The 144179-nt window shown below is 45.7% G+C and overlaps 2 protein-coding genes across 3 annotated transcripts; both read right to left on the minus strand.

Moving 5' to 3' along the window:
- Positions 1 to 2271: 2271 nt before the first annotated feature.
- Positions 2272 to 41217, minus strand: Cd101 (CD101 molecule). Its single transcript, XM_051199111.1, has 9 exons — positions 41098 to 41217; positions 31915 to 32295; positions 30101 to 30514; positions 27189 to 27575; positions 23212 to 23589; positions 22100 to 22504; positions 18436 to 18846; positions 13558 to 13953; positions 2272 to 3122 (listed from the first exon to the last, which is right to left on the minus strand). Exons 1-9 carry the CDS (start codon positions 41138 to 41140, stop codon positions 2890 to 2892), a joined length of 3048 nt encoding a protein of 1015 aa, XP_051055068.1. The 5' UTR covers positions 41141 to 41217; the 3' UTR covers positions 2272 to 2889.
- A 9906-nt stretch (positions 41218 to 51123) lies between these two features.
- On the minus strand, positions 51124 to 117607 carry Ptgfrn (prostaglandin F2 receptor inhibitor). 2 transcript variants are annotated; one of them, XM_051199275.1, is made up of 9 exons: positions 117445 to 117607; positions 89916 to 90284; positions 86867 to 87280; positions 82732 to 83112; positions 70253 to 70678; positions 65607 to 66026; positions 60680 to 60787; positions 56009 to 56314; positions 51124 to 54234 (listed from the first exon to the last, which is right to left on the minus strand). In XM_051199275.1, exons 1-9 carry the CDS (start codon positions 117590 to 117592, stop codon positions 54068 to 54070), a joined length of 2739 nt encoding a protein of 912 aa, XP_051055232.1. In that variant the 5' UTR covers positions 117593 to 117607; the 3' UTR covers positions 51124 to 54067. The 2 variants fall into 2 exon arrangements, with proteins under 2 accessions (XP_051055232.1, XP_051055233.1); XM_051199276.1 differs by lacking the exon at positions 117445 to 117607 and adding an exon at positions 116914 to 117122.
- Positions 117608 to 144179: the final 26572 nt, after the last annotated feature.

Raw genomic sequence — 144179 nt, forward strand, 5'->3', positions numbered from 1 at the left:
AAACAAAAGCACAACTGGAGAGAGGGGTCCTGAAAGATGGGTATGATGCTGGATCAAAGCTAATTTTATTTAAGAAGCTGCAGGGTTGGGTTGGGGAGATGGCTCGTTTGGTGAGGCATCAGCTGCACAGACCTGAGGACCTTCATTCAGATCCTCAGCCCCCATAAAAAAGCAGAGTATAGTAGCGCATGTCTGTGAACTCAGCCCTTGGTTGGCATGAGTGGAGGGGAGGCAAAAAACCAGACCATCCTGGTGCTTCACTGGAGACCAGAACAGGTGAGCTCCAGGTTATGTGAGAGACCATTTCTCAAAAAAAAAAAAAAAAAAAAAAAAAAAAAAAAAAAGAAAGAAAGAAAGAAAGAAATGGAAAAGACAGAGTAGAGACTGAGGAAGAAGCCTCTCTGACCCTCTGACCTCTACACATACACTCATGGGTGCATATATTTGCACATGTGCACACACACACAGAGGTTTTGGGTTTTAGTTGCCTGAAAACTATTGGATCAATAGAGTGATGTAGCTCAAAGGTTGTTCATCCCACTTACAAGAGAGAGCTTGCAGAATGGGCCAGGCAATGCTGTTATGGGGCTGGTCATATTTGAGTCACCACCCTTTAGCCTACCACAGAGACTAATCAGCAGGGAGTGTTTCAGCACATACTTTCCCTGGCTGCACTCTGGCTAGAAATGTTTGGTGGCCCTGTCTCCTCTAAGAAGGTCTGTCCTGGGTTAATGGAAAAGAAGTAATGCCTGAGCTGGAGTTGAAAGGTAAAAGGAGAGGGAGGCTGTTGGGAGAGTACTCCATGCAGACCAGATGCAAATTACCACAGTGTATTCCATGATTCTCTGGCCAGGGTTCAATTCAAATACGTTTCTTTCAGGAATGATGGTGCATGCCTTTACAGAGACAGGCCGATCTCTGTAAGTATTGGGCTAACCTGGCCCACAATGCAAATTCCAGGTCAGCCTAGGCTATATAGTAAAAAAAAAAAAAAAAAAAAAAAAGCCTTGGAGGTTGGATGGCTCAGCAGTTAATAGCACTAGCTGCTCTTCCTGGGGATCCAGGTTCGATTCTCAGCACCCACATGATGTCTTCTGACTTTGGTGAGCTGTGAATGTTCATGGTACACAGATATACATGCAAATAAATTACCCATACACAAATAAAATAGTTTTCCTAAAAGGCCTCTAAAATCGGGGGTAGAAGGGAGCCATCATATTTCTGAAGAACTCTTTAATTTCAGTTTTCTTTTCATCATTACCTAGGAGGGAAGAAGTTAATGTGCTGATTGTTTAAGAAAACATTTGGAATGTTTCAAATGAGGCTTTAGAGGGAGCTGGATTAAAGAACCAGCAGGTCTATGGTGGGAGTTCTCACAGCCACCGATAATCTGCTTGCAAAGGAGCAAAGGAACTAATTATCTTTGGAGAGGACTGTGTGCCTGATAAAATAATTAAAAATAAATGGCTCTCCTTAGAAATGCAAATTACCAAGTACTGAAGAAACCCTGGTGGTCACATAGACAATAAATAGATGTGTTATCTGAGGTCCTTTACTTGATTGATTTTCAATTCTGGTACAACCAGGCTGGATGATGGAAACAGCTCTTGAAAGTGTTGAACCGTGACACCTCACCCTTGGGACTTTCTAGGGTGAGATTAGGGACCCACCTCATCCTCTGATCCCTAACTCCACTAACGTGCGATAGGGGCATCGCTGCAGACCCATCTCCAAAGTACTACTGAGGCCCTTTCCTCCTACCCAGTGTCGTCACAGAAAATAAGGCCTTAGGCAAACACCATGGTGGTGGTCTGGGCAAGTCGACGGGGAGGTAGGAGGCCTTGGGAGCCAAGTAGAACACTGTTGCATGGTGGAGGGGTGCTCTTCAATGATGACTCTGAAACCAAGCATGCCAACATGTGACCCCCCACCCTCCCATCTGGAGATGGGGTTTCTCTGTGTACTTCTGGCTATTCTGGAACTCACTATGTAGACCAGGCTGGCCTGGAACTCAGAGATTCACCCACCTCTGCCTCCAGAGTGCTGGGATTAAAAGCATGTGCCGTCACCACCTGGTGTCAATTCATGTTTCTATCCCAGTTTTCAGAGGCTGGCCTTAGTAGGAAGAAGACTACTGCAAGTGGGAAGGCAGCCTAGACCATACAGTGCAGGGCTATATATGGTGAGTTCAAGTTCAAGGCTAGCCTGGGATGTATCACAAGACCCTTTCTCATCAAAATAAGAACAGAAACAAAAGCCACCTCAAAATCATAAAGTACAAAGCCAAATAAAAATGTCAAAAGGGCTACAACATGTTATCCTTTTGTCAAAGAACCAATATTGATTAGATAACTACTGTTACACTTTCTGGCAGGCATTTGTAAAGGGATTGGGGTAGGGGATGGGTTTCTGCTGGGAAAGAAACTGATTGGGGTGTCAGATTCTGGGCACCTGAGTCCATGCTCTCAATTCCTCTTGCTTTGCTGACATCAGATTTCTCCTGCATCTCTTATCTAGAAGGAAATGATATCCCTTGTGACTGGGCCAAGCTGATGTTTTCAAGGGAATAGGTGATGTTGGAGAGGAAAGAGAGAGGAAGGAAGGCTCATTGGCTGGTATTCCTTGCTTTCCAGATGAGGGCTGAACCTCCAGGAAGTGAGGTCTATGTAAGCTGGGGCATTGACGCTATCTATATCTGCAGGACTCAAAGAGTAAGATGGGTACCACACAAAGAAACACAACAGGATCTGGCTAACAACATATGTCCATGTCAGGTCTCTTCTGGTCCCTAGGTAACTTGGCCAAGGTCTGAAGCAGAATCCATTCACCTTAGTCAGTCCAATCCAATCCTATCACACTCCTTCTATCAGCATAGACATTCCTTGGGATTCAGTAGCCTTCATCTTCCTTTCTAACTGAGGTCCAGTCTCCAGTGGCCACCTTCATGTCCACACAGAGAGCCTTTTCCTTCTGGGCACTGAGACTCAGCTGTGACAACTTCCTGGACTTCCAGTACAAGCAGAGGAGGGAAGTGAGCAGCAGCAGCAGCATGATGAAGGGGCAGACGATGAGGAAGTGGAGTAAGGGTTCGGAGGAGCAGATCCGGGAAGAGAACGTGGATTCTGCAACAAAAGAGAAACAGAAGGTAAGCAATGTCCATATTATCTGGGCCTACTAGTCACGTACATGATAGTAGGCAAGTCCATGTAGATAACATGGCAGGGTGGTACAGACCCTTTATCCTGTGAGAGTGCCAGATAGGCAGGGGGAAAACAGGCCTAGGACATTCCCAACACACACATCTCCCCCTGCCCGGCCATTGTAGCTATAGAGCTGCCAATGACCTACTTACAACCAGCAGCCAAAAAGAAAAGGAAAACAAAAAAGAAAACCTTTCCTTTAATCTTCTTCCCTCAGAAAAGATATGTATAATTCAGTCCTCGTTCTCAGCTGTGTAGCTGGCCCTGAATTTTTAACTGAGCTATTCCCACTGCTGCTTCGGAAACTTGACATGCAATGGTGCTACCCTCAGCAACAGCTGGACTTGTGGAGGAGCATGCTTCTCCCCCTGGCCATGTCACACAGGTCACCCAGCCCCTGGCTCATCTGTCATTTCCTATGCCTCTGGGCACAGCCAGGTGTGGATAGATCTCCTAGACTTTTCACATGGCCTTTTGTCAAGCAGCCCTTTGTTTAGGCCCCTTCCTTACCTTGACTGAGAAATTCTAACAGCATCCTGGGATCCATGCATCACCCATCATGCTTAGACATGTGAACTAAGCCAAAATGACTGCTGTCACAGGGTCAAAGACACTGTATGGAGGCATGCCAAAGCATGTGATCCTCAGTCAACTACAGTCTGCTGTGAGGTACCATCACCAGACAAATGTGGGGCAATGAGGCTGGCTCCTGGCCACTTCCCAGGGATGCAGAGTGGACTCAAATGCCACAGGTCCTGGGGAATGGCACCCTGAGCTAATGACGACCAAAGGCCCAGGTTAGAAAGTCATGTGTGTGAAGTACTACCAATCACTCGTTGTGGGTTTCCAACTATGTTTATGATATATTTGAAATTGAGGCTGTTCTGAATGATCCGATGCTCACAGCAGCTGTGCTTTGCTTGGGAAACCATAATGACATGAGCCCTCTTGTCTTCAAAGGTTAAGCTATAGAATTTATGAGAGTATAGATTCTCGGTGATAAAAACAGGTTTAATAGGTCATTCTGATCAACCTCCTACTGCAAGAAGTCCCTTTGGGGCCTCACTAATGCACGTCACATACCAAAGACTGCCTCTGCCAGAAGTCAAGAGAGAACCAAGACATTTGCTCCAGGCTGAGCTCCTTGAGGGTTGGGCCTGCATCTTACATGTCTTTGTTATCTTGTGAAGTGTTTGCCCTGGAAGACCTCAAAGGATCCTGATGAAGGAATCAACTGCAGACTGTATTCCCCATGCAAGAACCAGGGTGGCCACCATCATGCCATGCAGAGTGATAGTCCTTGGCAAACATTAGGCTGTCAGTTCTGAATAGGGCTGGCACAAAGCTGCAGACGTTGGTGGCCTAGATTTTTTTTTTTTTTTTTTTCTGTTCTCATTTGTAGTCATCAGGCATCTGATTTTTCTTCTTGAAAACATGATCAATGGAAGAGAGATTTTGATTCTTTTCTTTCATTTTGCTTGTCTGTTTGTTGTTTGTTTGTTATGAGGCAGTCTCACTATATAGCCCAAAATAACCCCAAAGTCATGATCCTCCTGCTTCAGCTTCCCAAAGGCCGGGGTTATAGGTATGTGTCACCATGCCTGTCTTGACTTTTGACTCTTTTCTGTCCTCTATGTGCATTATTCTCCCAAATGATCCGTTGGACTATAATTAGTCTCCCAGGGCTCTTCCGGTAACACTTGCAAGCATGGTCAAAGGAGGCAGAGACTACAATGTTGTGATAGAATAGACCAGATTGCTGAGCCATACCTACCTACAGAAACTTCGTTTTTAGAACAACACTAAGAAAATGGCAAGCCCCCTACAGAGAGCCCATCTAGGAGACTGTAAACAGTCTCCTCAGGTGTCCAGACCCCTGGAGAATGACAGACAACCACGGATTTCATTTCCCTAAGGAAGCTTATAAACCTCAGGGTTGGACTCCCTGGGATATCAAAATGGCACCAGTGTTGACACATCCCTCCACTCGTGTAATGGCTACACACTTCAGCTAGGCGGGTCCTTCCTTCTCACTTTCTCCACATCCTCAGAGCTGCACATCCCTTCTCTGGAATTCCCTTTCCCCCCTCACCCCACCCATTCTGCAGCAGGTGAATCAGAGATAGCCAGGCTACAAGCTCATGATGGGAAACCTTCCCTTTTCTGACACCTGGAAGAAAAGACCTCCTACACTGCCTGAGAGCTTGAACTCTCATTAGGGCCCCTACCATGCTGCTCTCTGTCCATGGCATTAATAACTCTTATAATAAACTCCTTACCCAAAAGGACAGCCTGCCCTAGTGTCTTTCTTGGCCCCAGACCCAAGAATGGTCACTGACAGAGAAGAGAGCCATGGAGTCCTAGTTAAAACAGTGGCTATGAGCATTCCTGCAGTGGAGTGAATGAATACCAATTGGATTTCAAATAGAACTTAATTTAAATCTTCACTCTTCAACTCACTCTTGTGAAGATTGAATAAGTTATTCATCTCCTCGAATTCTTTGTTTCCTTATCAACTAAACAGGGATAATAATAATAACACTCTATCGAGTTTCAATGAGATTATATACAATATAACATTTAGCACAATACCTAGACCATTTCTTGAGTGGGCAAACAATAGACATTAGCTAGAATGTTCTCAAGGAAGCTGAGAAATGCCTAGGCAACTTTTTCCCAAGCACGCTGATTCCTCACAAAGACCTCAGCTCTGTGGTTTGGATCTGGAATATCCTCTAAAGGGCTGAGTAGTCAGGGTTTGGCCTCAGCTCGGAGCTACTGAAAACTGATAGGCACAGGTTACTAGGAGCATGGCCTTAAAGGGAACAGTAGGATTCTGATTTCTTCTTCTACTATCTTTTCCCTCTTTCTAGGATGCCAAGAGGTGAGAAGCTTCTTGAAGTGTCACACCCTCTCACCTGCCTTGCTTCTGGCCCAGTGCCATGGACCAACCAATGGGTGGCCTGAAATCTCCAAAACTGTAAGGCAAAAAGTAGGACTTCCCTCTCTAGACATTATCCCAGGCCTTCTGTCCCAGAGATGGGAAGCTGAACCCAATACAACAGATTCCTCGCCTTCTTTCATGGACCGGACTTTAAATGATTCCTTTGGGGATGCCATCTGTGGTGATATGAGTGAGCTTGCCCATCCATCTCAGGCATCTGAACACTTGCTTCCCAGTTACTAGCCCTGTTTGGGGGAAGACGAGGAAATACAGCCTTGCTAGAGGAAGTATGCTACTGTGGCAGGTTTGAGAGTCTGGAGATCCATGCTACTCCTAGTTGGCTCTCTCTGCTTTGTGCAAAATGAAAGCCCTTGTGTCTGCTCTAGTGGCCATGCTTGCTATCTGCTGCCTCTGCTCCGCCATCATGGCTGCTACCCCTCCAGAATCATAAGCCCAAACAAACTCTTTTTCCTTAAGTTACCTGGGTCATCGTGTTTCATTACAGTGATAGAAAAATAACTAATATGCTGGCTTCCTTTCTAGTCAGGGGTGGTAGAGAATCAGGAGGTGAGTCCATGGCAAGCCTTAAACTTGCTGGAATGGCAGTATGGTGATGGTGAGGTGGGGTGAGAAATGGGAAGGAATCTGGTATAGGGGTATTTTGCCCCTTGATGGGAGATGTTATTCTGTATATGTTTCTCTTATTGGTTGATGAATAAAACACTGTGTGGCTAGTGGCCAGGCAGGAAGGTTACCAGATGAAGAGACTTCTGGGAGGTGTAGGCAGAGAGGAGTCATCATGTGAGTCCGGGAAGAGGGGACACAAGTCAGGCATTCTCTGGTAAGATAAGACCATGTAGTAATACATAGATTAGTAGTTATGGGCTAATAATTAAGACAGAGCTAGCCAATCAGAAGCCCAAACCATTGGATCACAGTTTCATAATTAATATAGGGTCCATGTGGTTTTTTGTTTTGTTTTGTTTTTTAGGCTGACATGGCTGCCTGACCAGGCTGGTGGGAAGAACCATCTGTAACAGTCCCTGACACTCTAGCCTTTAGTATGGCAGAACAGTCTTCACGGAAAGGAGGCTTCTCCATTTAGAGCAATCTGCCACCAAAGGGCATCACTGTGCCCTCTGCACAGCACTGAGTTGGCCAACAGCAAGCAACTGTTAGCTCTAGTGTGTCTAAATTACCTCTCGGGGGAGGGCACTGTTTGCTTTGGACCCTGCCGTCACCATTTCCCACCATCTGCCTCTCACCCATATTTGGATAAGAGCTGGTGACTCTCAAAACCATTTACAGTTTGGCATTTTGAATCAATCCAAGTAAGAGTGCACCACACTCAGAGCACACAGCCTGCAGAGGGGAGCCAAAGACATAAGGAGCACACTCCATCTTGAGCAGCCGTTTATAACTTGCTTCCTTCTGCCCACAGCCAGGCACCCTGTGCATAGCTCTTCATTTGGACACTACTGCGGTTACGCTGACTTAGGAGAGGGAGAGGATAAAGGTGCTTCGGAACTCCTGACTCTATCCAGAACTTGGGCCATGTGAGGTCATTTAAGAGAGCTGGCCCCCAAGTGGGGTCTAGATCTCTACAGCAAGTACATCCCACAACAAGTGCCTCCCCACAGCTTCCTGTTTTAACCTATTTGGAGGTATGCTTGCGCATTCTTTCATCAGTTGTTAGGCGAGACCTTATTGAGTGTACTGGGGAAGGTAAACAAATGATCTCTAGAAACTTCAGTGTGGTAGGAGTGCATGTCTCCTTTAAGAATCTATTTTCTAAAAATACCCCTCATCTAAAAATAACCGTCATAAAAGCTAGGAGATAGTAATGAGTATTATGCTGCCAGCTGCCACAAATAATCCATCCGCCTCCTGCCCCAAAGCCTAATAGAGCGGCCTATCACTGCATCACTGACAATTTTTCAGAATATGACATTTAGGGGCTGGGTATGTAGTTCTACTGGCAGCGAGCTTACCTGGCATGGACAAAGTCCTGGTCCATTCCTTAGTGCCATATAAATCTGGTATAATGGAGCAGATATGTAACCGTAGCATTGAGGAGGCAGAGGCAGAAGGACCAGAACTCTAAGGTTATCCTTGGCTATACAGAATGTGTAAGGACAGCCTGGGCTCTATGAAACCTTATCGCAACAAATAAACAAACAAACAAATGGATAATGCATTTTGTATTAAAGAGCTAAAGGTGAGGTAAACAGACTTAGCCCTATAGCCCCTACCCTGCTAAGTCTTTGTAAAGAACAAGGGGTGGTGGCAAGGTCTAAGATATGCCTCCACTCAAGCCATGTGATCCATAGGTGTTTTATGTAGTCCTAAAACTAACCCAAACTGGTGTGGTCAAATAGAGGTGGAGAAATGAGGAGCAGAAGTGAATTGTATTTGATTTGGATTCTACCAACATGCAGTGTTGGCAGTCATCAGGAGTACACTTGTGGGCTGGTAAATGTTGAGCCTCTCGTGAGTCAGTCTAGATCTGAGAGAGCACACACAATGTCCATGTATCCTCGAAGTTCATGTCCACTAGCGGTGATGTGTGTGGTACAGGTAGCTTCAGGGTGATGACTGAGAGAAGGTAAGTCCGAGAAACATGAAGGCTCGGCCGTGGACCAGGGAAGGGTGGCATGGACGTGCACTGTCTTGAGGGTTACCTCCACAACTCGATGCTAGCCTGCACTGTGGATTTCACCTTTCTCCCACTGCCCCTTCCCCTCTGTGCTGTGAGCGTGCTCTGGAGCCCACCAACTTTAACTCCAACAGAGCAAATACCGAAAACTCATTGTTCAACACTTCCTGCCTTTCCTCATGGCCTTCCCTCTTGCCCTTTACAGCTCTTGAGAAAGAAACCATCACCTGACAGGTCTGTTTCCTCACTCTTCAGCCACCTCAGCCTGCTGTTCTTACTGCTTTTCTGTCCCTGCCATGTTAGGTCCAATGGAGATGTTCCCCCTGTGGCGTGTGTGGTGTGTGTGGTGTGTTTGGTGTGTGTGTGTGTGTGTGGTATGTGTGGTATGTGTGTGTGTATGTGTGTGGTGTGTGCATGTGTGTGTGTACGTGTGTGGTGTGTGGTGTGTGTGGTATGTTTGGTGTGTGTGTGTGTGTGTGGCGTGTGTGGTTTGTGTGGTGTGTGTGTGTGGTGTGTGTGTATGTGTGGCGTGTGTGTGTGTGGCGTGTGTGGTGTTTGTGGTGTGTGTGTGTGGTGTGTGTGTGTGTGTGTGTGTGTGGTGTATGTGGTGTGTGGTGTGTGTGTGTGTGGTGTGTGTATGTGTGGTGTGTGTGTGGCGTGTGTGGTGTTTGAGGTGTGTGTTTGTGGTGTGTGTGTGTGTGGTGTGTGTGTGTGTGTATGTGTATGGTGCAAGCATGCGAGCGTGCAAGTGTCCTCCTCTCTCATTCTCTGCCTTGTCTGTTGGAGGCAGGGTCTCTCCTGTACCCGTAGCTCACATTTCTTTCTTGCCTAGACTGGCAGCCAACAAACCTCAGAGAGCCTCCAGACTGCCTCCAACAGTTCCAGGTCATGAGTGCATATGAGATCACACGAGGCTTGTGCGTGGGTACTAGCACATGGTTGCACAGCAGTGTTCTTAAGCACCGAGGCATCTCTTCGGCCCTCCCACCCTTATCTTAAACAGCCTTTTTGTATTGTTCAGTCTCTTGGGTTCCCCTTGCCTCCTGATATGCTATTCTGATCTTCCACCACTGACGCCTGGACACCTCAGGTGCCCTTCCTTGAGCGTCATTACAGGCCACACATTGATAACACTGTGTGCAAGTCTGGTACAGTTCACAGTTGGAATTCCCACTATCTCCCAGATAAGCACCTCTTGAAAAGTCTTCGGGTTGACTTCCAGCTCAGCTTGCACAAACTGGATCCCCATCTCCCCTCTCAGGCTTGGGTTGGTTGCTTGGTAAACAGCCTTGTGACCCACTTAAGCCCCAGTGCAAATTCGCCTCTTCGGCTCACTCACCGCCCACAGATGCTATCTAATCGGGCTCCCAGCTCCTAGTGCCGGTTCTTCCCCCTTCTCCCTAGCACTGCCTGAGCTCAGGCCTTCATGTCGCCTCATCTTGGCTACAGGTTCATGCAGTTCACCCTGCTCTATCTTCCTCCCTCCGCCTCAGCTTCACTGCTGTACCCAATGGGAACTTTCTAAAGGTGACTCTGAGGATGTCACTGCCACACTCGAACTTACTCAGGAGTACCCCACCCCATGACTGTCAGGATAAAGTGCCCGGCCCTCACTTCACACACTAAGCACAGCTGAGCTCTGTGGTCCCCCCACCTCAGTGACTTCATCTCTTGGACTGTATGCTCTGAGTTTCAGCCCTTCTTAACCACCGAGGTTCCCTGGCTCTAACATGAAGTTTTATATCCTTTTGCTTTATTGTGTACCTTTTCATTTCCCTAAAATAGTTTTCTCTCTTCTCATGCGTCCATGTTCTAGGGAACCTTCCCATCCCTACTTGACCCTTTACTCTGGTTCAGTTGAGCTCTCAGCGTCAGAGGACTACAGTCCTCTGATGATGCTCTATCAGAGTGGATTCGGCTTTCCCTATTCTGTGGGAATGCTCCCTGCCATTTATGGTTTTGTGGGCTCAGATATCATATGCTTTTTCTTTTTCTTTTTTTGAGACAGGGTTTCTCTGTGTAGCTTTGGAGCCTGTCCTAGAACTTGCTCTGTAGATCAGGCTGCCCTCAAACTCACAGAGATCCACCTGCCTCTGCCTCCCGAGTGCTGGGATTAAAGGTGTGTGCTACCACCACCCAGTTGAACTGTATCTTTGAACTAGGAGCCAGAATTAACCTTTTCTCCCCTTAAATTGCTTTTGTCAAAAGTGTTTTATGACAGCAATTAGAAAATAAATTTGACAATGTATATATGTGTACATAACATATTGGGTTGGAAGCATAAAGGAAAAGGGGTTAACATTAATCTAGAACTTAAAACATGCCAGTGTCTAGGGTATTTTTTGTTTTTTGTTTTTTTTTTTTTGTTTTTTGTTTTTGTTTTTGTTTTTTTTTTGTTTGTTTGTTTGAGGGGGAGGTTTCAAGGCAGAGATTCTCTGTGTAACAGTCCTGACTGTCCTGGAACTCTCTCTGTAGACCAGGCTGGCCTTGAACTCACTGAGTTCACTTGCCTCTGCCTCCCAAGTGCTGGGATTAAAGGCATGTACCACCACAGCCCAACTCAGTGTCTAGGCTTTTTTAAAAACATATTTGTATTATGATCTTCATTTTATGAGAAAACCAAACATCATACATGTCAATAGTCTGACAACATGGCTAATAGGTGGTTAGGGCTGCAATCTGAGTTTAGGCTTATCTGACTCCAAGCCCTAAGGACTTTTTATCACCCCAGATTGTCTCCCTGACCACTCACCAGGAGCAGTAAGGCAGAGTAGGGCCAGTTGCTCAGTCACAGGATTCCCTTGAGAACACAATGTTGGCTGCAGTGAAAACCTTGTTGGTCATGGCACAGATCTGTGAGCTTTTTCCCAGAAATGACTCTGTTTCAGTGTCTTCTTCCAGAGTTCATCTTTTACACATCTCTACGAGATGTTCTACATGATCTCACATAGATATGCTGTGCAGCCTCTCCTTGTCTCAGAGGAGCTTTGCTTGCTAGTCACAGAATCTGTCCTTTTTATGGTTGTTATCTATTCATTCTATTGTAAAAACTGCTGATTCTATGGGACTTGTGAATTCCAGGGGAAAACATGTGTGGGGTTTGCCCAGATATATGGGGTATCCTGTAATTGTTGGAATGAAAAGCTGATAAAAATTTTTTTTCTGCCTGGTCATTTGGAAGAAAAATATTACTGAAGAATGGATATGGGGAGAGAGGATGGAAGAGCCCTGAAAAATAGACAGGAGAGGATGATGGAACTCCAAAGAATGGTCAGGGGGAGAGGATGGTGTCACCCTGAAGAATAGACAAGAGTGAAGGATGATAGATCTCTGAAGAATGAACAGGGGGAGAGGATGATGGAATCCTAGGGAACAAGTCAGATGGAGCCCCAGTGGGATGCAGCAAGGCTCTCTTTGCCATGAGAAATTGGCATATGCACCCCTTCCCTTCCAGGAATTGTTGCTAAGGCTAGCTGGTCTGCTAGGAATGTGTAAGACTCTGCCTGGATTTCTCTAGTGATCCTTTTCCAATGTAAGTTCAGCCTGTAGTTCACCTTTCAGCTCTTTGAGTCTCTCTGGAAAGAAGTAGCTAAGATACTGAGCTGGCGGATACTGTTGCCAGCCACAAGGTATTGGTTCAGCTGAAAGAAAGCACTCTTACTATTAACGCATATCTGATAGACACCTATCACTGTCTGATACTATACTAGGCTGAGACATTGGTTGAGGATGACCTTCCTATACAGAGAGCTGTCAGTCTTTGGTCAAAGGCCTTTGGGCAGCTCTTCTCTTTGTTGGAGACTATAAGGCAGTTCTATATGGCATCCTTCTGTCTTCGATGTCTTCCAAGGCATAATAATACAATGGAAAGAGAACACCAAACAAGCATTGCTAATGTTTGGATCTTAAATGATCATCCCATCCCCTAAAAGATCTATGTGGGAAAGGCTTCCTCCTTAGTTCTATTCTATTAGGAGGTGGTGGTACCTTTAGGAGAAAGTTCTGGTGGGAGATCTTCATGTCATTAAAAGCATGCCATTGAAGGGATAGTGACACACCAGCCCTTCTTCTTTCTCTCTCTCACTTCCTAGCCAGAGGTTAGTGGTTTTGCTCAGCCATACACTCTGTGAGCACAGTAATCATTCTCTGCAGGTTGAGTATGTCTGCCTAGTAACATTATCAAAGACCTGACAGTTTGGTGAGGAGAGAGGCAGACAGACAGACAGACAGACAGACAGAGACAGAGAGACAGACAGACTGACAGAGATCCCAGCCCTGGTTCTCCAAGGAAGAGTGTTTTTGGTTCTGTTAATTTTTCTTCACATGATCAAAGGAGCTTAGGTGAAACAGACTCTGATTCATTCAGATCAAAATGCAGAGCTGCCATCACAACTATCATCTTATTTCTCTTCCACTCCAAAACAGCATCCCGAGATCAGAGGGCCAGCCAAGAGGTAAGGATGCTGACTGCTCATGTTCTTTGGGTATCCAAGGCACACATGGCACTGATGGCTCTTGCTTGGGATTGGAAAGTCAGAACAGTTCAGATGTGCCCATTAGTCAAGTGTCTGTGCCTAAACCTCATGAAACCTTGCAAGTTGAATTGGGTTACTATGGAGAAGGGCAGTAAAGTCATCTTCTTTGAAAAATTGCCTCTAGCCTTGGAAAAGGGGGGAACAAATCTAGGAGGAAGCACAAAGGGGAGCCAGATATGCCAGTGACCCCATGAGCCAGTGGCTGGTAGACTCCCAAGTTACCTGAGGGCAGCACTGTAAGCATCATCCGCTGGGACTCATCTGAGGCTTGGTTGATCCAGTTGCCTGGGTGCCCATGTTGCTGCCACTCTGCCACTCTGCACCAATACATCCCAGCATCCTCCAGCTGCACCCGATTCAGCTTCAGGATGAAGTCTGCAGGAGAAGATCGGAAGCAGTGCAGGAGCCTCCTGTGCCCCTCTTGGCCGTACTCCAGCAAGCCATCATACTGCAGGTGCACCAGCATCTGACTCACGGCATTTTCTCTGCTCCAGTACCATGTCACTGAGTACAGGGAGGCTGGGCTGCTGGAGCCATTCAGGCTGCAGCTGAAGTCCACCTCTCCGTGCTCAGTAGCGTTTCCCAACCAGCTCACTTTGGAGACATGGACGTGACTTCCTAGAAGGTAAAGTGATGGACACTTAGACAAGAGCAGACTTTCGGCATGGTCATGTCTGAGCCACACCAGTTCCACTGAGAGATCTTGTCTGGTGTTCTCCAGACATTGGAACCTTCATTGTTGCTATTCGCCTTTGATCCTTCCCCTAATTTTTACACTTGCCAGAAAATTCTCTGCCACAAACCAAGCTAACCACGTCCCTCCTTTAGCCTGACCTCTTGCCTGATAGACTCTAGTACTAAAACAGACATGGCTTCAGCGGGACTCGCAGACTTTGTCAGTCTTTGAACTTCCTCTTTGGTTTCCCACAACTTTCAGAACTCTCACAAGTTACATATTACACCACTGTCACTCCTTTTGATGAAATCACCTTCCCCCACCACACCCAGATTCCATCTTTTGTTCAGGCACACTGAGAGACAGAACACTGATACAAGGGACAGGATCCCACCCAGGGGAACCACCTCCATTATTAGGTTACTATGCCTGTTGCAGCTTTGGGACTGACTTCCTTTTTTCTACCCCACCCCTAGGCAGCAGGTGAGGACTTGGGATGGCACACCCAGGAGTTATAATAGAGAGCAACAGAAAGTCAAGGTGGGGAATTGCAGCGTGCATGGCATCTTCAACTCTGATACAAATTCATCTATTAATCTGTTTTGTTGATTTTTAAACTTTTTTTTTTTTTGTTCCTGATCTTGGCCTATGTTTAGTCTAATTAGTATTTACTTATCCTTCATGGAGAATCATGTAAAGTATTAATTCATATAAAATTCCCTGCATCCTTGCCTCAAGTTACTCTCTATTTGATTGCAAACTGGTTTCTAATTCATCACAGTACTTGACCACTGACCAGTTCTAAGCTCAAGGAACCCCTTCAGTCCTGGCTTTGTTTTCCGTTTGGCTTATGTCCCTAAGGTTCATTTTCTTCTTTTGACCTGAGAGAAAATCCCCTATGTAGTGAGATATTCACTTTGTCTGCACCTGAGGCACAGACCACGCCCGTTGGGGGTGGAGACAGGGGCGGATGTTACCTGGGGGAACTAAGTCTGAGTAGGAGGCTCTGAGAGCTCTCTTGCTTGCAGCATGGGGGCAGCAGTACATCTGAAGGCATCCTTGGGACCAGGAACCTGCTGGTGTTCATCTGTCTATGTTGTGAGTTATTTCTCCCTGAATAAACATCTATTTGGCCTATTTGTTTCTCCTGATCCTTATTAAACATCAATACCCCAGCTACAGTGATGACCAACCTGTGTTCATATCTCCATGCAGCTTATTCCTTAATTCATTCCCCAGCCCAAGTGTACAGGCTCAGCCCACAGTCACTTGGAGCTCAAAGAGAGGACTTGCTTGGTCCACTCGTATTTTAAGAGGGTTTGGTTAACTACAAGTTGAGAATGTCATTGTGTTTTCTCAGTCAGTGTTTCATCACTGTGACAAAAAAAAAAAAAAAAAAAAAAAAAAAAAAAAAAAACCTGAACAAAACAACTTAAGGAAGCCAAAATATATCATATGGCTTGTGGTTTCCAGCTTCATGATCCAATAATTCCTATATTTTGCATGTCTATAAAACTAGCACCATATGGATTTCTGTTAAGGTTTATAACCAGCTTTGCCTATGACTAGGAATCAAGCTTGGACCATGGCTTCATTCATCTCTTAGTGTCTATGCCATGGATCCTACAAAACTAACTACTTGTGAAGCTCCATGTGAGCAGGCAACTCCAGCCATGTTGCTCTCATCTCAAGGGAAAGTCATTAAAAACAAACACAACAACAAAACCCACAGTAGCTCAGGGTAGTCTGGAACTCACTGTGTAAGATAGGGTGTCTTTGAAGTTGTCATGCTCCTGCCTCAGTTTTTCTAGCTGAATGCTGCCACACCCAACTTTCAAAGGAAAATTACTCAATGAATTTACTCTCCCATCCTTGAGTCTTTGATTAGTGGGTCTGGCCAATTTTTGAGATGCTTCCAAAGTACCTTTCCTTTTGTGCTAGTGTAAAGTGTGTGGCACTGATTTCTAATAGCCACACTTTCCTTGAACCCCAACTTGAGTCTCTTTATTGGGCAGATGACAAGGTTTTTCACATTTCTTCTGCTCTGTTTTTTGCTCCTGATTATCACTGTAAACTTGGCTAAAAGCAGCTAGCAGTAACCATGTCATAGTCTGAGTTGCCTTGGAATTTGTCCCATTCCTTTGAGTCAAACCTCACTAAAGTCTTGGGGAATGAACAATTTGCCAGAATTCAACATGAATGACCTTTAGTCCACTTCCCAATAGAATCTTCATTTCTTTGTAAAGTTTCATGAGTACAGTCTCTCCACATTCCTACCAGCATTTTCTTACACAAGAATTGTCCACTAAGCTCTTCGCAAAGTGTTCTAGAAATATTCTAGCCTACTTCTTCAACATCTTTCAAATTCCTCCCACAAACCAGTTTCAGATCTTAAGAACCACTTCATCAGGTTGGGTCACAGAATTGACCCTCCCTCTCAATTTTCTGTATTGGTTTTGTTGTTGTTGCTGCTGTTGCTGATGTTGTAACAAATATCTGAAAGAAACAGTTTAGAGGAAGAAAAGTTTGTTCTGTTGATGGCCTCAGAGATTCCAATCCAAAGTCAGGCGGCTCATTTGCTTTGGTTTGGGTCTGAGGTAAGTCAGAATAATAGAGTGCTGGAACATGTGATACAAGCTCCTCTCAGACGGAAAGATAGAGAGAGAGCATGCCTGCACACTTGGACCTCCTTCTTCCCTTTTATTCTGTCTGGGACCGCCAGCCTATTTGATGAGACCACACACATTCAGACAGGTCTCCCCTTAGTTAATCCTCTCTGGAAATGGTCTCCTAAACATACCCAAAACACACCTTCCTAATCTCCTGGGTGCCTCCTAATCCAGTGAAAACTGAGGATTTCTTGATAGACTAAAAGATCTAATACTGAGGCTGTATTTCTACTTGAGGAACATGGGCTTGAGCCAAGAGATGCTGCAGGCATGTGTAGTCAAGTGTTTGGCTAGGACAAGTGGAAGGCAGGGACATCAGTCACACAGACACATAAGTGCAGGGGTGGTAGAGTCTCTGGAGCATCCAAGTAGAAGTGAACAGTAGGATCTACAAGCCAAAGGCTCGGGATATCTAAACCCAAAGATGTAAAGTAATTATCTTGTAGGTGACAGTTAAAGCCAGGGCAGTGATGTAGAAGCTCCGAGACTAAGAAGCAGAAGAGTGCAGGATCAACCCCTGAGGAACACATAAACTTAACGGAGAAAAGAGAGGGGCCTGGATAGGAAGCAAGCCAGGCAGAGGGGGAGATCTCTTCCTAAGATGTGCTTTACATCTGCTTCTCTCACAGACTGTGAGCTTCCCAAGGGCAAGAGCTGTGTCTTAATTCATCTTTGCAGCCCTGTTTCCTAGCATATGGAAATGTTCACTTATAATCTTAGCTTGTTTTTTCATGTCATCTTAGAAATAGTACTTTAAGCACCACATTAGATCAAGTTATTTACATCATACTCTTGGCCCTTGTCCAGTTCCTTAGCTGTGATACCCATTTGACTTTAATCTGCAGTTAGAGGTGACCCAGCCAGTACTGAGAGACCTAGTCAAGCCTGCCCGCATTCAGGCAGCAGCACTCGCAGACTAGCCCAAATGGATGGAATTTCCATTACATTTTTAAAGATCTCCAGAGGTGGAGAAGACTTCCCCCGTAAGCCATTCCAACAGTTAACTACTCGTATTTGCCTTATGTTTAGGCAGCCAAATGTTGAAAAGCAATTTCTCCACACATCCCCATAGAGTTGTACAGTTTCTGTTCACAGTGGGAGAAATATGCTTCGTATTACTCTTTCTCTGCCAAATTACAGTAGAGCCCCACTGGAGTGACACAGCTTGTTATTATAGAGATCTGGAGATACGATTCCCTAGGCAGCTGTGCAGACCAGGTTGCCAAGCTGCCAAGCAAACCAGGCAAAGGGATCTTGTCCCCATTTGAGCTAAAAACCTCATATTGGTTCACCTTAGGCAACCTTCCCTCCTCTGGTGAGTTACCAGGTCCTGTGTGTATTTGTAGGTGGCTATTATTCCTATGGTCCAGATTTTTGTTGTTTGAGACAGGGTTTCTCTGTAAAAGCCCTGGCTATCCTGGAACTCACTTTGTAGACCAAGCTGGCTTCAAACTCCCAGAGATCTACCTGCCTCGGCCACCCCATGCCACTACTGCCTGGCCAGATAATTTATCTTTAAGATTTATTTATTTACTATGTGTTCAAGAGAGCACCAGATCTCATTATAGATGGTTGGGAGCCACCATGCAGTTGCTGGGAATTGAACTCAGGACAGTTGAAAGAGCAGTCAGTGCTCTTAACCTCTGAGCCATTTCTCTAGCCCCAGATAATATTTTTAATCTCTTCATAGTCACACCCTACAGACAGTTGGGCATCCTATGGAAAGGTGTATGACAACACTCATCTAAGATTTACCTGTGGGCCTGAGTTTCAATTCTGTGAGTCCTGAAGTTTTTCTTTCAAGCTTTTGCCAAGTGCCATTCCTAAGCAAGAGCCATTCCTCCACGGCACAGTGGTAGTGGCCCTGGTCACTGTCTTCCACACTCAAAACGTTCAGCAGAAACAACTCTTGGGAGACTTTCTCAGAATGAAATTTTTGCTTGCTCCGAGGGGTTTGAAACTCATCCCCATATTTTACAACATTGGTTTGGTCCATTTCTAGGATCTTCCGATGGGGTGCATTTGTAGGAGTTGGAGAAAAGTACCAAGTGATGGATAACGGAAGGTTTCCAGCAGATCGGGACAAGATGGTGCATTCTATATGCGTGTTGGAGCTGATGGAGAGCTCTTGGACTTGACTGCTTGAGTTCACTCTCAGTTTGCTCTCTGAATAAAAAGAATGAAAATAGTTACTTTGCCAGGGCAAACAAACAAAAACAGAATTTTAAGCTAGCACGTCAACTAGAGCAAACAGCTGCCCTAACTGTTCATTCAGCTTCAGTACAATTCATGATCTGATGACTTTGAGCTCTGTCTCACAGGCTGCATGTGGCTAAGAATAGCTATGACTGGCCCAACACAAAAGTGTAAACTTGCTTCAAATACCATGAAATTTTGTTTCAGTCTTTGGTTGTGCATGAACTTTGTGGATGACAGTGTTGTGTTACAATGTCAAAAGACCGGACATGACGGTGAGAAGTCTGTGTGATTGCAAGTTGGTGTTTCTCTCTTCATAGCATCCATCTGCTCATCTCTGTTCTGTTCTTACTGTGTGGGTAGAGGGAGAGTGATGGGGAAAAAAGCCTGGTCTTCCCAACACAATATTACTGTTGTACTGAAGCAGAGGCACCCTTCTATAGCATGTCTGCATCACTGTGAGAAACAATGACACTGTGAGCGCTCTGTCTCTGTGTGTTTACTATATGAACTGTCTCTGGATTCCCAATTTGTCGAAGTCTAGTTAGAGTTGCCTTCAAACATGAGTAAACAAGAGGAAGTTGTGTGTGGGCTATTAAATTTGTGTCTCTTTGCAGGCATTCCACTGTGAGAATTTCATATGGAAATGGAGTCTGCCATCTTTTAACTCCAGCGGCTTTTCCTTTGTCACAAGATGCACAATAAATCTTACAAATCTCACTCTTATTTCTCGTTGATCACTCCACTGTTGTTGATGTTGCCAGCAGGTCCCTTTATTCCCTTCAACAAACATTTGTCCATCACAGATTATAGCACATACCAGGCCATGTTAGGTATTTTGTGAACACCTCATCTCAGTGAATCACAGTTTAGAGCAGCAGTTCTCAGCCTGTGGGACGTGCACCCTTTGGGAATTGACTGATCCTCTTACAGGAGTGGCATATCAGACATCTTAAATATTAAGTATTTACAGTATGATTCATAAAGTGGCGAAATTATAGTTATTAAGTAGCAACAAAAATAAATTTATGGTTGAGGGTCACCACAACATGAGGAACTGTATTAAAGGGTTGAACGAAGCATTAAGAAGGTTGAGGGTCACTGGGTCACAGGAAGATATAAGACAGGGACACAGACTTCCAGATATAGACTAGGTCACCCATGTAGATCAGAGATACGCAGAAAGGTAACAAATATGAGGATCACCCTGCAGGTTTACCTAACCCAAAGACAGGAGTTGGGAGAGACTTCCTGGAGGAGGTAACTCTGGGGTAATTCTTGAAGATTAAGAGTAATCACTCGGTTAAATAGAGAGCAAAGAAATATGTTCCACATAAAAGGAACAATTTGAATAACAGCCTTGGACATGAGAGTAAATGTGGGTTATTGAATTGCTGGCAGTTCGGTGTGGTTGGGTCAGTCTGAGATGGGAAGCGGAAGGCACTGGAAGAACATGTGCATAGGGTTACTGAAGATCTTTAACATCTTGCTATGGGAGTTTGGACATGAAGAGGACACAGTTTCTAATCTGTGGCACTGGGATGCGGTGAGGACATCATGAACAATATGGAAGGGATATCTCTGGACAATGGTGAAGACTTATACTCTGACATGAGTACAGGCACGTCTTGGAAGCAGTTAGCTATGAATCCCTGGACTAGAAGAGAAACCATTCTGAATAATGAACACGGGAGTTGTTAACAGGTGGACCATACCCATGGGCAGAATTTATTTTACCTAGAAAATCACAGAGAATCAGAGGACATACCAAGTTTGAATCCAAAAGAATGGTTGTTACTAGAGAAAAACTGGTTCAGTAGGACAAATGCTTGCCTATTGCAGGAGAGAATCAGAAGTTCAAGGTCATTCTTGCCTATATGATAAGTCTGATGCTAACCTGAATTTAGAAAGAAAAAAAATAGAGAGAGATGGGGGGGGGGAGAAGCCAAGCAGAGTAGCACACACCCATAATCCTAGCACTTAGTAGGTTGAGGCAGGAGGATTGAGAATCTTGAATCAGCCTAAACTATAGAATGAGATAATGTCAAGAAACAAAAACTAAAATAAAATAGTCACTCAGTGGAGGAGGAGAATACAAGAGAATGAGAAGGAATTGTAAATATTAGGAAGAAAGCCTCATGCCATGGGGCCAAGGACAATAAACAAAAGAAAGATTTGTGGAGGCAATCTCAAACATCAAGGGAAGGACAAGTAAATTAAGGCATGAATTCATGAGCAAAGTCATTACTATTAACACAAATATTTCTCAGCAGCACAGAGTAGGTGGTTGGCTGCCACACTTGAGCATCTGCTTTGCACACCAGGCATTGCACTAGGTGCACTATAGACACACTCCAGTTTAAGGGCACATCAGCAATTTACAGAAGCAGTGACTGAGGTAGGGGTAGATCAAGTAATTTGTCCAAACCCAGTGCTGATCATCATCCTGGGAAAATGAAAGTCAGAAGAGAGAAAGCACATGGAATGGCAGAGCTAGTCTGAGTTTTACTTTTAGCCTCTGTGATCTATTATTGAGTTAAGATAGAATTGGACTGAAACCACAAATTCTCTCTTGCATGTTAACACATTAAAAGGGGTAGCTAAGTGCATTCTAATGGAATTGCCATGATTGCCACCCCTTCCAAACATAAAAAAGATGCTGAGGCACCAGCAGTAACTGCCCTAAAAGATTGTCTCCTCTGGAGGAAGGCCTTTGAGGTCCTGTTATTCCAGACAGCGTCCTTTCACTCTTGGCAATAGGAACTCATGGCAGAGGCAGGAAGGGCACAGAGCAGTGGTTATTAGCAGATGTGGAAGCATTTCATTGTTTTAACAACCAGTGTGGCTGGCCCATGTGTACTAACTTCATGTTACATGCTTCCTTTACCACCACAAAAAGCAGTAAGTAGGTGTTTTTGTGTTTATTTCTATAGTTTACATAAAGTGGGAGGAGTTTTGTTGTTGTTACTCTTTGAAACAGAGGCTTGAATTGTAGCCTAGGCTGACCTCAAATTCTCAATCCTCCTGTCTCAGCATCCTGAGGACTAGGATTATAAATGTGCACCATCATACCTGACCCCCCCCCCCAAAAAAAAAGAAAGATTCATTCCTTTCCTTCTTGGTCCCTTCCTTCTTCCCTCCCTCCCTCCCTCCTTTCCTCCCTTACTTTCTTGTTCCTTCCTTTTTCTTTTTTAAAGCAGAGATCATTTCAAGCATTCCTTACCTGGGAAGGTAACAGCAATCTTCAATAGGTTAGAGGTGGCAGATAACCTGGCTGGACCATTTGTGTACAGGGAATTTCTGTCATAACCTTCCACTTTGCACTGATACACCCCTGTGTCCTCCATAGCAGCATCATGGATTTGGAGTTGTGAACGAAATGAAGTCTGTGAAACCTTCGTCTTCCCATGGAACTGGGAGAGGGTGTCCCCCCATTCAACTGTGCCATTGTGGGTGATTCGAATTAGCGGATGAAAGGCTCCTGAGCCAGCTGGCTGGAATTGCCATGTCACTGAGAATGGCAGCTTGAGAGCTGAGGAGTTGGCCCTCACTATGCAGGACAGGTCGAAGGTGTGGGTTAATGTCACTTGTGGCTGACGGCTCATCAGATTAACTTGTAAACTTGATTCTGTTGGGGGGAAAGTGAGACATGCTTCCTGTTTACCAAGTCCAAGCACAGGACTTCCAAATTTTCTCAATGCCATCCTTCACACAGGGCCACCCATTTGTGCTCCTGGAGTGTCATGAATTTGGGGGTAGAGGTTGGTCCACAGTACAATCTGTCCCAAATTCCAACCTCGGCCCTCCAAGTTTCCCCCATTGCCTGTAACTGTTCTCAGCAGCCACAACAAACAGGCAGTGTTTCCACAGTGTGCCACTTAGACAGCTGCACTGAGCAAGTCGAACACTCGGAGCCAGGGTCTGGCCTCCTTCCTCTCCCCACTCAGCAAGTAGAACACTCACAGCCAGTGTTTGGCCTCCTCCCCATCCCCCAGGCTTCAGCATCGCTCTCTTGCCTCTATGCCTAGGAAAGACCTCATGACGCCCAGGCTGCTGCTGGAAAGGAACAGGCTTGACTCCACTCATCTCTAAGTCAACTCCTATTCATAGGGATTTGTTTACAACTTTGAACAATTTACAAGTTGCACTCTAGAATGATCTTGATAAAGATGAGTAAACTCGAGAGGTTAGCGGGCAGGCCTGACAGGCAGACCCTGTTCTGGTTGTCTCTGGGTACATGTACCATTGGCAAGGGTTCTGGGTGACACTCCTCCAACTGCAGTAAAGGAAGAAGTGACGGACACACAATCAGGAATGGGTTTCCCAGATACTCACTCAGAGATTTTACAGTGACTGAAATCTTCTGGGTCCACTGCAAATCTTTGGTTTGATACCGGGGCCTCTCGGAAACTCTGCATTCATAGGTACCGCTGTCTGTGACCACAGCAGAGCCGATCTCCAACCGAAAGGTGGCCCAGTCCACTTTCTCCAACCTTCTGTTACTATGGTACCTGGGGCCCGGAGATGAGATTCCCAGCTGCACAGTACCATCTTGCCCCATGCCAGCCACAAACACGGGTGTGGTCCGGTCCTGTGGGATGAGCCACCAGCTCACAGACAGAGGACCTGCATCCCCACCTGCCTTGCAGAGAAGGGTAAGTGCCTCTCCTTCCCACACGACCCACCGCTCGGCAGACACGGCCACACTTCTTGCTGTAGATTACAGATTATGGAAGAAAAGTGCTTCAATTAAAAGTATTTCTAAAATACAGTGACACTGAATTATAAGGACTGGACTTGTTTGTGACAAATCAGAGCTGGTTGATTCCTCCTGTACTATGCCCAGAACAAAGACCTGCCAAACATTTAAATTGTAAATGAATGGATGGATAAATAGACAAATATATGTATGTATGTATGTATGTATGTATGTATGTATGTATGTATGTATGCATGAATGGATAAATGTAAGTGTGTCTATGTGAATGGGTCTGTATGTATACATGCTGGATGAGTGGATGGATTGTTGATAAATAGATAAATAGGTGGATGGATAAGTGCATGGGTGTGTGTGTGTAAAATAAAATTTCCCTAAGGTAATTATCACAAAGTGGAAACAAGACAGGTGACCTAGGACAGAGAGCCTAGGACACTTTCATGATTCATAATATACACTTATTTTCTTATTGTTTTTTATGTTTCTTATTGTACAGTCAGCCCATACTGAAGAATATCCAGTTGTGCAAAATTCTGGTAGTCTTTTGCTTGAATCTTTAGGGTGAGTAAATTAACCTCCTGATGATTTAAATGTTCATGGTGTTTGCATTTTTTTTTTTTTAAATAAAGGCTGTCAATGTTTTCAACATGCTCTCTGTCTCCTATTTACCTTGTCCCAGCCAGTCTAATCCTCTTAGTGTGTGTTTTGAACAAGGAAAGAAAACTATTAATTAGATCTCTGTTTGCAAAACCACGATAAAAATACTAATATGGAGACATATATTTATATACACATACATCATATATACAGATGCAAAATAGTCTTTTTTTAAGTTTTATTGGGGGAAGGGAGAGAGGAGAGAGAGGAAGAAAGAGAGAGGTGAGGGAGAGGGACAGATGGGGAGGAAGAGGAAGAAGAGGAGGAAAGATAGTCTTCTTATGTTTAAATTACTTAGCATAGCTATAAATGTAAGGCTGGCTCCCAGATGGGGAATTCAAGATGTGGGAAAATGCAAGCATCCATTCAACAAATGCTATGTGCAAGGTGCTGTCATGGCTGCTCTGTGGGCCACACAGACTCATCAGGAGTGCCTGGGTCCTGGGCAGTCCAGAACTAAAGGCCAACAGCCACCACCACTCAGAGGCAGAATTACTCTGGGCAACACACTTGACCTCTCTGAGCCTTCATGTTTCTTTCCAGGAAAAATGAGGGTAATAATGGCAGCCACATTCTGCTTTGTTGAAAAGACTGAATGAAGGCCACACAAAGGGCTTAGGCCTCCGGCTACAGCAAGTACTGAAAAGGGGTTAGCTATTACCATTAGTGTTTAATAAGAGGCATTGGCAACAGCAGAGGTGGTTCAAAGCAAAAGAGAAAAATAAAACAGAACCAGCATTAGAAGTCTAAAGGGGATCTAAATGAATCTGCAAATTGCTCTTCCCCACAGAGGAGATCCCTTCCACTGCTTCAGATGCGCATGTACCCGCTACAACGGCAGGATGAAAACTAATCTTCACAGACAGGGTGAGCAAATTATCAAACCTGCCTCTGCATTTTGGGCATCAGCGGCATGCTCATGCTACTATCTGCCTTTTGTTTTTAGTATAAAAATGACTCATAACTGAAGTTTGGAAATTAGAAGGGAAATGACTAGTCATTATCTCATGACTGTAACATAACCATCATGAATAGCTTCAACTAACATCACTTCAAACATCCATTGTGGCCATTAGCCTTATAGTAAGAAGAAAGGCACAGCAAAGCACAGGGACAGTGGGTGTTCCCTTCTGTTTAAAACATTCATGGAACAATAAAATCTGCTCGTATTTCAAATAGCAGTTTGACTTTCAAAACAGAATGTTAGACAAGGTCCTCAATAAATATGCTAATAAGTTTTCCAATTGCTACATGTCAGGCCCAGTTTGAACTCCAGGCTAGGGGGAAAAAAAATCCTTTGTCATTGAAACATAACCCTCTCCCCAGGACCAGGAACTGAATGCTATCAATCACTTTTTGGAGCTCCTGGGATCAAGTTCTTACCCGGGTTTAAAGAAATTTGTAGAAATTTTCCCCAGGGATTTCAGAGATTTAGTGAGCTCTGTGTAAATATGCAAGCCACCCACATTGTTTTTCCTGAATCCTAGAAACTTAGACCAAATGTTTAGTGTGGAAACTAACACCAAGATGCTTCCGCCCCACTCTCCTCCAGACATCCGCTCTCTTTCTCCCTAGCCACTGGGGAGAAGGGAGCAGAATGCAGAAGGGGCATTCATCTATCTTTGGAGATACCCCTAATGAGCTATGCAGCAAGATTAGCTTTCATTTTAGCTCAGTTTATTTTTAATTAAAATTTCTCTCCCCCTATTTTTTTTTTAACTTGCTTTTGGGCAAATTTTCTTTCTAGACTTTGACTTTAACACTCAGCCCAGAAGATTCTAATATTGGTTCTGGGTGCGTCTGGTTTTACCCTATGCAAAGCACTGATTGTTGAAACATAAAGTCACTCAATCTTCACAAAGTAAGGATGTCAAGTGGCTGTCCTGAGTCTGTTTTGTGCCGCAATAACAAATATCTGAGGCTAGGTAATGTATAAAGAGGTTCAAGGTGCTCATGACTCTGGTGGCTTAAGAATCCAAATATTGTGGTGCTGGCATGGTGGGTAACCTCTAGTGACAGCAAAATGGCACGGAAGAGAAAGGGAAGCAGAGGGAAGCGGGAGGGACAAGCACACACGGTGGTCTCATTTATACAGTCCTGCCTCCCAAGGTGGCATTAATACATTTTTGAGGGCGGGGCTTCCACTATCTAATTTTGTCCCCATCACCACACTGACGACCAAGCTTTGAGCCTCTGAAGGACAATTAGACACAAGGCACAACAGTGGTTAGCACTGTTTCATTCATAGGGATGTTCAGGACCAGTTGAGCAGACGTCTCACTGCATCACAACAAGCACAGAGAATAGAGTCTGTCTGCTTTCATTTGTCTCCTCATTTCTCACTAGGAGTCAGAATTATGACCCACTGCAAGTTAACACAACGAGATTAGCAGGAAGCAACTGAAAAATGGCTGCCCAGCCTCGACTCAAGGTCGGCTTACTCTGCAGTGTGTTGCCCCAGGAAAAGGGACTCGGCGCCCCCCACCCACACTCCCGTATACACTGGTAAACACATATGCAGCATATTCGATGCACTTATACAGCATGTGCTCATGTACATACACATGTGCAAACGCATAGAATCAGAGGACTTCATTAACACAGAAAAAGCAGCATATAAAAATTATAACCAAAGAAGCCAAATAGACTCAAACAGCATAAGATGCCAAGAAGGGGCACCTACTTGTGTCATTTTATTGACAAGAGAATTGAAACAGAGAGAAGTGCCCGTGGCCTACAGCTCCAAATGTCTTAGCTAGTCTTGATGCTCCCCCCCCCCTTCGCTTCATCTCCATAGTGTCTGACAGACTCCAGATGCTGAAGGAAGATCCCCACTCTGTTCTTATGCTGCTGCGGGGGGAGGGGGGAGGGTAGAGGGAGGGGTCTGAAGACAGCACCACCTGTGTGTGGTTGTCTCCACCACGTCACTGTCACGTACCTGTCAGCTCTCTCAGCTGCACCTGGCTGACAGGTGACTGCTTTCTCTGGAGTTCTTGCCAGGAGCCTGCCTGAGTCCTCACAACCTCTGCCACCTCACAACTGTAGGTACCCACGTCCTCCGGACCCACGGAGAAGATCTTGAGAGAGAAAGCCTGGGAGCTTGACTTTGAAATCTGCAGCTGTCCTTGGCTTGCTCTGTCCCTGTAGTCTCTCTCCAGGTCCAGGACCCCACCAGCATCAATCCGGGCAATTTCCTTCCCGTTGAGGAACCAAATACCCCGGAGCTGCAGGTCGCCACCTCCGCCAACAACCCGGCAAATCAGTTCCAAAGGTTTTCCTTCAGCAGGTAAGCTCCTAGCTGTGATGTTCACTTCAAAATCTCTAGCTGGGCAACAAAAGCAAGGCAGATGTTCAGAGAGCCCACTGTACAAGCCCCTTTCAACCCAAGAGGGATGAGATCCATGATAGCTATACCAGGGCTGCGTTTTATGTAGCCTTTCAGTTATGTGGTGACAGAGAGTCCCCTACTCCAAAACAGCCCCACAGCAAAAGAATTTACAAAGTCCCTGACTATTCCAAATCACCCAGGAAGGACAGTATCCATGATTTTCTGAAAACAGTCTCAGCAAGTAGAAAGCATGCAGAGATGTGTCAAGTATCTACTTAGGCATGCCTCCTTAATTAAAAAGTGAAATATTTCACGCTGTGATGAATTGCCGTAACTTATGGCTTCTGCTTTTCTCTTTTATTTTTGTGCTGGGGATTGAACCCAGGTCTCACTATGTTCTGGGCATTCATTTGTTGTTCTGAACCATAACTCCCAGCCTTTATTCATTTGTCTAAGAAACAGCCAGTAGAATTTTTCTAACTTCCGAGCACATGTGGTAAGACCTTGTTGGACCCAGTGAATGCATGTCAAATACTTGAGGGCCATAGGATGATTTGTAGTGGAGCAGAATAACGTATAAAGTCGGTGATCCACTACTGGAGTATTGCTTCCCACAGTGAGATGTAGAGCAGAATATTTGTTTAACTATGTAAAGTTTTGTTGCATTTGTTTGTGTTGCAGTATAATTGTTTAACTATGTAAAGAAGTGTTCCTTTTGTTTATGCTGAATTTGTTTCTCCTTGCCCGCCCAAGGTACCTGATTGGTCTAATAAAATCTGAGCAGTCAATAAGTAGGCAGTAGTGGAATAGGCAGAGCTGGGGGACAGAGAAAATAAGTAGGAGGAGGAATCTAGACTCAAGAGAGAATGAAGAAGAGAGAAAGATGCTCAGAGCCAGCCAGGCAGCTGCCAGCCAGCCAAACACGGAAGAAGCAGGAAAAGTAGGGCATACAGAATGAAATAAAGGTAACATCCCTGAAGCTAAATGTAGAAGAGAAACAGGATAATGTAAGTTATAAGCGCTAGTGGGACAAGTCTAAACTAGGACCGAGTTTTCATAGCTATTAATAAATCTCCATGTCATGATTTGGGGGCTGGTGGTCCAAGACAGCCTTCCACATTTGGTGCCCCATGTTGGGCAACAACATGCTATTTCACCTTCTTCACAGTGGCTGCACTTTCCTGGCTGCTCAGGCCATAGCTTGGGGGAAATTTTGTTTCCCCAGACAATGAATTGGTTGCTACCACTAAACTTAACTAAATCTCTATCGTTGTAATAAAACTCGAGATGCAAAGGCTAGGATGAAAACCTTTGAGCTTATAGAGTTAGAGTAGCAACCAGCTAGCTTTCTCTCCTTGCTGGTGTCCTGGAAGCCCCTCTCCTTCCACCCCACCCCAACTAAAAAACCCACTCTATGCTCCTCCCTGTTACTTCCTTCAACTAGTTGCTAACCCCACCTCTCTGAGCCCAGGTTAATCTTATCTATCATAAATTGCAACATATCTTTAGATAGTTAAACAAATGTAGTGTAAACAAATGTACCACATCTTTGTCTAGTTAAATAGTTAAACAAATATTCTACAAAAACAGTGGATACTCGCAGTTTTAGCTGGCCCTTCTATTGGACCAATGCACACAAAGAGACCAAGACCAAAAATAACCAGGCTTTTCTGTCTACTTTTGATGAAAATGTCAATGGATCATGTAAGGTGACAATTTCAAGCCTGGTGGAAAGACATCCTGTCAAATACAGGGACAAAGCTTCTTACTGGAAACGAGGCCCAGCTGCCTGTGGTAGGTGAGCTTTGGAGAGAAGCAAGTTTGACTTTGGAAGTAGATTCCTCCTTTCCCCAGTAGGGGTTCAAATGTACTCAGGGTGTCTATAACTGGGTCCCTTGTTTTTAAAACGGGGAGCTCACTACCTTATAGGGTAATTATTTGGACTACAATTAAATAATATAGATAATGGGCTTACAGTGCTCATTAATTATTTCCATGACTGACTTACAGCATCAGTCAAGCTCTTTCATATTTCCTCTTTTTTTTTTTTTTGTTTTTTGAAGACCATGTGTTCTTTTTTTACTTTATTTCTTTAAGATTTACTTATTTATTATGTATATAGTATTCTGTCTGCATGAATACCTGCAGGCCAGAAGAGGGCACCAGATCTTGTTAAGGATGGTTGTGAGCCATCATGTGGTTGCTGAGAATTGAACTCAGGACCTCTGGAAGAGCAAGCAGTGCTCTTAACCACTGAGCCATCTCTCCAGCCCTCTATCATATTTCTTGTTCCAAATAAACTCTTCTATGAGTAGAGCCAAAATGGAACATTCCGGAACATCTTTTTACTTATGCTTCCCAGGTGACAAAAACAAAATTAACTTAAACTTTTTATCTACTTTTTAGGAAACGTCAACAAAAGGTTGAAAAAAAGAAAAAAAAGGGAAGAGAAAAAAGAAAAAAAAGCTATCCTTGTGCACTCACTAAGAGGAGATTCACAGGCTTCCTGTGAAGACAATTACCTGCTGGCTGGATCCTCAGGGCCCTTTGATCTGTCTGCTTTCTTGTGATCAAAGTCCACACTTCACCTGGATCCTGAATCCACTCTGTGGCTTCACAGAACAGCTGGCCTTGATCTGAGGGCTGGAGCCTGCCTATGGACAGCTTGAAGGAAGTGGCTCCAAGTTTGTCCAGTCGCACATCACCAGCCAAGAACCTATCTGCATAGGAGGGCCCAGGGGCCAAGAGAAAATCCCTGGAGAGAGAAATGATCTCCATGGCTCGACTCCCTCCTTCCTGCATCAGGTACCAGGTGAGGGAGAGGTGGGTGTGTTGAGCTGTTGCTTTGGTTGCCTCGCAGGTGAGTTCTAATGGCTCGCCTTCCTTCTTACTGAGCATCCGGGAGGGCAGGGTGGCAGACAGGGTGTCAGGAATCACTGGGAACAAAGAAACAGTGACAGTCTGACTGTTTCATGTTTGTTTAACTAGATCTTCTGGAGGGACGATGGTGCCTAAACCTCATCTGCAAAGCATATGCTTTGAGTTTGCTTTCCCAGTTATATGCTTTCCTAATGTGGGCCTTCCCTATTGCTGAGGGAGCACGGGAACTTTGCAAAGCAAGTGGTTCAGTGATGTATGATCTTGGCTTTGCTTCATCAGCCTAGTCTGGAGCCAGCTTAGCTACTTAGCCACCAGTGGGAAGAGCACTGGAGCTTCTAGCCCTAGATTGTGGCCTTCAGCTACCCAGTGTCTCACTAGGTGCCCACGGATGGACCCCTTCATTTCTCTTCCCAGACCCTAATTTGCTTTTTCTAGTACAGAGATCTGAAATAATGTAATGTTATTCAGAATCCAAATGCAATCTTTCCCAAAGTTCTCACCTGTGTCTTAGGACCCTACCATTCTCTTCTTCCTCACATGTAAGTCATATAGCCCCAGCTCAAAGGAAAGCAGCACCACCACTAAGTTACCAAATACTCTAGGCACTGCACTAAGAGCTGAGTGTTCCCAGGAGCCCAGAAGGTGGTGGGGGATTTGCATATAAACAGCCAGTTGTGACATAACTGGGTGAGTGCTAGTAATCACAGTGTGAACAGGGCATTCAAAAGAACCAAGTTGGGGATATGCCCTGGGGTGATCTAAAGAGTTCTGCAAAGGAGTTAATGTTTAATCTGCATCCTGAAGTTTGTGTAGGAGTTTGCTAAACTGCAAAAGAAAGCTAGATATTTTAGGCAAGTGACAGTTGCAAGAATATGAACTGTCCCTATAGGGAAATGTGCTAGAAAATGGTGGTTGGAAAATATCATTCTGCAGTTAGTGACGCCACCTATGATATTAGTGCCATCTCTAATTAGTTGCAAGATGATATGGAGTGAGGGGCTATGCAAATGTTTATCTAATGCTTTGCTACTACCAACTTATGAGTGGAGACCCCGGGAAGGCACCACACTGGCTCAACTTGTGTGGGATGTGTTACTGGGAAACCATGAGACACATACTTGTAATATATCTCCAAAATACTTGCCGGGAAGTGGTGGCACACACCTTTAGTCCCAGCACTTGGGAGGCAGAGGCAAGAGGATCTCTGTGAGTTCGAGGCCAGCCTGGTCTACAGAGCGATTTCCAAAGCAATACAGAGAAATTCTGTCTCAAAAAAAAAAAAAAAAAAAAAAAAAAAAAAGAAACAAAAACAAAGCAAAAAAAGAAAGAAAAGAAAAAAAAATACTCAGGATGGTAGATGGGCTCTAGAGCAAGCATACTAGTAGAACGCTGTTCCCTGTCAGGGCATTGTAATGGTAGAGATAGGTTTGCCAGGGGCTGGCTAGCAAGAACTCACCAGTTAGGTTTGTCTTCGCACTGTAACTTCCCAAGTACTTCCCATCCGTGTTGGGTGTATGACACTCATATTCACCAGCATCCCTCATCTGGAGCTTTGAGATGTGTAACAGGACTGAATTGCCCTGTAGCCTCTCCACATAGATTTCTTTGCTTCGAACTCTCTGGGCATACACTGCGTAAGAGAAGCTGGGATCCTTGGTACTGATAATCTGGACTTCCCTGGTCGGGGTTGTTGGCAGGTAAATAGACCACTCGAAATCCTGTGTAGAAGGTCCCTGATGGCCACTTACATCGCAGCTGATGCTGACAGGGTAACCTTCGGTTCTGTACAAAGGTCCTTCTTGAATTTTTACTTCCCTCTGGCTGATGCTGAGCTCAGCTGCAAGGAGGAGGAAGAAAAGGGGAATAGAAATAGATGAGTGCTCTAATTCCTGGGTACCACATCATGTAGTTTTCTATATTACCATCCTGGTTAAATGAGATCACAGGTTAGGAGTTCTAATCAGCTCAAATCTTCACTGCCTTCCTCAGGCTGGATGGCAGTGGAATGGCTCAGTGAGGTCACTGTTCCTCCGTTACTTAAGCTTGCATAGCCCTGGTTTCCTTTTGAAAATGTTTAGCCTCAATCATGTACCAAGGCTACATTCACAAAGCAGCTGTTTGTCTAAAAAGACTTACTTGAAAGGTAATGTCTGATAATTTACCTTTTATAGTATTTTATGGTAAAACAACTTTCTCAAACCTCAAATTCCAAGTCACAGTTTCTCTCACAGAAGGGCTTTCGAGAGGCAAAGACCTCTGCTCCGTGCTTGAAGCCTTTGTCTTTCTTGTTAGTTGGTTGGAGATTTCTGTGGCTCTCAGCCACGTCCTGATGCAAGCCTAGATAGAATGAGCTGGAAGCAGCAGCAACACTTCCTGTCTACTGTAGAGGTTTGTCTTTTCTATTTGCTTTTGCTCTGTTTTGCTGGTTTTGCTTTCTGACTTCTTGGAAGGGCCCTTTCACTTTACTGGGGAATCTAAAAGGGCTGCTTTACGGATCCCTGCAGGTTCTTTACTCAGAGCTGAAGTCTTTTCTTACACATGGTTTACAGCTAGGATGTTTTCTAATGGAAACCTCAGAATATTAGGTCTAAAGGAGAAAGTGTGACCAAAAGATCATGCTTCTACAGAGAAAAGTTTTGAAGTCAGCCTTCTCTCCGCCCCTGAAACTACTACATGTTTGTTTATTAATATTGAAAGGCATCTTATTTTGTGTTTCTGAAGAGCAGAGGCTGGTGACAGTGGTGCCACAGGGATGGGTAAGATCTTCTATGAGGGTCCAGGAACGATTAAGGGCAAGACAGGGTTCTAGCGCAGAGGGGCTGGCAGAATAGGAACCTTCAGAACCTTCAGAGAAGCAGAACAAGGACGAGGAGTTAAGGCGACTCCTGTGGGGAGACAGAGAAGGTATGGGCAGAGCTCGTGAAAAGAAACAGAAACTATAACAAGGCACAGAAGGAGGCTTCCCTCCCTCACACGGGGGTGAGTGATTACTTGATATAATCGACTAACAACTTAAAAACTGCATCTGAATACACTCAACTAAAACTGCCCAAGAAACTAATCAATACTCAACCATCACATTTCCAGTAATAATTTAAAAATACATTCAAGTAGTCATAAATCTCTATGTTATATATTTATATCACCCTTCTCATGCTGAATATCTATAAATAGGAATTAGGCTACATTAGAAAAAATTAAATTATCACTTACCAGAAAATGACTACAGAGGAAGTTTAAAATGTTTTCAGCAAGGCAGCCTCAGTGAAATGTGGGCGCTGTGTACTAGGCTACATATGAAGGAATATTTTCAGCTGCATTATTCATTGTCACCCCAAACAAGGGATAACCTACATGTCCATCAACAGTAGAACAGATACACTGTGGTAATGTTCCAAAAGATGAAATATTACAAAGAAATTTTAAAAAAATTTATAACTATTTGCAATAACATGTAGGATTATATCTGATCAGACACAGAATACCTTTGAATCTCTTTGACTATGTGCAGAATTATTTTATCCTTTATAAAGTTAAAAATAGGGGCTGGAGACATGGCTCAGTGGTTAACAGCACTGATTGTTCTTCCAGAGGACCCAAGTTCGATTCTTAACACCCACATGGTGACTCAACTGTCTGTAACTCCAGTTCCAGGGGACCCAACACCCTCACACAGGCATACATGCAAGTAAAACACCAATGCACATAACATTAAGTTTTTAAAAGTAGACAAAACCACATTGTATTGTTTAATTGATGCATAAGGCAGGAAGTGGTTATTGTGAGAGTCAGGAGTGATTTGAGGGAAGGATTATATCTGGGTGATGTACAGGTAGGATGGGCGGGCACTTCTAGGGACCTAAAGATGTTGTTTCCTGAGCCTTGTAGTGATCACACAGGTTTTATTTTCTGCTTATTTGTTAAACTTCACATTTATGCTTTTCTAAAACACTTCACCATGAAAATAGGAAGTGCCTGTTTTGCATGTATACAGACCTGCATTTGAACTCCAGTATCCAGGTAAAAGCTGGACCAGTGGTGTACATGTTATCCAACTGCTGGGGAGGCAGAGACTGGAGGATTCCTGGGACTTGTAGGCAAGCTCATCTATCTGAATCAGTGAGTTTCAGGCACGGTGACATATCCTGTTTCTAAATATAGGGTAGGCAGCCAGCTGTGACCAATTTGGCAATATATCCTAAGAGTGCAAAGCTGGCACTCGTATCTTGGTAGTTACCAATGGCTCTCTAATTGGCCCATTGAACAGGAGAGTAATCTTTCTTAGTATTTGGAAACCTAGGCAACTTCCCAGGGCTAGTAAGGTCATGGGTCCTAGAGAAGAATCTACTACTTCCACTTAACTAAGCCAGAATAATTACAACTACATTCTAAATATTTATCTCTATACCCACAGATATGTGTAACTATCATTACTCATCAAATAAACATTTCTTTGCAACAAAAGGAGAACATTACAGAAAACCATAACTAGTCAAAATGAAAAGAACAAGTGATCACGGGGTGTCCATCTCCATCTACAACACAGCTCTTGAGTCTAAGGCTCAGGTAGCATCATAGATGAAGGGAAGAGAAGGCAATGCAAGAGGACCAGGGAATCTGCTGTGAGAATGTGTCTTCTGGAAATCACAGAGAACCTTCACCCATACCTCAACAACATGAGTGTCTAAATAAGACATACAATGCCAATAGACATAGTCACATGGAAGAAAGAAATCTCACTGGGTCTCACCCATAGACAAATGATGGACTGTGGATTACAAGTTGAATTCAGCTCTCTCCTCTCCTCCTCAAGTTGACTTTGGTCATGGTGATTGCCACAGAAACAGAAGAAAACTAGAACAGCATCCTTTCTACAAGCCTCACCTGTGCCCCGCCACACACACACACACACACACACACACACACACACACACACACACACACACACACCCCTCCTCCCTATCAGTCATGAAATCTCTGCTCTCTTTAATTCCTCCAGGAGCTTTCATTGGTATCTTTCTCATGGAGGTGTTTGTCATTCTGACTGACTAGCTTATTAAGACTCAAGGTCAGAGATAACTCCAAACTCATCTTTGTATGTTAATCTCTCAAGCATCAGGAAGCCTCTAAGTGGCTGAATAAATATTTATTGAATTGGCAAGTAAAGCAGCGGAAAATAAAGTGCTAGTTTTCACAAAAAAATTTTTTTAATGTGCACTTACTTCACCAATAAGTGATGGAAAACGTTGAAGGAACATTGCCCAGCTGGCCACAACAAAAATAATAACATAACATGCCCTGACAGAAAAAAATTAATCATACCTCAAACTATACTTTAAAAAAATGTCTATTTAGCTGGATGGCAATGGGGCATGCCTTTAATCCAAGCACTGCGAGGGAGAGGCAGGTAGATCTCTGAGTTGGAGGTTTAGCCTGGTCTACACAGAGTCCTGAGTTCCAGGACAGCCTGGGCTACACAGAGAAACCCTGTTTTGAAAAACAAAACAAACAATGTTTATTTGTATATTTGAATCAAATGACTAGACTGCTATGCAGAAAGCAGAAGCAGCAGTGATTTTTGAGACTAAGAAGTGACTGAAGGACATACAAATTACTTCATGACATTGTAGGGGACAGGATTGAGAAAAGCCAGGGTGGGAGCTGGAGGTAGGAACTGAAGCAGAGACTGTGGAGAAAGTCCATTTACTGGCTCTGTCCCAAACTCGTGTTCAGTTACTTCTTACACAGCCCAGGTCCACCTGCCTAGGGATGGTACTGCCCACAGTGGACTGGGCCTCTTACATCAATTAGCAACCAAGAAAATGTCTCCACGGATATGCCTACAGGGCAATCTGATGGGGGCATTTTCCCGGTTGTGGTTCCCTCCTCCCAGGTATATCCAGGTCTGTGTCAAGGTGACAAAAACTAACTAGCACAAATGGCATCAAGCCTGGACTTTGGAGGATTTGGAAGATGGCAGGGCAAGTGGAGACAGAGCCTTTTAGTTGAATGTGACTTTATGACAAGACGACATGAGTAAAATGGAAAATATTTGTTCAGAAACAGGAAGTGGTCAGCTTTGGGGAAAGAGGTGCAAAAAGGCGGTGGGTGGGCACGAGACTGGCCAGGGTGCACGAAGAACTTGATAATCATGGTTAACAGTTTGAAGTTAATTTGGCAACAGGGAATCTACTGAGAGTGACAGTTGTGAAGAGAATGGTGGAAGTTGGAAACAGACATCAGGTAACTTCTAGCTCGGGACAGATGTGATGAAAGTACAGGGGTGGATGAAAGGGACTGTGATACCAGAGCTATTGTGGAGATGGTGTCTGTAAAGGTCAGGGCTCTGATGCTTCAGTGATGGAGGGATGAACACGGGGACAGGAGGATGGGGGAAATCAGATACCCATGTTTGATGAAATCAGCTGGGAGAATGATTCTTAACAGGAAAAAAAAAAGGTAATGAGTGACAACTACTACTGTGTATTCTAGGATGGGCGTGGAGATGATGCATTTAATTTTAGAGGCAGGGAATTGGAACACTCTGGGATAAACAGGAAGGATACCCAAAATACATTTGGAAAATATTTAAATATGTGTATTTTACTTTTAAAGACTTGTAGATTTCAAAAACTTCTGTAATTTAACCCTTTCAAGATTCTATTATTCCTGTTTTTAGTAATGTCAAACTTCACAGTCAAAATTCAGCCAGACTTGAACCTGCAAGTGCCCAACTGATCTACAGCTGTGCCCACTATTTCTCACTGCCCTGGCAAGTCCCTGAACCGGAGCTGTAGATGTAGCCTAGGTCCCCTACATGTAAGTTTTCAGAAATTGTAGGGAATCTGAAGAAGATGGTCAGTGAGAATCTCTGTTTAGAAAATGGTTGGGTACGAAACATACAGAAGGGAAATGGGAAGTCAGGAAGGTAGGAAGGCAGCCATCGCACAGTGGTTTGGAAAGCAAAAGATGTAGAATGTTCCAAGAGGAAAGGGCTTGGTCAGCATTGCTGAGGGCTGCTGGAGGGCAGGGGCTAGGAGAGTCCTTTATGTCAAATGACTAGATTGCTGGGCAGATGCTTGTAAGCAACTCCAGGAAAGCAGAAGCAGCAGTGGTTTTGAGGCTAAGCAGTGACAGCAGAACATATAAACCACTTCATGACATTGTAGGGGACAGGATGAGGACGACAGCTAGAAAGGGTAACTGGGTGACAAGTAGTGAGCGGCAGGATGGATAAAGGCACCTTTGCAGAAGCATCAGTGAAGGGGATGAGACAGATGGAGCCAGAGAGGGCAGGAGGAAGAAGAGGCTGGGCCACAAGAATGAAGATCACTGTGCAAAAAGTTTAGTCATCCATCTACTAAAAGAGAAAGCAATGGCCAGTCCCTGCAGTATCATCATCTCTAAGAGGAAGAGAGAGGCCCTGATACAGCACACAGAGACATGGCTGATAGGCACTTCAGTGTGCAATCCCTTTGATAGGCCTCTGGGAATCATCTATTTCCATCTCAAATATATTGGCTGGGGTTATGGTTCAATGGTAGAGTCCTTGCTTAGTATGCACTGGACCCTGGTTTTAACCCCAGAACTGCAAAAATAAATGGATGAATAAATAACCCATGGAAACTCAATAGCTTTTCTTTTCCTTCTGAAAAGATCTGTGTCTTAGTCTGTTCATAGCAATAACAAAAATCTAGCTAGAGACTTAGAAACAGGTCCCAGAGACTAGGCATTCCAAGATTACAGCACTAGTACTGATGTCCGTGGAATCTTGATTCTTGTGGGTGTACCTTCTTACTGTGTCCTCACACATGGAAAGGACTAGCAGGCTCTCTCCAATCTCTTGTAAGGCCACTAACTCATTCAGCCAATCACCTTTCAAAGACCCTATCTCCTAATACCACCACCCTGGGGTTAAAGTTCCAACAGGTGAATCCTGAGACCACACAAACATTCAGGTCACAATATAGGCATGTCCAGGGCTGTATAGTGAGACCCCCATCTCAAAAACAGACAAAGGGATTTGAAGTAGTTCCACCAGATGCAAAACCAACCTAAGGGCCAGCCAACACACCAAACAACTGTTCTTTCCTTACACATTAAATGCTGTGGTGTGTGCAGGGGTGGGGTGGGGAGGCTAGGGCACCAATGCTGTGGTGTGTGCAGGGGTGGGGTGGGGAGGCTAGGGCACCAATGCTGTGGTGTGTGTAGGGGTGGGGTGGGGAGGCTAGGGCACCAATGCTGTGGTGTGTGCAGGGGTGGGGTGGGGAGGCTAGGGCACCAATGCTGTGGTGTGTGCAGGGGTGGGGTGGGGATCATCCATCCAGAATGAAATGGAAAACCTTTCTGTTTTTCAGTGAATGCAATTTCAGTAACACAAAAGTAGTCCCTCTCCATAGGCCTCTTGGGTTAATGCCCCCCTTAATTGTTTGGCAGCTGGCCAGGGTCAAAGGTGATAGATGGAGCAGGCAAGTCTGACTGCTGAGTCCATGGGCGCATTTACCCACTGCATTAGCTTCCAAGAGTCACATTCTAACGTATGACTTGATCTTTCCACTGAATAGAAAATAAGTAAGAAGGCAGAGGAAGGTACTTATGAGGCAAAGCTAGTTGATGACCTGTGTTCAATTGCCAGAACCCACGGAAAGGAAGAAGAAAACTGAGTCCACAGAGCTGTCCCCTGACCCCACGTGTGCCCCCACACACAAATAACAATTAGTTTTTAAAAAATAATAAATTGAGGTGTTGAATGGGGCTCAGTGGTAGAGTGCATGGAAAGTGGGTGCTGGGTACTGGAGACTTAGTTCCCACACTGTAAAAAACAACCCAACAAAGTTGGGACAAAGGCTAGATTTGCCAAACAATGTGATTGATGACTTTATCATCATTAATTTTCTGCACTTCCTCTCCATAATTATAATGAGACATAGCAGGCTTTCTAGTTACTTCCTGATTTCACACGTCTCTTGTAAAGATTGAGAATCCATGCAAAATTGGAACTTAATATGAGTCAAAGTCTACAAGTGACAAATGCAGAACCCGGGTCGGGCAACCGTGGCGGTGGGATGGGAAAAGCACCCAGCTTCTCCTTTTTAACTTTGCTGTTATGGCCCTCCCTCCAGACCTTTCAGCCGGCTTATGAAAGACAAACGGACAACTAAAAGCAAATAATAGAGACCAGAGCAAGGATGTACAACTTTTCTGCATCACTGTCCAATGTAAACACATTTGACCCTCTCACAAGGCAAATGCACAGCCACACAAACACAAAGCAGGCACAGTCCATCAGACGACAGAACATGGTCAGAGACACAGCAGTCCATGTGTGACCCCACCAAGGCACCTGTCTGCCAATGCCTGCCCTGCCGGGGTGCTGGCAGGTGTCAGTCACCAGGCAGATGGTTCTAGAACACCCCTCTGCAGGCTTTCTCTCTCCTCGTCAGGCCCCAGGTGTGATCTTCACCATTTGCTCTTTGAGATGTGTGTGAGCCTGGTTCAACCCCACCAGCACTTCCTAGTCAATCCATAAAGCCAAATGCTGTGCTCCCTTCGTTTTATTATTTTTTTTTTTTAAAGCTGTAGCCTTGGCCACTGACTACACCCTAGCCCAATTCCTCCCTAATTCCAGAGGCCCAGGTCTCTGCACAAACTTCACTCAGACTCTGGGAAGCAAAAGCTTGAACTTGAACACACAGATAGGATTGAAGAGTTCTTAAACCAGGGTGAAAAAAAAAAAAAAACCCTGACATCTTTATTTTCCAACGAAAATGTACTACGTCCTTCAGTGAAGGATATAGACAAGAAATCACAGATATTTGCACATTATATGACATTTTTGTGGTCATATTAAAATACTCTCTTCACACCCACCACTTTTCTGAAGTTGATGGTTAATAAATATTCCTCCAGATCTTGTATACCACATACATAAGAAAGGAAATAAATACTTTGATTTATTTTTTAAAATGATATTTAGGTAGGGCTCACTATGTAACTCAGGCTAGCCTCCTAGGCTCACAAGCGCTGTTTCTACAGATAACACCAGTCATATATATATATGTGTGTGTGTGTGTGTGTGTGTGTGTGTTATTCTGTGATGGTCTTTGTACAGGGCACATAGTATTCCGGGTATGTGCCCTACCTGGTAAGGGAATATTTTATTACCAGCTCAGTTCATCTTTGTCTTCCCTTTACCTCCAAATTTTTTCTTCCTCTACCCTGTTCAAACATGTATAAAGGCCCCATACAGCCTTTAGCAGAGCCAGTTAATCTTCTTGCTCCTTCTCTGTCTCTCTTTGGCTCTCAGATGAAGCCCAGAATCTTCTTTTACTTTGGCCTAAACTTGAGCATGCTCTCCTCACCTTTTCTCTTACCCAGTCACACACACAAGGCACACTTATCTAGTTATACCCTAATGTCAGGCAAACCTTGAGGCCTCTTTATTTGGCGGCAAAACCTCTTCCTCTCCCATAGGACGGTCATCCCAGGAAGGTAATTTAAAGCCAGGGACATGCAAAGCTCAAAGTCAGTCTATAACTTAGTTGTTCCTGTGAAGACCAAATTGTCCTGCTGCCTCGCCCAGTGGCCTCTGGTTGGCAAGCTCCTGTGATGGTAGAAACATCAAAGTTCTAAAACTTACCCAGAGAGAGAAAGAGAATTGCCACACACAGGATGCACGCCATCTGGACCGCCACAGTCTTTCAGGGCAGTGTCACTGAAGTTGCTCAGAAGCTGAGTGACAAAATTCTGTGCTGTCACGGCAAAGGTAAAGAGGAAGCTATGGTGTGGTTTTCAGCCCACTGAAAGATGGAGACGGCTTGCAAAAAGCAAACATGATTACATTCGAGTCACTCAGATTTGGGTGTGAAGTAACTAATGAGCTTCATGGTGAAGTAAACACACACAGACAAAAAGAAGCTGGTGCTCTTCCTCGCTAAATATGAAGGAATTCCAGAAAACAGAATGAATAAAAAGCACAGAGAAGTGTTCTACTTCCCTCTTGAGGGAAGAAACTTGAGAGAGGCCCCTGGAAAACAGGAACATGGGGTCACATGAGGTGTGAAGATGGAAGCTCCAGAGGTAGGGCTACCTGGGGTTTGGAGCACAATCCAGCCTTAGCAGCTGTATGATCTTTGAAAAGTTAATCTTTTCTAACTCTCATCTCTAAAATGGGCTGCTGCGTATAACTCACACCCCACAAGAGAGTCCAAAAGTTCATTGGTTTAAAGCACTTAGGACAGATTTGGTCCACAGTAAGTGTTCAATAGATATTAGCTCCCATCATCACCATCAGAAGACCTCTAAGTGAATTTTACCTCCCCAGGGTGGGTCTGTAGACCAAAGATAGCAGAAGTTATCAGCCTCGGTCTCCAGGACCTGGTAAAATACAGATTGAGGTAGATAGTAGCAAATTATTTTGTTTCGGGGTGCAGTAACATGTAGAATCTTCTTTGTTCTATTCACTTACTACCACTCACCTGTCTACCTACCCAAACATCTATTCATCTACCACCTATCCAGATAGCCACCATCCATCCATCTATGCACCCACCCATCTGTCAATCATCTATCCATCTATCTGCCATCCACCCACCATCTATCTGCTCACTCATCATACATTCACCCATCTACTATCCATCCATCCAGTCTTTTCCCCCCAAGTTCTGGTGTTGTGGTAAACATACAAAGATATGATATTTGTAACCTTCCCTTTATCCTCAAGAAACGGTGTGTGTGTGTGTGTGTCTGGTTTCTCTGTGTAACAAGTCCTGGCTGTCCTCACAGAGATCCACCTGCCTCTGCCTCCTAAATGCTAGGACAAAAGGCATGTGCCTCCACACCTAGCCATGAAATGCTTTCTTAATCAGATGACCACCAGTACAATGTGGCCACAATCAATGGGACATGTAAAGGCAAAGAAGGAAATTGGTGGGCAGAAGGAAAGGTCAGGATAGATGGGACTGGGATAGATGGGACTGGGATAAAGAGACAAGAGGAAAAATTGCTGGGGCACAGTTGGGAAATACTCTAGCATAGCAGGGAGGTGTTGACTGTCCCTTCCTGTTGATGACATTTGGGGCTAGTGTGGAGAAAGTGAACTTATAGCCTGGCTGGGACAGCTCTTGGTTGTGAGCCACTAATCTTGAAGAACAGGGGAACTCTTGGGAGGATTTTTGGCATGACTACAGCATAGTTTTTCTTTGAAAACAAAATTTCATATTATTAACTGGTTGAAAGAGAGATAGAGGGCTATCAACAAAAGGTCAGCATAGGTATTTTTTTTTTTTTTTTTTTGTAGTTGATGAGTTCCTACATTGGGGATTTTAAAATAAAGATGGGATGTAAAGATAAAATATCAGATACTTATAGAGTCCCTCTACATGGCAAGATAACAAATGATGGAGAGCCTCGCATTAAAGTACAGCCTCTCTTCTCTACTTGAGACAGCGAGGCCTGATGGAGGTGAGCAGGAGAGAACATGACAGATTATCATACTGGGGAAAGGAGGGAGGTCCCTCAGGAGATGGCTACAGTTGCAGGAGGTAGGACACGTCATGTTCAGGAAGAGTGAGTGGTTGAAAGAGGCTTCAGGACAAAGGCATTTTAAGGTAAAGTTCATTTTCTTAGTGGGATGCTCACAGATCAGGGGAACATCTACAAATGTGGGGATGGAGATACTTAATGCATCCATCCACTCTTCATCTATCTATACACCTACTCACAGAATCATCCTGCCCTCTGGTTAAATTCATTAGCTGTGGTCTCTTAAAAATAAAAGTAGCTCTCTGAAGCAGTCTTCCAGCAAGGGCTTTTGTGAAAGATTCTGGACATCTGTCTTCAAAGCTCTGTGTAAGACCTGGAGGGTAAAGGAAGGGCAAGAAAACTCCACCCCTCAGAACCAGGAATCCAGTTCAGTAAACATCTGAAGAGAAACAATAGAGGCCACAGGAGGAAGCCGGCTTGAGGTGTCCAGTGCATGGCCAGGCAAGAAAAATCCTAGCAGTGAACAGATAGAGAGGTCGGGTGGTCACCACGATCACTTAGAAGACACATGCTTTGAAGCAGGCCCTTGCAGGCCCAGTGTGATTCCAGGAGGTAAGAGGGGTTAGGAAGGGAGATCCCGGAGACAGAGAGGCAGGGGCATTCTGGCGGTGTGTAGGAGAGTCAGGATGCCTAGGGTTGAGATTTCAATCTCACCCTTCAAGCTGGCAATTATAGTATCAGCCCAACTTGAAATGTAGAAGTTTGTCACATTTTGGCTAAAGATGTCATAGGCCACCTTCTGGCATTAATATTTTAGGCAAATATGCATATCAGCAGTTACTCCTGTTGTAACAAACAGCTATAAGACTTGGTGGCTTCAGTGAGAAATATTTTTACTGTTGAGTCTATGGGTTAGCTGAGTGACTTCACTAAATGGCTTCAGGTGATGGGCTCAGTAATGTCCTAGAATGACCTTGGGTTGGACAACTCAGTGCTTTGCCATGGGGCATACATATTTTCACATAAAGGGTCTCATAGGCCTAGTAGAAACATTCCGTCCTAGAGGAAGGCTCCTTAAGACTCAGGAGGTATACAACTCACAAGTCTCAGGAAGTCCCTAAAATTCACCACATTGACAAGCCCTTCCCCATGCCCAGTATAAGCCACCAGGACACTAAGGAGAGGAAACTGAGCTTCCTGTTAAGTGTACGAAGAACTCCAGGCTTCTAGCTTTCATGCGCTGCTACCATGTAGGTGTTCCATATTCAGCTGCCTTATCTCTGTACCTGTAAGCAACCCCTTACCTTTGAAGTAAGTAACCTCAGTAAACTCACTGGTTCACTAGTTAGACTTTGGTGGTATTACTTTGGTCTGCCATTGGTTCCCCATCTGGGGTGTGTGGATCAATGATACAATAATTGTGTCACAGACACAATCCAAATGCAAGCAATAGATTAACAGGCTCTGCTGTTAATGATCCAGTAAAGGGGTAGAGTAAGAAACTCGAGCATCAGTGCATCTGTCATGTGCGGTGAAGAGGGAATTAGCTTAGAAATAAGCATGAACCATGCTGCCAATAACATGGAGTTTCTACAGCCTCAAAATGTATCTGACCCAGTAAATGCATGCGCTGAAACTTCAGATTCCTGGCTCTTGCCAAAATGTTTTTTTCTCTTTCTATTTTAGTTGTCTCCATTTCTGCCACAATTGAGCATTGACAGGGTGATGTTGCTTCTTTTCTAGAAGTGGGGAGGGATGGGGGAGGGAGGGACAGAGGGAGGAAGAGAAGGAGGGAGAGAGGGAGGGAGGGAGAGAGGGGGTCTTCTGTTGTCAAGGAAAAGAAAAAAGAAGCAAAAAAAAAAAAAGAGAGAGAGAGAGAGCTATTCTTCTGCAGTGGGAATCATTGTGTGGCAGCCGTTGAAAGGATGTAAGATGTAGTTTCTCCCCAGCAAGGAAGGGAGAGGACAGTGCAGAACAGGGGAGCATGGAATGCACTGGAAGAAAAGCTGTCCCAGTTCCTACAAGATAGATAAAAAGTTCTATTTTTCCCTCAGGCTGACACACCTCATATATCATAAGCATCTAGGGCCCTAAAATGGAGACTTTTTGCCAGGTGCAAGGCAGCTTCGTAGATTACCTAATGTGGCAGTGAGGTGAGTGTTGCTGGTTCCACTTTACAGCCAAACGAATGGAGACTCCAAGGCCTGGGCTGATCTATGGAAACCCACAAGGTTAGAAAGCAGCTGGATTCCAAGGCTGCTATGCTGGCTAGTTTTATGTCAACTTGACACAAGCTAGAGTCATTTTGGAAGAGGGAAGCTGGACTGAAAAAAAAAAGCGCTTCTAGATAGACCTGTGGTGCATTTTCTTAATTGGTGATTGATGTGGGAGGGCCTAGCCCCTTGTGGATGGGGGCCACTCCTGCACTGGTAGTCCTGATGTAGGAAAGCGATCTGAACAAGCAAGCCACGAGGAAGGAACAAGCCGGTAAGCAGCGTTCCTTCAGGGCCTCAGCATCAGTTCCTGCCTCCAAGTTCCTGCCCTGACTTTTCTTAGTAATAGAGTGTGAGCTGAAAGTTGATACAAGCTCTTTCCTCCCCAAATTGCTTCTGCTCATGGTGTGCTCTTTTGGGGGGGGGGTGTCCGTCCATCTGTCCTTCTTCCTCTTTCCCTTCTTCCTTCCCTCCCTCCCTCCCTCCCTCCCTCCCTCCCTCCCTCCCTCCCTCCCTCCCTCCTTCCTTCCTTCCTTCCTTCCTTCCTTAACAGGGTTTATCTGTGTAGTCTTGGCTGTCCTGGAACTCTGTAGACCAGGCTGGTCTCAAACTTAAGAGACCCTCCTGCCTCTGCCTTCTGAGTGCTGGGATTAAGGGTGTGTGTGTGTGTGTATTGCTAATGGAAAAAAACAAAAAGTCTAAGGGCCCAGCGTAAACTGACTGCCATGCATCCCCTGTAGTCTTCCCCTAACCTCAGACTTGCTGTCAGCCCGTTGCTAAGCCCCACGGCTACCACCTGTTCAGAATACCAGCCACTCCACAAGAAGGGACCACTGTGACTCCAGTCGACCCTCTCCTGACTCCAGGAAGAACCCAAGGCTCTGAGTAACACTGCTGCAAACTGGGCCTGTGGCAGAGGATGGGGTCAGGTCTCACTCCCAGGCCCTTTGTTCTGACTGCTCAATGCTCTGGCCCCATCAATACATTTACTATAAGGCTGAAGAAGTTTTCAAAGTGTAGACTGAATTCCTGTGGGCAAAGGCAAAGGCTAGGACTTGGCACAGAAGCAGGGTGAGCACTGTGGGTGGAGAGCTGGAGATATACTTAGCTTCCCAAAGAAGAAAGGAAGGAGTCACACCAGGGATTCCTAGGTCATTTCTTCTTGCTAAGTGAACGAACATTCCCCAGGGAAGGGCGACTCCACAGACTTCCTGATTGACAATCGGCTTTGATGAACAGTTTAGAGAAGACACTCAGAATAGGTCCTAAATAGGAGGAAGGAGTTGGGACAGGAAGCTCCCGTACCCACCCTTTAGGGACAAATACCCATCTGTTGCAGCTTACTAAGTTTGCAAAGTTCAAGTGACCATTGTACTACACAGCCAACTTAAAAACTTTTTAAAGATGCATTTGTATGTGTGTTGGTGGGGTGCACACGTGTCATAGCACTCACGTGGTTGCTGCTTGCACAGTGGGTTCTGTGGACTGAATTCAGGTACTCAGGCCTGGCAGCAGGTATCTGAGCCTGCCAAGCCACCTTGCCAGGCCTGTTCTTCCACCTTTTTGCCCCAGTGTCAAGCCACTCTAGGGATACATAGCCCCGACCACCCTCAAACTCTCTATGTGGAACATGTTGACCTTAAACTAACTCTTGGCAATGCCTGTGCCTCGGCCTTCCAAGTTCCATGATCACGAGGGTTGGACACCGCATCCCACTACTGCCTTGCAGGACGCAAACCACTAATGTGGAAGAAGTTTTAAAAAAAATATTTGTGGTGCCATGGGAGCAGTGAGCCCTTCCGTGTTTTTATACAACCCCGCCCCCCAATTCTTCTGCAGCCCTTTTGTTGCCCTGATTTCTGACTGCTTTAGATGCTCTGTGTGAGGAATCCAACACAATAGTTCTTGTATCTGTCTTATTTCACCTGGTGTAATGTCATTAAGGTTCAATCATGTTGTAGCATATTCAAGGATGTCTGTCTGTCTGTCTACCTTTGTATTTCGGTGTTGCGGGAAGGCAGTCCCATGCACCTGTGTGAGAAGAAACATGCACATGGAAGCAATTCGGATCTTCCTTGATCACTCTCCCACTTATTCTTTGAGGTACTTACAGTGGAGCTGGCTGCTTCATCTGGGTCCGTAGCCAGAAAGTCCCTTCCCAGTGTTGGGATTACAGGCACATGCTGCCATGCCCAGCTTCTACATGGTGCCCAGGATCCGAACCTCATGCTTGCACGGTACTTTACCAACTAAGCCATATATGTATACCCAGCCCTCCGGTTTCCTTTTTAAAGGCTAAACAATATTCCATTTTGTTTACTCATTCATCTGCTGATGGAAATTCAAGTTGCTTCTACCTCTTGGCTATTGTGACTATAATGAACATATGTGTCTCTTGGAGACACTGCTTTAAGAACATATTTTTTAGGACATATTCCCAGAAGTGGGAATGCTAAATCATCTGGCAGGTCTATTTTTAATCTCTTGAAGAACCTCCATACTATTTTGCATAATGGCTGTACTTTACATCTACACCAACACAGCTTATTCCAACTTTTCTGCTTCTTTTTAAGATTTTTCACTTACATGGTGTGTGTGTGTGTGTGTGTGTGTGTGTGTGTGTGTGTGTGTGTGTGTGTGTACACATGCACATGGATGTACACAGTCAAAAGAGGGCATTGGATCCTCTGGAGTTACAGGCATTTGTGAGTCACCCAATGTGGATGTTAGAAGCTGAGTCCTCTGTAAGAACACCAAGTGCCCTTAAATACTGAGCCATCTCTTTTACCACCCCTGGCCCTTGCATTCTTGCACAAGAATAACACCAGGCACTTTCTTTTTAAGAGTGGCCATCCTAATACATGTCAGCTGACATCTCCTGCTGTGTTATGGGCAGTGATGTGGGCATTATCTTCTCATTTGTATGTATTCCTTTTTTTTTTTTTTTTTGGTTTTTCAAAACAGGGTTTCTCTGTATTGCTTTGGAGCCTGTCCTGGAACTAGTTCTGTAGATCGGGCTGGCCTTGAACTCACTGAGATTGGCCTGCCTCTGCCTCCTGAGTGCTGGGATTAAAGGCGTGTGCCACTACTACCCAGCCAATAATCAAATTTTTTACACAGTCTGAATATCAACCCTGTATCACATATATGATGTGTAAATATTTTCTCCTTTGACGCAAGCACATTTTAACATTTGATATGGTTCCATTTGTTCATTTTTGATGTTGCTACTTACATTTTTGTTGTCATACCCAAGAAATAATTATCAAATCCCAAGTTCTGAACATTTCCCCACATTTTCTCCTGGGATTTTTTTTTTTTTTTAAAGCTTTTATCATTATATCCAGTCTTACCAGCATGCTTTGATAACACTCTGACCTGACATTCCATTGCTTCCCCAACCATCAAAGGACTCTAGATAAACATAGTAACCAGTCCTACTGGCCCCAGGTATTTGCAAAGGCATAGAATTGGGAGGACTTGGGTGAGCAATAGAGCAGGACCTCAGTGGAACCCGCACTTCATATGGAGAGCTCGTTTTCCTTTCAGACTTTCAATGTGTTGTGTGTGTCATTTTTTTGCTTGTTTGTTCTTGTTTTCTTTTTTTGAGACAGGGTTTCACTGTGAAGCTTTGGCTGTCCTGGAACTCCAGGACTGGCCTCAAACTCACAGGGATCCACCTGCCTCTGCCCCAAACAGGCTGGCAGGATTGTGCCTAACCTCTCTGAAGCCTACCCCTTCTGTGATTGTGCCCATTTTACAAACTTTCACCTCACTGATGTGTTATCCCACAGGACCTCCAAGTATGGTGCAAGCATGGCCCTCCAATACCATCTGTGGGTACAAGCATCTTAATGGCAGCCACTGCTGGTGTGGTGGTCCCGTCATACCCAAATCATCACACAGCTATCACTCCAGCATCCCATAAGCACTGTACTTACAGGAAGCAGAGTGGCTGCCATTCAAGAACCTGTGCTGGAGCTCCTCAGGGTGACCAGAAGATGAGACCACATTGATGTGGGAACTGTCCCAATGCAGGGCATATCAAAAGAGTGCTGGCCAGAGCTACAGTTGCCCAGTCCTCAAGTTTCTTTCAGACTATCAGAACATCTGCCAGGCAGCCTCTTAGACCTAGTTGGTAAGGCTGCATCCCTGGAGTCTGGAGAAGTACAAGTTGGATTTCTGCAGAAGCCAGTATGAGAAAAGGCCCAGGAGCAGGCCCGTGGCAGGTGGCCAGCCTCATCCATGCTTGAGCATATGGCAGGTGTATGAGAAAAAGTTTGTTTTTTGCTTTTGACATTGAGAAGGAACCGTTTAAGTAACAGTAAAGGGTTGTCCGAGCCAGGCCCCGCCTGCATCAGTGTATGGACTAGAGGGGATGGAAGGACAGGCCATTTGACAGCAGATCATTTTTAACTGCAGGGTGTGAGTGACTGCTGTACACCCCCTTCTGAGCAAGTCACATGAGGTGGTTACTAAATGGGACACAGAAATGCAGGTTACAAAGCGCCAGTCCGGGAGGTGGGCTGTGGGTGTCCGCTGAGCTGGAACAGTGCAGGAGGAGCTACTGGCATCTGCTCCTGCCCCTATCTGCAGGGGGAACCTTGTGGTTTTAATGTCGCAGAGGCTGGTGCCTAGTCAGAAAAACAACCTGTTCCAGTCTCAACCTGGTCACAGAGTATATGTGTTTCCTCATCTGCAGAGAGGAATGGTTTCTAACTTCTCTTTCCTGAAAGGGACTTCTAAAGGTCATGGGAATTCAGCAGAGGCAAAAGAGGGCCCGGAGCAACAAGGTCCCATGCCCTACACCTTTCTGCTCGCTGGGGACCTCATCATGGATGTGACAGCTAATCTTGGTTGCCAGCTTGACTACATCTACAACTAAAACCCAAGCTTTTGGGCACACCTGTGAGGGATTGTTTTCATAATCAAACCATTTGAAATGGGAAGGCCTATTTCTACTCCAGATCTTTTGAGGTGGAAAGATCCACTTTTAATCTGGGCCATGCCTTCTGGGAGCAGCCTGTATAAGGACATGAAGGAAGGAAGCTTGCTCTTGCTGCCAAGTCCATTCCTTCACTGGCATTAGAGCCTATTTCTTCCTTCACAAACCAAAGACCAGCTGAGACATCCTACTTCAAGATGAACAACTTCAGGATCCCTGGACCTTCTGTTTGTAGACAGCCATTTGTTGGACTAGCTGGAGCACAACCTAAGCCAGTCTAATAAATCTGCCCTATATATGTATGTGTGTATTGATTTTATGTAATGTCCCTATAGAGAACCCTAATGGATTCTATGAAACGCAGATGTTTCATTGAGGTCAAAATCTACAGCACTGTCTCTCTTCATGTGTACGTCTTATAACCCCTACTGCTGTCCAAAAAAAAAAAATTTTTTTTTTTTTTTTTTTTTTTTTTTTTTTTGAGGCAGGGTCTCTCACTGGATAGGAAACCATCTGTCCCCACCAGTTTCTTAGTACTAGAAGTGTGTGCTACCATGCCCCGCTTCATATAAATATATTAAATTTATTCTATGTTTGAGTGTTTTGCCTGCACCACATGGTACGTGCACCACATGTGTACACAATGCCCACCAGAGTCCAAAGAGGGCATTAGATCCCCTAGAACTGAGTTGCAAATTGACATAAGCCACCATGTGGGTACTAGGAATTGAACTGGGGTCCTTTGCAAGAGCGACTAGTCCTCTTAACCACTGAGCCATTTCTTCAGCAACCACCCGGCCAAAAAAAACAAACCTCCTATGGATTCAGAGGATTGTGTTGGGGTCCCTAAGCTCGAAAGGCAAGGACTTTACTGACCGAGCCACCTCGCTAGCCTGACAATGCTTTTACAGGATTGAAAGAAATCAAAGGGTACTGACACTGCACCTGGAATTAGCCACAGTTCCTCCTGCTGGTGAGAGGAGAGTCCACAGAAGCCGATATCAACTTCCTCACACCACTTCAATTTAAATTAAACTTCCTTTAATGAAATAAAAAACAAAAACAAATGGTGCATTGCATAATATTTGTGGCCACAGTATAAAACAACACAATTAGTTTGTATAACATTGGATACGGACAAAAATACACAAGACCTTCTCTTGTCTACGGAAAAGTCTGCAGATCCTCGTGTTATACTCTAGAAAAGAAACCCAACCTTGTTCTCCTAGTGACCCGCACACATGTGTGTCACTGAGAATGGTCACACATCGGAGGAGAACTTACCTAAACCCTAGTTCCCTTCTTCCTTGTTGTCATCAGTGAAGCTAAAAACAAAAAAAACATTTCCCCCGAAAGTAGCGAGTCTGTAGTATTGCTTATTGTTCCTGCTCCAAGGGCGCAGTCTTTGGCTCATAGATGCCGTAACAAAATCATGGCTGCAGGCAGTCTGCAAAGCAGGAGGCAAAAGCCACCAGAGAAACAGACAGAGGTCTGGGCAGGAGGGAGCCGTGTGGCTGGGAGGGGAAGACACACACATCGGGACATTTCTAAATGAGGATTTAATCCAGCTGGTGAGTCAGGGTGCCAGCATATCCCATGCATGAAAAATTTGAAAAGTTGTTAAAAAGCCAGAGTTTGTATTTTTCTTATTTTTTAAAAAAGTGAATCGTGTGTGTAAACATCATAAAGTAAACAATTTAAAGTAATTTCTAGGCTTCAATCTGAATGTAGCTTAGGCTCTTTGGGGGGGAGGAGGGGGGGTTTGCAATTAGGGGAAGAAAACCTAACCTTCTATAAAGTTTCTCTTTAAGAAGTGCAATTTTACCTGCCAAGGCCTGGCTCAGCCTTCTCTTCTGTACACCAGTACTGGGGGGTAGAGGGGGATGCTCAGGATGAGCACTTCATGGGGAACCCTATTTGGTACATTAAGAGTGTTTGACCACACTTAAAAAGACTTACATCCCAGAATGTTGATAGTCCCAAAAGGAACTAGGTCCTGGGGTTTCTGGCCCCTCTCCCAGCCTTAAGCAGCTTGGGGGTTTAGGCATGGCCAGTAGATGATGGATGGCCAGAGCCTCAGCAATTCAGGCTCAAATCTCAACACCAGTTGAGAAAGGGAAAGGTAGGCTGCACTACAATGGCCCTGAATCTTCTTCAGTAACTGCAGGGTTCAAAGGCTGCTACTAATGAAGTACCTGGTTCTGCTCCTCTAATTCCTGTTTGTACAGACACCTGTACCCCACCTTTGAACTAGCAGTAAGGAAGTGACATATAGAAATATCCATATCTTCCAAGCCCCCCGCCTCTTGCTTGGGTGGGGTGCAACTGCTGTCTCTCTTCTTGCTACTGACTTTAAACTTGGACCCTATGTGGGCTGGACCCACCAGCTCAGACCTCATCACAGGAGCAGGGTGGTGAACACAAAGGAGGGGGCTCAGCTCATGCTGGCCCTTGCTGACAAAGAGCTGCATGTGAATGGCCATCTACTTGTATTACTTTATTGCTCAAAACAAAGGACTCTTCCCTCACACACACTTTGGAAGACAATAGTGTTAACTCCTTCAGAGCCAAAGGGATAAGAGGGTACCAGTTGGTGGTGAGCCTTGACACCCAGGGGAGGCTGGTGGAAGGCCTGTGCTGGGCAGTGAGAGACTTTGGGTGGCTGAGGCTCTGATGGAGCTGGCACCGGGGACCTGGAAGGTGTCTCTGTACACTGTCCTAATTCCTGCTGTGCCCAGTCAGGCAGAGCCAGCTGCTCTCAACCCTATTTTACAAGCCATTCACATGACAGTAAATTGCTGGGTTCCCTACATATTCCTAATAGGAAGGCAAACATCCACAAAACACATACCTCTTCACTACCCCCTGCAGGGATCTTAAAAAGACTTCAAGGACTGAAAAGGTCATGGAACGTGCACACTTGCTCTAGGCAATTTCTGATTCCTTGAAGTCAGTCAGTATTGCAGGCAGCAATCTGCTTCTGTGTGAAGGAGCTCCAGAGGCAAGTGAAGGATGTAGCACACCGTGGCTCCCTTGCAGGTCCTATGGCAACCAGCAACAGTGCCTCTCATGAAGTGACAGGGCACATTCAGATGCCCTCTGGTGCTACTCTCCCTGGGGTCCCTGGAGCACAGTGGCCTCAGAACTACCAGGGAGGGAGAGCACCTATTCCTTTCCTTGTCTCTAGTGTCCTCTTGCTCACAGACCTTCTGCCCTGGACAGAGGTGGCGGTGGATTTTTCTTCATACTCATTCTTAAGGCTAAGGTGGCGAGATAAGGTGCTTGGTGGAAAGCCAAATTCTAGACTCCAGGGCTGCCATTTCCTCACTCTCACAGAAATAAACCCGAAAATGGAAGGGGGCAGAGAACAAGGGGAAACACAAGAGGCATATGGATCAAGAAGTCATAGACTCTGAGTTTAGGTTCTAACATAGTTAGATGGGCAGGGTAGTCAACACAGGGTAGGCAAGCCACAGCTTGCCTTGGCGCAGGTCTTCATCAGCTCTGGGCCACCATGGAGGGTAGCAGGTAGCAACTGTCCAGATGCCAGCCCCTTGCTGGCTCTCAGGAGAGCAGGTACCCTCTCACCCACAATGACCAACTCTGAGCACCTTCACCTTTCCTCACCACAATCCCTCACATCAAAAGTGATTGACACACACAAATCAGAGGCTCAAGAAACCGCTAGGAGAAAACTAATTAGACCAGGGTTAACCATTAAAAAGCTGCAGCTGGGGAAACACACACTCGATTGTTACATATCAGAAAGTGCCGTGGGAAGAAGAGCCGTGTGCTGGTAAACATGTCCGCGCTCAGAACTTGACATGCAGAAAAGAGAGAGCGCCAGGTCCCACCTGAGATTAGAGAGGACTGGTTTTAGTGTAACACACTTTGTCTTCAAATATCACTGGTCCTCTTCTCACTCCCACCACTCCTACAGTGTCCCTCTGCCCCGCCAGCTCCACTGCTTAATCCATCTCCATGGACATGAGCCTGCGGCGCTCCCGACGAGTCTCCCGCACCTCCTTCTTACAGCACCAGTGGGAACTGCAGTACCCGATGAGGCAGGACAGGAGTCCGATGACTGTAGACAGGCCCACGCCGATCAGTAGCGGGTACTTGAAGGCATTCAGCACTGGGGCAGGGGAGAGAAAGTGGAAGGGTTACTGCCCAGAGGGAGGGCGCTAGGAAGCACTGGCTCCTCCTTCCATCGTGCCCCTCCCCCACCATACCCTGCACCTGGCATGGACTGAGAAAGGAGTGGTCCAGCTCTATTGAAGAAATGAGCACATGCCCCCCCCCATCCCTTCGGAGCTGGGCACATGCCGTGGGTACACAGTAAAGAGATTTTACTTGATGCCTTTGAATGTCAACTTCTTTTTAGGGTTTTGGCAGAGAGATTGATTTTTAAAAGTCAGTATAAGGGCACCGCACATTGAGCAGCAGATGCATCCTTTAAGGAAAAAAAAAAACTGAATAAATCAATTCTATGCATCAAATAACTGAAGTGTACTAAAGATGCTATTTTAAGTAACACTATAGTAAATTATCGAGCAAAGTGAATAATCACTCCCCTTCTTGTTTGGTAAATCTGGGTTTTCATATGGAGCGCCTTCAAGCAGAGTTTAAGATGCAAATGAGGCAGAGATGACAGAAGTTTAGATCCCATCCCGGGAGTGCCATCTTCTCTCCCACTAAGCACCAGAATTTTGTGTAGATGCTGCCTCCACCCAAGTCCTTAATGTCTGGAGTGATCTAATTTTCATAACAGCCCCATGGGATACTACTGTCATATTTTTCAGGACAGTGACCAGCGTGTGGCTGTTGCTGTCTTCAAGTTGGGCTCACTGTGCCCACCTGTGTGAGGCCCTCTACTCCAGTGTACAAGTGGTTGTACTGGTGTGTGTGTGTGTGTGTGTGTGTGCCGGGGTTGGGGGTGGGGGAGTGTGGGGGTGGGGGGTCCTCTTTAGTGTAGCTGCCTGTATGCTGCCCATACTACAGTAACACCAATAAACCCATTGGGTCACCAAATTGGATGTGGGTGAATTCTTTGGATAGTTATTGTTGTCACCTGCAGTGACTATGTAAGTCACTCCCCAAGAAAGGTCACACAACAGAATGACTAAGTGACCTGAGGAGGAGCTGGAGTTGGAAGGCTCTTCTCCTCAAACTGATTTGCTATTAGGGAAACACTCTTGGTCTAGGCTTCTCCTGACCCTTGTAGCATCTGGAATCAATTCTCTCCATGGAGTTGTTCCAAGTGTCGTAACTTTCTGAAGCTTTCACAGGGCAGACTGGTTTCTTGAGAGTAAAGGAACAAGGGTCCAGCTCTGAGATGCTCAAGGGGCAGAGATCTGATTGATTAGGTTGGTTTGGGTGGGGTGGGGTTGGTATGGGTCAGTAAAGCTAAGAAACACTCCCCCACCTCAGGGTTCCAAGAGGTCCCAATTCTGTGCTTTTCCAATAATGTGAGGGGAGGTGAGGAGAGGTAGAAGTGAGAAGATCAGGAGATCAAGGCCAGCCTTGGGTAAGAGAGTAAATTTAAAACAAGCTTGGGCCACATGAGATCACAACTCCAAAACAACAACAACAACAACAAAAAGCAGCAGGTAGGCAAGAGTAGTCATTCCTTAACCTACAGTCTCCCCTGGACACGGCGGAAGCCATGTTAACCTTAGGGTACAGTGAAGTGGGTTTCCATAGACCCACAGAAGAGCCCAGGCTCCTAAACATCCTTTCCCAGTGGTGTCACCAGGCCAGGACTGCAAAACGAGGAACTTGCAAAACTGCTTTGGCCTGAGCTAGGCCCAAGATAAAAAACAAGCTGGACCAAACTATTGGAAATCTGGATTCTATATGCTGCAGCAAAACACAAGAAGGCACTCCAGACACCCAGTGAGGGGGCTCACCATCCATCTTCACAGTTATAAAGATGGGCCTGGAGTGGATCTCAGCCTCCCTCTGCCAGGAACCTGTGGGTGACCTCACCCACGGAGTCACAGAACAGTAGTAGTTGCCAAAGTCCTGGTCCTCAGAGCCATGCACTTGCAGCAAGAATTCCAGTGCGCTCACTCGCTCCAGGCTGAGAGTACTCTTCCTGTCCCTCTGGCCTGTAGTCACGACTCCCTTCCGGTCCAGGGAGGATAGGAGGACGGGATCCTTGTCCAAGCCAAAGGAGTGTACTGCAAACCAGGACACATCGAAGGCCATGTCATCTGTGGATTACCAAGCCAAAGCGTGGAGGTCAGTGTATGAGCAGAAGTGATGTACACACTCCCATGTCTATAACCCTTAATCTAGGCTGGATCTGTTATGTACAAACCCTCAGCAGTCTGTGATGGCGAACTGTCACATTCACCTCTGTGGCAAGGCCACACAGTCACAGGCAGTAGCGTGCAAACTTATGACAAAGTGTCCAACCTAAGCACCGCCACTCTAAGGACCCACAGGAGGAAGACTTGGGGTCTCTGCCTCCCACACACAGTCCTGTGTGTCAAGACTGGGTATGGTGTGCAGCGGCCCTGGACACTTGAAGCAGAAGGACTGGAGACTGGAAAAACCACAAGGTTGAAAGAACAAAATGGACATAAAACGAACTGTACCAATTTAAAGTTGTAGACTGTCTGGATTTCATTGTAGTATTTTGTTTGTTTGGTTTTTTTTTTTTTTTCTTTTTCTTCTTCCCCCTTTAGAAGTGTTTTAGCTCAAAACAAGAGGGGGGAAAATCAAGCAGAGAAAATTGAACACAGTTAATAGTCCCAGAGAGCAAGCTGGTGGAACCGAGATTCTAACAGCCTCAAATGAATTAAGATGGGCAACAGAGAAAGGAGGTGGTAAAGAGAATGTGGAAACTGAGGCCACATGCTAAACCCAGACTCCCTTGCCCATACCAACCAATACCAGCTGTTGAGCTGAGAAATTCATCCACAAGGCATGTGAGGGCTGTGCAGCATAAACACAATTACATCTTAAGTCTGCTTGACGATTCCTTTTTCAAACAACAAACAAACAAAAAGCCCACTGAGTACTGAGCACAGGGCTGTGCTGGGCAAGTGTACTGCCGGTAAGCCACACCCCTAGCCCGCGACTTTTTACATCAGTTTCCGCTGAACAACAAAAAATAACTCTCATTCATTCAGCAACTTTGGAAAACACATTATGAGGCAAACAAATGTTATCCAGACCCACGTAAGACAGAGTGAGCAGAACTAAAAGTAGGCATTTCCTAACGTGTCCAAGTGATAATCCCTTCTCAGCTCACAGCTAAAGCAGACCACCCCTCTCCTCCACCCGCCCATTCCGTGCTTCAGCATAAACAGTTCCTAGTGTGTAAGACCAGGTGGGAGTGGAGAGTGCTGTGAACTGCCTCATTTCCCCTCAGTGCCCGGCACAGTAGGCTCTTCTACCCATGGGAACTCTGCAGTCAGGTACAAGCCTGCAGTGGCTACTAGAGATAAGGCCTAAGTGTCCCCATTATTTCATTCCCCACTATGCATCATAGGAAGGTAAGGTGAGAGCCTGGGCTAGAACCCCGGTACCTACTGGCCACCTGACCTGAACAAGCCATGTTAGTTCACTGCAATAGGGCACTGAAAGGTGGCTCAGCAGTTTAGAGCACTCACTGCTCTTGCAGAGGACCCTGGTTCAGTTCTCAGCACCCATGTCAGATGGCTAACAAGTGCTTGTAACTCCAACTCCAGGGAATCTGACACTTTCTTCTGGGCTCTACAGACAGACAGGCAGGCAGGCAGGCAGACAGAAAAACACACACTCTCACTTGTGTACAGACACACAAGACATACACATACAAAACAAATCTAAAAAAGTGCTACTAACAGCATGGGCAAATACGGGAAGAACCATGCCTGGGCCACAGTGAGTGCTTAATTAGTGACTGCCTTCATACCCACACATGGTGGGACAAGCACATGTTGATAGGAGGAAGGGCATGACTATCTGTTGTCAAGGCTGTGGTTCCCTCGTGAGGACGGCTGTTGTGCTGAGCTTACCACACACACTGGTGCAGGTACCAGATGCTCACACTCTCAAACCACACCTCTCCAGAGCCACCATACTTGCTAGAAATGCCTCCAAGAGGCTACAAGACGGTGCTAACTTCAGCCACGCAGCCTCTGGACAATGAAAGCCCAGATCCTTGACATCCCTCAGCTCCAAGCACTATTAGCATGGTCATGGGGGCTCCACTCCTTTGTGCCCTCACAGCACACTCTGGAGAAACCTCGATGACTCACGCTTCCCTCTGCTTTGCTTCAGAGCCTGACCGTGGCGCCACCCACGCTTGGCTGCTCCCACCCTGCCTTGGTACAGGAGTGTCTTGGCTCTTGGCCTACTTATGCAACTTTCCCACAGAGAATTCCCTCTCAGAGCGCATAGGATGAATGAAAAAAGGAATAAAGAAAGAAAGGAAGAAATTACAATTTGTGTTTAATTATTCAGAATCTTCCACCCACACAGACCAAAAGTGCAAAGTTCTGGAAAATAGTGATTTACAAGATACCAGCTACCTATAGCTTTTGCAATTACACTGGAAAAGAGAGTTTTACATGAAAGGTACAACTGGTGACCTATTAATTTGCTGAGAAAGGGCACTCTATCGGTTTATTTCTGAATATATTGTAAACGAGCTTTGAACAACACTGCTTGCTCTATGCAAACTTTTAAAGGGCTTTGCTTGTGTTTTCCTCCAATCTTCTCTCTCTCTCTTTCATTTCCATTTTCAAAGGTACTTTTGTGTCTCCATGCTTCCCAGCTTCAGTACAGTAGGGCTGCTCGCCCGCCTCAGAGCCAGTCTAGTCTCTTCATGCCTTATCCCAATGAACAAGCTAAGCAGCCGTGTGTGTGTGTGTGTGTGTGTGTGTGTGTGTTGGGGTTCTTTCTTTTCCTTTCCTTCTACAAACTCCTTTCTCCCACCTCCAAAGCACATGGACCTTTGAGAGCAAATGTTGGTATCAGGAAACCGTGCCTGCAGGTCAAACGGAGCCACCCTTGTTCTGATGAACGGTTTTCCTCTCCTCAGCCATGCTTGTTTGTGCATACTGTCACTCACTGCCACTTCCCTGTGACTGCGGCAGGGCTGAGCTGCTGAGACCATCTGACATGCAGAGCAAACACTATCTCCTCCTGCTCCCTTCATAGGAAGCATGTGTAGATCCGGAACTGGTAGCCACCTGAATCTTTGAACAGAAGTCCTGAAGGAGCCAGGATCCACCCTACGGTGGTGGCTGCTCAGTCGATTACTTCCAGATACTGGTGAGGCCTGCATGGGCCACCATCCCTGCATATCAACACTGCCCCTGCACAGAGAACAAGACCTGCCTGCCTGCCCCAGGGCCATATTTCCAGAGGTCTACACAGAGAAACACATGAGAACTCACACAATTTGGCTGTTCCAAAGTGCATGACTTTGATAGGAATGGGGTGGGGTGAGACAGTGTCAGGGTCACAAGGGGTATAAGGGAGAAGGGCAGGCCTCAGCAAGCTAGGTTCTTCACAGAACCTTTGAGGAAAGGCAAAGGTGGGTACAGTGCTGCTCAGCAACAGGGACAACACCCTAATGCCTCAGTGTTCCTTCAAGACCAGAGAGACCAATGGGAGAGGGACATCACCTGGTTGCTAAATGCACCAAGCAGAAACTGTATGAGGCATGGGCCCACAATTCTGAGGCATCTGTTGGCAAGGCTAATATTTTCTGTAAAGAGATTCATAGAGCTAGGGATGTGGCTTGGGACAGGCTTAGCATGTGCAAGGTTTCACCTCCAGTACAATGGGAGGAAGGGCTTTAGGGAGCTATCTTACAAGTTCTAAAAGCTGCCATTCTTCTGGCCTATATTTCTCCATGGGTGTCCTTTGTCCTTAACTAGGCTACAAGCTCTCTGGGGCAGACCTTGAACATGTTCACTGCTCTATTTCCAGCATCTACAGCCACTCTTGTGTACTGAAGGAGCTCAGGAACAATGAATGTCTGACATATAGAAGGAGGAGGACCCTGTGAATGGGTCTTAAACTAGGCCACAGCAAACCACAAAGAGATCTACTGACTGCCCTGAAAAGTGTTTTCAAATCTCATAGCAGATAAGTGGCCTCACAGAACCAAGGTAGCACCACGTCAGGAAAAGTGGTGTCCTGGCTAGTCTTTTGTCAATTTGAAACAAGCTAGAGTTATCTGAGAGGAGGGAACCTCAATTGAGAAAATGCCTCCATAAGACCCAGCTGTAAGGCACTTTGTTATTAGTGATTGATGGGAGAAAGCCCAGTCCATTGTGGGTGGTGCCATCTCTGAGCTCTACAAGAAAGCAGGCTGCACAAGCCATGAGGAAGCTAGCCAGTAAGCAGCATCCCTCTATGGTTCCTGCTCTGTCTGACTTTCTGTCCTGACTTCCTTCAACGATAGACTCCAATGAAGAAGCCAAATAAACCCTTTCCTCCCCAACTAGCTTTTGGGTCATGGTGTTTCATTGCAGCAACAGAAACCCTACCTGGCTAAGAGAAGTGGAGACCAACAGACAATCCAAACCCTAGTCCCTACATCTAAGTGACACGGTGAGAATGAAGAGAGGTACCTGGGTCCAGGACTGCTCCTTCCAGAGTGACAATACAGAACAACTTGATGAGATCTCCCCGGGTGACTGACGGTGTGTCTGAATGCACAGAGACATTAAATATGGGACCTGGAAGAGAGTGACATTTAAGTTACATTATTCTCTTTCACACAAGTTCAAATTCCATTCCTGAAGCTCCAATAGCATCTAAATGCAGTCTGTTTCCTGGGAATTGGTCTAGGGAAATCATAAAACAGGTATTCAAAGATCTCTTTTCTCTATTCAGAGATGCTTGCATGGGGCACACCTACCTGAATTCAGTCCTGATTAAATCCGAACATTGGTAGGATGTGCTCACCTCCCAGCTGGTAGGCTTAGGTTGGTGCCTGGTTCAGGGCAGTTCAAACTAGGGTGAGTTAGAGACCATAGGTCCAGGGACTGAACCACATGTGCTTTTGGTCTCAGTTGGGTGAGTTCTGCCATACTGTACTGATGGGGACAGAGATCCCAGAGTTAAAGGGCTGAGACACAGTTAGGAATTGGGCTTCCTAACAGATCCCAACAACAGCAATGCTTAGATAAAGTCTATTGGGGGGGGGGCACTGAGAAAATGCTAACATTTCAGGGGAAATACAGACAGCTTGGACAGACCTTTAAAAGACCAACCAAACTGGGGGAGGCCAGGTGCATATAGGAGTGCTCTACTTTTGGGTCAATTTTGCTGTGAAACTAAAATTACCTCAACCCCATCCCCCAAGAATACAGCAGCCTAATGATTACTGGGAAGCTGAGGTAAGGCTTACTTGAGGAATAGGGACATTCCTGTTTCCTTGTTCAGATTGCTGGAAAGGAAAATGTTTTTAGGCAACCGTAAAAAGCTCCTTGCTCAGGAGTGTGTGTGTGTGGAAGGTCACACTGTCATGAGGCAATGAGCTGAATAAGTCTGGCTCTGTTTTCACTTCAATTTGATGACTCATAAGGAGACATGAAACTGCTTTCCTAGCACTAAGGACATGAATCAATCGTGTAGTCCGAGGACAAAGGTAAAGAAGAAGCTGGTTATGGAGGTAGGCGTGTTGGGGAGACCTGGGGACTAAACTCCAGAGGGCTGAGAACACAGCAGGATGGCAGTCCCCGGGGACACCCTCTCCTCCAGATGCCTCAGCTCTGGCCCCGGCTCCCCTAGCTTCTCATACTCTGGCCCTGCTCTGCCCACAGCTGTGTGGAGGACAGGGCCAGCCTCACTGTTCTGGACCTGTCCTGTGGAAATGACGGGATATGTTGTTTCTGTCGGCTCAGGGTGTCAGTGGCCATGGTGAACAAGGGGTTATAATTTTCCATAGATAAGAAACTTCACTGTTAAACTCCACTAAGGCTTTCTTTGATAAAGTGTTCAGGACCCTTCTATGAGAACCCCAAGTGACCAAACACTGAAATACTCAACTGATTTATGTGTTTTTCTTATTTGAAACAATGAAGAGAGACTTACCTAATTTGAACAAATGTCACTTTTCTTTGTATTTCCAAAGAAAACCCCAAATGCCTTCTGGGTCACAAGTCACAACTCTCATTCCCCTACTGGTGGCTGCCGTGGGAACCAAGGGAGGGTTTTGAGAGGGTCTGTGCTCTGTCCTATAGTGCAGACAGGGCTGGGGAAGAAGGCCTTCATTGTGGCGAACAACTCGCAGTACTGCATTTCCTTTTAAGGAAATCAATAGCTTGATGTTAATATGGTCATTATCCCAGAATAGTGGGATATTTAGAAATATTTTCACTATTGTCAGTTTTTGTGGCACTGCTGTTCGGTGAGGGAATTTGTCTGGTTAATTTTGCAGACCACAGACTCGAGAATTCAGTGAGCTGCCAGAGAGGTCCCTGGATTCCTAGTCGACTGACAGTATAGGGACCACTTAACCTTTAAATACAAACACCGACACAACCATATTCCATCCCCACCCTAGAAAAAGGCTCAAAGGGCATTTTTTTTTTTTTTCATGCAAGCAAACACTGCAACCATCTGCTCCTGATGCCACACACTGTAGTCACTGGGCCAGTATCTACCTAGCATTTACTGTAACAGGAAAATGGATTATCTTACATTAAAGGGAAAGGAAGCGGGTCATAGAATTTTATGTACGGTCAAGATTTCCAAGTCACGAAGATAACACCAGAGGAAAAGTTCTAGAAAACCGAACAGCCTAAATCAGTGTTTCATTGGACAGGGTGAGGATGGGGGTGTGACTGCTCTACTTTCTACGGCATGGCTCTATTTTAATTTTATCTTAAGTGTATGCCAATTTGCCTGCGTGCATGTCTGAGCACCACATGTGTTGTTCCCATGGAGGCCAGAGAAGGGTGTCAGATTCCCCTGGGACTGGAGTTGTAAGCAGTTACGAGCTGCAATGCGGGTACTAGGAATTGATCCCAGGTCCTTGGGAAGAGTGCCCAGTGCTCCTAACTTCCAAGTGCTTTCACTCTGTTTACAAATTTCTATATTAAAAACAAAAAATTGTGACTCCTTTAAAAGGACAATGCCTACATCATCATGCTTAAATCTCATTTTAACCCTGACACTTGGGTCAGTAAAAGCCATGATCTAGTAGATTTCCCCTGGGAAACTCAGACCCACTAACAAGAGACCAAGGCTGGAGATTAGGTGACAGGATTGTGGGTATAGGGAGGACTTCTTCGCTATGGATCCTAAGTAGGAAGTGAAGACTCTTGTTTACTGGGAGGCAATCTGGGGCTCTAGCATTAGGCTGGTCAATCACATGGCAGCTTCTAATTAACACGGGGACAGACTGTGACAATTCCACAGATGGAATACAGTGTTTAGGCAATCTTTTCAACCTGGAAGTAAAGTGATTACCAGCTGACATATTGCGATTTAAAGAATTAAGAAATAGACCCAATATCCATCCGTAGCCCAGAGATATATAAGGGACTTCCTATCTCCCCTCCTCCACATAATTGAATCGAATGATCAAATAACAAATGTAAAACAAGATAGAATTGACCACCGCAGATAGTAAGACAAAAACATACGGAAAAGGACAAAACCACGTAGTCATCTCAACAAACACAAATATGGGGGGATCATTTGGTAAGTGGATAAGTCCTTTCGATGACAAAATGTTCAACAAGAGTCAAGCGTGGTGGCACATGCCTTTAATCCCAGCAGTCCCGAGGCAGATTCTGACTTACCTACAGTTATGAATGCTTTAACAATTTCTTTTTTAAAAAGGCATATTTTATTTTTAATATGTGCATGACTGCAACTGCCCAGAAAGACCAGGAAAATACTGGATTCCCTGGAATTGGAGTTACAGGTAGGAATGAAAAGCTCAACATGGGCGCTGGGAACCACACATGGGTCCTCTGTGCTTTTCACCCTGAACCATCTCTCCACCTCCAAAAGTGAATGATTTGACTAAAGCATCTTGCATTTGTTATACTGATTTAGTTAGTAACAGAACTTTTGTAGATGGGCATAAATGTATACATTCAAAAATCCTCAACTTAAAAAACAAAACAAAAATATCCAATCCCCCAAATCCCTAAGTAGCAAGCAGGGAGACAGTGAGCACTGTTAGTCTAACATTCACAGAGGACAATTCTTCACATGGAGCATCTAAATGAGACTGGGCACAGAAATGAGACTTCCCACAGAAAGACACACACACAGAAGAAGGTGTGTCCGGGCCTAGTGAGTCACACTAAGTGTGAAATATTTCCACTAAGGGTAAACTCATTTCTGAGTAGAAACAATAAGCACCAAAGATAATATCACGAGTAACTCTTCTTAACAAACCAAGCTGACAGAGTCACCAATACACAGCACCGCAGCAACTCTGGTGAGGGGAGGAGAAAGGGTGAGGGTCATCCCTGGGAGGAAACAGTACTGTGACGGGGACCCAGAGCTGTGGTCACCACCTACAGTCTTGGAGTTGGAAGCCATGAAATGAGACCTGATTCAGGCTCCCACTCTGGACCATCCACTTTGACAGCCACGGGTTTTTCTCTCCACTATGTTCCCCAAGGACTCAGGTATGAGTTCCTGTCCTTTTTTTTTTTTAAATATAATAATACATTTCAAATAAACAAGCAATTTTCACATGAGTGTTTATGACAGAATTAAATCAGTGGGGAACTGCCTGTCCATCAGCTGATGAAATGATACAGTGTGACCTAACCATGGAACGGGATAGTACTCAGTCAAAAAGATAAGGTGACAGTAAAGCATGCTGCAACATGGGTGACAGTTAAGTCAGCCAGATAGCGAGGTGACATATGTGTGAAGTATACAACATGGGAAAATTCATATAGAGAGAAAGCAGAGTGGTTACTGGGGGTGGGAGGCTGGACACTGTTCATCAAGGGGTCTGAGTTTCATCTGGACACCACAGAAATGTTCTAAAATTGACTAAGGTGATTGATGGTCACACAATTCCGTGAATATGTGAAAAGCCACAGAATTACAGACCTTATAGGGACAAGCTAAATGACATACGGATTCCACTTCACAAGCTTTTTGAAAAAGCAAGGACAGGGGCTTGGGAGACGCCATAGTATATAAAGTAATTGCTACCTCATAATGAGTACCTGAATTCAAATCCCCAGCACCCATATAAAAAGCCGGGTGAGGCCACAGCCTGTGGTCCCAGCACTGTGTGTGTGCTGATGGTGGTGTGCAGACAGTGTATCGCTGGCTTTCTAGCCATCACCCTAGCTCCAGGCTCAGTGGGAAACTGTTTCAAGGGGAGGCAGAGTGACAGAGCAAGACACTTGACACCCTCCACTTTCCAAACACATGTGCGCACATAAACCACATACATACACCACTTGTACATACACAAAAAACAAAACAAATAAATAATAAGGACCCTAGATTAAAATGTTAGGGTTGTCTTCCAGTTCAATCTATGGCTTCATGGAGTTCTCTGCTCACCTGAGGTTTGGAAGTCAATCTCAATGGGATTGGAGAGACTAGTCGCTGCTTCTCGCCACAAGCTACCCCCAATAGGAGACCAGGCTGTCACCACGCAGCGGTATAGCCCTGCATCGGAGACCTGAGTCTGGTACATTCGGTATCGAAACTCATCCTCTTGAACCTTCTCTAACACAACGCCGTCCACCCGTGATGCATCAGTCCAGTTCTCCAACTTCACCACAGAATCCTGGTCCAGGGAGATGATGTACTTGGTTTCATTGGGACTGGTGAGGTCCCCAACAGGCTTCTCGGCCGTGATGAGAACAGAGTAGCGCGGTGACTTAATATTCTTGGAAGACACTTTGCAAGTCATCTCAAATGTATTCCCTGCAGCAAAGAAGGGCTTTGGCTGCCGTGCCCTCACCACAAGCACAGAATCTGGAATGAAGAATCAGAGGGAGGAGGTCATTTCCAACAGATTTCGTTAAAATGGATATGCACCTAAAAATAAAGAATCACAGCATCCAGGAAATAGGGATTTGTGTGCAATTTGCCACACTATAATACTAAGGAAAACATGGAGCCTCCAAAAGAAAATAGTGTGTCTGTTCACAGACTGAAAACCGCCACAGGGGGAGCAGCAGTCAGAATTGATCCAAGGTGTAATGGACAGTGAGAGTGTGAAATTTCCAGTCCGTGAGTGGTTTCACTGAGAGAACTCAGAAAGCTATGGGCCTCTCAAGACTCAGGGAGCCAGGGGAAATAGGCTAGGCTAGCCACATCATAGCCTTCTCTGCTGAGTGTTAACTTATGTGCCAGCATAGCTTTTCTCTGTCTGCCCCTACAATACATCACTAAATGCAATTGCATCTGCAGATGTGGCCATTTCTACCTGGTTTGCACTTTTACCTTCAGAGATGTGGTTTTAAGATTTTTGGCCAATGTCCATGACTACACCACCAGTGGGTTTGCATGTTCTTTGGGCTTCTCTGTCTAACACTAATCCCTAAGCGTGTATAAATTAGGTTTTACCAGTTCGCACTAGCAAAGTCAGGCATTTGGAAGGTATGCAAATAGCTACTAAAAAATGAAATGAATCATGCCCACACGCCCATTCCTTTAAAAAAAATTTGGTTTTGGATTTTTTTTTTTTTTTTTTTTTTTTGACAGTGTTTCTTTATGTAGCCTTGGCTGTCCTTGAACTCACTGAGTAGATGAGGATGACCTCAACACATAGAGATTTGCCTGTCTTTGCCTCCCGAGTGCTGGGATTAAAGGCGTGCACCACCACTGCCCAGCCATGAAATGCCTTCTTAATCAGATGACCCACCAGTGAGTGCAATATGGCCACAATCAATGGGACACATAAAGAGAGAAGGAAATTGGTGTCACTGAGCCAGCCCCTCATTCTTGGTTCCCCTGTGAATCTGGTCACCCTCTGGTGAATTAGACATATTACAGATAGCCTTCATATCATAGGCTCCAGTGATGAAATAGTAACCTGAAGGTACTTTATGTACCAGTAGAGGAAGACAAACAGATAAGACATGTAGTGTGGTTAGGTGGTAGAAATGTAAGAACAACCACAGAAGAAAAACACAAAAAAGAAGTGTAGGACTGGTTATGGGGAAAGGGAGTGGAGTTATAGACAGAGTGGCCCAGGAAGGTCCCACTAAGAAGGTGATGCTTGGCTAAGCACCGAGGGAGGTGGGAACGCTTTCTAGGCAGGAGAAGGCAAATGGCGAGCTATAGAGCTTGTCAGCTGGTGAGGGGAACCACGGGAAGGGCAGGGGGAGAGCTGTGAGGGAAGCGATCAGTCTATTAGGGGACTCTGAGGTTCAGGGTGGAGGAATTTCATGATCTGACTGGATGCTAAGGGTGTGTTTTGTTGTTGTTGTTGTTTTGAGACAGTGTAGCCCTGGCTGTTCTGGCACTTTCTCTGTAGACCAGGCTGGCCTTGAACTCAGAGATTCACCTGCCTCCCAAGAGCTGGGATTAAAGGCGTGTGCCACCACTGCCCAACTGCTGAGGGTGCGATTAAGGGTGGGTGCAAAGAGACCAGAGAGGGGCAGGTGATGTAAACACAAGTCAGAGAAAGCAGGCTCATTAGGAGTGAGGCATGAGAGGACAGCAGACTCGAAATCAGTCTCAGGAATGAGTGAGAACTGGCACTGCGGTGTCTGTAATCCCAGCACTTAGGAGGTAGTGACAGGAGTCCCAGGAGTTCAAAACAAAAAGGCCACAACTCAATCAACAACAACCAAAAGGGGAAGTTAGGGCCCAGGGCGTGGCTAGCTTGCATAAGGCTTTTAAGACCCTAGGTTCTATCCTTAGCACATTAAACTGAACAAAGCAATCAGAATAAAAAGAATGAGGAATCAGGGGGAGAGGTTTAGGTCCACAACCAAAGGTGGACAACGATAGGCTGCAGAGGCCAGAGGCTCCATTTCTGACTCAAGTCCGAGAGGTGTCTTCTAGGCAAGAAGGCAGCATAACACTTGAGTCTGGAGTTCTAGAACATACTGGGATAAACATGCAGAGTTGGGAGTCAGTCACTGCTGGGTGAGTGTAAGACACTGTTAAGGGAGGTAGATAGGAATTCAGGGACTGTGTCCTGATGTTGTTTCCTGCATGGGAACTGGGAGGATGGACAGGAAGCAGCAAAGGAGGCCGAGATGCAGCAGCCAGTGAGGATGGAAACAAGTCTGGGGAAGGCATCCCACAAGCCAAGCGAAAGCCAAAGCATTTCTAGAGGGAAGAAGACTGACAGCAGGCTTCTGTAGTGTGTTGATGCCTGGCAATCTTAACATGTGCAGTGAGGGGGAAAGTAGGTAACAAAGAGAAATGGAGGAGAAACTAGAGATACTAAATATACTTCAATCAAATCCACTGCTACAAAGGGACAGCGTGGTGGGCACACTGGGTGGTGGTGGCACACGCCTTTAATCCCAGAACCTGGGAGGCAGAGGCAGGTGGGTCTCAGTGAGTTTGAGGCTAGCCAGGTCTGAGTTCCAGGACAGCTAAGATGTTAAACAGATAAACTCTGTCTCGAAAAACAAAACAGAAAACAAACAAACAAAATCAGAATTAGTTTCCCTAACAGCAATGTTAACAGGCTGGTGGGAAAGGACCAGAGGTGGGGGACGATCAAAGACAAAAGGGAGTGGGCCATATGCCTGAGCCGTGAAAGGGGCTGACCTTTGCTAAGACATAAGGGTAAGTAACAGATTCAATGCTGGGCATGGCAGATAAAGTTTTCCTTTGACTCTCTTTTTATAGGGGATGGAGAAGCAAGGCCAGAAGCTGGTGGAGGCTGTTTGCAGAGAGAGCAGGTGGCATGCAATTATCACTTAGGAGAGTGGGGAAGTAAACACATGAAGGAAACCAGAATGGCTCTCAAATGTTGAGAGCCCACATGACAGAAGGGATTGGAGATTTAAAGTGAGACCAGACCACTGTTGGAATGTTGCTTCCTTTCGAGTGCATCTAGCTCTGCATATGCAGCCAAGGAGACAGCAAAGTTGGCTTTGAATCAGGTTGTGTCTTAAGTAGAATATAGGGTAGACCAAGCCAGTGGCTAGAGAGTTAAGGATGCAAAGGAGGGACATGACTGACTGGGACCTTAAGCTAAGATATCAGTAGGTGACCATATAATTCTCCTTACCCCTTGGCCCTGGACACATCAAGGAGGGCTACAGGTACAGTACATGGTGGACTTATGGTAAGAGAGAAATGAAGATCAGATAAGAAGAAAGGACACATCAGATGGCAGGATCAATAGGACTGGAACACAACAGGAAATAATCAAAAAAGACTGTGTGCATAGAGAACCACGCGTGTGAAACTTCATGGATGGGTTGGGTTTCAGCTATCAGAAGTGAGCGGGTCTGATGTACAGAATTGGGAATGAAGGACCAAAAAGACAGAGGGCGTGACACTTGGAGAGAACTCAGAGACATGAAGACAAGGGACTGGCAACTAAAGCCCTGCCTACACCAGGGTTCTCCATGGTGGCTACTAGAGAAGACTCAATACCGGCATCCAGACTGCACACACCTCAGACCAATTCCAACATAATTTCTACTGGGATCTTTGCTTTTTGTAATCTCCCAGGATGACTTCAATAAAGCTAGCCCAAATAGGAGTAGTAACAGAGTGGCATCTCCAGCAAATGAACAGAAGACCCAGGAGTCAATCAAGTTAGTGATAGGAGAGGGTCTATGAGGAAGAAGGAGGAAGAAGAGGGCAAGGAGATGCAGAGGGGACTTCTGGGGCTAGAAACTGCACCGAGGAACAAGGAAGGTTCCTGACTCCTTTGCAAGGAATGTGGAAGAAAACAGCATCACTTAGGAGGGTGGGTCTCTGGGACAACCACTCCCAGAGAGGAGGTCGGCAGCTGAAAAGAAGAAAAAGAAACGATGTGGTACAGGAAATGCAAGGCTTTGCTAATGACAGTGAGTTGCAGAGGCCCTTCCCTCTTGGGGACAGAGGAGAAGGGGCAGTGAGTCTAAAGGGGGCAAAGAGGATTGTGGGGTGACTACAGCTCCCTCGAGTAGTATTAGCATAGATTTCCAGTGTGAGTGGAGCGAGACAGTAACTGAAACAGACACAGACGATGACTTCAGAAACTAAAACAAAACTGAACAATGACCAGAAGTTCCTACCTTCTGAGGCCCAGAATATGTTGACGGGCTTGGAGAAGACGTCCTTACTTTTGACCCAGCTGTTGTTTCTCTGCCTGGTCCAGGCAGACACAACACAGTAATAATTGCCCCTGTCTTCCTCCGTAGTCCTTTGGATCCGGAAACTGAATGTGTCTGTGTGCTCCTTAGAAAAAATAAACTCTCCGCTCTGGGCCCGCTGCTTGCTCCTCTCTCCATATCTTAGAGTCCAGTCCCCGTCCATGACTGCAAGAAGCTCGCTGGCCACCACTTCATCACTGCGACGGTTCATTCTGTAGTACCATGACACGGTAAGTCGGACACCGGCTTCCACACGCTTCGTGTCCACCACCCGACATTGCAGTTCTGTGGGGTCATCTGAAAACCCGGGCACCTTAGAAGCATTCAGGTAGACTTGGTATTCTGGCTCTGAAAATGAGAGAGAAGAGACATAGCAACATAAGAATGGGCAAAATTATCCATCTTACCAACTCCTAAGACAGAAATCATGTCTTGTGTTGGGGAGCAAAGACTCTAAGAGTGTTTCCTTCCTATATCTGCCTTAAGAAAACTGCCAACGTGGTTGAGAGATGGTTAAGAGGTTAGGAACACCAAATGCTCTTGTACAGGACCTGGGTTCAATTTCCAAAACCCACACTGCAATCACAACCATCTGTAACTCCAATTCCAGGGACCCAGTCCCCTCTTACAGCCTCTGAGGACATAGTATGCATGCAGTGTCCAGGCATACAGACAGGCATAATACCCATTCACGTTAAAATAAGATTAAATTTAAAAATAGAAAGAAAAGGCCCAAGGCAGGAAGCCAAATGCCCTGGCTCAGAACCCCCACTTTTGCATAGGATGAGGGATGCTAACAGGTCAGAATCTTTGAGGAGGGCCTTGGGAACTTAGTGTCCACATCCTATCAAGACTGTCTCTGGGATGCCAAGCCAGCCCGCAGACCTCCGATGCTCCCACTGGAACAGCAATGCAAAGTTCTAATGCAGAGGACAATCCACAATCTGAGGTCCAGTATGGCGGAGGTTCCTGCCACTCCTGGCTATGCCCCAAATGCAAGGCCCCCAGGTCCTCATTCATGTACTTATCCTCATTTGCAATTTTCCACTGAATATGTATTGAGTCAGCCAACAACCCCCTAGCTTAGACTTCCCAAAGGACATTCTTTTCACTGCCACAAATAACTCACCCTGTAACTCTGCCAACCATGAAACCATCACATAGTGACCCTGGCTCTGGTGAGTCTACTCAATATCACCACCTGCCTCCCCACTGTGTTTCCATGCTTGTATCGTCACTGGCTGCAGGTTCCTCCACACTTGCCTTCTACTTTCCTCTCCACTCCACCTCTACAGGCTTTTAACCATAAGGCAGATGCCCTTGTGGTACAACAGTGTTTGGGATGGTCTGCAACCCTCAGTGTCCTAGGAATGGCTCTTTTTCTCTGAGCTCCCATATGTCTTTCCCACACCAGTTATTCACTCTGCAACTACTCCTTGCTTGGGAGTCTCATCCCCAAGATCCTGGGACACAGTAGGGACTCAAGATATATCCTCTGGATTGATGGTAAGGTTATTAGAAAAGTCTACATTTTCTTTGCTCCAAGCGCTTTGCCTCCTATGAAAAATATCGCTCAACTTAAATGGAGCCTTTCACTTTCCAATGCTCTCTTTATCTCCATCACCTTTAGCAATTTTGTTTTATTTCATGCTGCTTTTATTTATGACTCACATGGATTATAAACTGCTGAGGTCAAGGAACTGTTCTTTTGTGATTTATACTTCTAATGAAATTTATAACATCATGACTTCTCCAAGAATGATTAACAGGGCTAGGAAATGGAAAGAACTCAAAATCTTAATTCTCTCAAATGCTGTCTTCACAAGCATGTAATTGTGAGTAAGACTGGGCTGCACCATAGAGGTACACCCACAGGGCCCCTGTCTGGCTGTGTGAACAGCCCAGCTGTGATACTGTGGATGCTATGTAAGTAAGGACCATAGGTTGCTAAAACATCAGTGGTAGAGAGACCCGGGCTGCCTCACTTCACTGTGTGTGGGGGCAGCAGTGCAGGGTGTGTGGGGCTCTGAGCTTGTTTTTCCACCTCCTGGAAGGGGGGTAACATGCCATGAGCTTTCCCAGCAGCAAGTGATTGAGGGGCAGCCTCCCAGGAACTTGTGAAAGCTGTCATATGCAGAGGACATGCAAGACCCTCGGCACCCCACATTCAAGGCTTTAGGCCCTTCTGTTATGGCGAAATTTGGTTTGGACTGAAAGGCAGAATAGAACAATCATCTTTGTCTAATGTAAAAATGGCAGGTTTGAACTAGCTGTGCACACAGCAAGGTGGCACACGGTTTTCTAGAAAGCTTAGCATGAAATGAGCAAATACATTGGGTGCCTGCTGTGTACAAGGCCATATATTTGAAACTTGGGAACGAGACTCTCACACAGTCACTGTGGAGTGGACTACTGCCATACGGGGGACCGCAGGGGCGCTTGGAGGAAAAGTGTCACAGCTGGGGAAACTGAAGCTTCAGAGCATCCCAAAGACTGGGGCATCACAGTGGCAGTGGCAGGAGTGTGTGGTGACTAGAGAGACTGCGGTGATGTATGGGGGCAGGCAGAGGAAGGAAGGCCAGCAGGGGGTTTCAACACAGGTTTCTTGGCAAGAGTGGATCCAGGAGGCTTGGAGCCAGTGAAAGTATGAAACATAGCTACCCTAGGACACTGCACTCAACCTTCTGTGGCAGCAGCCGCCATTTACAGAACTCTGTCTACTTTGAGTATGGTATGGGTAACACTTCCTTGCTGCAACAGCATCAACCTGGTCACTATTTCATGAGGCCATGGAGAGCAATGAAGAAGGTTTGCAGGGGTGAAGCACCAGTGGTCAGCAAGCAGACTGTTCTGCCACTGACCTGCAGATAGTCTCAAACACATTTCTTAAGCTCTCCAGCACCTCATCCGTAACAATGCAGACCATAACCACACCTATACTCTTAACATCACTGCAAGGATTAGGAATTAGAAATATGTATAGAAGGGCCGGAGAGATGGCTCGTCAAGTAAAAGCAGTAGTTGTATAAGACTGAACTACCTGAGTTCAGTTTCTAGAACCAATGTAAAGAGCCTGGCGGCACTCATTACATGGCAAGATGGAAGGCACAGACAGGGTTACCCAGAAGCTCACAGGCATGCTAGCCTGGAGTACACAAGATGGCAGAAACAGCAGGAGAGCCTGCCTCAACAGGGAGGAAAGGAAAACTCCAGATAGTCTTCTGACCTCCACACATCTGCTGTGGCACGATTGTGCTTGTACCCTCCCTGTTTAACCTGGTTCACACCAACAAATATGAGCACATATATACACCATTCCATTCGCAGAAGAAACACCTTTAACAGTCGAGTAACTTCCTCACATGGCTCACAATGGGAGACCTTATCCAAGGACTGCATCCTTCCTACCTTTGAAGATCAGCATCTCTCCTGAGCCAAGCCCACTCTCTTCCAGACTTCACAGTTCCTAAGCTCCACACTCGACAGGACAATTTTCAGGGCACTAAGGCTATGCTGGAAATGACACTGCCAGTTACTGCCACGGGGAATGTGACCAGAGGATGGCTGGCTTCCCATAAGCCCGAATCCTAGCATGACTGACCAGCGAAACTGAGATGCCCTGCTACTCACTCCCCTAGGGACTTCTCTAACAGATCATGTACTTTTTAATAACAAACCTTTCTGTCTTTCAAGGTTTACTTCCAGCCACAGGCACTTTCTTCCAAAAGGCTGTTAAAATGATGATGAATGACAGGGAATGCTCACCACAGCACTGTCCACAGTAGCCAGGAGAGGGAGCCCACCTAAGTGTCAAAGGTAAGTGGGGAAAGTGTAGGAGACAAATGCGCACTCGCGTGCATGCACACACGCCCGTGCGCACACATACACACCCCACACACGTGTGCACACATGCTCACACTACAGTACTTTTCGGCTTTTAAAACAAGAAATTCTGCCATCAGCAATGACATGGATGAACCTGATAGAGACTGTGTTAATCAAAATAAAGACACAGAAAGACAAATGCCTCATAGAATGTAAAAAAGTCAAACAGCAAAGAGGCTGGGGCAGGGGAGGGGCAGGTGTTTGTCAAAGGATGTCAGACTTCTATTAGACAAAAGATAAGACCAAAAAGCCTATTTACAAAATGGTGACTGTTCTTAGGTGTTTGAGAATGGATTTTAAATGTTCTCACCATACAGTGTCAGCATATCATTAGTAACAGACATGTTAATTAGCTTAATTTAGCCATTTCTCCCCGCATACATGTATTAAGTATCATGGTGTATACCATAGACATCTACAATGTTAAGCCAGATGGGGCAGTGTATAGCTTTAATCCCAGCACTCTGAAAGCAAAGGAGGATCACAGTACCAGGCCAGCCAGAGTTAAATGGTGAGACCCTGTTTCAAAAATAAAGGCAAAACCAAAACAGCAAAAACAAAACCACATACACACAGAGACAGAGACTCATACACAATGCAGACACACACATATGCATAATATATGTATATGGTTTTGGTTAGTTAAATTAAAAAGATGATTAAGAAGTGGAAACGTGAATAACTGACTTTTTAGTGGCCTCCCCTTCCCTCCCTGGCTATTCTCCAAAACTTACCCACTCAGTGTTTTACAGACTTCACAACCCAACACAGGTGTGGAGTTATGTCAGGCATACTGACTGCTGCTCCACAGCACCTCAAGTGTAGTCTGGTAACAACGTAACGCACCTCAGTCCTCACCTTCCCTCACCAGTGTGCAAAGGGAGGAAACACAGCCTGGACCCACTCCAAAGAGGCTCAGCCAGCCAGCTCCCCCCTCCCCAATGCTCCACTGACTGTCCCTAGAACCACATTCCCGCCATTCTTTCAACTGGCCATCCCAGGTTGGGGTAAAGTGTTCAATCTTACGTCTTCCTCTTGCCTACACGAGAGAGTAAGCCCCATGCCTCCTCGGTGTCCCATCTACTCTTCCCACTCTAAGTCCGATACATGACAGTTTAAGAGAGAAATCACGGAACATCACCCTCACTGTGGCCCTCACTGCCTCCAGCAAGACAACATGGTCTCCCAATGGCCCTCTAAAATGATGTAGTTAGCAAGTCACAGTCCTAAAACTCCCAGACCTCTTCCTACCTGCTGGGTTCAGAGTGTGTGCTCTAGCCTGCATTCAAGACCTTCACCATTTGAGCCCAACTTAACCCCAATACTGCCTCCCCTCCATCCCTCTAAGAACTCCACTGCTCCTAGTTTCTGCTGCCCTCCCTGTCACACCCGGTACCTCATCACCTAGGGCATCTACTCAGCATGCTGTTGAGGAATAGCTGAACAGAATCTCCCACTCTACTCCACTCCCCACCCTGAAAGGGATCTGTCTCCTTTCTGTGATTCCAGGTGATGGGGAGGGCCACAACACAGTAGGGCTGCAGAACACTCCCCTAGCATCGTTATAAGAATCGCATTGGCAGGCCAGGAAAATGTGTCCACAGGCTTCAGTGGCCGCTTTGCTACTCCTGTTGAAGTCAGCATGAATCCCTCCTCCACCACAAACAGCCTCAGGTTGAACGCACAGACTAGTGGGGTTTTGGCTTGTGAAATGATACAGTGTAGGTTCATTTGAGCCATTGACCAGCTTTGTGAGTCAATTTCAGATGAACACTCTCAGGGAAGACGGGATGCTGTCGATGACATCAGTCAGATGCTGCCTATGACAGGAGTCAGGAAGCAGGTTCCTGCTTCGTTTCTGTTTTGTGCATGTGCAGAAGGTGTCCTTTTACATTGTTTCACAGTTTTAAGCATGGTTTGTGGAGGTTCTGTCTTTCTGCAGGTCTCTGGTACCACACCCCTTCTTTGTGGCCTCACCTTAGCAACACAGAACATCTACTCTGATCTCTCTCAGCACATCATCCCACATCCCCACTTCTCATTCAGAAAGCGTTCAGAGATCCTACCACCTGCCAGACTCCCCACTCTCTGGAGATTTTACTAGAACACTGCCTTGAACTTCTGTTATTTGTATGTACATCTCATGGAACCTTATAGGAGTCTTTCCAAAGCTAGGGACTACCCACAGCACCCATCTGCACATGCTATGCATAAAGCGCCTTCTATATCAAAGATATTAGCATACTGGCTGAATTGGACTAAATTCAATATTTTGCATAAAAATGCTCATTTTTTGGCATGGTATTTCACAACTGATTACTGCTACATTCTGCCTGATCTCATCAAGAAATCAGCTAAGAATGCAAGGAGAGTTATGTTTGAAAAATGCTCATCAGTTAAGATGCATCCTGAAGTATTTAGTAGTAAAGTGGTATCTGGAGGCTGTGTGCGGTAGTACATGCCAGTAACTCCAGCATGTGAGAGGCAGAGGCAGGAGGGTGCTGTAGCCAACCTGGGCTACAGAGGGAAAGAGATCTTCTCTCACAAAAGAAAATATATGGCATCTCAGGAATGGTTTATGCTTCTGCAGATAAAAAGGAAAGTGTAAGAGAGAAAGTGAGAGACTCTGTGTGTGTGTGTGTGTGTGTGTGTGTGTGTGTGTGTGTGTGTGTGTGTGTCTCCGTCTCCCAGGGAGGAAAGAACACTGAACATCAGATAAGCAAGATACTTATAGTTAAAGCTGGTGATTATTTCTTCTACTGTGAATGTTTGTAAATTTGTTTTGAAAAGCTGAAAACAAACAACAACCCACGCTATCAGCTCTTTCACAAAAAACGGAGCCATTCCAAGCCGAATGCCAGTAGCATGTGGAAACAGGGACCTGCTTTCTAATCTGGGTACCAGGTCCACACCTGTCCACACCCACACACATTCTCCAAAGCTGTAGACTCCCATGTTTCTCATAACTTATAACTTTCAAAATAATGAAAAGCCTTGAGAATCACTGGCTAAGTTACAGACTCAAGAATTTTGTGCCTACTATTTTCAAGAGCCACCAACTTTCCCTACAGTGTGTTAGCAAGGTATACAGATGTCTTTTGTTTACTCTGACAATTCTATAAAGAAGGTATATAACCTTATCCCCATTCTACAATAATAACAATGGGTGGCAACTAGCGTTTACTGAAGGCCTTTTAGATCTCAGGCAGCAGACCACAGTGCTTTCCTTGTTATTTTGCTTAATCTTTACAACAATGTTATGGAATTAGTATTACTTCTGTATACATCTTAAATGACAAGCAAAATTGAAGCTCAGGGGAGCTAAATTAGAGAATTTTTGCATAGAGTTTGAGCAGAATTGCAGGGGACACTTTATCTACATGGCCTGACTCCCAACCCAACCTACCTGGACAAGCTCATTCCATCCTTGGGATGCTAAGGCTTTCTCACAGCCTGCTCCCTCCTAGGAACTCAGATTGATAGCTGATACTCTCTGATTTCCCCACCCCCACAGGGAAATATTCCAACGCCCCTCTCTACCTGTACTCTCCATATAGTTGATGAGAGGAAAGGCTGGAAGGCTGGAATTAAAGAAAACAGTGGGGTCCTTCCAGGTCTGTGGATCTTGAAGCAGACAGGTACTTTAGAGGCAGCCAACTGTCAAAGAGTTAGCAGTCATTTATTCACTAAAGATTCTAAACAGATGTGGCTACAAACAAGGTCCTGTGTTGGGGGAGTTGCTCTGCAGAGCCTAGGCAGAACTATTATCATGACAGAAGTCAGCACTAGCCATTTCAGAGCAAATGGAACACCTATGCGCTACTCTCTCTATCCTCATTTATTCCTCTAAGAGAGGGAGATTTAAAAATCCAGACTTGTGAGCACAGTAGCAAGGCCTGGGTGTAGTCGGCTCAACTATCTTGGCCCAGCAACTCTTGGGAATTCTACTTCCAGGACATACACTCCTGGTTCCTCCATGCTGGATTCCCTGGTATCCAAACAAAACTCCTACATCCTGACTTGGTGGAGAAGACCCCCAAGAACTATGAAATCATCATCATCACCACCACCACCACCAAGGGATGTATCAAGCATATAACTGCCAGGTACTTACTACACTAAGCACCTTATGCATTTTCCTATTAAACCAAGAAAACCAAAGATGCAACAGAATCCACACAAGTCTCTCTGACTCCAATGCTACACCACTCACACTTCTGGAATAATCCTGGACAGATATGAGCAACAGACATACTAAAAATTCCAAATATCTAAACAGGATGTCCTAGAGAGGGCATCTACTAAGTGCTTAGCAGACTAACAGTCCTTTTAAAGAAAAAAATAATTACCTTCCTTGCTGGCACATTCTCCAGTGGGGGAGAATGCAAATCAGGTTCTTAAGCCTGAACAGTGGAGCTCAACTCTGCTCCCTCTCCCCTCCCCCTACCCGCCCCAATCCCAAACCCTTGGAACCCTCTCTAATTAACACTGCAGAAGTCCAGTACTTTGGGCAGAGCTCAACCATAAACTGATTAGTACCCAACTCTTGCCAAAGGCTTGTTTAAGACATCTGATAGCAGAGAGAGATGGCTTAATGTGCAGATTAACTGGCCATTCCGCTCGGCTGTCTACGTTTTAGCCATACACTAAATTGGATCAACACAAAGCAACATTTGTTTCCTGAAGCAATTGAAGTTCTCGAGAGAAACTCCTTTCCACACTTACAACTCATGCCCTCAGCTCTTAGCGAGTGTGGGTATAAGGAACAATCCATTTGAACCGTCACTGAAGGCCTTTGGTAAAAGAACAGTTACGAGCACTGTCCATTAAATTGTCCACTGCCCCCGAAATGAAAGAGCATGGGATAAATCCAGTGCCAAGAAAAAGTTTGCCTCTCTGAAAGAGTTTATGTTTTCTTTCCTCAGAGAACTAGATAATCACATCTCTTTTTGTCTCAATTTCAAAACTCAAATTCAGCGCTCAAGTGCAACAACTAATTCATCCCAACCTCCTCCCACAATCTATTCTTAGATTTTCTTCGTCCCTTTTGATCTTGATTATATTTTTATGTCTGCTGCTTTGTTCTTCATTTTGTAAACCAACGTATATCTCTTCCTCCTTCAAAGGCAGACACAAATCCTAGCAAAATTGGCCTCACCCTAAAAACAAAACAAAACAAAAATCACCCAGATTCCTCCATCCTGCTATAACTTTTCAGAACATGGATAATATCAGGCCCATGTAACACTACAGACCTGAGACCACCCCATCAGTTCTCACCCCCTTATCAACTGCAAAACAGTTCTGAAGATGAGAACAGGACCAGCTCATTTTTAAGACTAGATGCTGGCCATTTCAGGCAGCAAAACTGATTTTCAAAGCCAAAGATGTTTCCCACATACTGTGACAACACTTAGGGCAGACTCAACTCAGCCATCATTCTAAGATACCCCCAAAGAAGAAGCAAGAATTAGCCACTAGGGGAGAGTATGTTTTCCAAAGATAGTCAACAGCACATCCCACCTGATCATTAAGTGCATATGAAGTTCTCCATCGGTGCCTAGAAAAAGGAAGTGTTCAGTAAATGGTAATTGTAATTCTTAACATGTCAAGTTCAAAACTGGGTATGGTGTCATATATGCACAGGGATCCAGCTTTCTCAAGAATGCCCCTGTGATCGGTGGCGGCACATGCCTTTAATCCCAGCACGGGGAGGCAGAAGCAGAGGATCTCTGTGAGTCTGAAGCTAGCCTAGTCTACAGAATGAGTGATTTCCAGGACAACCATAGTGGTTACACAGAGAAACCTTGTCTCAAAAAACAAACAAACAAACAAACAAGCCTCTGTGACAACAGTCCATGTCTCAGCAGGTCATCTGTCTTCCATGCTTTTGTGTGTTTCACATCTTCATTATCCTATACAGGCTCCCAGTTGTATTTGATGGAACGCACAAACTACATTTCTAGAGACAACATTTAAGGTCAGCTGGCTGCCTCCGTTTCTGGGCAGAGGGTGCAGTTTGCAGGCTATGACTAAAGGCCTGTGGCTGTACTAGGGGCTGACTATGACCAAAGGCCTGTACTTGGGGCTGAGTCGCCTCCCGACAGGAGTCCAAGCAGCTGCAAAGTGTGAGTCACAGACAGGAAAGAGGGTGAAGATTTAAGAGGAAGAAAGAGAAGAACACAGTTGTTTTGCACAGTATTTACACTCTTAGTGAGTTCACATGTGCACAAGGGTCTCTGGATATTCTAAACCATGGCTACACCTGAATACAATTTTGGTTTTTATATGGGTTTTATATGGGTTTTATATTATCTGTACCCCGGGGCTGACTTTTTCTCCCACTCAGCCAATACTGATGGAGCGCCTATGTGGTGTATGGCACAGGAAGGTATGGGGCTCTACTGGAGTTCTACTCACTGCAGACAGGCACCGATGACTTTCACAATGGCGCTGGCACTTTTCAGGAAAACAGATGAAAGGATCCTTGGGATAATAAAGCAGTCTTTCCCACAGTTTAGCCTCTTTATTTCTCCTCAATCTCTGGAGAACACGTCACCAACAAATCCCTTCCAGTTACAAAGCTCATTCCCTCCTAGAGCTTGTCCCTGATGTCTGACAGTGCCTGTACTTCCCCCAGGGTATGTGGGATCAATACAGCAGGACTTCAAAGAAGCCCTCAATTGAAGTGCAGGCAGAATTTTCAAAAAAATCCTGGAGCTAGGATTCAGAAGGGGGGGGGGGGGAGAAAGCAGAGTGGGAATTTAACAGTACCACACAATGCACTAGGATCAGAGCTGTGAGACAGATTCAGCTCCAGAGATGAAAACTCTTCTCTCAGTGCTGACAACATCTGTTTTATTTTGAAGGTTGCTAAGGAGCGTCCTAGCTGGGCCAGCATTGTTCCAGCTCAGGACTTCACAGTGCGCCTTTCTCGGGCTTCTGACTGCAAGAATGAAAGCTCTCCAGATAAGCCTGCTCCTTTTGCTTTCCAGATATCAAAGTACCACTTTGCTCTCGGGCTGACTGACAACCCCACACCCCACTCACCCCTGTCTCAGCCCTGACTGGACTTTCCCTACTGCTTACTCTCCAAGGAGTCTTCCCCCTGCCCCTCCCATTCCCACTTGCCAAGTTCCCATCTGTGCCAGAGAGATTTATTGAGGACAGACAGGGAGCTCACCCTTGCGCCACAGAAGACCTCTATGGAAGATAGAGAAGAAGTACCTAGGAGCTGAAGAGATGCACATGCAGGAGGTTTAGCATCAGGCAGAAGGGGGAAGTCATTTCCTGGCTTTTAAGGATCTGTGCTGCCTCCTTAATCAAAGAAACATCAAATGCCTTTGTCAGGCCCAGAGCACAGTAGACACAAGAGCCGACCAAAGGCCTGTCCTCCGGGGAAATGATGCAGGTGGGGGGCCAGGGGAGCCAGCCACACCCCACAGGCCCATCCCTCCTAAGCTGAACAGCAATTACAAGCCTTGATGAACAACACGAAGGACTAGTACACACTCCTCCCAGCAGACAGACACACAGGAAAAAAAGAGACGAAGAAAAAGGACCCTACGGGAAATAGAGGCAAAGCCAACCGCGAATAAGATGAAGACACGGTGGGAATCACAGGGAAGGCAGCGATCACATAAAGACAAGGCAAACGCGTTGTGAGGCAAGGTGAAGACACACAGCAGGGATCACACGCATGACAACGTGAGGACAGCAGAGCGCGCACGGTGAAGTGGGGCTGGGGTGCGGGATACAGTGAGGGACCGTGGGAGCACCCACATGCACACAGAGGAGAGGAGAGGATGATAGCCAGGAGAACATGGATGAGACAGGGAGGGCAGCAGGCAGCACACACGGCAAGGTGAGCACTCTCCAGGGAGCACATACACAACGACGAGATAGAACACGACCACAATCACATACGTGGTAAGAAGGGCAGTCCGGGGATCACATCTTTGACAAATGGGGTGGGTGACACTATGAGGACAAATCAGTATCTTCCCACACGTTACGAGCAGCTATAAAACATGGGGTGAGGTGACACCCCTGCTCCTCCACCAAGGTCACAGCACCTGGGCTGAGAGCCTGAGGAGAGACAGGGAGGTGGATGGTCCCTACTGAAAATGGCATCTGCAGATAAAACCGCTGTGGGCTTCCAGGGCAGAAAACACTTTTGTTAGCTGGAGGAGGCGGCTCTTTCTTGTTGAAATGCCTAGGAGACTAAGTAAGGGGGAGAGAACGCAGTCTCTCCCCTCAACAAAGAGCCACTGCAAAGGGCCAGTCAGCTCAGCCTCACAGGCAGGTGACTCTCAGCAACAGAGGGACCCACATTGTCCTGCAAGGGCACTGGAATAAACATCACCTAAGCTTTTCCCTTGCTGGCCAGACTGTTTCAGCCCATCATGCTTCCTGGGAGCTGGGGAGCTCAAGGACATCCGTGTGATCCAAACATCTAAATGAGGTATATCACAGGCTTCCTGAGTGCACAGGAAGGACTAACTAGAGCTACTCACCTAGCCAGGTCACACTTGCACTGGATGGGGCAGACATGGCCTCTGCCACCTTGTGCCAACTCCTGTTATGTCCAGGAGCCCAGAGGGCCACAAGGCAAAGGTAGTAGCCAGAGTTTTCTTTGCTAGCATCTCGCACCAGCAGATGGTAGGAACGGGTATCCACATGGCTGAGAGCAACGTGTGGTGAACTGTGTACCAGGGAGTCACGGTCCAGGCGAGCCAGCATGTGGGAGGCAAGCAAGGAGGCATCAGGTGTCTTTTTGAAGTACCATGTCACCTCGGGTCGAACATCATCCACACGGTCTGTTGTGATATTGCAAGAAAGGTCCAGGTCCTTTCCTTCAGTCACAGACACAGTCCTGGGCACAGCCAATTGCAGAGCTAGAAGAGGAAAAACAAGTCCGTCAAGTGATGAAGTGGTTTGCCCTTTCTAGACCCTCCCTTCTACTTACCACCCTCTGGATCAACTCCTTTTAAGCTGATTTATAGTGGTAAAATTAGAAGGCTTTGTGCAGTTAAAAGTACTTGAGGAATAGTTAATGAATAAATTCATGACACACACTAAATTGGTTTTGGAAAAAAGACGCAACGAACACCAGCAAACACTTTATCACTTTCATGTATTTACTGTACATTAATTCTGAAAATAATAATATAAGGTGGATACTATTATGGTCATTTTATTGATATGGAGGCTGAAACACAGTAGCTCCATGGTAGAACCCTCCTCTAGCATCACTGGCTCCAGCACCCTGAGGGTGGGGTGGAAAATCCTGCACAGATGAGCCAGGAAAGTGAAACCAGACAATTCTCGTGAGTCAGTCCTTCACAATGTGATATATGTAGACTATCGTTCCATCAGACATATCCAGCTGAAAGTCAAGCATGAGACATACTCCAAAGCCCAAACCCAATGAGTTTTGCATCCTCCATGTTACCATCCTCTCATGACTGTGGACAATTAAAAGTAAGCTATAATTAGGGGAAGCCTTGAAGTATTGGGTGTCACAGGAAGGTCTTACTCAGCATTCCACTGCCAAAGATTTTAAATGGAAATATTTTACTCTATTCAGGGTGTTTTTAAGATGTCAAACATCTGTAATCAGAGTGGAAAAATTCAAGTTACAATGATATTCTGGGAACCATCACTAAATGATAGACAGCCAATTTCTCCCAGTGGAGTCAAGTGAGACACAGTCCGCACCTTCTAGCAGAACCCATTCAGCACCCACTGCTGTTCCCAGGAAGCTCAGGGACAAAGGCTTGTGCCCAGTTCAGAAAACACCAAACCCAAAAGCCTATGCCCTCCAGCAGATACAGCTTCCACATGAATACTTCCAAATCTTGACAATGTTTCAAACAAGGATTTCAAGCCAAGTTCAACATCCATCCCAACACATGACAGAAAGTGAGGTAGAAAAGAGTTTGGAAGTCTGGTTTCTCCTTCTCTTTCTCCTCTTTATAGATCAAGAAATGCATTCCTTAGGGTCCAGAAATATTGGCAGAGATGTCTTTTCAGCTGTGTAATCTACTTAGCCATTTTTTTTTTTTCTTAGTAAAAGTGGCTAAGTATCTGTGTTATCAGTAACCATGAGCCCCAGTATTCCAGATTTAAGGGTTTGGCAATGGGAGATGAAACAGGGCTGGCTGGGGATGGGGGACAGGAAGGGGACGTGGGGGGATGGGGGTTCTAAGCATTCAGAATGCAAAAAGGAGATCTGGGAAAAGCCTGTGGCATTTGAGGTTTTTCTCTTGTAGAATATTGCTAAATCTTCAAGTTACAAACAAAGATTTATATCACCAGCCACTCTAACCATAGGGAGGACCTACCTACCACATGGGTGACATAGCTATCAAAGTGGCTCTGTGCCATTCACAATGCCACTGTGATCATAGAACATGAGCAGGTACCTGTGACTGGTGAACAGGTTGATAATAAGCAAAACACTGTCCCTCAGCTGGGTATGCAATCCCAGCACTTGGGAGGCAGACGCAGGCAGATCTCTGTAAGTTCAAGATAAGCCTGTAAGTTTCAGACCAGTAAGACCCAGTCTAAAAACATAAATAATTAGACAAAGAGGGCTGAGGATGGAGAGAGAGGAAGGAGGAGAGGGAAGGGGGGATCATATGCAAGCGAGCTCACAGGCCCCAAGCACAGGGATTCTTAACTTACAGTGCACAGAGAACTTAGGGAGTCTGTGCATGTGGATGGAAAATTCATCCCTATTTTTATTTTCATTAGCCTTCGCTGATATATTACAAACCTCCCTTTGTGAAAGTAAGCAACAAGGCTGTATAGTATGGCCTATATCTGGGGCTTGGCCCTCAACAGAAGCAACAGATCTTCATAGTCACTTTACAGGAGTTGTAGACATCTGAAACATCACTTACATTCACGGCTCCCTAGAAATTGTGATGGTTGTTAGGCCCGCCAATATAGCTTATTATTCACGTGTTAATAATGAAGTATATTTTAGTATAAAACAGATGTGTCTTAAAGATATTTTGATAACTACTCCAGTATAACTCCGTGCCACCTTATATATTATGTTTCATGAAGTAAGAGAGTTACAGGCTTCAAAAGACAAAGAAACCCATCACACATGAAAAGGTCACAAGGTCAAGTGTGCTGGTGCAAGCCCATGATCCTAGCTATTCTGAATGCTGAGGCTTGAAAAGCACACGTTCAGGGCCAGCTGGAGTCACTTAGCGAGATCCTATCCCAAAATAAAAAGGGCAACCAACATAGCTAAGCAATAGGTGCTTGCCTAGCAAGTGGGAGGCCCTGGGTTCAACACCAGAATGGATGGTGAAGCCTCAGCCTCAGGATGGAGCTGCTATGACCGAGTCTTGAATCCCAATCGTGTAACTAGATGCTATGGGTTTGTGGTATGTTTGAAACATGCCCCTTCTTTCTGATTGAAATTCCTCCATTAAACGGTGAATTTGCTGCCAAGCTAAACTCTTAGCCTGCCTGCCTGCCTCATTAAAGCAGTTGCTTTGTGCACACTGAGGTTTCCTACAGCAGATCCCAGACAATCACTTTGGCTACAGAAGATGAACTTAGTCCACCCAAGAAGTCATTTCTGCAGCCAAGGGAGCCTAGGCCCACAGTAATGATCATGCACCCACGTTCAGGTGCAGGAAATGCTGCCCAGAACCATGCAAGTTGCAAAAACAATCACTGGTTATAGCTTCCCACTTTCCTTCCCAGGGAACAGAACAAGCCATACACTCACATTCCTGAGCAGGGAATGAATCCAGCCAAGGTCTCCAAGGAGGCAGAAGAGACCGTTATCTGAAGATGTTAGGCTCCTAGACAACCAGGCATACCCAGCTATCCCTGGCAGTGACACTGACCTGCAATGGTTTCTTTGTACTCTGTCTTTACTGAGGCTTCAGGCTCCAGTAACCTGGGATTGAGAATGCAGTAGTTCTGAGCCTAGGGCCCAGAACAGTGTTGAAACCAGCAGGACCCCTACCATTGCTTGTCAAAGAGTAAGTCAATAATGGTTTTCTCTCATTTTTCTTCTGTTCTTGTAGACTTCTTAGTGTGCCCTTTCTATCTTGTTTCTGTAGCTGGGAATCCTAAAAGGGGGTATATTTGCAAATTATAGGACAAAGATTGATATGGACCATGCTGGGCTTTCTGGAGCATGTATGGCATATTAAGTAAGAAGAAGCCTGATCCATGGGGAGTGTGTCATCTGATGAGGGTGGAAGGCAGGTCCAGGAGTGCACATTAGCAAGAGGCTTGGAGTCAGCTGCACACACGCGCGTGTGTATACACACACACACACACACACACACACCCAAGGACTCAATAGTAAACAAGAAAGCTAAAGCAGCTGGTGTGAGGGAATCCAGTCACACCCCCAGGGAACATCAGGTGGGCCCTGACAGGACATCATTCTTAACCTATGAGTCAGACCTATACAAGATAAGCAACAGCAGACAGCAGAAAGGCAAAACTCTAGCACTATCACATAGCTCAAAGCAGAGGTGCCCTTCCCCAAGCTACCAACACCACTCTGCTCCCCATAAGCAACAAGAGGAAGCAGGTCAGTCTCTTTCTGGTCTAGTCCTATACATGGTCAGTGGTTCCAATCAGGGAGACACATTTTCAAAACCTCACCTGTCGGCTGGATCACCACGGTGGCCACTTCCACGGCCTTTTCTTGGATTTCTTGCCAGCTGCCTTGCTCTGTGATCCACTCGCTGACCACACACCTGTAGGAACCCTGGTCCGCAGAGAGTGCCCGGGCCACGGAGAGGCGGTAGGCATCGCTGCCCACGGTGTCCAGGCGTACATCCCCACTATGGTAGCGCTGCTCATAGCCAGGGCCTGGGTGAAACCTGCCCTCGTGGCTTAGGGCCAGGATGCTGCGGTGCACTGGACCACGGTGTAGTTCCCACCGAAGTGCCAGGTGAGTATGCAATGGTGACATGGTAGATGCAATACATCGCAGCTCAAAGGGCTCCCCCTCACGCAGGTTCAGGCCTGGAGGAGGCCGGGAGCTGGGGCCCACCACCAGGGCATCTGCCAGCACTGTGAAGGACAGAAGGAAGAGATCAGTCAGTGGTCACCATTGGCCCTACTCCGTAACTAAAGAATAGGCTACTTTCCATGACTCTGGCCTTAAGTCATGGCAGCTGGCTACCCAAGAAGGATTCCTCATTCCATTTCTGGTTCTACAGCCTAGATAGGCAAGTTGTCTATTCTGATCCACTCACGATCTCAACTGACTTTCTGACTTGAACAAACAAACAAAAAAAATGAGACAATAATAAAACTCCATCCAGCTAAAGGGTCCATGAGTGCGTCTGTCACCATGATGCAGGCTTACTTTGTTCTCTGTGCCTCAATTTCCTAGAAAAGAAGATGATGGCTGTACTCACTTCACAGAGCCAACAAGAACCCAATGAGTGCCAGGACAGGATGAAATAAGCTGGCCTGATGTCTAAGCAATCCTTGGTTAGGACATGGGTGGGGCTGGAGGAGGGAGCCTGTAATCTAGAGACAATGGAGCTGCCAAGACTCAAGATCTCCAGGGAGAGGTGATAGCAGGAGGTGCCTGTGGCTCACATCCTGGATAGGGTATATTCACAGGACAGGAAGGAGCCAAGAAACTCTGAAGGTTCTGCTGCTAATTCTTAGCACCAATGGGAAGAGGCCACTGATACAGTCTAGAAAAGAGGGTGGGTCTAGGGGACTTGATAGTGACAGATGCTGGTGATCTGGTATCTACCAAGGATTTGGAAAACCTTCGAAGCCCACCAGGAGCTACATATGTGGCTCTTCAAGCATCCCAATTACTCCAAATACCAGGAACATTACTCCTTTAGAAGAACACTTATCATAGGCCCACCTCTTCTATGAAGCTACTATAGTGGCCTTCCAGTCCACACAGCAATCTGTGAATGTGGCTGGTATGGCTTCATTCTCAAAGCCAGTTCCTCAGAGGCAGCTTCAAGACCCATGAAGCTGAAGGCCAGACAGATGCGGGACCACATCTAGCTCCTGCTAGAGACTTTACCTGGGCAGCCAGCCAGCCTCTCTCACACTATCCTTCTGCTCTCTTGAGCCAAGAAAAGCCTCCCTTTGCGTCTCTTGCCTTCACAGTGAAGAAACAGGCAGATACTAGGGAGGTATGAGGGCTCTGTCACCCTCCACTTCTCAAAACAAATCACAAGATGTATCTGACCTGAGGGAAGGTGATCTGTTGTACTACTTAACTCAGTGCAAATGTCTTTTGAGAAATCTTAAAAGGAAAAAAAAAAAAAATGTCAGAACCTTCCCTCCCCTCCCCCCCACACCATTCTAGAAGCCAGATCTAGGGCCTTGCAGATCTAGGCAATTACTCTACCACCGAACTTCCAAGTTTCCTATGCCCCAACCCCTAACCCCCAGATGAAGTCTTACTACATAGCTCAAGCTGTCTTTGAGCTCACTATATAGTTTGCCCAGACTAGCCTCAAACTTCCAATCCTCCTGCCTCAGCTTCCCAAGTGCTAGGTTTCAGGTGTGTGCCACCATAGCCATAAAAAGGTATGTACACACCATTAAAAAGGTGTGTACCTTTTATGGGAAGATGGAAGAGGTAAATTTGATGGCTTATTGCTTTTGTTCCTACTTGACAGGCATGGCTGACATTTCATCCCCTCGTGATTTGGTAAAGGAGCAGCAACAGCTGAGCAATATCGGTATCCACGACAAAGGGTGGACACCTGGATTAGCCTACTCCTTTTCTATCATCATTTCCTACTTTCCAGGTAATTCTATACACTCCTGCCTGGATACAAATATTTTCAGAAACAAGGCAGGGCACAAATAAATGTACAATTAATAACAATAATAATGTTTCTGTTTTGTTAGCCTCAAATTAAAATAGCTTCTTCTTGCTCATTCACTAATGAGCTATGTCATTTTAAGCAAGTAATTAACCTACGCACTTCCATCTCATGCGTAAATTAGGGAAATAGCCTGTCCTATCTTCTTCATTGGATTCAGATAATTGAACGTGTGAGCAAACCCAACAGCATTTAGAAGGCAAGGAAATCCCAAACTCAAGATATTCCAGATGACAATGGTGTCAACTTTGCACAGCTAGGTTCATGAAATAGCGGTAACTGTGTGGTTTTCTCATCTGTAAACAGCAAGTACAACTTCTGACACAAACAGGTATTAGCTCACAAATGCCCCAGAGAAAATGACATGAACTATGAAGTACCTATTTCTCCCATAAAGCCGAACCTCATAGTCATGCCTTGCAGCTTGCCTTTAAGCTGAATACTTGCTATGACACAGTTGGAGAGGCCTGGCATGGGTTAGCTCTCCTGTCCCCACGCCTTTTAAGGCAGGCTCTGTTGGACAGAGGGAGCTGAGGATGGGCTGAGCCAGGCACCCTTTAGCAGACAAATAGCAGAGCCAGGAGCTGACTGCAAAGCAAGCTGGTCCCAGAGTGGGACTCTCACAGGTGACTACACCATGGTACCTACAATTCACTGGCCATCTGATACAGCAGAATTACACTGGGAAAAGGATGCGGGAGCCCCAGGGGTCACCTGGTCCACCCTCTGCCTGTCATCGGGTAAGACAGCGTCACTGTGACGGACAGGGGCACTGAGTCTCTTTGTAACAGCAGAATGACAGAGGAAGGTGTGGCCCCATATAAGAGCTGTACCTTTAACCTGCACTGTATCCTCATAGTTGCCCTGGACAGTGGCATCTGTGCTCGGCGTTGAGCACTTGTAGTGGCCTTGGTCTGAGGGCTGGACATTCTTTATGTGTAGCTCCACAGCATCATTGGCGGTTCTCCTCAACAGGATGTCGCCCCGCTGCAACCGCTCCCGGTACAGCTGTGCTGGGAAGCCCACTTCCCAGGTGCTGGCGAGCTCCACAAAGCTGCTCCCCGAAGATGAGAAGCTCCAGTCAAAGTTCTGCTCGATGGGGCCATCATAGTCGCTGACATTGCAGGGGATCACCAGCTCGGTGCCCACCACCCGGACCAGGCTGCCTGCAGGGACTCTCACCACACGCCCGCGACAGACAGCTGTAACGACAGGAAATGAAAGGTGGACCTTTAACCAGGGAAGGCTTTCTTGATATGACAGTGACATCTAAAGGATGCTTCGGCTCAGGGGCCCAAGGGCAGATTGTAGGGCAGATCTCTAAGAAAATGGACCTCCCTCCCCCCATAGAAGAGGATTAAGCCATTCCTGAAATTATGGGTTGGAAGTAGCACTTTGAAATGAGTGCCTTCCACACAACCAGTTTCCCAGGGCTGACAGGCAGACTAAATATGAAAAGTGGGCTAACCATGGCCTCAAATAAGCTTTATCTCTTCCGTTATCATTTAACATACCATTATCATGCAGTGAGATATGGAAAGGTCCTATGATCAGTACATATTTACATTCCTGCCTATCCCACTTCAACCAACATCCCTAGAGATCATGCCCAAGACCTAATCTATAATGATGGATGCCAATTCTCAAATCCTCGAGCAGCCTGCTGATAAAATGATTTAACTCCTGTTATCTGACATTGGTTATAAATTATTTTTAAAATATGACAATTCCACCAAGTATTAATTTTCTATTTTCTGGCTCATTTCCTTCCCTCTACTCTTCAGTAGGCTGATGAAGAAACTCAGAGGGAGGGAGGCTGCCTGGTGTTGTCAGGAATGTGGCAGCTTATGGTGAGAAAGCAACACAGTGGACAGAGCCAACAGTTGGCTGGCATTACCTGCCAGGAGAGCCTGTGGCGCACAGACCTCTGGGGCAGGGCCCTCAGCAACAGGCACCCTCCTATTCCTTCAGAAGTTCTCACTACAATGAACTTCATTTTAGCACAATTCTATTGTGTTTACGACCTGGATTTTGCATTTCCATTTAGTCCAAATGACTAACTGTACCTCTCTTGATATTCAGCAAACAGGTACAGCAATGAGTCAGGAGATACCATGAGCTCTGAATCACAGGCATCAGAATTAAATCTCTCTTAGCTTGGTATCCTTGATTATAAAATAAGATGGTATCAATGAGTTAATAAAACAAAATGTTCAGCTGAAGAGTGAGTCTTCTATGTACTATGGGTTCAATATGATGGGACTTTCTATTGTCACTATTGTATTTCTATCATCTGTTATGAGTTGATCTGTGTGCCTCACACAAAATTCATACGCTGAATTCTGGAATCAAATATGTCAGAACACAGCCTTAATTGGCAATAGGGTCACAGAAGATGTCATCAGGCAAGCTGTGATGCAGTCACAGGGCACAGGGTAGGCCTCTGAGCCAATAAGACTGGCGTCCTTAAAAGGGAGCTAATTTGGACATACAGGGAGAACACTGCACTGCGATGAAGGGAGGAGAGATCAAGGTGATGCATCCAAGAACTAAGAACAGCAGGCTGGCAGCCAGCCAGCACAGGCTCAGGAAACACAAGCCCAGTCCTTCCTCTCAGCCCTCAGAGGGCACAGACTCTGGCCACGCTGCTTTGACCTCTAGCTTGTAGGGAAAAGGGTCTGTAGTTTAAGTACCTGGTCTGCGGCATCATTCCCAGGAACCCAGCATACCACGGCTGCTTGTTTATTGCTGGCGTAATTCATGTTTTTCAAACTCTGTGGCCGCCTATTAGTGGATTCCAAAATGAATTTATAGTGGTTATGTGTGCTTTTAAAAATGGAATTTTAAATGAACAGAAGCGATTAGAGTGCAATGCACTTGGTAAGGGATAAATATTGCTACATACAGCACTTTGTTAGGTAAACGAAGGCATGCACAAATCAGACTATGATGAAAACGTAACATAAATTTGGGTTAGGGTTGGAAAAAAAGTTGAGGGCCAGTTTTTAAAACCTCTTGTTTTCTCTAACATCATTTCCTTTGGGAAAGGAAAAAGGCAAGTGTGTAAGAGACATATTGACAGAGACAGTGTGAGACACTGTTCAAGTAAGGGACCTTGGTAGTTTGAATGTAATTAGCTTCCATAATCTCAGAGAAAATGGCAATATTAGGAGGTGTGGCTTTGTTGGAGGGATATGGCCTTGTTGAAGGGGCGGGCTTTGAGGTTTCCTATGCTCACGATACCACCAAGTGTCTCAGTCGACTTCCTGTTGCCTGCAAGACGTAGCTCTCTCAGCTCTAGCACCACGTTTGCCTGCTTGCCACCATGCTCCCATTATGATGATAAGGGACTGAACCTCTGAACTGCAAGTGAGCCACCCCAATTAGATGTTTTCTTTATAAGAGTTACCATGGTCATATGTCTCTTCACAGCCATGAAAACCCTAGCTAAGACAGGGACCAATGGTCTTCCTGTCATAGCTGGGCTAGGGGCAGGCCCAAAACAACTTCCCAACCTAAGAAAGGCTGCTGAACCCCAAATCACATCACTGTCATTAAAATCCAAAAAGTAGGGCTTGGGGTGGCATCAGCTGAGCACTAGAGTACCGGCCTTGCATGTATGAGGGCCAGGGCCCCACTCTTAGCATTGAAAAGAAAGTCAAATAAATAAGTAAAATTAAATAAAGCTATTTTATGCCTATAATACCAGCTACTCAAGAAGTTAAGAATCACTTAGGTCTGGGAGTTGGCAGCTCATTGATATTGCAAGACCCCGGCTCAAAAACAGAACCTGAAAGCTATGGTTGTATTCCCAAAGGTAGTTTGGTTTTGTTGAAGTATAAGCATTAGGGAGAAGGATGTTAGGAGATGAAGCTGGAGTGGTAGGCTCAGGCCAGGCCATGAAGAATCCTGTGTGTCTTCCATTCAACACATACTTATCAGATAGCTTGTGCACCTTTCTGGAAATGCCACCATGCCCTGTGGTACCCAGGGTCTTCATTGCCTCCTCCAGCCGGCATGCCTTCCCAGAACTCCTCTTGCCATGAGGAGGCTTCGATCTCGCCATCTCCTCAGTGGGGCATCCCCCTTCCCCAGAATCACTCTCACATTCCTTCCTCAATCTGGACTATAAAACACAATCTGCACAAGTCCCTGGATGGAAGCTATGTCACGGTGCCCCTGGGAAAGGAAACAGTCGAAGCAGACACCCTGATAGAGCACATTTTAATCTGAAAACCTATAAACCTGAGCAATGTCATGCATGCAAGAACCAGGGTGTCCTCTCCTCCAAGCATACGGAGACACACGATTTTGGTAGCAGAATTTCAACTTGCCAGCAACAATCTGGTATTTAGTACAGATTTCCCTTAATATTGTTAAATAGCGACAAATGATACTTAAAAATAAATATAACTTGTAAAAGAGAAAGCATATGGCTTTTCTCAAATCAGGAAGACTATCTACAGAGCCACACTTGCCAATTTTTGTCACAACCTTTGGTAACAGCTGATAACTCAGGGAAAGAGGGAAAGACAAGTTTCTTCTGAGTTTCCAAGTGTTTCAAATTAAGAGTCCTAAACATGTCTGATCCTAAACATGTCTGATCCTAAACTATGTTGCCAGGCAGTGGCAGCACACTCTTTTAATCCCAGCACTCAGAAAGCAGAGGCTGGTGATCTCTGAGGCTGAGGCCAACCTGGCCACCTAGCTCCATCTCCAGAAGGCATGTAAAGGTGGGAGGAGAAATCACTGTACAAGTGATTCCTCTGACCTCTATCTGCACGCTGAGGCGCATGTGCCCCCACACAGGAGTAATCAATAAGATGTTTTAAAAATATGTTTCCCCGGGGTCAGTAAAAGGGACCTTTGTATGAAAGGCGTTTTAAGTTTTGTTTGGTTTGTTTTATAGTCCAGGCTGGCCTCCCCCTCAATGTCCTCAGTCTCTTGAATTCTGGAAGTAAGCACTTGTGTTACCAAGCCTACTGGAAACCGTTTCTTTATTAACTTTAAAAATGCTACAGGGAATTGATGAGTTGATAGAGTGCTTATTTAACAGGCTCGAAGTTCTGGATTCAATTCCCAGCACTGAACAAACTGAGCCTCGAGGCAGAGGATCAGAAGTTCAAGGCCATTCTCAGCTACATAGCCAAGTTAGCTAGCCTAGACTAGAGAAGAAAGTCTAGACTACAGAACATAGCCTAGACTACAGAAGAGCTTGTCTCAAAGAAAGAACTATCCAGAATATTGTCATATTGCATTACAAAAATCCACCTGATAAAAACCCATTAAAATTTCAGTTAAAAAATAACACCCAAACAGAATGACAATAAAACAAACAAAAAAAATTGTAGTATCATATTCCAGAAATCTCCAAGTACATAGATGCCTTTGGCCTTTTGGGCCACTTATAATAGTTTCAGCCCATTTTAAATCCTCCAGAAATAAGGGCACTTTATTGGAGGGTGTAAAGAAGGCTCCTACACTAAATGAGTTTCAATTCCCATGGCTAAGAGCCCTTGCAGTTGCTGTGACAATCTGCTCAGCTTAGACACCCAAGGTAAGCCACACAACTCTCAGCCTCTGCACCCATTGCCACTGGAGTCTTGTGGACCAGGGTCCAAGAAAGGAATTCTGGGTGCTTGTGAGAAAACTCCAAGAAAACAAGGCAAGAGTCTTGTGATCTCAGTTTCTTCATAACATGGAATTGTTCTTGGAATGTGTTTTCATGCTCAATCATGGCAGCCAGGGGTGAGTTTACCTCAGATTACTCATTATTGCTTGCTATTAATTTTATGTCTCTATGAAAAAGCATGTTTGTCACGTGTGGCCTATCCTTGTGATTGTACACTTCATTCATGTGACCCTTGGTTTGTTTGGTTTTTTGGGGTTTTGTTTGTTTGGTTGGTTGGTTGGCTTTGGAGGCTGTCCTGGAACTAGCTCCTGTAGACCAGATTGGTTTTAACACAGAGATCCGCCTGCCTCTGCCTCCGGAGGGCTGGGATTAAAGGCGTGCGCCGCCGCCGCCACCAGAGGCGTGCGCCGCCGCCACCAGAGGCGTGCGCCGCCGCCACCAGGCATTCATGTGATTCTTACCCCTCAGAACATAAATTGTCTAATGCTCTGAAAAAAGTTAGCTACTGTATGAGCTGTAAGTCTGCCTTATTTTTAGGCTCCTTTCTCCCAGGTCCCACTGCCAATTAGAGCAGTGAACAGTCTCATCTAAAATTTTTCTTAAATCTACAGGAAAAAAATCATTTAATGCAAACCACTGCTAACTTCTCCTGTCATTATTTCAACTAGTAAGTCCTCCCCACCTCAAAAAAAAAAAAAAAAAATCATGTTTCTTTTTGTATCCTGCCTTCAAGGAACATCAGTATTAAATACGACATTCAACTATGAAAATCACTTAGCTTAAATTTCAAATAATCATTTCCTTTTTACTTCCCATGCTGTCTTGTAAGCTTAGCTTTTTATCTCATTTCAAAGTTCTCTTTGCACTTGTATGTGTATCTCATTGTAAGTTGCCTCTGACAATTGGGGGAGGGGTAAGTAGGAATAAATCTAAAGCGTAGGTAACTCAGACTTGCCCTTGTAGGGTACTGTTTCTGGTATAATAAAGTAGTGTGGATCAGACAGCTGTCTTTGAGAAGCAGCAACAGTCGTCAGGTTAAAACTGGAATAGCCTAGATCAATGTCTTCAGGAGGTATGAATCACAGCCACCGAATACAATGATGCCCAATGCTTCTGCTCTTTAGAAATATGCCAATCCTCAATAGTTTAACACAGAGCTTCGAACACCTCATAAGGTTGAGAAATAACTCCAAAATTTAGGAACACACAGAGAGCTAATCTAAAGAGTGAAGATTCTACTTAGGGTTTGAGAGGGGTGGGGCATCATACAGGGCTTTTTTTTCTCCTCTTACACAATGCATATCTCAAAGGACAGATCATACATATGGAGGGTAAGGTAAGTGGCTAGGAGGCTAAGCACAAAAGAAAACCAACAGGTTAAACCACATGTGTGATCCCAGCACTTAGGCTGAAGTAGGAGAGGATGATGCCAAGCAGAGTGAATCCCAGATTAGCCCTGGCAATAGAGGAAGACATGCTTCATGCAACAAGTTGCTTACCAAGCACGTTAGCAGTGTTTTCTAAAATCAACTAGCAGGATGCAGACATCAAAACTGCACTTCTGAATCCACAGAGGAAGGGAGGTAAATCTGTTGACTTTTAGCTATAAGCCTGAAAGGGCCATGCTCTTAGATCAAAAGCAAAGCTGAAAATGGAACTGGAGCCAATGAGGCTGAGATCCAGGGCAACAGCATCACTCACTGGGGAACGGGAAGCTGCTTGCTGTACTGGCGCTCCAGGGCAAAAGGGCATATTCATGGGCAGAAGATGAGATCATCCAGGAACCGAATGGCTTCTCCATGTTCACCTGCTACTTATGGGACAGTCACAGCACTAGAGCCAAGGCTGGTGACAGGACTCCACCGGAACTCACTTGCCTGGTAAGTGAAAGGCCCCTGGGATCAATCGTCACTACCACAGGGATTAAATTACAATAATGAGCTGGAGAGATGGCTGATACTGTAGAGGAGCAGAGGTCAGTTCCCAGCATCCACTTTGGGAAGCTCACAATCACCTGCAACTCCAGCTCTGGGAGATCTGACACCTTCTTCTGGCCTCTGAGGGTGCTTGCACATACAAGTGTATGCACATGTATATGCACAAGTGGATAATAATAAACAGAAAGTTTTTTAAAAATGAGATGACAGAACCAAATAGCTAAAAATAAAAGGGAAAAAACAAACACTGGACTCAGAGCAGAAGGGATGGAGATATTGATGCAGATGTGGATATTAAAATAACCATGACTTATTAACAGAAGTAGCAAACAGGATTACCTACTAAAATTAGGACCCATTAAAGTGGAAATTTAAATTATAGAAATAAAAAATATAGTAACTAATTAAAGAGTTCACTAAGTGGTACTGACAGCAGTTTAGAAGTATCATAAAAGCAGTCAGTATAAGTAACCCACCTGAACTCCATTATGTAAAAACCATAAAAAACAAAAGGACAGATGGGCCAGGCAGTGGTGGTGCACGCCTTTAATCCCAGCACTCGGGAGAGGCAGGCAGATCTCTGTGAGTTTGAGGCCAGCCTGGTCTACAGAGTGAGTTCCAGGACAGGCTCCAAAGCAATACAGAGAAACCCTGTCTCAGAAAAAAAAGCAAAAAAAAAAAAAAAAATCAAAGGACAGATGGTGGTGGTGCACACCCTTAATCCCAGCACTCTTAAGGCAGACAACGTGGATCTCTGTGAGTTCAAGTCTAGCCTGATCCACAAAGCAAATTCCAGGACAGTCAGAGCTAGACAGAGAAACTGTCTCAAACAATACAAAACAAAATAAAACTCAAAACAAAACAAACAAAAAAATGTTTAAAAAGCAGGACGTGAAATACATGGGACATAGTAGTAAAAAGGTTACAAATACGTGTAACAGAGTCCCAGAAGGTGTGATATCTTTAAGAGATAATGGCTAAGATTTTTCTTAAACTAAACCACACTCTACTGCAGAAACAAGCTACATTATTTATCACAAGCAGGATAAATTCTGAGTGCAGCCCAGTAAGAGTGCTGAGAGGCAGAGAAGGGAGCCATAGCACAACTGATAACTGACATTCAATGGAAACGATGCTAGGAAAACCATGGGATGGCAGCCTTAAAGTGATTTTTCTAAAAGTAACTGCCAACCTAGACCCCCCCCCCAATGAAGTAAAAGGGTGTATGGGATGGGGGATGGGGATGGAGGGGTGGGGTGAGGTGGGGGTGGCAGTGGAGGGGTGGGGAGCACTTTTGAGTGAAAAGCAAATAAGTATGTTTTCAACCAATTCACAACAAGGAAAAAGGTAATTAGCATCCAAACGAAACCCTAAATGGAGTTCTTCAGACAGAAATAACTGGTTCATCTTGAAACCATAAAAACAAGGAGGCAAAAGGAGAGACAAAGACTTCAGGTAGCACTACAGAATCTGACCAAATAATATCAGTGACATCTTTTGGATTTCAGTCTACATACTTAATAAAAATATATGAGATCCACAGCATACAAAGTAGTAAGAGGGGGTGGAGTGAACTGGAGCTTACACTCCAAAAACCTGTCCTTACCCTGGAATTGATAAAGCATTCCGTGGTAGGACCTGTGTAACACCTGTGTAACACCAATCCTGATGAGCTGAGTTAGATCTGGGAAACTGGCCTCTGTAAGTTGTCTCTGACCTTGTGGACTCACACAAAAATACACCGCACATAATAAGTGAAAACGTAATACTTTTGTAAAGCTCACTAACGGAGAAGTCAACAATGGACAGAGTTTTGTTGTTTTTAGCAATTTTAATTAAACAAAGGGCACATTTAATTAAACATTTCATAAATATTCAAGCAGAATTAAAAAAAAAAAAAACTAGCCAATTTCAACTTCCCTGCATTAATTCAGCCAAAGGTAGCTGCAAAGATAAAAGGCTGAGCCGCGGTACATCTGAAATCACAGCACTTGTGAAAACAGAAAGATTAGACGCCAACCTGGGCTACATGAGATTCTATCTCAGACAACAACCAGAAAAATGGGGGTGGGGAGGATAACAAATTGGAAAAGGGATAGAAAAATATCCAAACTTCCACCTAATGTCACTGGGGCATCACTCAGGTATTTACTTGTAATTTATTGTCTGATTTATCAAGAACACACTGTGTGTCTCTGATATGCCAAGCTCTGAGCTGGGCATTGTTCAGAAAACTTCCAATTCAACAAACACTCCAGGAGGTAGGTATTTCCAGCCTGTGGCAGACTAGAAATTAGGTGACTGGAGGGACACCAGGAAGCTTATGAGGGACAGAGCCCCAACCCAGGAGCTTTGAGGAGCTATCATGCAACCACAAGCTGGGCTGGTTCTGCCCCTGGTGGTTCTGTGTGCTCTGAGGGAAGGAGCTTAACAGCTAGACATTCCTTCTGAAACTTTTCCTATTCCCCAATGGCAATATGAAGCAGGTAAGCAACAAAGCAACAGGAGACAAGGAGAGTAAATTTCTAATAAGTAAATAGGTGAGAAATGCAAAAAGAATCTTGTCAAAATAATTCCAGGGGGTTGGTAAGACAGCTCATTGGTTCCCAGTCCCCACTGTGGGTGGCTCACAAGTCTGTAACTCCAAGGTATCTGACTCCCTCTTCTGGACTCCAGGACACTCACACAAGCATGTGCACACACATACACATCAAGAAAAAAATGAAAAATAATTTTAAGTTTCTTGACTTTTTTCCCCACTTTCAGTTTTGGTAAGTAATGCCAACTCTAACACACACACACACACACACACACACACACACACACACACACACACACGTGTCACGCGCGCACACACACACACACACACACACGTGTGTGTGTGTGTGTGTGTGTGTGTGTGTGTATGTGTGTGTGCGCGTGGGCGCGCGAGCGAAAGGTAATACCAGCTGTTATCTCAAGTCCTCTCGGAAGGGTGCCTGGAAGCCCAAGGCTCTGACATTTCAGCAGCAGACAGCTAACAATGGAGAGCTGACTTTCCAGATTACCATTTCCCTCCCTTTTGAATACTCAAGAAAGTAATTAGATGCCTTCAGGTTTGCTGTATCTGGAATAGCTGAGGAGAGACAGGAAATGCCAGGCAAGGCTTATGCTTTCAAGGTAAACAACGACACATGCGCACACGTGCAGCAGTAAGTCCCATCGGCAAGGGCTGGAATCGTTAAGAGAGATGAGACGATAAAGACCAAGCTTTATTTATTGATCGCTTCCTACCTCCCCCTGATAGCCACGGGAAATAATTTTATTTCTTGGGTTATCATCAACATTATTCTAAATCAAGACCTGCAGAGTGTGGCCTAGTTACAAAGCATTCTTGCAATCTGTTCCTATTATTGCTCACATTTTTATCATCTGGTTTTCAGTTGGAGCCATTTGTAAGATATGTATCGGCTGCTACGATGACAGTGTACAGGCAAAGCTGAGCCCTGACATGGGGACGGAGCTCATGGTGTCAAAGGCACTGAAACTGCTCTTCCCCAGCCGCCCTTGCAGGAGACCAGGTGCCCACAGAGTCCTACAGGGATGTCCCAGTCCTTGTGTGAACTAGACAGGAGCACACACAGAAGCAAACTTACAAACCATATCGTGAATGCATCTGCCGGAGTTCCTGCCTCAACAAATGAAATCCTTTGTCTGCCTCTGAGAGACCTGGCATCGAGGAAACATGCCAATGTTCATCGAGACCGTCCCTAAGTGATGGGAATGCTGCAATGTACACATTAAACAAGTTACAGCCAGCAGAGAATGTGAAATAAAGTCACACATGGCCAGTACTTCAAAAATGCCATCCCAAAGCAAATATGGCTCTACTAGAATGGGCCTTTTAAAAACAGAAAGTCCGGCTAAGACCTCACTGTTGTGGTTTGAACACGCAATGTCTCCTCTGTGCTCATGTGTGTGAACACAACAGTGGCTTTCAAAAGGCTGTGGAAGTACAGTCTGGCTCTCCACCTTGTGTGCTCTTTACCTCTTGCCCCACAGAGAAGCGACATGGTGAAGAGTGCCAGATGAGTGCTCTTGCCACAGGGCCACCTGCCACCCGCCATCATGGACCCTCCTCTCTTCAAATGGTTTCTTGTTGGTATTTGGTCACAACAACAAGAAAATGATCAAAAGTACTCACTAAGGAACACCAGACAGACACAAATTATTAATTCAATAAATAACTACAGTGCAAGCAACCCCTGTGCTAGACCGAGGGATGCTTGGAGTCCTGAGGGGTATGCAGTATAATAAAGAGAAGTGCTAACAAGTGCTGTGGGGCTCAACAAAACAAAACAAAATCGAGAGCATTCCCATCCACAAGGTTTGATGAAGGGGGCTTTAGGCGGGGTCATTATTCCCACTGAACCCTTGAGACCTGGCAGGGTGAATGGGGAGGCTGAACAGGCACATGCTTATAGCCAGTAAAAAACCATTTTCCAAAGGAAAACACTAGAAAACCAGTGAGGTTCAGACAGGTTGAAATGTCCACTAGGTACCTGGAAGGGGGAGGGGGTTTACTAACAGGCTACAAGGATGAAGACAAGTGGTCCAGAGAGTGAAACCTTGTTCTCTCAACATTTGCATGGTAGTTCCCAGGTCCTAAGTTCTCTGTTGTCATTTATACCCAGAAATCTCTTAGCCTTCAGACTACATTCCTTGGGTCACAAGAGGAAAAGGAAGTAGCTGTCAGGAGACTTCTGTAAACACCTGAACTAAAACTAATGGGTTCTTTACAATCAATGCTTCCTCTGCCTGGGTAACCATTACCTTCTGCATCACAGACAACAATGATAAGGAAGGCTGTCAAAGATGGAGGGCCACCACAGCCGAGGAAGCAGCTCTCAGGCCCTATCTCAGAGACTGGAACAATAGCTAACTGAACACAACCTGACAGTGCTTCCAATTATGGGGACTTGGAGAGACTGTGGCAGGCTGAAGACATATGAATCTTTAATGCTACATTAAGAAACTGTGGGGCTTAGACTGTGTCAACTTGGCTAAGCCCAAACTACATTTTCCAGAATCCTCTTCTCTTTGTAACTCCAGGTTAGAGTTGGACAAGACAGAGCTTCACGTGAGATCTGGGCTGTAGGGGGAAAGCTGCAGGTCTTCTGCTCTGGTGGTCTTGAGCTGCAGGCAGGGGAGACAGAGCAGAACCCCTAACCGCCTCCCCAGCCACAGGCAGGGAGACGATTACAAGTACGTCTGAGCTCAGCCTGTCTTGATCCTTCTCTTCTGCTTCTTCCCAGATGTTGCTCTTATGGACCCCAAGGCTCCTGGGTACTTGGATGCAAGCTCAGAAGTAAGCAGTGAGGTAGAGACTTTCAGGTCCCCACATCAGTTCCTCAGGAGACACCATACTACTTGGTCCCAGATTCCTCCATAGTCCTCAACTTGCCCACCCACCCAAGCACAGGAGGGCCAATTGATGACTGGTTCCTGGCCTTCCAACTCCTCTTTCAGACTCCCTTAGCTGTATGAACTATAGCTTCTATTCCATAATATTCATAGTGGTTCCACTTCCCTGCTGGAACTTAACCAAGTGTTGAGTAGACATCTGTACCCTTAAAGACTCAGAACCAACCAGAACAACCTGATAGAGCCCGGCTCCCTACAGTTTGTAAACTGCTCACATGATTATATACTCCCCATGGAGGGTTAAATAAGGCAATTGAGGTTCCAAAATGTCACATGACCAAATGATAATTTTTACAAAAGAGAGAGAAAGAGAGAGAGAGAGAGAGATGTAGAAAAGCCACTTCAAGGCAACCTGTACCATTGACTAAACAGAGTAAGCCAGTAAACATAAGATGATTTAAAATGATTCTGTTCATGGACCATAGACAGACAAGACCTAAGTACCATCTACCCACCAGGATTAGTTCAACACAGTCTACAAAACTAACAGCTGCTGGGGGCCCAGGCACAGCCTAGCATCCCTCACTACTCAGCCATTCTCAAGCCTCTCCACGTACAAACCGGCCAGCATTGCCTGCCAAGTTCTGTGTGAACACCTGGTCCTCCTCTGAGCTGCGTGCTTAAAGAGCACAGGATAACACTGAGCTTGAACTTGCAAATGGGCATGAAAGACACCTGAGCTGACTCTGGGGCCAGCCTCCCCCACTCAGTACCTGGTTAGCGTTTTCATCTTGCTATTTCTTGAACCAGTCTCTCCTCTTTCTGACTGGTGTCTCTCTCCTCCCCAGAAAGACCTAGAACCTGTTCCTGAGGTTCAAAGACTGTGCCAGGTACTGTGAGTGGCATGGGGTCTATGCCAGCTTCCCTGATGAGGCTCAGTAAAGAGCTGAGTGTGACTGCCATGCAAGGAATTCAATGGAGAGATTCTGGGTTTGTCTGCATGGCTTTTAAAGAAAAGATTACATCACTGAGATAGGAATGAAAATGCCTTGCATTCACAAACTCTTTACTGCACACCTATTGTATATAGAGTCATATGAATTGATAGGACCCTTGTTGGTCAATGGATGGGACAGTACTAGAGCACAGCTGGGGACAGCAAGACCATGCAATCAGAAAAGCCTCACGTAATTAAAAGAACAGAGGGATCTAAAGCATTTCAGGTGATGCGTGGGACTCTCAATTGTATGGCATTTTCTCCATCCTCAGCCTTTTCCCTGTAAATATCCTACATCTAGGCACGCCCAACCTTTTGACAGAGAACAATGACTTCAATAAAGCCCAAGCTCAGGAACCATGTGATCTAGTCACCAATAAATAAATAAATTCAAAAGAAAAAGCTATTGTGTTTTAAGTTTATGATTTTGTGTTGGGCTACATGCATGGCTCTTCTCAGCTGTACACTCTGCCTACAAGTCACCTCTTACTGCAGCTGCAAGCTTGTTTTTATTCAACCAAAGCCAACATTCAGATGGGATGGTACACACCTGTAATCCCAGGACTTGGGAGGTGGAAACAGAAGGATCATAAATTCAAGGCCAGTCTGGGATATATAATGTATTCAGAACCAGCCTGGCCTACATAGGGAAACATGTCTAAAAAACAAACAAACAAAACATCACACATTAAACAAAACAAAAAAGTCAAGAAGCACTTATAAATCAGGATATTTCTTCCCCTGCATTCTTCCATCTGCTTGGAAAACCTTCTCAGCCAGACAAAACCTACTGAAGGTCATGACTTAATGAGCTCCAATGAGTCCACACTGCTGACCCCTCAGTGCCCACCCAGGAGAGTTCAGAAAGTGGCTGTAGGTAGCCAGCCCACACACCAGCATTCCAAGCTTGAGGCAGTCTGTCTTCCTCACTGGATGTGAGACCTAGAGGGACAGAAGGACATCACATCCCCAGCCCAGCCTGATGATGAAGTAACTATGGCCATTCCAATCTCCATGAGTTCCTGGAATTTCAAAGGCATACTGAACCCTGGTTCCTCATCCAGGTGTGTTAACAGGAGTACTTACTCTCATCAGTTTTAGAAACAGCCCCTCACTAAGACATTTTCAACCAAGCTCTTGGCTGAGCTCATCACCGAAAGTGAAGGGCACATGTCTGGAGCAAGTATGACATATGGCATGGTCAATGAGATGGGCTACAAGCACCACAGCAAGTGACATCCTGCCAGTCCCAATAATCTCAACACCAAATCGCCACCACGTCATAGCACTCATCTCTGAGATAGCAACAGCTAATACCTGGGTGCTTCGGGGCCTTAATGAAAGGGTCTCTCTATGGACATGCCACTAAGGGCTTTAGAAATGTCTGGACAGATGCACAGCTGATCCCAGCAGTGACACAACTGGGCAAAGAAGCACACCTGTGTTGTGGAATATCCCTTTACACTGTGTGAAGATGTGTCACTGTAACTGGTTTAATAAGGAGCTAAACTGCCAGAAACTAGGCAGGAAGAGGTTAAGTGGGACTTGAGAGCAGAGAAAAAAGAAGAGATGAATCTAGGTGGGGGCGACATGCCAGAAGAGATGGAGAGGACGCAGGACGTGCAGGAAGACATGTAAAAGCCACGAGGCATGCAGCAACACAAAAACTAATAGGAACAGGTCAATTTGAGCTGTAAGAACTAGTTAGAAACAAGCCTAAAGTTAAGGCCAAGTTTTCATAATTAATAAGAGCTCATGGCCCAAGAAAAAAACCTGTGTACACACCTGCTTTCTTAGCCTTTCTGCAAAAGCACCTCTACCTGAAGTAGTAGGATGCTCCCCAATTTCCTTAACTGCTTTTAAACTTTCAGTCTTTAACAATCCTTGGACATTTCTCCAATGCCACCTCTCCACCCATGGATGTCAGATCTGTTAGTTAAGGAGTCAAGGGACCATGTCTATGTCCTTATGTGCCCCAGGTTCTAGAATAATGATGGGCACAGGGTAGATAACAAATAACGGGTTTGAATGAGGCCGACAGATGTGGCACAGGCTGCAGGCCACAGCCTCGCTGCCCTACCCTGAGACGTGGCTTGGAGCTGGCTGCTTGCTACAGCAGTGATGACAAGCAGACGGTCTGTGGTTGGGACCAACCCAGCCCCAAGGTGCTGGAAGCAAGCACTGGGGTAAAGGAAGTCTTCCCTTCTCTGTGGACATCAGGATGAGGCTCGGAGTGTATGGGGGGAGCAGACACTGTTGTGGAGTGGGAGAGGCTGCACAAAGGGAGGAAGGGTGGGAACAGTAAAGGGAAATACTGAGAATCCAAGAGTGGTGTGTCTTACACATAAGCTGCCAAGAGAAGAACAGAGGCGATCCACAGGAAGGACAGAGACTTTCTCACTGTGCATACGCTTGTGTGTTTGTGTGTGGCATGTTTGTGTGCTTGTGGTGCCTAAGGACAGTGCTGTCTTAGCCTGGGTTAAATTCAAGGTTCAATTTCCAATACAAAACCAAAGACTGACAGTCAGACAGACAGGGCTCATAGACAACCCCTGTTAAGAAAAACAGGACCTCGGTTTTCACATATGGGTGTGTGTGTGTACCATATGAATTCTATATATAATATACACATAGCTCAGAGCTACTTTCAAAGAATATAAGTAAGTCCAACCATACAAAGACTCAAGCCATTACACACTCAGATGAGCCAGAAGCCTCCCTGCCTCTGTAACCCTCAGGGATGCCCAAAGAGAAGAACAACTCCAATCACTTATACATCAGGCACCACACTGCACTTCCTGGATTCATACTAATGCTTCAGATAAACCTGTTTGTGGGGTAAATGGTTATTAAAGTGGGACTCCAACAAATACGCTACATGACTACATAAACCTTGTTAACGTGGAAAACCAACTAACGTTCCAACGGGTGATAGCCCTCTGAAGAAACACTGTGTTAAACGACCTAAGGGGAACATCAGTAATTGTTTGGTGAGCTGTTTTCCTCATAAGAAACAACCCAAAACAGGCTTATGGCTTGACTTATCACCTTCATTTAACAGGCTTGCTTCCTGGAAGCCCCAGAAGACTTCACGTGCCGTGTGTGCACGTGGTTCAGAATGCTCTGTGGGTGCTGACAATGCTGCCAACACCTTTCAGGGTGACTTTATACACGGTCTTCCTCTCCACCCACTCCCCTTCCCAGAGTTTAATATCCACAGCCCCTGAGGTCTCTTACTTTCTCAGCTTAAATCAGCTAATCCCTAAATGGGATGCCAAGCTGGACACATTCATCTCCTCCCAGTGGTCAGTTCCCCACCTTTCTGCTCTCTGGACCACCTGCTCTGTGACACTGTTCCATGATAACAGCTCCTGGCCCTGGTACACCCCTTTAACTCTGAGAGCCCCACATGCACAGCCTTCCGATAAAGCACCTAGGATCCACCCCTCTGTTCAGCTACAACTTGCTTCTTTTCTCCTTGGGACTGCACTTAATTCCTTTGAAATGCGTCACAGTGTTAGGAACATGATAAATATTTCCTGGTGCTGCTGAGGGAAAGCAGGAATGCCCTGCACTGCAGAGGAGACTAGCAGTCAGGCACAAATCATTTGTTCCTTCTAGAGCCACAGCCGTGCCCACTGACTGATATGACAAAGTGCCCGCCATGTACCCAGCCCTGGGTCAAGCATCATTGTCTTAACTTGGATTTACTGTATGGATTTCTCAATCAAGGATGACAGACTGTAATGTCTTCTAATAAATAAAAAACATTTGGATGTGCCAGCTTTCAGAAAATGGAAAAATGAATAGCTGTGCCAAGTGGGTTTTTATTTATTTATTTATTTTAGCTCCTCATTGCAATATAAGCTAAGAGGCAACACCCTGGATCAACACCAAGTCCGATGTTGCCACTGGTCATCGTGGGTGACAATGCTTTTAAAAAGCAGGTCCAACCCTATCACCTCTAGAGTAGGGAAAAGTAGTAAGCTATTAGCACACAGAATTCACTCCCAGCAGGGTATCTCTTGGTCAGTATCAACACACAAGACAAGTGACATAACATTGCTGAACTTAACTGCACCTCAAAACAGCCAGGGAGGACTGGACAACAGCCTAGACACATCAAGTCATAGGCCAGAAGCACGGGACCCTACCAGTATCTCACGAGCTTTCTATGATACATCCCTCAATGGATGACCCTGAGCAGTTATCTTGAACTTTCCCCTTTCTGACCAAGAAAGAAGGAAAACCCCCAGAAACACCAGGGCACATTTAGCCAATTAGAGCTCGTATGAGTGGAAGGGGGGTCAGGATTTGAACTCTCCTACCCCTTCAGGAAGGGTGTCAAATCCAGAACAGTGTCAATGTTTAGATGCATCTAAATACCCTTCTTGCTGTACTGGACATGGTAACACATGCTTGCGGTCCTTGGGAGGCTGGAGCAGGGACACCTTGCAATTTGAAGCCAGCATGGTCAGGAGGGAGGAGGGAAGCAGAGCGCAGAACAGGCGAGAGGGCAGCAGCTGGGTAAGCGCACACGGGCAAGCACATTCCTGCAGGGCAGAGCCATCAATCAGGCTCTGCACGAGACCCAAAGGATAAAGGGAGAAGAAAATACAGGTTGCATTTCGGAAGGCTGGGACTTAATCACATAATCCCAACCTACGGACACTGAATATTCTCAATCAAAACTTACACCACCAACAAATAAAAAGGCAGTAACATAATTAACATCAGCCACTTTCAAAGACGGTGTGGGTTTTATCATTTCTGTGTTGTGGCTAGCAATCAGTCTGGAAGCCCCGGTTTCCTGGGGATGAGATCCCCAGAACCCTAGAGAACTTAGGAGATCCCATTTCACAGCACAGTAAATGAGGAGCAGCTGCTGCTACACGGACAGAACAGCAGACAATATCCAGAGCCCTCGGTGGCACCAACCAGGGACCAGCCCCAGGCCTGGCAAGGGAGAAACACCACCCAGGCATGGGCTGCAGTGCTGAGGAAGCTGGCAAAGGGCCAGCAAAGCCAGGCCAACCAAGAGACCCATATGGCCAACAGCAGGAGTCAGCATGCTCAGAGAAGTCTGGAGATGGAAGGGAACCCTTCAGGACCAGCTAAACTAATCCTTTTTACAGGGGCTAAGAGCTACTCAGCATTTTGTTCAAGGTCAAGAAACTAGTGAGGAGAAGGAATGAGACCAGGGTCCAAGCCTTGGGTCTTAAAAGACAGTGAGACGACTGTTAGCACGTGTTAGGTCCTCCCTGCGTGTAACATCCATTTGAAGGATGCGTGAGTTTGTTTCATCAGCTGTTACTTACAGTGTGACCCTGAGCAATTCATTTCACTGAGTCTCAGTTCCCTCACCTATTGGGTGGGGTTAATAACAGGACCAATCTGGTGCAGTTACAAAGCCTACTCAACAAGACAGTGCAATGCCTGGTATACACTACACACTATAGAGAAGGAGAGAAGGGACTTCCTAGAGAATCCGCATATTGGTTGTTCCCCTGCCCCAACTCACTGCAGTCACCAGTTTTTACCATTTTCCCTACCACCTCTGGAACTGGGGCTTCTAAAACATAGCATGGCTCTTGCCTACGTACCCAAGGCGCAGCCTAGTCTGGTATTAGCGCTAAGCAATCAAAACAGCAGAAAGACTGAATAAATGCTCACTTGATGGCTGCTGCCCCATCTATCACCCTCAGAGCTCTATGTTGAAGATTTTAGACTCTGGATCCTCACATCCTCTGTCTTGACGCTTTGTTCACTTGTCTGTCCCACTTGCTTTCCTTGGCCAACCTTCCCTATGATGCTCTCAGCGGTTCCCTCGAGTCCTTGGTCCCCTATCCTTCTAACCTCATTCCATGGAAAGACATGATGTCATCCCTCCTACGTGCCAAATTTTGTGGATTAAACACAAAACCAAGCTGGCAGCTTCCAGTGCATGCCCACACTCTCCTCATCATTTATTGCTAACTAAATGCCTCCTACATCCACAAAGCCCAGCACTAACCCACACCTATCACTGTCATGACCTTTACCTTGGTGCTGAGAAAGCTGGGCTGCCATATATTCTGTGTGCTAAGACCCTTACAGACTAGGACTTTCCACCCATCGGTGTGCATTTGAGCCTCCTAGGAAAACGCTCAAATGCAGATTCAGATTCAACACATTAGAGTGGATCTGGAGATTGCACGGGGAGCTACTATGGTCCCAGACAACACTAGGAATGTATATGTATTAAGTGAAATACTTGCATTTTAAAGATAATTTTTATACTGATGACAGTCCTACCAGAGAGACATTCTTCCCATTTCCCAGAGATGGAAAGTGAAGTTCAAAGTAGCAAAGAAACTCACCTATAGCCGCCCACAGTGAAGGAGGCATGGTTCAAAGGAGGGCTGGTTCCAAAGCCTAAACCAGGTATTTTCTTTCCATGTAAGTTATTTGCAGTTGGGAGTTGGGGTGGGATGGGTAAGGTACAGAAATAGTTTTTATGGCATACATGTAATCATTTGTAACAAGTGGCTGAAGCCTTCTTAGGTAAATAAGACAGAAAAGAGATGGTTCACACAATGGCACAGATGGGCTGTATAAAGTCTTGGGTGTGATGCCCAGCACCACAAACACTTTTCTTTCTTTTTTTCTTTCTTTTTAACTAATTTTCAAAAGCCCGCCCAAGGGAGCTAATGAGATGGCTCAGTAAGTTGAATATTTGCTATGCAACCATGAAGACCTGAGTTTGATTCCTAGTACTCATGTAAAAAGCCAGGTGTGTTGGTGCAATGAGGACAGGTGGATCCCTAGGGCTTGAGGGGCAGGAAGCCTAACATTCACACACACACACACACACACACACACACACACACACACACACACACACACACACACCCATAAAAATAGCCATCAGGGAGAAAGTTACTTCTACTGACCCAGACAGTAGATAACATCCGGACTTTAAACATATAGAAAACGTCTTCATACAAAGTCTGGGGGCTGTGGGAGACACTCTGGGGTTTCAAAGGCTGAGAGGACTGCTGGGTCCATGTTCCACACGAAACCACTCCTCACATACTCTGCTTGTACCTCCCCAACTCTTCTTGGACCATGCAAAGCCAGGGACTTGCCTCGGGCTCCACTTCACTGTCCCCGCTCCCACCCAGGACTCAGTCATTCACATTCCCCTTTCCACGTGGTTTCCCAGGAGGCTCTTCCACATGCTAGTGTCCCCTGGGTCATGTTGGATAGATGCCACCTCCACAGGGATCTTCTAGTTGGCACCCCATGAGAGGACAGGTGACAGCCTCTGTGTCAAGAATGTCTTCCCTTGCCTATTTACTCCTCAGCATTTGCCTTCAAACACACCTTTACTGCAAGGTCAAACGTCAGTGTCCTAACCCAAGGACAGCCTTGTGAGGGCTGCATTCACGGGCGAGAACCTCCACAGCAGCCCCACACTTTTCTCTTTATCCTTCTGGTTTGCAGCAGCAGCACTTTCTGCCCCGACTCCCTCTTTAGCAAGCTCCTACTCATCTCTGCTTCATTTCCAACAGGGTGCTCTCATGGCTCTTTTCCCAACCCTATGATGACTACTTCTAGAACTTCCCGTCCGATCTGCTGTCAAACCAGCTCTTGGACCCACTTTCTGTGAAGGCCCTAACCCCACATCTAGTATACTTTGTGCCACCATATATAGGAGAGATCTGAATCTGCCTTGCTCTGGTCACTTCAGAGTCCCCAGCACTCAAGATACTAACCTGTGTAACCTACTCTTGGCTCAGGATCTGCTGGATGGACAAACATGCTATGCCACTAAGGTGCTTGACCTCTTCCTTCCCTTCCCTTCCCTTCCCTTCCCTTCCCTTCCCTTCCCTTCCCTTCCCTTCCCTTCCCTTCCCTTTCTTCTTCTGCTTCCCCAGTCCCAAAGCCTCCCTACACAGCTCAGGCTAGCCTTGAACCTCTTGTGTCTGTCTCCACAAAGCTGGGATTAGCAGCAGATACACCAAATCTGACTCTGTTTCCATCTCCAAATAGCTCATCCTGAGGTATGGGTAGGAGTGCTGCGACTCCCTAAGTGAAAGGGATATTCACTAGCCTTCATCACTGCCCCCAGCAATGATAGTATCTCGGGCTCCCAGGGCTGGCCACCACAATACAGATACACTTACAACCCACATGAAACTGACAAGGACCCTTCACACCAGCCGCCAGGCTGTGAAATACTGGCCTACTCCAGCTATAAGCAAGAACAAGGAAGAACCATTTCCAAGATATTCTTGGCTCGTGGTGGCTTTTAAGGTCTGAGACGTAACCTCTCTGTCTGCAAAGAGCCTCCATGTCATTTAGATTCCATGGCAGCACGCATTCAGCAGTGAACCTTGAACCTGTGAGGCAACTCTGCCAGATCCACCCAAGGCAGAGCAGCCTCTGAGACCTTCTTAGTGATGTCAACGCTTCCATGTTCCACGTTCATATGGAGGTGTAAAACAGACTACAGGTAGAAAGTCAGAATGTCATGCTTAAATGTGATCATGCCACTTAGCGACTCCATAACCCAGCACAAACACTCAGGGAACACCTAGAGAAATCAGCATTCAAAGAAGAGAAGCATACACTTCCATTGTCTTTGTCTCCTGGAAATCACACTGTTAGTATGTGACAGCATTTGCCACTGGGTCTGAAGCTGCTGGTGCTTCCCAACATCTACAACTGGTGTGTTATGTGTTGGTGGGGGGTAGTCCAAAATCTAAAAGAAAGAAAAAAGAAAACCGACTGTGCTAACTCCAGCACTTCGTCTTTTCCAAAAGATAAATTATTTAGGATTTTTTTTTTGCCAGTTCGAGTTATTTTTCCCAAAGCAGAGTCAAATGGCCTAGCAGCCCTGCCTTAAAGAAACCAATGCAATTAAACCAAACAGCTATGAACTGGTCCTGACAGCTTCCACTAACTTCATTTGATAAAGTGAGATGCAGACACACTCCGACAGACAAGCCCACACTTTATTCACTGCCAGATGCAGCGCCGATATGCAAGTATAGATTCAGCTACAGGGAGAGGAATCAGCTCAGCAGCTCATCACTAAAACCAAATAGCCATATAAAAGGCGCCTGGCCCAAATGCCTCGTAAGGAATATCACCGACAGCTACAGCTCCTATCCAGCAGGCTAATAAGAATAATTATAGCCAGGGCAGGCATTAATCAGCTTGGCAGATACAGGAATTCTGTTAACAAGGCTGAAATAAGTGCCAAGGAATCTCTGAAGACCACAGCACTTCAAAGGCTGTTAAGCTAGAGGGATTCGTGCGTTTCTCCTGTGAGCCTTCCTCCTTATCCAGTGCCCTGTGGAGCAGCAAGCTTCATTTCAGTCCCAGTCCTCTGAGCAGGCATGAGGACCTGCAAGGGCTGCAGACTGTGACAGCATGCTGACACCACTACTCCCTTCTGGATTGCACCTGGGCCCTGCATACCCCAGATCCTAATTTTAATTACAGCTTTGTTTTCTAAGCATAATCATCTTTTCTTCACCTAAATTAATCTCAAACAATCTGCAGCATATGGGCATGGGGAATCATGGTCAGCCGATCCTCAGCATAGACAGGATGGAGTCCAGACGTGATTGAACCTGTTATTTCACTGTTCTGGGCACTGGTTCCCCAATAACTGAGCCCTTTTCCGAGATTTGATGACTGACAGAATGGATCCAAGAGCCTAACTCCAAAGTGATAGTTACTGGTACTCTGTGCCTTTCAGGTTGCAAAGCCCTCACAGAAGTCACCAGCAAAGAACAAGGCTGTGAATAAGGCCCAGGAGTAGAGTACGGGCCCTGGTTTCATTCTCTAGTACCACCAATAAAGAAAGGCCTTGGTTTATCTTGCACCATGCATCTTCCATAATTGACAAAGACTGCTTGGTGCCCCTCCAAATCCCAAATCCATCCTTCCGTTTTCTACAGTAGCCGGCAGATGGCTGCCAGGTTCCTCTGTGCCTTTTCAGCTTCCCTTGCAGCTAGTGTGACATGGAACTAAATTGTCTCCAATGGAATGTGCACAGAAATGATGTCACTTCCAAGCTTGGCCGATGAAGTATCCATTATAATATCCCAGCTGCTTCCCTCCTTTGAGGGGCTGGGAAAGTAAGCATGGAAAACAGAGTGACACTAAAAATCAGACGCTAAAGGGTCACCAACCTGGAACCAGAAGAGCTTCAGGGAAACAAGCACATGCAAGCTTTCCCCGGCCACTGTTACAGAAAATAGAAAAAAAAGAAAAAAAAAATGTCCTATTGTTTGAACCACTATGACAGGAGTGTGTTAAGGCAGTTTAACCTGCTTAATTAGCATAATACTCCTTTACAGCAGTTGAATTGAAAATATGGATGTGATGCTTTTGTCACTTAAAAGCTATTTCAGTGGATTTGCATTTTTTTAAACTGTAGAGAATATATTAATCACTCTCCACAACCTCTAGGTCTCATGCTGCACACCAGTTAAGAACTGAGCCTCTTCCTGTCATGTTAATCTCACCCAGCAAACTTTCCATGACTATTTAGTTCCCACACAATGGAAAGGACATACCCATTTATCGGAGTTCAGTTAGTCAAACACCCCTATGTGTTACATCCCTATCATTAAGAGGACAGAAAGCAAAGCAAGACCAATGGGTTCCCTGCCCCTGGGGGATAAGCAGGTGGGGATGTAAGACCCAGGAACAATGACATTCAGTGTCATGAACAGGAGCCATGACATGAAACACAAGCTGCCTGGCTATCTACAGTGAGACAACAATTCACAGCCCAGACTGGTCCACATAACACAGCCCCGTGCCCTACTCCAAACATCCCACCCTCCTCCAATCTCATTACATGGAACTCCGACGCCATTTCTGAAGGAGCCACACACTTCACTCACCCACACTTTATGCTTTTCCCCAGAGCCCATGATGCTCTTCTATCCTTTCTTTCAAAATTCTAATTATCCTCAAGGCTCAGCTCAAATGTCACCTCTTCAGCAAAAGCAACCCCAACCCAAGTCAAAATGAATCCTCCCTGTTTCTCCCCAGTGTTGAGCTGGTGTCAGGGGTTGTGCTGTTTTTATCACCTGTCTACACAGCCCAGTCAAACACTCAATGAGTTGCTATACCCTGGTCATTTGCTGGGGACTCCCAGTACTCAACACTCTGTCACAGACAGAGTAAGCACTTAAGAAATGGCATGTGGAATAAAGGGATGAAGAACAGACACAGGCAAGGAGGTGAGACTGAGTGGTTTCTGGCCTGATCATGGTTAGCTTAGTGAGAAAGTTTCAAGGGGAAAGTGAGCATCAGGAGCAAAGGGAGATACTCAGGGAAGAGGCCAGGAGTAGGAGGACTAGAAGGCTCAACAGAGTCCATGAATAGCAAACGTGTGCTTAGAATGAAATGGCTTAAGCAGAAAGAGTAGGGACCAAATGCAAGCAGCATCTCCTAGTAGGAAAATCACAAACGCCCAATGCACACAGGTGGGAACCCCAAAATCACCCATCAGAAAAAATGGTGACCTCAGAAGGAAGCTGGAGGAAACTGTCAACATGAGAGGTCAGAGGTTATCCTGGCAGGGAACTTCCAGGGAGGGCATTGGCTGAGACTGGAGAAAGCATGGAGTGTGGATGAGTGGGGTATGAGGCTCCTTCAGAAGGTGGAGGCAGTTCGAACCTGTGCTTGGGAAAAGCTACAAAAGAAAGGGCCAGGGTACAGGTGAAGTCCAGAACAGAGGGTCACCATATAAGTAGCAGTGACAGAGAGCAGTGACATCAAGATTCCATCAAAACCTGAGGAAAGATGATCTTGTTCATTTTCAACACACTCCATTGCCAGATTCAGTGTGTCTGTCTGGAGAATGGTGGGACACTGGGAGGCTGCCTCCAGGGTCAGACCCAGTGGTGCCAAGGGACAGAGTTTGCAGGCAGGACATCAATGGTTCAGAGAATTGTTGATGAATCTGCACTGGCCAGTGACTCCCAAAATTACTTATGTCTCATCAAGGTTGGATGAATGAGTACACCACCATGATTTCCCTAAGCTGTGTTTTTGTTTTTGTTTGTTTCTTTTTGTTTCAAATGAAGGATGAAATCCAGAGCCAGGCAAAGCTACATATACATGCTGCACTCTTCCACAGAGCTACAACCCCAACGAACTTAAAGGCATGTTTTTAAACTTCTACCTCATGCTACCCTCTTCACTGGTTCATATATAGACTGCACACTGAGCACTCTAGGGAGAGTCATTCACAGAAACCGCAAAGTGAGTAGCAGATGGGAGTGGTGCCCTGTGCAATCTGTGCAGTCATAGGCCATGGCCCTGCTTGACCCAGACACATAAGCCAATTAAATGGGGTGGGCCATCCCCAGCAATGTGCGGCAAATACACAACCTACAAGCCCCAGCAATGTGCAACAAATACACAACCTACAAGCCCCAGCTATGTGCAACAAATACACAACTTACAAAGGTAGGGCGCCTGCCTGGTAGGGTAAAATTAAAAGATCTTGGATCAGAAACCACAGAGGACCTTGGGGTGCTTTCTGCACATAGGCTGTGGCTGAAGAACTGTGGCTCCAGGAGTTCTTGGAGGGAGTCACTTCCAGAAAACCCCTCAGAGGTAAAGAATCACACTAGCAGCTAAGAGAGAAAGGCTAGTTAGCAGGCTGCAGGGACTCATGGGGGCTGGGACAGTAAAGTCCTAATGCCAGCAGGAAGGGGGTGGTGGAGGGAGGCCTCCGCTGGGACCCTAGGGCCACCAGAAGTGCAGCAATTTAGCCTATCTGCAGCTGAGGCCTGGCAGAGATAGTCAACACACAACACGTGCCCCTGCAAAAGATTGAGCTCTGTCTTCTGCAGATGCTTGGAAAGGAACCCAGGGCTGGGTCTGGAATTTCGCTTGTCCTAGATGACACTGATCACAGGGATTCAAGCATATAACCACACTTGGAGATCTGTCTTTCTGAACCATGGCAGGAGCTAAATAAATACATCTCGTGGCTGGTTAAGATCACCCTGTGTGTATCTACGTTTAGATGGTGTCTGTGTAAGGAGTGAATGGAAAATGGAGAGAGGCGGGGAAAGCCCATGAAAGATTCCTAGGGTGGGGGGAAGACATTGGGCCAAACTACCGAAGGCACCAAGGGTTTCCGGAGGGTAGAAGAGAAAGGGGCAGTAACGAGGGAAGTAACAGGTAGAAAAGTTGGGGAAGCAGGGCTCCCGGGTCTTTGTGTATGAATCCGAGCCTAGTCAGCTTCAAGAAAAGCTGGGAGGAAACACTGAGGGAGATCTGGCCACAACTAAAATGACGGGGATGGTACACGATTGTCAGTGTAACGCTCTGGGCCACCCAGTGACCTTCATGAAAGGAAGTTGGGTTCTCTTGCTCTCCTAGAAAATCAACTCAGCGTGGGCTAACGAGTGCAGAGCGATCCGGACCGGCCGCGGCTATGGCGGGGCACAGCAAAGGCTCATATTTCCGCCCAGCCGTGCACGCGGGCCGGGGCCGTCCGCACCTTCCGGGGCCGGGAGTTCAAGGTGAGCCCGGTTCCCGGCGGCCAACAGGTAGAGAGCGCTGTCGGGGAACCGGCCACGGGCCACTCCCCCGGCACACGTGAAGACCCGGCTCTGCCAGGCCGGGAGGCTCCGGGTACCCCACGCGCGGGCCCAGGAGGATGTACACCCGGCTCCGGGCGTCCGCACACCGTTCCCCGCCCGGCCGGGGACCCCGCACTCCGGAGCCGGGTCTCCCGGGAGCCGCCCCGGACAGCCCGGGTGCCCCAGGCCCGGTGCTGCAGCCGCGCCTCCCCCTGGGGACCCCGAGCCCCGCCGCGCCCCACGCGCACTCACCCAGCGATAGGAGCGCCAGCAGCAGCGGCCTCGGCGCCGGGCGCCCCATGCTCGGCCGGCGGGAGCGACTCTCCGCCTCCTCCTCCTTCCCCGCCGCCGCTCCTCCTCCTCCTCCTCCAGCTCCGGCTGCTCCAGAGTCGGCTGCTCCGCCGGGCCGCGCGCCTGCTCCGCTCTTCCTGCCGGCCGAGCGAGCCTAGCGCCGGCGCGGACGTGCGCACCTGGCTCGGCGCGGCCCTCCGCCCCCTCCCCTCCCGCCCTCCGCTGTCTCCCGGCCCCGGAGCCGGTCCCGCCGATCACAGGGCGCAGCCCCGGCCGCCTCCCGAAAGCAAAAGGGAAGAGCCGCGGCGTCCGCCCGCCCGCCCGCACCTCCCACCCGGCGCTGTGCCAGCAACAAACACAAACTTTCCCAAGCCCCTCCCCGCTCCAGGTAACGGGGGAGGCGCCCGGGCCACCCGCTTAAAGGGGAGGTGACGCCCGAGCCCACCCAGCCTTCCCCTCGGGTCCCCACCCCTCGAGAAACTTTCCTCCGACCTTTAAAAGTTGGCCTGGAAGAAGTGTCTGGAAACCTCATCGCTTGGGCCCTATCCCGGGACGTCCGGCATTCCTTCTCTGTGGAATCCCCACGAGTGTCTCGCAGCCAGCAACCCACACGTACATCCTCTGGTCCCCAGTTAAGCATTGCCACCCGCCACCTGCTTAGCCCTTGCTAAAAATAATTACTCAGATAGGATTGAAAGGACTTCAAAGGCAGTGAATTCTCACCCCCTCATGGTCCAGAGACCTAATGTACCCTGCCAGGGAGAGTTGGCAGGGACTCTCTCAGCCAGCATCGGATCCATCAAGGCTCTGGCCTGACTGTCCACCACCCTGTAGTTGGGTGGGCCTGCCTCCTCCTGGCCCACCTCCTTCCTCTCCAGGATCCCTGTGGTACTAATTAGAACAACTTCCAGCAAAGGTACCCATAAAAAAAAAAAAGAGAAAAGAAAATCCACACCGTCCTATTATTAGCCGTAGTGCTTCAAATGGTATGTCTGCCACGTGAGACTATATTCATTGCTTTAAGTGGACACGGCTGGGTTTCTATTAAAGACTCTTTCCTCCCACAATAGAGTTTTGTGCTTTGGATTTGAATACAAAAGACTCCACAGTGCTGGGGGAAAAAATCAGTGTTCCTTGTTTAAAACTTCACAAGGATGATTCAGACGCTCGAAAAGGCTCTGGTATCCAGTGACCCCCTCGACCCAGCTTTTCATTAATATATGCAAAACAAATCACAGATGTTCCTGGGGACCTACCCTCTTCGGTGCTGAACATCGCTCTTGTTCTGATTTCCACAAGTGTTTCTCGTTCCTGTTAACTGACATGTGACAAGCCAGGTGTGAAGCCTTCCAAAAGAGACTCTTAAAAATTTATTTCCAGCAGGCAGGGTGGCCTAGCCACTGCACTTTGGAGGGAGAGGTAGGATCGGTTCAAGGTCATCCTTGGCTTCAAACAGAGCTCAAGACCAGCATGGGCTACATGAGACCCTATTTGGTCAAAAGACCTAAATAAATAAATTCCTGGTGGTTCAACAATGTGAATTACTCCCACACAGTGACAATAGTTAAACAGGGTTAAAAAATGCTAACTTTGGTGTTAAGTATATTTTACCCCAATACATTTTTTTCCTTTTAATTTCAGTCTTACCACCAAGTTTTCCCCAGTGCTCCCCCATCAGCACCCTTACCCATCATTCCTTTCCCCTCCCCACCCCAACCTTTTCCTAGAATTTCTGAGGGAATTTTCATTTTCTTTTGTTTCTCTCCATTCTACCAATCCTGAATATAAGCCTAATGTTACGTTATGAAATCTGCTGGAACTACAGAGAAACATAAGGCCTGGCTTCTCCAGAAGCTCAGATTTCAGCTCATCAATCTTTCTGCTTTCTTACCACCCAGAATGCTTAACGTCTGGGCTGCACATTTTGGCACTTGGTCACAGTCAGCCCACCACACTAAGCATACTGCTTCCACCTCTGTCTAACAACTCGGGGACCTCTGAGGCTGGCACACTGTCCTTGTGCGTCCCCACATTGCTGGAGAGGAGTTCTGTGTTCTTTGTTTAAGAAACAAAACAAACAAACAAACAAACAAACCCTGGAACTTGGAAAGAGTCCTCCCTGTGCACTCTCTGAGCTACACCCAGGAACTGCAGTCATGAGTCAGTTCCTGCCCTTAGGGTGTTTATAGTGGGCTCTGTGACTTACTGAGTGTGAAAGCAGGTGCAAAGTCCAGTCATGACACACCCTAGGAGTGGTCAACACTGGAGAAAGTTCACAGCTGTCACAGAAGGATGACTGCGCAAGGAGTCCTACAGAGTAGGTACAAGGTACATGGAGGGGCTCAACAATAGGTGTACTCGTGTGCAATGGAAGGTCCTTCTCTCCTCCCATCCCGGCACACATGTGTTGTTAAACTAATGTACACTTTATAATCACAGTAGTAACTGAACAACTTAACTGGTAGGAATAAATGAGACTGTCCAGACAAGGCCAGAGCAAAGGAGACTAAGTGGATGGCTGTCACCTGACTGACTGATTGGCAGCCAGTCAACTGTGTCATGAGGAGCCACGGATGAGCCATTGATATAGCAGAAAATAAGCACAAATTAATAACACCAGGCACTTGATCCTATTACCACCCTTTGTGCTGACTACCAACAGATACAATGTTTCCAACAGATACAATGTTTCCAACTAAGAAGCACGGCACCTGCCGGTTGCAGAGGCCCACAGTAGCTCCATTCATCTCCGTGGGATCTGATGATGCAGGTATTTATTTGCCAAATTGAGTAACTTCCCATATAGGTAAGCCTCTTACTCCAGCCAGTGGTTCTGTTCAATTTGTGTACAGGCTTGCCTGAAGCAACAACTCATTTCTAGTAATCCTAATTAACCCTCCCCCACCCACAAGGAGGATGAATCCCAGCTTGGGTTTTACTGTGATACAGTGAGCATCAAGGGCATCAGCCACCCTTTATTAGCTCTTGATAATAAATATCAGCCTGCAGCTGTGGCCCTTGAATGTCCTACAAAAGTCCTCACATTCTCTTCTCTCAAACAGGATTTCCTGTTAAAATCCAACACTGTATCATTTAAATTTCAGACTGAAATGTTAAAAAGTTCTGAATAGGTGAATTGGTTAATTTTTCTTAAGATTCATCCAGATGTGGTAGGTTTACCCTGTTACTGCCCACAGCCTATATGCATGGTATGCATCCAAACTAACCACCATGGCGGTGGGTCTTTGGAAAAAGGGTGTGTTCTAATGCAACATTGTATTCCATTAGTCACTGTGTCTAGAGGTAACTTCCCCATCAGAATTAAGAGATTACTAATATATAAGAAATGGAAGGGTTGGAGACGTTGCTCAGAGGTAGGACACTTGCTTCTAGGCTCACTCTCCAGCAATAGAAAGATGGGGGCAGGTAGAAGGGAGTAGAGAAGGGAGGGAGGGAGAGGGGGGGAGAGAGAGGAAGGGAGAAATAGTAGAGTTAGGAAATTCTACTATTTGAGTTTAAAAGAGAATGATGGAGAAGGGAAGCCCACACTCCCTGAGGAGTGAGAGTTGGTTATTCTGTAAGCTCTGGGAAGCTGTGGGGGCCCTTCTGACAGACTAGGGAAGTGGTCTAAGCAGCTAGCTGGAGGCCTGCTCCTGCTCTGTGACTCCTCCCAACACTGCCAATCCTTCTTATCTTTTCTGCCCCAAAAGGCCAAGGTGGGTAAAGATGATGTTCTTGAGAGACTTAGAACTGCCCGCAAGTCCACATCCAAAGAACCAAAACTCCCACAAACACCGCCCCCATGGCACCCACCCTTGCAGGACAGTGTGAGATGGGAACATGGAGAAGAAGCCCTGTAGTAAAAGCACACTGCAAATGTGAGGCCAAATCATGAAGTCTCTGTGGTCCTGGCCCTGGAGGGGCTCCTCACACACTAATGAAGAAGACAGGGATAGGGGGAGGATGAGAGGGAGAGAGGAGAGAAAGAAGAGAGGAAAGGGAAGAAGAGAGGGAGGGAGGGAAAGGCAGGAGGAAAGATGGAGGGAGAGAGGACAGAATAGCTGGGTTGTACCCAAGGCTACGGCTTCTGGCTCACCTCTTGCCCTCACCTCCTGCTGAAGCCAGGGAGAGGTATGTCCATATGAATTCAAGTGCCCATGGGAGGTATCAACTCCCCTTGACCTGGAGTTACAGGCAGTTGTGAACTGCCTGGCATGAGCTGGGAACCCAACTCCAATCCTATGCAAGAGCAATACCACTCTTAACCACTGGAGCATTTCTCCCTAGTCCTCTTTTTTTTAAAAATGTAGTTTATGATTAGCATGTATATGTGTGTGTGTGTGCATGTACAGATGGAACATGGCAAACATGGAAGCCAAAGGACAACTGCTAGGAACAGTCTGGTCCTCTACTTCCATCATATGGGTCCCAGGGGCGGTGATCTGTTTGTCAAGCTTGAGGGCAAGAACCTCTACTCTCTGAGTCATCTCCATGACCCTCATCTCCACAGTTTTTGACTACTTTGTAACTCACCATCTCATTCAAGTCAGCCAGCTGCTGGCTTGCATTGTACATGTTGCTACTTTGTCTTGGAAGGGTCTACAACAGTGGGTATTTTGCTGTTAGTTATTTCGAGGGCACTTAAGGAATGACTTCTCATTGCAACAGTGGCTACATCCATGCCTTATAACACAGATCTCACAGAGGTCTGGGGTAAAATGCTGTGACTTTCTGGGGTCCCTTGTCCATTGGAACACTGGAGGTCTATTTGCCAGTCATAGCCAGCTGCCCTTCGCCAGGTGATGGATGTCAGGTCTGCCCTGGCTGGGAGGATTGATCAACAGAGCAAATGATTTCATGCTTAACCCGCAACTGAGAACAGCCAACATCCAGAAGATGATTTTAAACTTACTGCCTCTCAATATTTTTTTTCTAAGTTCAGCAGAGAAAAGCAATATGCATGGAAGATTACTTGAAGAAAATGTAGCCCGTACATTCTAGAAGCCCTTAGATCTTCCTGTGAGTTATGAATTAAAGAGACCTTCAGTGAGCTTAATACTTGGATACATCACATCAGCACCCCCATAAAGTTGCTTTTATTGATTGCTCTTTGTCAAGATGCCATCAGCTCTTACTGAAGGATGTCCTAAGAAAGAACCCTGAGCACTTTGTCACTGTGTTGTGCACAGAACAGGTTTACAGATGTCCTCTGTCATGCCAGGCAGCAGCCTTTCTGCCTACAACCATGTAGAAATTATATTCCCCTATCTGCTTCCGGGATGCTCTTTTGCTAGAGACAGGAGTCTGCTCACCTCCCAGACCCTGTAAATATGTAACTGTTGGTGTTTTCTTTTCCACAGTACACAGTGGTTAGAATGCTTGTGGTGAGAGCCCGTGACTCCCCAGAAGGCACAGACAGGACCCCCTGCAGGTCTTCCCTTCCAGCTCCTCCTCTTATCTCCTCCACCCTTATCTCCCCTCCCCCTCTGTTTACTCCTGTCTCCTTGTGAAGGCGCTGTTTTGCTCTGCTCCTCATTGTGAAATTCAGTCTGCCGCTCCTGCCCTTCAAAAGACATTTTAAATCAGAACTCCCCATTTGCAGACGACATGCAATGAGGTAATCATCTCAATGAACGCTGCTTGGCTGGGAAGGGCTGCAGTGAGAGAGGCCTGTGTGGTGAGGAGGTCACAGGGACCCACAGAGGGCCACCAAGCTTTGGACAAAGAGCCTCGTTTCCAGGAGGAACCAACAGTGGCCGTTCCTCTTCTGATCTAGGAGCATGCACAGTTCTCCATCTGCAAGGAGTGAGCAAATATTAGGAGTGGTTTGCTTTTTCTAAGCACACAGTAACTGAGGAGCTGGAGTGGCCTGAGCTGAGTGTCCAGGCCAATGGATGGCAAGTGGGTCCAATGCCACAGTGCTAACCGCACAGAATCAGGATGGCCTAGCCAGGGTGGAGCATCCCAGACCTCTCTCCTGCCCCTTCTGTCTCTCATTGTCCTCTTCTTGACAGGGCCTCACACCACCTTCAAGTAGCCCAGTACAGCTCCAGTCGCTGATTTGGTTGCATCCTTCCCTTAAAAAATGATCTCAGAAATCAGCAATGGATGATGGGGAAAGCAGGGCTGAGAGCCAATGAGGGCTGAGAGCGCACACGGGAGTGTGCGCTGCTGTGGCCCCACCCTGTAAAGGGGCCCTGGAAGTGTCCTTTGCAGGCTTTGACTCCCTGGTCCCCACTCTGCTTCTGAGGTTAGCTCACAGTGCACTAACTCTCCTCCCTCTGGTCAGTGGCACTGACTCTCCTCCCTCTGGTCAGCGCCCTCCCAAGTCCAGCAACCAGAAATTGTCTGTCCCCCTCCACTGAGATGGCAGAAGAGGCTGTGTCCAGCATTGTTGGCTCCATGCCCAACACAAAGTGGGTCTGCTCAGTAAATGCTTCCAGTCCAGCTGTGAGTTCTGCTTTTATCATTTTTATAGACCAGGGTGCTACATGGATGTTCGTTTGGAGAAGGTGGGCAGTCAGCTGATTCCACTAAACTTGCCCACCTGGGTCTCAGAGAACCTTAGCAACTTCTCTGAGATTACACAGCACATTAAAGTAGTTATGGAATATTAAAACGAGGCCACAAAGCATGCCAAAGGCAGATCAGGGAGCCAACTGGAGCTGCACTGTGCATTATTAACACACTTCAGATGGACGGTTTGACCACCTCTCCACTGAATTTCCAGGAGGAAATTGCTTGAAATAAATGAACTTGGAAAGTTCCTGAGCTCTGATTAAGGAGATGAGCGATATGAGCAAGGCCTTTCCTGCTAGAAGGAGATGTTCACCCTCTCTATAAATGTGGGGGTTTGATAAGTATGGCTCCCATAGGCTCCTATATTCGAATGTCTAGTCATCAGGGAGTGGCACTATTTGAGAAGGACTAGGAAGTATGGTTTTATTGGAGTAGGAGTGGCCTTGTTGGAGGAAGCCCATCACTGGGGATGGGCTTTGAGGTTCCAAAAGCCCAAGCCAGGCCACTGGCTCTCTGCCTGCTGCCTGCAGATCTGCTTGTAAAGCTGCCAACTACTTCTCCAGCACCATGCCTTCCTTTATACCACCATGCTCTTGGCGGTGATAGTAAACAAACCTCTGAAACTGCAAGCAAGCCTCACTTAAATGCTTTCTTTTATCAGAGTTGCCTTGGTCTGGATGTCTCTTTACCACCACAGAGTAGTGACCAACATGGTAAGCATGCTGAGGTCAGGCAGCATGGATTTTGAATGACTACAAATTCTCTGAGCATTCTCTTCCTCCATCCTGATTAGCAAAAATGGCAGCATGGGGACAATGGTGGCTTTGTTTAAAGTAAAACTGAAGTTCTAGAATGTTCTGCTAACTCAATAGGTTATAGAGCCCTCTAGAGTCTCCTACCTCCTCAGCACCCTGATCCCTTCCTACATCTGCATATTCTTACACTGCTGTCTTCAACACATTTGTAAGACACACAATGCCAGGGACTTTCAAAGGTTACAGCAAAAACCAAAAATTTAGAGGATTAAGAAAAAGCTGTGTGCAGCACAGACCCAAAATCTCACTGCAGGGGTGGCAGAGACAGGTGGAGCTTGATGGCTACTTAGCTTGGACAAACTGATGAGTGGCAGGTTCAGTGAGAGGACCTCTTACAAAAACTAAGGTGGGGGGCTGGAGAGATGGCATAGTGGTGTAGAAAGCATGCTATGTTTATTTGTAGAGGACCCAATTTTGTTTCCTAGCACCCATATTGGGCAGCTCACAACTCCTGAACTCCAGGGGCTCTGACTCCCTTTTCTGGACTCTAAGGGTGCCTGCACTCATGCATGCACACACTCACACATAGATACACCCACATACACATAATTAAAGATAAAAGAAATCTGTATGTTTTGAAAGAGAATAACTAAGGAAGACTCTTAACATCAATCCCTGGCCTCTATAAGCACATCCATATGCACACCCACCCACATGCAGAAACACACATACTCTACAAGCAAACATACCAAAATAAAAGGTATACCACTTCTCCCTGCATGCTAGCATAAAAAGCCCGGAAAATATACAGTGATGGTGAGGGTTGCCCTGAGAGTCCTAGGAACTAGTTGTTCCTGCCAAATAAGAGAAAGTGGATTTATTTGAACAGACGCACTCATACTAAGCTTGTTTTATTTGCACAGACAAGGGTCAACATTACTGTGGAAAAGAGTAGCTGATGCAAAAGCACTTAGGGAGTGGGAAGCAGATGCCCAGCCCTGTCTGTGTGGCCCATCCCCAAAAGATTTCCCACTGGTGCTGAACATGATGTCAAATGATGAAGAGAATGGGTAAAGCTCTACCTTACCCCCAAAGCACACACACACACACACACACACACAGAGAGAGAGAGAGAGAGAGAGAGAGAGAGAGAGAGAGAGAGAGAGAACAAAGTATTGAATCTCAAAGCCTTAGGGAGTGGTGTGCCTCCAGCTCAGCTATCCAACCTTGGATACCTTACTTAGCTCCCCGGTGCCTCAGTACACACGTATGTAACCTGAGCTCATGGTAATATATAAGGTTTTGGGGATTTCAGGGATGACTGAGGAAGGATAAAGTTATTAGCAGGAACTGTTGCTTTGTTAGTACTTGGAACATTAAGTACAGTCCCCACTGGGAGCCAGCTTTCCTGCCAGGAACAGAGGTTCCCACCTGCTCGATGTGGCCAGATCTGGTTCTTCCTGCTACAGAGTTGAGAAGAAGCTGTATGCATTAACTTCAAGACGGCCAAGCTAATCCCTCCCCCCTGTCTATTAGGTGGGACCAGAGGCCTAAGATGAGGACTTCTCAGAGCCCCCCAATAGTCCACATAGAAGAAAGCTGGCCCCACTCAAGAATGCTTGGACTGTTCTGTCACATGAGGGCTGAAAAGTTTTGATGGCGGTTGGCAACTGAAACGGGTTCACTTGTTACAATGGCTACCTTCCTTCTTTCCTAATGGGGCCTCTGTGTTCCTAACAGATACACTCATCTCTATTCCCAGCCCAGGGTGTGCGTTTTGACTTTTATATACCTGAACATTCTACATGGAGAGGTTAATCCTCATCCCTCGACAGTGATCGGCTTAAGCATGGACATGAGAGAGAATGAAGGTGCTGAGGTTTGAGTCTCCGAGGAAGGATTCTGAGAGAAGCCTTTGCTTTTAGTTGTATGGCCACTAGCTTATCTATGACTGTTGGAATTTTGTTTTGTTTTATTTTATTTTTTAACGAGGGGAGGCTGTTCTTTGCTTTAATTTTTTTATTGTTAAGTATGATACAAACCAGAACCTATCAGTTTAAAGTTTTGATGGGTTTTAACAAATGTAGTCTTACCACCACAGCTGTAGAGTCCCCATCCCTCCCCACCCCCACCCCCAAGACCCTGCCCCTGCTTACAGTCAATGCCCTGCTCCGTACTCAGTCCCTGAAAAATGCTTGTTTGCTGTCACCATATTTGTTTTGCCTTTCCTAACATTTCATGTAAGTTGACTCACATAGATAAATTTATTTTTGTTTGAGTCAGGGTCTCACATACTCTCCCAGGCTACCTGCAACTTACTATGTAGCCCACACTGGTCTAGAACCTGGCAGTCTTCTCCAGGCCATTGTTCTATGCATATCAGGCTGTTCCTTAGTCATTCTGGGGATTATACCTGGCTGCAACTGCAACACACTTGGCTCATCCATTCACTGGTTGATATAGATTTAGATTCCTTCTAGTTTTAGCCTGTTATGGACCAGGATATTATGAATGCTTGTAAGCAAGTTTGTGTGTGAATACACACTCTCTCTTAGGAAAATCTTGGGAGTGGAATTATAGAACCACATAGTAGATTTACATTTAAATTTATAAGATGTTTCCCGAAAGTAACATTTCAGAATATATTATTTAGCATTATCAGTGGAAATATATGAACATTTTAGCTCTTCTGGCCCTTGTCAACACTTGGTATTATCAGATAGTTTTAAAGGACTGTGTGGTACAGCATGGTATCTCATTGTGGCTTTGATTTGCATTCCCCTTGTGACTAATTATATGTAGAATTTTTTTGTGTGCTTTTTACCATCTAGACACTTTCCTTGGGGAAATGTCTGTTAAAATATTTCCCACTTTTAATTGGTTTATTATTAATAAGTTATGAGTTCATTATATATTTTGAATATAAACCATTTGTCAGGGGGTTGGAATGTAGCCCAGTGATTGAGTGTGTACCTAGCACACGTTCAATCCTACTAGTACTGGAAAAAAATATATATCAGATATATTTTGCAGGTGTTTTCTTGGCTCAATAGGTAAAGGAGCTTGCTGCCAAGCCTGGAAACCTGAGTTCAATCCCCAGGACCCACACGAGGGAGGTAGAGTGCTGATTCCTGCAAGTTGCCCTCTGATTTTCACATGCATACCAGTCACATCTACACGTACAGGGCGTGTGTGTGTGTGTGCGCGCACATGCCCGCATACACACATGCACACACACACTCATGCATACACACACACACATGCACACATGGAGGGGCAGGGTATGGGGGACATGTACACAAATAAATAGACGGGTATAAAAATGTGAGTATAGTAGAAACTATGCAGTTGGGTTTTGTCTTCTTTTGTAACTGGAGTATTTAAAACACTCAACTTTAATGTAGTTGGTGACAAATGTTTACATCCATGGTTCTATGACGTTTTTCCATTTGCCCCATCTGTTCTTTCTCTGCCTCTCCTTGGATGTAGCTTTGTCCTGTCTCATAGTTCATTGGGTTCTCATTTGGACATCTACCTGTTCCTCTTCCTTTTCAACCGTCTTCTGGGTTTACAAACTGCAAACCCACCTCTCACAGTCGGCTCCCCACCTCAGGTCAGGTGGGAGGCTGCACCCCTGCCCTGTCTCCTTCCCCTCCAGGACTGTCCTCATTTAATTTCCTCCCACATAGACCATCGATCTCAGACTATATTAATGTTATTTTTGTTTTAACCAGTCAAAAAGTCAGAAACTTTAACACACTAAAAAATCTTTTGTAGTCATTAAACTGTTTCCATTTGCAGAGCTCTTTGTTTCTTTGTGTGATTCCCCAAATTCCATCTGCTTATTCTCCTGCTTGAAGAATTCTCTTCGGCTTTTGTTTGCCTGAAGATGTCTTTGTCTTCATTTTTTAAATCCATTCCCCCTGAATGTAGAATTATAGTTTGTAAGAATATATATATGTATGTATGTATATGTGGTATATATGTAATATAATACATATTATTATATAATAATATATAAAGTGTGTGTGTGTGGTTTCTTTTCCTTTCAGCTTTTTGAAGACAGTTTCATTATTTTCTAGGTTTGGGGACTTAATGACAGGAAGTTTGTACACATTCTTATCTCTGTCCTGGGTCTCTGATCTTTGCGGAATTCTATGGGTCACTTTAAGTCTGTTGTAGGACGGGACCATCTGAGAACACTCACCATCTTTGTCAGGTCAGTGGGGCTGCTTTCAAGAGTCCACCACAAACTGTCTTGTTGGCTGCTGATGTCCCTCTGGAGAACATGTCTGACCTGGAGAACATCACTGAACCCTTTCCAAGACACCACCTTTCATCACAGCCATTTATTTGTATGCAGTTCTACCTTAAATAAAGGTGCCTCAGAGTCTCAGGAAGAGCTGGAGTACTCAGACTGGGGAAGGGGGTGTTTGTGTGTATGGTGTGTGTGTGTGTGTGTGTGTGTGTGTGTGTGTGGTATGTGTTTGTGGTGTGTATATGTGGTATGTATGTGTGGGGGGTGTGCGTGGTGTGTATGTGTGATGTGTTGTGGTGTGTGTGTGTGGCTATGGAGGGAAGCCATCATCAATACTGGGTGAAGACTTCTAGCATGCTGTTTGGGGGGGGGGTCACCCATGCTCCTGCTCCTGTAGGAAACCCCTCACCCACTTCTGTAAGTAAACCGAATAAACTCAATTATTTCCCGGAGTGCCCTTTGGTGAAGTGTTACATTGGTTGGTCGCCGGGAGTGTATGAGGAGGGGATAGACAGTGATTAAATCTCCCTAGGGAAGGAATTACCAAGAGAGTCTTTCTGTTGGCCTCTTCTCCTGGTATGGATTGTACTTTCCTGCTTCTTTGTATATGTGGCAACTCTTGGTTGCTAAGCTTGGAAAAAGTTACTGCAGATTACCTGAACTTTGTTGTCTTCCTTTAAAGGGCAAAGGCTTTGTTGAGTGGACAGTGGTGTTGCCAGGGGGTCAGAGTCTCGATTCTCTTCAGGATTGCTTGCTGAGTGCTGTTGAGAAAGATAGCCTTCACTGTGGGGTTAACTGGAGCTCTCTTTGAAGATGTGACCCCTCCAGGCCCTTAGAGAATGCTCAGCTCTCCTTTTTACCTGGATGAAATATAAATAATTCTCTCTCCTGTGTGAACAGAGAGATAGTTCAGGGCACTGACCTCTGAGAGACATTTTGATTTCCTATCCTATGTGGTTTCAACTGGAATTGGTACAACTTCATATTCAGCCAAACACTCCAAGCATAAAGCTGCCCTTTATGCATAGTCCTTGGATTTCTCTTTCTGTGAAGCTTCCTCTCCAGCCCCCCGTCCCTACCGAGGAACAGCTAAAAACACATTACATGCCAAGCAAGAAGAGACTCCCCCCACCCAACCTCAGAAACCGAAAAATGGCAGAACCGTGTATAAAACCTCTCCAAACCCTGATTTCTCAGCCCAAATTCAGAGCTACAGTGTTCTCCCTGGGGACTTTTCCCCTCTCTGTAGTTCAGGACATGCCTTCATAAAGAAAACCATGTGGCAGAAGGCAGAAGGCTCAATGGTATGGTGCCCTGCTATTGGGTTTATCCTGAGAACCCCTGCCCTAGGGATCATTGGTATTTTGGAAAGACAAGGATCAGGTAAAACAGGCTCAATAGATGTTTATTCAGGGAGAAATAACTTACAACAGAGACAGATGACCGCAAGCAGGTTCCCATCCCAAGGATGCCTCCGGATGCTGTCTTGGACCAGGAGGCCAGAGAGAGCTCCAGGGTCTCCAACCCAGACCTAGTTCTCCCAGATCACATCAGCATCTGTCCCCACCCCCCAATGGGGCTGCTCAGTGCAACAGGTGCCGACAGGGTGAATATCTCACTACAGTTCCCCTTTTGGTCTAAAGAAAAGATTTAGGCTTGATACAAAACGATATACAAAGACAATAAATATCAAGTATACTCTAAGAAAAGGAAAATCGAGAACATACAAACTTAAGACATACATACATATTTAGTCCTAGGTGAAGGCATAACAGAGATTACAATAGAGTTGTCCTCGGCTGGAAAGCTTAAGTCTAGTACCTAATATTTCTATCTGGGAAGAGAAAATAATAATTGTGATAGTCTAATCTTCAACCTCATCAAAGACCTGAGAAGGAAGATAACGATACTGGGTAGGCAGGAAGAAGTGCAGATGAACAACTTCCAAACGGTGCAGCAAAGACAGAAATAGCAGGCTACCTGGACAGTCACCCAAAACAATGTTAGTGTCTGGTTTCCAAGTTACTTTGTCAGGAGGGCATGTTTGACCATGGCAACTCTTCATGCTCAAAAATGAAAGAGTATCTTTTTTTTTTTTTTTTTTTAACACAGGGTCTCTCTGTGTAGCCCTGGCTATCCTAGAGCTATCTCTGTAGACCAGGCTGGCCCTAAACTCATAGAGTTCTGTTAAAGGTGTGCGCCACCACCACCACCACACATTGTGTGTCTGCTTGTGAGAAAGGATATTCTGTATAGACGAACCTTGAATTCTCTACAATCCTCTTGCCCTAACCTCCAAGTATTAGGATGGATTAAAGCACATGCCCGACATTACCTGTGTTCTTAAAGACATTCCACCATGGAAAATCATGGCTGGGTAAGAAAAAAATTCTTAGGTTTTCAGCCAATTGAACTGGGATTTATTTGCAGTCAAACATACACCACTTAGTACAAGTCAATGTGTTAACACAGTAGCAATACTCAGTACTCAATCATTGTTAGTAAGTGATTGTGGATACTATGACAGAACACTGCACAGATAGTACATGAGTGCCACGTGCCTTTTCTTCCCGATGCATAGCAAGCCTGTTGGGGAGACAGCAGTCTAACCCGTGCACGGACATCAAGGCTGGGGAAACCCTACATTTCCAAACATACAAAGTTCAATCTGTGGCACCATCAGGCTCCCACCCCACATGCACTTTCACTTTTCCTAATCTCAGAACCATAGTTCTTCTCATTTCAAAGAAAAATCGATCACAAATGAGTGCTATCCCAGAGTCAACTACATAGAGAAAGTTCTAGCCTGGGTCATGTCTCCTAACTTCACCCTGCCTTGGCACTTCTGAGGAAAGAGATTTGTGGACTTTGTCTAATCATAAGGAACACGTACCAAAGAACTAGAATTAGGTCTTGTGAACTTTAAGAAGAAAGGAAAGAAGCTAAGTCCATGTTGTAGGTTCTGTAGGGGTGGTTTACAAGAATGTCATGATTGTGGAGAGTTGGAATGTTGCAAATCCAGAGCCGAATTATTTTTAGTCTCTTTAGTAGCCATCCATTGATCATCTCAGGTCTGACTTAACACACTTTTGTTTATTGGGTAAAACCTTCAGATCCAGTTCTTAGCAGAACACTACCTTCTGCTAACACAAGACCTAAGAGCACCATCAACCACCTCCTGAAACTATAGAAGAAAGCTCTCGGTGTGCCACAAATGTATTCAGAATATGACTTGATTTATGACTTTGTTTTGTTCAGTAACTAGAAAAACTTCATCAAAATTTGTCTACATTGGAATGTATCGATCGATCCAGCAATATGAATCTGTCTTCCTGGGCCATGACCTCTCATGTTTGCCTTAGAGATGAACTATCTCCTATTTCCTTTAAGGTAAGAGATATGTTTTTCCGGGGTTGACAGCCCCATCCCCTCCCCCCCCAACACACACACACACACAAATGATCTAGATACATGGAGGATGAAATAGCCAGGGTATGTGGGTGCTACTGAGCTGAAGAAAGGTTCTAGGTCAGATCAGAGACATGGGAGGCAAAAGGCCCTGGAGGATGCCTGGGCCCCAAATGATGCTAGCTTGGAGGTACTAGAAAGAGCATATGGCCCCTAAATCTTTCCTGGTGTCTTCTCGGAATGCTGCCAAAGTCACAGTTTTAAGACATTGAGAGACGTGAAAAATGGACTATGTTATGGTAGTGTACAAACACTGTAATTCTTCTTGCAAGGCTCAGCCACTCAGTGCAAGAGGGGCTTCTGAGAGCCACTACCACAGAGAGGAAGGCCGGAAGAAACCCTCCCTGAACGCGGCTTGCACATCGCTGAGGCTGACGGTTTATCGTTCACACATTAGGAAAAGAGAAACAGCACGGAGCAAATGACTCCAATAATCCAGCTCTAAGTGATATCACTTGATAATCGGTGACAGAGTTCTCTCAGGGACAGCAGGCAGAGGAGGCACATGTGGGTCACCAGCCCAATCGCCCAGCACCACCTCATCCACATCCACTGATGGCAGGACAATGGATGGGTGCTGGTGCTGCAGCAGATGAGAGCAATGGAGGCTTGCTGCTCACAGCCTCAGCTGTATCCAGTCAGGTCAACCACAGTGCTGCACACCCAAGGCAGAGCCAGGCCGGAGCCAGGAGATTGGGAATGGCCCTCTGTTGCTAGGGCAAGCGGCTCCTGTGTGTTGAGGAATGTTGGAGAACAGTGTGTTGAGCTGCCCAGGCCCGCCTGTGTCTTTTATAGCCCTTCAAAGGCTTATCTCATCCTTGCAGATTTTTCGGTCCCTGCTCCTTTCTGCTTGGTGCCAGCCGAGGGCTGCCAGGGATTTGCTGGCTGCACCTACTGCTCACTTCTGCTCTCAGCCCAGTGTGGTGTCAAGAGTGTCTCCATCTTTGTTTACTTTCTGTCCAGAGCTTTCCATCAAAAAACTCAGGACAGCTGGGTGTTGGAGCACACGCTTTTAATCCCAGCACCTGGGAGGCAGAGGCAGGAGGATCTCTGTGAGTTTGAGGTCTATAGAATGAGTTCCAGGACAGCCAGGGCTACAGAGAGAAATCCTGTCTTGAAAAAACAAAATAAAACAAAACCACAACCAGGACCTGGGAAAGAAAGGGTTCTGCTGAGACAGTGTGGAATGGTTGGCACTGAGCTACTAGAGTTTCACTGTCTCCTCTGTGTGTGTATCTGTGTATGTGTCTGTGTGTGTGTGTGTGTGTGTATCTGTGTATGTGTGTGTCTGTATCTGTGTATGTGTGTATCTCCTCTGTGTGTCTGTGTGTGTGTGTCTATGTGTGTGTCTGTGTGTGTGTGTGTCTTTGTATGTGTCTGTGTCTGTGTGTGTGTGTGTGTGTATCAGAGGTTGACTTTGGGGCTTTCCTCTAGTCTTCTTTACCTGATTAAGATATTTAATTTAATAATTATTTTGTGTATGTGTGGGTGCATACATGCTGTGGTGGAGGTCAGAGCACAGCTTATGGGTGTTGGTTTGCTCCTTTCAGCATGTGGGATCTGGGGATGGAACTCAGGTCAGCAGGTTTGACAGAAGTTGCTGTGGGCCCTCTGACCAGCAAGCCTCAGGGATCTACCCGCCTCTACCCACACAGTGCTAGCTCTCACCTTGCTTTTTCCTGTGGCTGTCAGGGGTCTGAGACAGGCACATTACCCACTGAGCCATCTCCTCAAGCCCTTGTGGCTTTTGAAATGCTCCCTCTCGGCAAACTGGAGACCAGAGCGCAAAGCTCAACAGGCATAGTTGCTCCCTACCTGGTACCTTTCCCACAGAACGTGGGCAAAGCTCCAGAGCAACTGGAAACACATCCCCAACCAAGGGTCTTACCTTCTCCCCCTTCAATCCCAGAAAGCTAAAGATGGTGAAAATCTAAACAAGAACAACTTCTTACAGAAGGGGAAACAGGGAAGGTAGCTTGTAGAAGGCCCCAGCACCAGGAAGGTGGAGCAGAGCCATGAGCTCAAGGTCATCCTCAACCACATAGTTTGTGGCAGCAGCAGGATTTGTGAAAACCCTGTCAAACACACACACACACACACACACACACACACACACACACACACACACACGCAAAGAGAGAGAGAGAGAGAGAGAGAGAGCCTATGGTTGGTGTATTTTGGATGCTTTCTAAAATGCCTGCATTTTGATAAATAGCTTTTAAGAGAATAACATCCTTTGTTTCAAAGTCTGGATTTTGTCAGGGTATCCCTCAGTCTCTCCATTTGCTCTTGGAATCTCACTTTCTGCCCTACAGGCTGGTAGCACTTTAAACTCACATGAGAACAAAGAAGAGAGCCCTTGCCACATTTTAAGGGCCTCCAGCTGTGGATCAGCCCTTGGCTTGCAGGAGCCTCAACCGCACCCTCCCCAAACTTCTGGGCAGCTGTGCGCCTGGGTCTTGGCTGCCTGCAAGTACAATGTGTTGGCCCCGGGAAAATGTTACTGCCAGTGATGCTACTTGTAGAAAATAGAATCTAGGCTGGCTTTGTTCTTTGGGTGTTCTGTGAGAGAGATCCATCCTGACCTTCCTGGGGTGGGGACCTCTCAGCAGCTGGCTGCAGGGTGGTGTCAACAGAAAGATTGCAGAGATGGCCGACCCGCACGGCCACCTCACATTATGAGGATTGGTCTGTCCAGTGTGGTGAAAACCTTGTTACCCACAGTGTCACTACCATCGCCAACTCCACACCTACCAATGTCACCATTGCATCTCAGGGAAAGGTACAAGAGAGGGGACCTCAGCTCTAGTCCTGACCTTGTGAGAAAATTCAGATGGCTTTGGCAGCAGGGGATGAGGAGTGCAGAGGTTTGTCCCAACAAATACACCACAGAGTCTTGAGAAAGGAAGAACATGGCAGGATTTTCTTCTTTTCAGTTACTCTGTAAATGTGTGATTGTTTAAAACAAAAAATGCATTCTTAAAGAATGGAGGAACTTTGGAAGAGTCACGCTTTCTTCATGAACTAATTGTCTGTTGCCTGTAGACACTGATTTATATTTTTCTTTTTAACTTGAAAGTTGTGTCTTGGTCTCTAGCAAGTTGATCAAGCCCAGTGAGGCCTCACACAGAAATATATATATATATATATATGTATATATATATATATCATAAACTGAACGGGAAGTCACGAAGTTGGGAGTGGGGCGGAGAAGAAGAGAGGTGAATAAGATGGAACTATACAGTGTTCTCAAATTCTCAAAAAAATTAAAAATAATACTAGAATTTTTAAAAAAAGGGAGGGAACCTTTTGACAAATCACCACATTTGAAGGACTCTCCCTGTACTCCCTAAAAAACAATTTACTGAAATTCCCAGCTCCTGAACTATGCAAATGCTGATATTTTTATAATTTAATATTGGGGGGACGGTGGCTCACACCTGTCATTCCAGCACATTAGAGGTCGAGTCAGAGGACTTACGAGTTCCAGACAGGTCTGGACTGCAGAGGTAGTTCCAGGCCAGGTTGGGCTACAGAGTGAAACCTGTCCTAAAACAACAACACAGAGTGACAAGTAGAGCAAGACATGCTCATAATCCTAGCACTTGGGAGTCAGAGACAAGAGGGCTGTTCATGGCGGACCACCTAGGGAGACCCTGTCTCAAAACAAAGCTGAAATAATGAGGAAGTTCCTTAAAACCCTAAATATAAAAGGAACATATGAGCCCATAACCCTCTCGCAGGACTATTCTGAAAAGATGGAAAGCAAGGACTTTGCATTCCTCATAATAGTTCAAAGGTCAAGTGACCAAAGTATGCCTGGGCTGAAGAATGGCAAACAAGGTGTACCACAGACATAGGATAGAGTAGTATTCTGCCCAAGGGTCTGGTTACGTAGGCCTGGCTGGCCTGGAACTCGCTATGTAACCCAAGCCAACACTGAATGTAAAGTAACCCTTTGGTCTGAGCCTCCCAAGCACTGAGGTTACCAGCATATACCTCCACCATGCACAGCATGGATGAACCTTGAAGACAAGCAAATTGAACTGGGCCAATGAAGAAAGAACAGGTAGTTGTAGCCTGGCTTGTTTGGTGTAGCTAAAAGAGCCAGACTCACAGAGACAGGGGATGGAATATTGCTTACCAGGGCCAGAGGCAATCCGGAACAGGATGCTATTGTTTGACAGGAATAGTGTCGGTTTGGGACAATAAAAACTTCTGGAGACAGACACAGTGCTGGCTATACATTGTTCCTACTGCCACTGAATTCTCCACTTGAAGGGTTTTAAATGGTAATTCTAAGCTATGTTTATTCTACTGCCCAAAACAAAACAAACAAACAAACAAACAAAAAAGCACAAACAAAAATAAAGCAAGCAAACAAGTGGAATGTCATAATTGTGAGATTTATTTTGCCAGAAAGCTCTTGTGGAGACCTTAGATGCTAACACTGAACTAGGCAGAGAATACAAAAGTGAGTAAAGGGCACTTGTGTTTCCCACAGACGCTGCCACTTTCTGTAATGTGGATCTTGAATTGTCCTAAAGACCCCTGTGTGGACCCAAAGTCTTGGTAGTAGAACCTCTAAGAGGTTGGACTTCATGAGAGGTGTATAGATCATTGGAATCATGTCCTTGAAGGGGGTCGTAGGCCCCCACCATCTTCCTCACTGTCCATTTTTTGTTTTTGTTTTTGAAGCATGATTTTACATAGCCCAATCTATAGTCAAGGATGATCCTGAACTTCTGATCCTCCTACCTCTACCTCCCCAGTGCTGGGATTATAGCAATGCACCACCACACTTGGTACTGGATGAAGGGTTTACTGGGGCATATGACTTGAAAGTACTGTCTGCTGTGGTAGGGAAGGCAGGGAGGAAGCAGAGACTCTCGGCTGCTGGAGAATGAGGCTGCTTGCTCACATTTGGGCAGACCAGGAGTGGAGCCAGATCAAGAAGCAGGACCAGGCTAGAAACCTCAAGGCCTGCTGCCACCAACTTACCTTCTTCAGCTGGGCTGCACGTTCCCAAGGCCCCACACCCTCCCAAAACAGTGTGACCAGCTGCGGCCAAGTATTCAGGAGTTTGTGGGGGACATTCCACATTCAAATCATGACATTCAACTACCCTTATTTCCTTCCTTGTCAAGAGAACAGAGATAGAGGAAGCACGGCATAGGGTTGTACATCACCTGTCAAGGGTGCTGTGTACTACTGGGGAAGATCCAGTATTCACACTGCTGGGGGAAACTGTGGCTCCCAGTTCACACCAGTAGGGTTTTGGTACCTCTGGCATTCACTCCGGGGTCTCTTCTTCCAACCCTGACTGAAATCCAAATGGAGGTGGCCACCAGCAGACTTTTGACAAGAAGGGTTGAGAAGACATTTCCTTCTCCTGCTCCATGTGAGGAAGGACTGACCCTTGCTGTAGGTACCAGCAATGGGCAACATTGACAGAGGACCAGGGGAACAAACAATGGCAGATGTCACATGACCACTGATGGTTCTTGTCCACGTGTATGCATCAGTCTTCCTGGGCTCTTAAAAGTAAGTAGGAGAGCCTTTAATCCCAGCACTCAGAGGCAGAGGCAGGTGGATCTCTATGAGTTTGAGGCCAGCCTGGTCTAAAGAGCAAGTTCCAGGACAGCCACAGCCAAGGCTGTTACATAGAGAAATCCCATCTCAAAAAACAAACAAAAAGGTGGGAGAGAGAGGGTGACTGGAAACCCAGCCACACAGCACCATTGGGTTAATTCTTTTTATAGTTCAAATTGAATAAATTACACACTGGAAGTCAAAATCTCTGCTCTCTCTTACTTAGGTGACCTCTTTTGTCCCCTGGTCTCTCTCAGTTGTAAAACAGGACAATGTTAGTACTGGAGAGATGGCTCAGAGGTTAAGAGTGTGCACTACTCTTGCAGAGGACCTGGTTTCCAGCACCCACTTGTAATCCATTCCCAGGACCCACACTGGGAAGCTCACAATTGCTTGTAACCACAGCTTCAGTGAATCTGATACACACTTCTGACTGCTGTGGGCTCTGTGCCCATATGTGCAAACCTACACACAAACACACACATATACACATAATTAAAAAACAAAGTATAAAGTAAAACCCAGGGCAATGTTAACTGCCCACCTCTCAGGAGACTGCCAGATGCATGCATCATAAAATGCATGGGAACACTTCATTAGCTACAAGAGAAAGTCTGACATTATCATTTTAGCCAGCAGAAATGTCAATTCCCAAGTTCTGAGCCTTGGAGAAGGGGATATAGACTAAGGTGAGAGGCAGCCAGAAATCAAACATTTGAGACTTTATGGTTGAGCCAAGAGAACTAAACAACAATGGGAAACACCCAAACCCAGGTCCCTGGCAGGATAGCCTGGAAGGGTGACCCTCTGTTGTAAAACAGAGTGCTAGTCCTTTGGGATACCAGGCATCTCTCCATAGTGTATTGAAGCTTGACTTTGTGTCTGAGTTACCTGCAAGAAACTGCATTGGGTGGAGCTGTCATTGGAGGTGTGCATTGTTGGAAAAGACAATAAGGCAGGTTTAGAATTGACGGTGGAGTTGTAAGTGGACACTCCTGTCTCCACAGTGTCCATGGGCAAAAGCAGATAAAACATGACCTAAGTTCTTCCTGACTGGCACGTGCTAGCCTGTCTAGCAGAGGGCTTTCCCAGGCTTGGAGGAAACCCACTTATCATTCTAAAGGTCACTGCCACTATATTGGGAATTTGTTAATAGAACAAGCAGCAGACTGAGCAGTTCAGGTCTTGATATGCAGTCCTCCAGAAGGTTCAGGTCACCCAAATCCAGGCAGAACCTTCTGTGGGGTGTCATTAAGTGCTGTTTGCTCTGCCCTGATGGACATCTCACGATGGAAATTCTGGGTGTTCTTGCAGATGAAGTGTGACATGCTGTCCTTGGGAAGGGATGTCATATCGTGCTGTGCTAAACACACTTCAATCCAAACCACTGCACACAGTTCCTCATTCCTTACGGAGAGCCTTAGCATCAACTTGGCAGGGCATGTAGGGTCCTGGAAAGACACTCAATGCAGACACCTGGGGTCCAGGGAAAACTTCGTGATCCATCTCCCAGGGTTGTAATGGTTTAGTTTTCAATCTTCAGCTGGTCATCAAGGCTCATTTCAGCTTCAAACAATGATATCAGTCATCACACATTCATTGGGCAAGGAAGTGTTTAAGACCTGAACTTTGGCACCACTCAGGTAGCATGGACTTCGCCTAGCCCTGTCCTCCCAAGGCTTACATGATAGGTCAGTAAGAAACCAAGCGAATAGCATTCTCCTTCACCTCCCATCTTCTGCATGTGAGTGTCCTCTCCAGACAGCCAAGGCTTGCTCTATGTGCCAAGATTATGGTTGAATCTGCTTTGATGTAAGTCTTTTAAAAATATGTTACCTATCACCTTAAAAATATGGATGGTAAATTAGGTGGGATGCAAAAAAAAAAAAAAAAAAACCCCATAAATCATTTATTTCTCAGAAAGTAGAATGTTACTATAAAAGAAGGCTACTGTTATATATGTATTATATACAATGCATATATAAATAGATGCTTATATTTTATATTTATACATATATGTATAAGATAAATGTATATGTAACATGTATATACTAGATGAGATATACATGTATACATTTATATATAATGCTATATTATAAAAGAAGGCTACTGTTATATATGTTATATTTAGTGATCTATCGTATATAAATATGTAGTGCCCGTGCCACAATCTTTTCCACTAATCGGGCGAAGGCTTAGAGATTTAAATAAAAGACAAGACAGCGGGTCACTCATGGAACAGGAATGCTGGAATTCCAAATGCCGTTAATTGTGGGGAAGGAGGGGGGCTATATACTGACTCACAGCACAGTTGAAAACAATCAAGGGTCAGGCGTGCAAGTTCTCGGGCTAAGTTCCTCTCCAGCAGATGTGTGTTAGCATATCAGGCCAAGTACCAGTAACAACTTCTGGGGCAAGATATTCCAGCCAACAGCTTCAGGCTTGCTCAAGGTGCTCCAGGGGTCCATGCAGGGCCCTACGTAAATATATACTTATACATTTATCTTATATAAATATATACAAGTACACACACACACACACACACACACACACATATATATATATATATATATATATATATATAAAACAGTAGCCTTCTTTTATAGTAACATTCTACTCTCTGAAAAAGAAATTAATAAAAATATTCCATTCGCCAGGTGGTGGTGGTGGTGCACACTTTTAATCCCAGCACTTGGGAAGCAGAGGCAGGTGGATCTCTGCTAGTTCAAGGCTAGTCTGGTCTACAAAAGCTTCCAAAGCCACAGAGAAACCTGTCTCAAAAAGCAAAAAAAAAAAAAAAAAAAAAAAAAAAAAAAAAAGAAAGAAAGAAAAAAAGAAAAATTATTCCATTCAAAGTAACTCCCCCCAAATTAAGTATTTAGGATTCCTAACCAAAGAAGTGAAAGATCTGTATAACAAAAACATTGAAAAAGAAAAATCCCGGATACCAGATAATAGAAAAATATCCCATGATCCTAGAGAGGCACAATTGATTTTGTGAAAATGTCAAAACTGCCAAAACCAACTTACAGAATTAATGCAACACCTATCCCCAAGTTGTATTTCATGGGTTTAGAAAGCACAATACAATAATTCACACGGAACCACAAATAACCATGGATAGCAAAGCAATCCCAAGGAGTAAGAACACTGCTGGGGGCATTACAATACTCTACCTCAAATTATAACATAGAGCTCCAGTGATAAAGACAGGCTGGTCCTGGCATGAAGATAGACAGACAGAGCAATGGCGTGGAAAGGAGAGCCCGCAAATAAAATGGCAAAGCCATGCTCACTAAAATTTTGGTAAAGGAGGCAAAAACTGCCTTGGTAAAGAGATTTCTAACAAACGCTGCCAGCAAAACTGGTTTTCCCCCTGTGGAAGAATGAAATTAGAGTCTTACCTTTCACCTTGTACAATTTAAAACCAGAGACACTGAAACCCAGAGAAGAAAATACAGGAGATTCTCTTCAAGCTATTGGGGTAGGCAAGCACTGGTTAAACAGAGCACCAACAGCATAGGAAGTGACCCCAAGTATCAACAGACGGTGGGGCTACATGAAAACAAAAAGTTCTGATCAGCAAAGGAAACAATCAGCAGAGTTAATAGGCAGCCACACGATGGGGGAAAATCTTTACCAGCTACTCTTCAGATCAGGGCAACTATCCAGAATTTACAAAGAACACCAGAAATTAACTACCAAGGGAATAAAACTGCCAGTCAACAAATGGGCACATTAGCTGAAAAGAATGTTTTCAAACAAATGGATATAATTGGTGAATAACTAATTTTAAAAGCATTGAAAAATCCCAAGCCACTGGGACAATACAAGTTAAAACTACTTTGATATAATACCTCTCCCTATCCAAAATGGCTATCATCAACAAATGTTGGAGAGGAAGAAACCTTAATTTACTGTTGGTGAACATACAGATTTTAATACAGCCATTGTGGAAATTAGTTTGCAGATGTCTCAAAAAATTCACAACAGGACTACCATGGTGATGATACTGGACATTGTCAGTCTTCTCCGAACATCCTTTAATGTCTTAGCATAATTGTTCATTTACAGTCATTTAGCCAAGTGCTTGTTGAGTGACTACTACTGCCTGTACGTCCCTAAGTACTAGGAAAGCAGTGCCAAAGACAATCTATAAACTCTGTCCTCCAAGTCCACACACAGGAAGGAGAAGGTGGAGATACCAGCCACAGCTGCTCTTTGATGGTCTGTCCACTGCTGCTCTACGATGATCTACTTCTGTTGGAGGGCACCACTGAGGTTTGGATGTGAAGGGTCTCCCTGAGGCTCATGCACTTGAATACACAGTGCCCCAGCTGAACGCTGTTTGGGAGGGGCTGTGAAACCTCTAAGAAGTGGACTCTAGCTGGCAGAAGTGAGTCACTGGGGGACAGGTCTTGAGGATTGATAGTGTGGCCCCACTTCCCACTTCCAGAATACAGAGGCAGTGTGGCCAGCCGCTCCACACCCCTGCTATCATGCCTGCCGCCACCCCACCCACCAAGATGGCCTTCTAAATTGCAAGCCAAAATGTGCTCTTCTTCCCTTGAGTTTCTTCTCAGGTCACAGCATGAGAAATGTTACGGACACAGACACTTTATTTACTCCTGAGGTCTGGAAAGGCTGCCAAAGTGGTGTGTGGGCTGAAGCACCAGTGGACATCAGCAGAAAGGGAATGAGAGGTTGAAGGGAGCCTTCTGGGAGGAGAGAACCACAAAGCAAACATTCCGGGCAAAGTAGAACTTGGAGGGAAATGCAGAGAAAACTGTAAGGGGTTAGGGTGACTAGTATAAGGCAACCAGTACATGGCTTGCGACTAGGAACACTGGCAGAGCCTGGGCATGAACAGTTTTCTATGTCACTGTCTCCAGATTGGATCTTCGTCCTCTTTTCCATTTATACAGTAGGGATTTTGACTAAACAGTGAATGACTATTAACTGGTCCCCTCCCCAATGTCAAGAAATTATATCAATTGCTAAAAGTGTGTAGCTCTGATATGCTAGACATTATACTACAGGCTTTCATGGGTTAACTATTCAATCCTCAATAAATAGAGATCAATATTATCCCAAGTTTATGGGGAAGAAATTGAAGGTCCACTGGCATCCACAGGTGATGGACCCACAGTCACACAGCTCCTCTGGCACAAACATCACTAGATGCCACAGACAATGGTTACTGGGGGAGGCCTTTGTAGAGGCCATGGCATTTTAATGGCCAGTCTTGGAAGTCACATTCTTCTCTCTGCCAAACATTTTAAGATCCTCAAGTTGAAGGAGAGGTGGCACTTGACCTCAGCACTCCATAACAAGAGTGTCAATGTCACTCTGTCAGAGATCTTGAAGGAGAGAATCATTTAGCTACCATCTTTGGGAAAAGCAACTTGCTTCCAGGTTTTTTTGGGGAAAACAGTAGTAGGTAGAGGAATCAATCTCTTGTCTACCTGGAACTATTATGTAACAAGAGGTCTACAGAATAGGGGACATTGACACCCCCACCAGTTTTGATTTGGGAGATCCACTGATAGTAAATTGAAGAAGCAGGAATTGTTCTCCAGATCCCCATACTATACCATCTGGAACCATCCTTGCTTGGCATTGCCCAAGTCTTAGCAGCAATGCTGATAAGTGATGGCGGTAGTACCCAATTTGTATTAATTTCATGATTTCGGTGGGTTCTAGTCTATCAGAAGTAGGGCAGCTGCCAATGGAGGTGGCAGGAGTTATTTATGTATGCCCCCTGAGAAGACAATAGTGGGATGTATTCCATTGAGAAACAGTGGTGCTTACCCCTGCACAGCTCATCTACGAAGGAATGTCCAATGACAGGAGTGGTACCCTCATAAGGAAATGGATGGGCGCTCAATGCATCTGTCAGTGTGACCTCATCTGCTGGTGGTGTTCCATTGGCTAAGAGTTAGAACAGGAAAGCGGGGGCTGGAGAGATAGCTCACAGCACCCACACAGTGACTCACAAACATCTATAACAGTTGTTCCAGAGGATCTGACCCCCTCTTCTGACTCTGCAGGCACTAGATGCACACACACACACACACACACACACACACACACACACACACACACACACACAGGCGAACCAGCCAGAGAGGAGTCTGAATGGGTAAAATCCAGGGGACTTTGAACAAGGCTAAGAGGTTTCATCTTACTAGATGAGGGATTTCCACACTTTTTTTTTTTTCCCCGACATCCATTAGAATGAAGTTTTTGGAGTACGTTCTGTCAAAATGAATCTCATTCCTACCCTCTGTCAAAATGGCTCTCATTCCTTTGGTATGAATAAAAGGTCTGGTATAAAATGTATTCAAGAATAGGATTTGAGGCAGATGAGTTATAGATAACTCTAATGTCCTCCGTGCCCTAGAAGATTCAGGTGCACACTATAGGCCACTGTCTCAGACAACAAGGGAGATCTGAAGGGTTTTGTCTTTGAGCAACTATGCTTATGAGGGAATCTAAGCTGGCAGAGACTAAGGCTGGGCCAGCCCGGGCTTTCTCTGTGCTTATATTAGCAGGCTATCTATTATTCAAACATGAGTTCTCTGACTCCCTTCTAGGTTTTCACAGCCTTCTCCTTTCTCAGCTGTTGAGGGTTG

Source organism: Phodopus roborovskii, unplaced genomic scaffold, assembly GCF_943737965.1.
Source record: "Phodopus roborovskii unplaced genomic scaffold, PHOROB, whole genome shotgun sequence".
Taxonomy (NCBI): domain Eukaryota; kingdom Metazoa; phylum Chordata; class Mammalia; order Rodentia; family Cricetidae; genus Phodopus; species Phodopus roborovskii.

Coding starts and splice junctions, on each gene's coding strand:
- Cd101 (XM_051199111.1), bottom strand. CDS start 41,140: ATGGCGTGCATCCTGTGTGTGGCAATTCTCTTTCTCTCTCTGG. Junction 18,847..22,099: donor GATTGCTGTTACCTTCCCAG/GTAAGGAATGCT, acceptor CTTTTTATTCAG/AGAGCAAACTGAGAGTGAAC. Junction 3,123..13,557: donor GCTTACAGTGCTGCCCTCAG/GTAACTTGGGAG, acceptor CTTTTGTTGCAG/AATCCACGTTCTCTTCCCGG.
- Ptgfrn (XM_051199275.1), bottom strand. CDS start 117,592: ATGCTTAACTGGGGACCAGAGGATGTACGTGTGGGTTGCTGGCTGCGA. Junction 70,679..82,731: donor TGCAAGTGTGACCTGGCTAG/GTGAGTAGCTCT, acceptor TCTCATTTTCAG/AGCCAGAATACCAAGTCTAC. Junction 54,235..56,008: donor TATAACTGTGAAGATGGATG/GTGAGCCCCCTC, acceptor CCCCTGCCCCAG/TGCTGAATGCCTTCAAGTAC.